The sequence below is a fragment of the Hyla sarda genome, chromosome 5 (assembly GCF_029499605.1).
Source record: "Hyla sarda isolate aHylSar1 chromosome 5, aHylSar1.hap1, whole genome shotgun sequence".
Taxonomy (NCBI): Eukaryota; Metazoa; Chordata; class Amphibia; order Anura; family Hylidae; genus Hyla; species Hyla sarda.
The window spans coordinates 202848284-202992462 of NC_079193.1; positions in this window are offsets into that span (position 1 = coordinate 202848284).

A 144179-nucleotide genomic window follows, 5' to 3' on the forward strand; every position below is an offset into this window, starting at 1 on the left:
GATTGCAGTATTATATTCAGGGGGTACAGTGGTTGTCAGTATTATATTCAGGGGGTACAGTATTTGGCAGTATTATATTCAGGGTGTACAGTAGGAGGCAGTATTATATTCAGTCGGTACAGTGGTCGGCAGTATTATATTCAGGGGGTACAGTATTTGGCAGTATTATGTTCAGGGGTACAGTATTTGGCAGAAATATAATGATTATTGTCTTCATACAGAGGATGAGGATCTGCTATCAAAGTGAGAAGAGAAGATGTAGCTGAAAGAAGACCTGGGGCCTCTGGACCAGAAAAAAAAAAGGAAAGACAACAAAGAAGATGTCACTCAGATCATTGATATCATTGTGTATTTTCCTGACTATCCCATCAGCTTTAGTCACTTGTAAAATCTGTAGCACAAACATATCAGTGACTACAGCACTGATGGGACACAGTTAGTAGAATACACTGTGATTTTTGTGACTTACTGGACTGGGACCAAAAATAGGCCCGGGCATTTTAAATGGTGGGGGTCTGACTTATGGGACCGCCACTAATCCCCTTGTTTCAAGTGGCTCTCCAGATGTTGCAAAACTACAACTCCCATAATTCCTGATGCTCTTCAGACATGACGGAAGTTGCAACTTTCCAACATCTGGAGAGCCACTTGACCATTAGTCAGACCTCCACCATAAAAATGGGCTGCTTATTTTAAAATGCCCGGGCCTATTTTTGGTTCCAGTCCGGCCCTGCCTGTAAATCACTTAAATCACTGTGTATTCTCCTGACTGTGTCCGATCGGTGCTGAAGTCACTAATATCTTTGTGCGGCTGTGTAAGGGGGTCATCAGTTATTGGGGAAGCTGGTCGTCGGGGGGAGGTGGGGTCCAGGACAAGTTTTTCGCATCGGGACCCATTGGTTTCTAGCTACGTCCCTGCTCTTAGCTATGCTATGCCATAGTTCTGGTAAATTTACACTGAAAGTATCACAATACATTACTACAGATGCCATGTGGAGGGTGAAGAGAGTAAATGATGCACTGCCATTGTAAGGCACTATGTGAGCAAAAAGGAAACAAACAAAAGTAGCACAACTAGGAAAGGATTATACTAAGCAATGATTTGCTGCTGACAAGCTAAAGGGAGGGGTAGATTACATAGCAGCATGGTGGACATACAATATTTGGTACAGTGAAATTTGATCACCCAGGACATTATGGGTGGCCAGAAATGAGATGGAAGGCGATTGATTTACCCTTTCTGAACAGCATGGATTCTCTGAAGGAGGCCGAAAACTCAGTTTCCATGTACACAGCCCCAGCCTTTTTTCATAACATAAACCAAGCCCCACCTGTGTTTCCCCTAAGAACAGGCAGTAGACAGAAGATTGTAGAGTAGTGAGAGGCCTAGTGGCCAACATGATTGAAATTCTTATGACCACTTAAAGGGGTACTCTACCCCTAGAGAGCTTATCCCCTATCCCAAAGATAGGGGATTAGAAGTCTGATTGTTGAGGCCAAGCTGCTGGGACCCCCCATGATCACTGGGCAGGCACCCCAGGCATTCTGAACATCTATGTTCAAAACGCTGAGTTCAGGCTGCCATGGTCGTGACGTCACACTCCTTCTATTCATGTTTATGGGAGAGCGCGTGATGGCTGTGGTCGTTCATCATGCCCCCTCCTATAGGTATAGATGGAGGGGGTGTGACATAATGTCATGACCACGGCCACCCGAACTTGGCTTTCTCAACATTGGTCATGGGGGGGCGGGGTTCCAGGGGCCAGACCCACTACGATTAGACATCTTATCCCCTATCCAAAAGATAACAAAAGATGTCAAGGGGTGAAGTACCCCTTTCAGAAACATCAGACAGAAAATGGAAATACCTACAAAAAAACCCATAACCATGTGAGATCACACATGTATAGATCTAATTATCAACTTCAATAGTTTATATAAAATTTTAAGATATTGCTAATATAAACCAATATAGGGTAATAAGACTGGGTAACTCAACAACTCAAGGTTTTGGAGAAAGCATGGTGTCTTTTACTTTTTTCAGTTATTTAATTAGAGGGTTGAAGCACAAGTTTTTATTTACAATAAAGATATGCACTTAAGTCACAAATTATGAATTGTGTTTTGGTAAATTGCAATGTGTAAGGATTTGAATTTATATATACGATAAATCAAATTAAACAATTAATGCCTGAACTATACTCGTGTTTAAAGAAGACAATATCTGAGAGTTATAAATTACATGTTTTCAAAATGACAAAAACAACTAGATTTGACATCAGAGCAGTAGAATGATGCATTACAAATTGTTTAGAAAGTAACAATGAATCAATCATATAAAGTCTCTCAACTATCTGGCTTGACGCCTATTATACCAGTAAGGAATACTAAGAATGCCACAGATGCAGAAATACCAATGCTGACTTGTTCCATTTAATATTAAGGTTTTTCAACCATCTTGCTATTAGGAAGAAATTGAAAAACATTTTTAAATGGGCACTGTCAGATACAAAAACTTATTACCGTATTTATTGGGGTATACCACGCACCGGCCTATAACACGCACCCTCATTTTACCAAGGATATTTGGGTAAAAAAAGTTTTTTACCCAAATATCCTTGGTAAAATGAGGGTGTGTGTGTGTGCGTGTGCATACCCCGATACACTGTTTCTTACCCCACAGAAGCCCCCAGGAAAGGCAGGGGGAGAGAGGCCGTCGCTGCCCGCTTCTCTCCCCCTGCCTTTCCTGGGGTCTAGAGCCCTGCTGCCGCCTCTTCTCTCCCCCTGGCTATCAGCGCCGCTGCCCCTTCTCTCCCCCTGTCTATCGGTGTCGCTGGCCCATTGCCGGCGCCGACAGACAGGGGGAGAGAAGGGTCAGCGGCACCCGTTGCTGGCGCCGCTGCCCCGTTGCCTCCCCCATCCCCGGTTGTATAATTACCTGTTGCCGGGGTTGGGTCCGCGCTGCTTCAGGCCTCCGGTGTGGCGTCCCCTGCGTCATTGCTATGCGCTGCGAGACGCAATGAAGAGTGACGTCACTCGTCATTGCGCCGTGCAGCGCATAGCAACGATGCAGGGGACGCACACCGGAGGCCTGAAGCAGCGCGGACCGGACCCCGGCAACAGGTAATTATACAACCGGGAATGGGGGAGGCAACGGGGCAGCGGCGGCGGCAATGGGTGCCGCTGCCCCTTCTCGCCCCCTGTCTGTCAGCGCCGCTTCTCTCCCCCTGGCTATCGTTGCCAGCAATGGGGCAGCGGCACCAATAGCCAGGGGGAGAGAAGGGGCAGCGGCACCGATAGGCAGGTGGAGAGAAGGGGAAGCGGCACCGATAGACAGGGGGAGAGAAGGGGCAGCGGCGCCGATAGCAGGGGGAGAGAAGGGGCAGCAGTGCCGATAGCAGGAGGAAAGAAGTGGCGGCAGCAGGGACCCCAGGACAGGCAAGGGCAGAGAAGCCGGCAGCGCTGGCGGTCTCTGCACCTGAAAAAGCCGCTGCAGTTCATTGATTTAAAGCGCCCGCTTTAAATCATTGAACTGCAGCGGCTTATCGGCGTATAACACGCAGGTACACTTTAGGCTAAAAATGTTAGCCTAAAAAATGCGTGTTATACGCCGATAAATACGGTATATGTTGTAAATCTTGGCAAAACATTAACTTTTCTAATATACTTTATAAGAAAATCGTCTGTGCTCTCTCCTGTCTGATAGCACTCCTCTGTGCTCTTTCCTGTCTGATAGCACTCCTCTGTGCTCTCTCCTAGCGGATAGTACTCCTCTGTGCTCTCTCCTGTCTGATAGTACTCCTCTGTGCTCTCTCCTGTCTGATAGTACTCCTCTGTGCTCTCTCCTGTCTGATAGGACTCCTCTGTGCTCTCTCCTGTCTGATAGTACTCCTCTGTGCTCTCTCCTGTCTGATAGGACTCCTCTGTGCTCTCTCCTGTCTGATAGTACTCCTCTGTGCTCTCTCCTGTCTGATAGCACTCCTCTGTGCTCTCTCCTGTCTGATAGTATTCCTCTGTGCTCTCTCCTGTCTGATAGCACTCCTCTGTGCTCTCTCCTGTCTGAATGTACTCCTCTATGCTTCCTCCTGTCTGAAAGTACTCCTCTGTGCTCTCTCCTGTCTGATAGTACTCATATGTGCTTTATCCTGTCTGATAACACTCCTCTGTGCTCTCTCCTGTCTGATAGTACTCCTCTGTGCTCTTTCCTGTCTGATAGTACTCCTCTGTGCTCTCTCTTGTCTGAAAGTACTCCTCTGTGCTTCCTCCTGCCTGAAAGTACTCCTCTGTGCTCTCTCCTGTCTGATAGTACTCATCTGTGCTTTATCCTGTCTGATAACACTCCTCTGTGCTCTCTCCTGTTTGATAGCACTACTTTGTGCTCTTTCCTGTCTGATAGTACTCCTCTGTGCTCTCTCCTGTCTGATAGTATTCCTCTGTGCTCTCTCCTGTTTGATAGCACTCCTCTATGTCTCACCTGTCTGCTTTATTAAAATATAAAACCTTCAAGGCCCCTCATTAAAAAAGTATTACGGTACTGAACAATTTATCCATTATAAACAGGATAGGGCATAAGTGTCTGGTCGTGGGAGTCCAACCGCAGGCCCCCCACCCCCCACGATCTCCTACTTGGCACCTGACTCTCCCTATGCACAAAGTAGGCACATGAGCGCTATATCTCCAGCTCTCAGATAGAAATGCATAGAGGAGGCATGTCGGCCATTGCTTTGTGTGAAGGTCAACACAGCTCCGTGCACAGAGCTGTTCCCGCTTCCGGCATGGGAGAGTTGGTGTGCCAGGCAGAAGATTGCAGAGGTGGGGAGGGGGGCTGACACTTATCCCCTATCCTGTGGATATGGGATAAGTTGTTCAGTACCAAAGTGCCCCTTTAAGCCTTATATTAAGTTACATAAAATCTTAAGTTCTTGATATGAAATAGTCTTGGTCTTCTTCCCGTAAAATAAATTAAAAAAGAAGGGAAAAAAACACTGCTGTAGAAGCAGTGGCGTAGCGTGGGTTGTCAGCACCCGTGGCAAGGCAAGTAATTTGCGCCCCCCAACCCGTGGATTTTAGCACTCGAGTCTCTTCCACTAGATTAGTTAAAGAAACCCTTACCCACTAAGCACATGTATTGTTTGTTATGAAATACTGATGTAATTAAAGTAAAATGCATCTAAATACAAGTTTATTTTCAAACACTTTATTATGTGCGAACATGCATTAGACATTCTCCACATTTTCAGCAGGTCTATGAATACAAATCTACAAATGTAGTAACCTAGAATTGGCCATGCTATTATATGTCGTCTCACAACCATCGTAAACGACAAAAAATATCAAGAACAAATACTAAACATCAAAATGGAACCATACCCTGGAGATGATCCAAGGCACATGACTTTGGTTATTATAAGTAAGCGGCAAGTGTCAGGGGGGCATTATATGTGCATTATATGGGCACATGAAAGGGGGCCCCTGTCATGTACCCCCACATATATTGCCCCCTGACATGTGCCCCTCACATATAATGCCCCCCTGTCATGTGCCCCCACATATAATGCCCCCCTGACATGTGACCCTGACTTATAATGTTCCCTGTCCTGTGCCCCTCACATATAATGCCCCATGTCCTGTGCCTCTCACATATAATGCCCCCCTGACATGTGCCCCTTACTCATCATTTGCCCCTCTCACTTATAATTTGTTCCCCCCTCCCCTTTCTCATGCCCATCACCTTTCTCCCACGCTGCGGCTGCTCCATTCCTGCAGTCAGTGAGAGCCGCGGGGACGTGATCTCCAGGCGCCGGCGCGATAATGTGATGTCATCACGCCGGCCTGCCGTGATTGGCTCTCACTGACTGCAGGAATGGAGCAGCCGCAGAGTGTGATAGCAAGGTGACGGGTGTGAGAAAGGGGTGGTGGAGCGGGACACCTGACAGCTCCCGCTCCACCATGCGATAATTCAGGAAAAGGGGCAACAATCTCGGGGGGGATTGCCCCGTGGCCCCCCCCTGGATCCGCCACTGCCTCCACAGTGGGCGGCGACCCAGCGGCTCGGATCGGATTCTAACAGCCAGCACTGCAGAGAGAGTGAGTGAGCCAGGCAGGGGCAGAGAGCTGCGAGTGCGAGCGCGCCCCCCCCAGATGTTGCGCCCGGTGCACCCCCCACGCTACGCCTCTGTGTAGAAGTCTTTGTGTCTTATCAAGGGATTTCTTTGTAAGTCCCGCCTTTTGAGTACTCTAATGTCGTGATATTGTGTTGAAGAAGTTTCATAAGACATTAGTTTCCTAAACTACAAGAAGGTAACACTGGAAAACATCTATAATCATATAGATTGTAAATAATTAGTAGCCTTTACTTCAGTCACTGATAAATGACAAGTGGGGTCCTCAGATGTAGTAAATACAAGAAGTAAAATATTCCTGCTAACAAATATTGAAATTGTGAAACTTGTTTCTGTCAGATGTTGGCAGCTGTGATGAATATTTTTCCCTACCTTTGCCTCTGAATTCATAAAACATACTTCATTTCTTTTCATTTTTCCAAAAAACATATTTTCTGTTTTTGTTTTGTTCTTTTTAAAGTACTTTTTAGATTTACACAAAATGTTTGTTTGCAATTCAGTGTATGATTTTATGTGACTTGACAGCTGGTGTTTTGTTTATTTTTATTTTTATTTTTTTAGCTGTAGTAAATGGTGCAGTGTATGGACTAAGCAGATAAATCCTGCCACCTGATTACCTTACCTGATCATAATTTAACTTTTTTCTTGAATAAATTCCTGGGTATTCATCCTCTATTTAGTTATTTTAATTATTTGTTCTATATACTTTTAATTATTTATTCTATATTAGAACCTAATCCTCTTAATCAAACCCAAAAATCCTCCCAAAAATCATTCTAATATTTAGTAATAAAAAAATAATAATAATAAAAAAAAAAAAAAAAAAAAAATATATATATATATATATATATATATATATATATATATATTCACTGCCTTTCTTTGTGTATTCATAAAAATATATGCTCAATAAAATCTTAGGGGGGAGGGGATGTATTATTCTTAAAAGGTGCCAGTTTTTGTTGCATTTTTTGCTAAAATCACCCCACTGCGCCCTCATTCCCCTCCCCCCAAACACACACACACACCACCACCACCTTACAAAGACAACTCCACTTCTGTGCTGTGTGCCCATTAATAAATCTGGCATATCTTTTTTCCAGCACATTTCAAGTGCCATATAAAATGATGCTTATTATAAATTTTCCCCTTTAGCATTCTAGGCCGCATATGTTTTAGGTCTACTAGTTACATGACAAATACTGATAAAAAATACTGTGTGGATCTGAAAACACCTGTGTGAAAGTAGACCTAAGAAAATCCTAAAGTCTTACCTTATTTAGTCAGGTGTATATCATGTTATGTACATTTTCTATATGCTAAAGCTTACAATCTTATTTACTGAGCAGGCCTGTTATAGGCGCAATTCTTAGTATGTGTGTGTCTACTATAAAGAGTTTACAGAACGTAGCTAACTGGGTGCCTCTTCGCTATACATATAATAGAATATACAAACTGCTACCACTAGATGGGAGTGGAAATAAAGAAAAAGTATTGGCTAGCCCATAAACTGTATTTCAATTATTATCCAGTAGAGAACAGAGACATAAAAAGAGGAGGGTCTAAAATATTATTGTGTTAAATACTTTATATTAGCTGTACATATGTTTCATGCATAGTGAAATAAAGCAGGTTATTTAATATTTCGCTATGTCAAATATGCATTAATAACATCCCACTATAATCCTTGTACAAACTATTATATAGTCTATTAATGCTGTAGAAATGAATGGACAGAATCCCTTATAGTAATTTTTCTTGAATCATATTAATTTGAGTCAATATATGAATTATATGAATGTAATTTTCCTGATAGCACTTATTGTTTAAACAGTAAAAGTGCATTGGGCAGGTAGTACATTTAGGATATAATTACTTCCATTAAAGCAGATGTGTCATAAGACTATGATGATCTGTGTAAGGACATTATATAGACAGCTCCTGGTCTTTAATCCCTGTAACTAACAAAGCATGACAAATTGGTTACCAAAAGCATAAAGAGAACACAGGGGACTTGTATGTCGGCTGTATTCATGATGAGAGGGCTTAGCGCCTCTTCATGTCTCCCCTCTCAGTTAGGTGAAGGACAATATCTTATGTACATACATATAGTATATATACTCCAGTCTGTAAGTACCGACAAAAAGGATAGGGCCAAGTGATGAGGATAGGGATAGAGGTGAGGGAGCACTCCCTTTATGAATAATGTGGACTACTCATAGCTATGAGTCAAATGGCACAAAATGGTTCTCCCAATAGCCATTTCCGATACTATGACTATAGCACTGACGTAGAAATATACGTTCTGTATTACCATTGAGTAATGGACCACTTGTGGTTAAAAATTTTCTTTAGTATTTCCATGGACACAATTTTCAAGGTCAAATGTCTCGTGTTAAGGAAATCTATGTAGCTGTTATTTAGCCAAGCCGAGTCCATACTTGGTGGTCACCATCATTCTGTTAAAGGGTTATTCCAGCTTTACACATCTTATCCCCTATCCAAAGGATAGAGGATAAGATGTATGATCGCAGGGGTCCCATTACTGGGGACCCCAGCGATCACGGTGCAGCCCCTGGCCATGCCCCCTAGTGACATCATGTCACACCCCCTCAATTCATGTCTATGGGAGGGGGCGTGACGGCAGGACCCCTGCGGTCATACATCTTATCCCCTATCCTTTGGATGACCACAGATCACAAATGAGCACAGATCACACACATCAATTCTATGGAACTACATTGATCTGTATGAGGAATCTAATGATTCCTTCTAAAAGTCCCCTAAGGGACCAATAAAGTGTAAAAAAAAAAGTTAATAAAAGTTTTTTTTTAAACGCCCATTAAAGGGGTTATTCACCATAAGGTGATTTTAGTATGTACCTGGCAGACAGTAATGGACATGCTTAGGAAGGAACTGCACTTGTATTGGGGCTAAATGGCTATATAGTGAAATTACCATAACGCTGTAGCTAGCTTTTCGTGAACTTGTATTTCCTGTTTGACTTTTCTTTTTTTGACTACAGATCTCGCAAATCCATTTTCCTCCCTCCCACACATCAGCCACCCCACCCGTTGAAACATAAATTAGCTGCATCCATTCAAAAGACCAGTGGTTTCAATCAGGGTGCCTACAGCTGTTGCCTTAGTTGAAGATTGATCTCTCTCCCACCAAGTGATCGCTACACCCATGTAAGCAGACAGGCTCCCTGTCATCAGCTGAGTAGTGAGTCAGGTCTCGGCCACATTGCAAGCTGGGAAAAATCTGAGACAACAGTCATTTTGTATGCTGGTAAAAACACATGTACAGACACTATATTATGAACTACACTAAGTTTACAGCCCCTCTAGCATAGTCAAATAAAAATAATTCCTGGAATACCTCTTTAACCCCTTCCACATTAAAAGTTTTAATCACCCCCATTTTCCCATTTTCCATATAAAAAACACGTGAGCAAAATAAAAATGAACATGTTAGGTATCACCACATGCATAATTATTTGAACTATCATACTATAACATTATTTATCCCTTACGGTAAATGGCGTAAATGTAAAAAAAAATTATTAACTAGAGATAAGCGAAACGAAGTTGACGAACCCGAATTCTTAACGAATTTCATGAAAAATTCGATTCGCAACGAATGCGAATATCGCCGTGATTTGATCGCGCTAATCGCTTCATTAAACTCCATTTTACAGTGTTCCAGGCTATTGGAGACCTAAGATGGCGGATACACATGTGAGTACATGGGGCAGGGGATTATGGGAGGGCGGGAAACTGCAGCGGGAATGAAGGTAGGCGGGCTGACCCTGAATCACATGTGAGATGCAGCCTATCAGTGTTCACTGACCCCTGTGATGTCACAGCCCCTATATAATCGGCGGCCATCTTTCCTCTCTTCATTTCATCTATGCACTCAGAGAGGACGGGACTGCGTGTGTATGTGAATAGCTCATTCCACAGCGTTACACTGCAACTGCTAGTCACATCACCATTAGGGAAAGGCAGGAGTGCAGAGTGCTGTGCTGTTACACTGAGAAGGATCATTGATTGCTAAAACTCCTATTCACGTTATTGAGCATTGCAGCAGAGCGGGGCAGATAGCTGTCAGCTGCATCATACAAATCTCCAAGCTGCCTGAACTTTCTGAAGCATCTTATCTCCTCATTTTTCAGCCTAATTGAGTTTTTTTTTTGCTCCACAAATCTTCTGCTGCTCAGAATTGTGTGGCAGAGTGCAATTTAGGGTTTAATCCCTATATTTTTAGTTTTTTTGTGGTGCTGCACTGTTGGGTCCTGCACTGTTGTGGTGCTGCACTGTTGGGTCCTGTTGGGTCCTGCACTGTTGGGTTCTGTTCAGAAATATGTGATTGTTCAGTGGACTGTAGTGCATTTGTACCATTTTTTACCTGTTAATCTGTCAAGGGGCTACATACTGTGCAAGTCCAAACAATAGTATTCACAGGCTGTTTAAAAATAAAAATACAGAGTTTTTTCTGCGTAAAGTTACGCATATTACTGCCCTCATCAGTGCATACCGCATAGGTACATCCAAGTATTGTACCATTTAGTACCTGTTAATCTGTCAAGGTGCTCCATACCATCAAAGTCCAAACAATAGTATTCACCGGCTGTTGTTATACAAGAATACAGAGTTTTTTCTGCATATAGTTACGCATATTACTGCCCTCATCAGTGCATACCGCATAGGTACATCCAAGTATTTTACCAATTAGTACCTGTTAATCTGTCAAGGTGCTCCATACCGTCAAAGTCCAAACAATAGTATTCACTGGCTGGAATTTTACAAAAATACAGAGTTTTTTTCTGCAAATAGTTACGCATATAACTGCCCTCATCAGTGCATACCGCATAGGTACATCCAAGTATTGTACCATTTAGTTCCTGTTAAGCTGTCAAGGTGCTCCATACCGTCAAAGTCCAAACAATAGTATTCACCCGCTGGTGTTTTTAAAAAACACAGAGTTTTTCTGCATATAGTTACGCATATTACTGCCCTCATCAGTGCATACCGCATAGGTACATCCAAGTATTTTACCAATTAGTACCTGTTAATCTGTCAAGGTGCTCCATACCGTCAAAGTCCAAACAATAGTATTCACTGGCTGGAGTTTTACAAAAATACATAGTTTTTTTCTGCGTATAGTTACGCATATTACTGCCCTCATCAGTGCATACCGCATAGGAACATTCAAGTATTGTACCATTTAGTACCTGTTAAGCTGTCAAGGTGCTCCATACCGTCAAAGTCCAAACAATAGTATTCACCGGCTGGTGTTTTACAAAAAAAAAAAAAAAAGAGTTTTTTCTGCGTATAGTTACGCATATTACTGCCCTCATCAGTGCATACCAAATAGGTACATCCAAGTATTGTTCCATTTAGTACCTGTTAATCTGTCAAGGTGCTCCATACCGTCAAAGTACAAACAATAGTATTAACCGGCTGGTGTTTTTAAAAAATACAGAGTTTTTCTGCATATAGTTATGCATATTACTGCCCTCATCAGTGCATACCGCATAGGTACATCCAAGTATTTTACCATTTAGTACCTGTTAATCTGTCAAGGTGCTCCATATCGTCAAAGTCCAAACAATAGTATTCACTGGCTTGAGTTTTACAAGAATACAGAGTTTTTTCTGCATATAGTTACGCATATTACTGCCCTCATCAGTGCATATCACATAGGTACATTCAAGTATTGTACCATTTAGTACCTGTTAAGCTGTCAATGTGCTCCATACCGTCAAAGTCCAAACAATAGTATTCACCGGCTGGTGTTTTACAAAAATACAGAGTTTTTTCTGCGTATAGTTACGCATATTACTGCCCTCATCAGTGCATATCGCATAGGTACATCCAAGTATTGTTCCATTTAGTACCTGTTAATCTGTCAAGGTACTCCATACCGTCAAAGTACAAACAATAGTATTAACTGGCTGGAGTTTTACAAAAATACATAGTTTTTTTCTGCGTATAGTTACGCATATTACTGCCCTCATCAGTGCATACCGCATAGGAACATTCAAGTATTGTACCATTTAGTACCTGTTAAGCTGTCAAGGTGCTCCATACCGTCAAAGTCCAAACAATAGTATTCACCGGCTGGTGTTTTACAAAAAAAAAAAAAAAAGAGTTTTTTCTGCGTATAGTTACGCATATTACTGCCCTCATCAGTGCATACCAAATAGGTACATCCAAGTATTGTTCCATTTAGTACCTGTTAATCTGTCAAGGTGCTCCATACCGTCAAAGTACAAACAATAGTATTAACCGGCTGGTGTTTTTAAAAAATACAGAGTTTTTCTGCATATAGTTATGCATATTACTGCCCTCATCAGTGCATACCGCATAGGTACATCCAAGTATTTTACCATTTAGTACCTGTTAATCTGTCAAGGTGCTCCATATCGTCAAAGTCCAAACAATAGTATTCACTGGCTTGAGTTTTACAAGAATACAGAGTTTTTTCTGCATATAGTTACGCATATTACTGCCCTCATCAGTGCATATCACATAGGTACATTCAAGTATTGTACCATTTAGTACCTGTTAAGCTGTCAATGTGCTCCATACCGTCAAAGTCCAAACAATAGTATTCACCGGCTGGTGTTTTACAAAAATACAGAGTTTTTTCTGCGTATAGTTACGCATATTACTGCCCTCATCAGTGCATATCGCATAGGTACATCCAAGTATTGTTCCATTTAGTACCTGTTAATCTGTCAAGGTACTCCATACCGTCAAAGTACAAACAATAGTATTAACCGGCTGGTGTTTTTAAAAAATACAGAGCTTTTTCTGACTATATTTGTGCATCTTACTGCCCTCATCAGTGCATACCGCATACGTACATCAAAGTAGTGTACCATCTTGTACCTGTTAATCTGTAAAGCGCCTACATACTGTGAAAGGACAGCCGTAATCACCTGCTGCTGTTCTAGACAAATACTGTTTAAAGAGTAGTGTAGCGTATTGTAATACCCTCATAAACGCACTAAGTATGTCAGGCAGAGAAGTGCCAGGACATAAACAGAGGAGTGGCAGAGGCCTAAATACTTCAGGCAGAGTTGGCAGCAGACTTGGGGCGAGTGGCAGCAGGAGTCGCAGCGAGAGGCCTGAGCTCCCGTTATCAGCCAGCGGTCGTGTCTCCACCAGCAACCCATCTGCCGTCGTCGATTGGTTAACACGCTCAACCACATCATCATAAGTGACATCTGACACCCCCAGTCAACAGTCGGTGGGTTCCTCAGTAGTGTTGAGCGGCATAGGCCATATTCGAATTCGCGAATATATGGACGAATATTCGTCATATATTCGCGAATATTCGCATATTCGCAATATCTGTGATTTATTTTCGCATATGCGAAAATTCATGTATGCGAAAATTCATATATACGAAAATAAGCATATCCAGAAATTAACATAAGCAAACATTCGCATATGCGAAAATTAGCATATGCAAATTTTCGCATATTCGAAAATTCGCACACCGGTCTCACACAGTAGTATTAGAGCCTTCTTTACACCACACAAGCTGGAAGCAGAAAGGGATGATCACTGTGATGTGTACTGTGAAAAAAAAAAATAATTTAAAAAAAACGAATATTCGTAATTACGAATATATAGTGCTATATTCGCGAATATTCGTGAATTCGCGAATATGCGATATTCGCGAATAAAATTCGCATTGCGAATATTCGCGAGCAACACTATTCCTCAGACACAACCCTCAGTTGGCATGGCCCGGGAGCAGTCCCTGTCCTCCCAGTGCCTTTGTCCTATGCTTTTCCCTCTCCAAAAGAAGTATCTTGTGCTATAGGTTCAGCTCCACTATGAACTGAGGACAATGTAATAGAGGACAGTCAGCAGCTACTGGACAGCCAAGAAGGGGAGGAGACATGCACCCCTTGTTCCACTAGGCGGCCAAGTAGTAATGCGGAGAGTGACGTGGGAGGATGTGTTGCAAGTGTTCAGGATCCTGAAGCAGACACTGTTGGGGAACCTGAGGAGGACATCAGTGACGTGCACACACCTGTTGATGATGATGAAGCCGATCGCAATTTGGAGCCGGACGCAGAAGGGGCTTCATTATCATCAGGAGAAGAGAGTTGCAGGTTGCCCTTAAGGCAGCAATGCGGTAGCACGGTTGGCAGTCAGTGTGGTGGCAGAAGTGGAAATTCAGGAGCCAAACGTGCCCGGGGGAGACCACCTGCTTCGCGGCAGCCTACCTTTCCGGGAGGTAGTGGAACAGGGTTTCCTGGAGACGGCGCCAGTAACAGTCAATTAGTGCGGACTGCGGGTGGGAAAATCAGCTACTCGGCGGTGTGGAATTTTTCATAAGGCATTCGGAGGAGGTTCACGTAACCACATGCAAGATCTGTTGGCAGAAGGTGAAGCATGGCCAGGGTCCCAATGTCGGCACCACGGCCCTGTGTCAACAGATGCTTCGCCACCATAAAGCGGCCTGGGAGAACCGTGGCTCCGATGTAGTGGTTCAGCCTGCTGCATCACCCAGTGGCCATCCGCTCCCTCCATCATCCGGCCAAGGCTCCACCACCTCAGCCGAAGGGAACTGTGTGTCAAACCCTCCTTCTGTCGCTCTTTCTTCTCCCGCTTTTAGTCAGCCATTCCGCCAACAATCCTTCGGCGAAGCCATGTCCAAGAGACAACAGTATGCGCCCACTCATCCAACGGTGCAGAAGTTGAATGTGCTCCGGGCCAAGTTGCTGGTGTTGCAGTCCCTCCCTTTTCAAGTGGTAGACTCTGCACCTTTCAGAGAATTGATGGCTTGTGCAGAGCCGAGGTGGTCCCAAGCCATCATTTCTTTGTGAAGAAGGCAGTACCAGCCCTGCATAAGTTTGTACAAGAGAAGGAGGGCCAGTCCTTGAGCCTGACGGTGTGTTCTAAAGTGCACGGCAGCGCCGATGTGTGGAGCTTTAACTACGGGCAGGAAAAATACTTGTCTTTTACGGCAGAGTGGGTAAATGTGGTTCCTGCACAGCCACAACAGCAACTTGTGGTTAGTGTTGCTCGCGAATATTCGCAATGCGAATTTTATTCGCGAATATAGCACTATATATTCGTAATTACGAATATTTTTTTTTTTTATGACAGTACACATCACAGTGATCACCCCTCTCTGCTTCCAGCTTGTGTGGTGTAATGAAGGCTCTAATACTACTGTGTGAGACTATCGCGCGAATTTTCGCATATGCGGAAATTTGCATATGTTAATTTTCGCATATGCGAATTTTCGCTTATGTTAATTTTTGTATATGCTAGTTTTCGCATATGCTCATTTTCGCATACGCGAATATTCGCATACGCGAAAATAAAACACGAATATTACGAATATGCGAATTTAGCGAATATATGACGAATATTCGTCCATATATTTGCGAATATTCGCAAATTCGAATATGGCCTATGCCGCTCAACACTACTTGTGGTCACACCGCTTCCTCCTCCACGCTCTTGCTCCCAAGCAGTTGGTCCTGTTACAGTGTGCGATGCCGCCTCCTCATCCTCCACCGTGTCCTCGGCCTCCACTGCACGTCCAAATCTTGGTGGCCCTTCATCGTACCATGTGTGTAGGGCACAGCGGTGTCAAGCTTTTCTTCACATGGTTTGCCTTGGCGATCGGAGTCACACAGGGGAGGAACTGCTAAAGTTCATTCGTAAAGAAATCCGAGTATGGCTTACTCCACGAAATCTGGAAATGGGAACCATGGTGACCGACAATGGGAAGAACATCGTGTCCGCGCTGCGACAAAGAAGTGTGAAACATGCGCCCTGCATGGCACACGTGTTGAATCTGGTTGTCAAGCACTTCCTCAAGTCTTCACCCCATTTGCAAAACATCCTGAAAATGGCAAGGAATCTGTGCATGCACTTCAGCCACTCGTACACCGCCAAGCACACCTTCCTTGAGCTGCAGCGTCAGAACGGTATCCACAACATAGTCTTAATTGTGACGTTGCCACACGTTGGAATTCCACCCTCCATATGTTGGACAGACTATACGAACAAAGAAAAGCCATCACCGTTTTCTTGATGATCAAAGCAGATAGGAGTACTCCTCTGTGTAACTTCAATGTGAACCAGTGGCAGCTCATACGTGACACCTTCCGCCGAGGCCCTTTGAGGAAGCCACAGTATTTGTAAGTCGCTTGGTTTACGCCAAGTAATTCCACTCCTACATTTCCTACAACAAATGATTGAAACCATAGCTGGTCACAGCAATGGAGACATTGTGCCTACATCTCAAGGCTACATGAGCCCTTTGGGGGCTGAACTGGAGGAGGAGGATGATGAGGGGCAGAGCGGAGCACAGTTTAGGTTGGATGAGATGGCCGATGTTTCTAGTCATCGGACAGGAGAGGAGGAGCAGGAGCAGCCAGAGGAGCTGGAGGGTTATGAAGAAGGCGAGACAGAGGACCCAGACACACCGTGGCAGTATGCAGTGGAGATGGAGGCAGGTAGTCCCTCCGAATCACTTGCGCATATGGCACGATGCATGCTCAGTTGCTTGCGTAGTGACCCCCGAATTGTCAAAATTTGTCAGCGGGATGACTTCTGGATCTCCACCTTATTAGACCCTCACTGCCGTCCCAGAATGGGGGCCTTTTTTACACCCACTGAGAGGGAGGACAAACTGACCTACTACAGAGAGATTCTAATTAGTCAGTTGGCCGATGCCTATCAGCCACATGGTCCATCCACTCGCAGGTCTGACTCGGGGGACCCTCTGTGCTCACCTTCCACTGCCATGGCTGCTGGGGAGGGGAGGGGTGGCAGGAGCAGTACCAGCTCAATCAGCAGCAGCCTGAGTCTACAGTCGCTGATGAGTAGCTTTCTTCACCCGCATAGTGAAGCAACTCATCAGCAGCAGGTAGACATGGAGCAGGACCTGAACCAGCAGGTGGTGGCATACCTTGACATGACCATACCAACAACCATTGAAGATCCGCTGGACTTATGGGCAGCCAAACTTCATTTATGGACGCAACTAGTAGAGTTTACCCTGGAAAAGCTGTCCTGCCCGGCCAGTAGTGTACCATCAGAGCGGGTGTTTAGTGCGGCCGGGGCTATAGTCACCCCAAGGCAAACTCATCTGTCCACTAGAAATGTGGAGAGACTGACGTTTGTCAAGATGAATCAGGGATGGATCAGCCAGGATTTCCAGCCACCAATGCCAGATGCCTCAGAGTAGATTGACCATGCTGCTACACCAACATTTCCCAATTATGGCTGGTTATGAAACCCTCTTGGGTTATCAATTAGGGTTATGAAACCCTCTTTGGTACTGTGAATGCCTGCTCCTGACTCATCCTATGTCTTTCAGGAACTACTTGCCTCCCTGATGCCTCAGGCCTTGGGCCTTCAATTTTTGAATGTTAAGCAGTAGCTAAATACATGCTTAATGCAAATTTCAACATTGATCTTTATATGTAAGGGGTTGGTTATGAAACCCTCTTGGGTACTGCAAATGCCTGCTCCTGACTCATCCTGTGTCTTTCAGGAACTACTTGCCTCCCTGATGCCTCAGGCCTTCAATTTTTGGATGTTTAGCAGTAGCTAAATACATGCTTAATGTCAATTTCAACATTGATCTTTAAATGTAAGGGGTTATGAAACCCTCTTGGGTACTGTGAATCACTGCTCCTGACTCATCATGTGTCTTTCAGGAACTACTTGCCTCCCTGATGCCTCATGCCGTGGGCCTTCAATTTTTGAATGTTAAGCAGTAGCTAAATACATGCTTAATGCAAATTTCAACATTGATCTTTAAATGAAAGGGGTTGGTTATGAAACCCTTTTGGGTACTGCAAATGACTGCTCCTGACTCATTCTGTGTCTTTCAGGAACTACTTGCCTCCCTGATGCCTCAGGCCTTGGGCCTACAATTTTTGGATGTTTAGCAGTAGCTAAATACATGCTTAATGAAAATTTCAACATTGATCTTTAAATGTAAGGGGTTATGAAACCCTCTTGGGTACTGTGAATGCCTGCTCCTGACTCATCCTGTGTCTTTCAGGAACTACTTGCCTCACTGACACTTCTGGCCTTGGGCCTTTAATTTTTGGAAGTTTAGCAGTAGCTAATACATGCTTAATGCAAATTTCAACAATGATCTTTAAATTCTCGGCGCTCTGCCAGGGCCTTCTCCTACCCCGCCGGGAATGATCCGAGGACCTCACTAAACCCTCCAATAGGTAGTAGAGACATGCGGTGTGTACAAAGGGCAGGGACTTAATCAACCCGAGCTTATGACCCGCACTTAGTTGTGATTCTTCTTTCTTGGCAAATAATTGCAAACCCATATCCCTATCGCGAACAGTGTTCAGCGGGTTACCCGCACCTGTCGGCGAAAGATAGACACACGCTGGTCTGTTCAGTGTAGCGCGCGTGCAGCCCCGGACATCTGAGGGCATAACACACCTGTTATTGCTCAATCTCGCGATTGATATTGCAATGTAAGGGGTTATTAAAGCCTCTTGGGTACTGCTGATGCCTACACCTGACTGCTCCTGTGTCTTTCAGGAACTACTTGACTTCATGATGCTTCTGGGCTTGGGCCTTTAATTTTAGGATTTTTGAAATACATACATACATGCTTAATTTAAATTTCAACATTTATGGTGCAATGTATGGGGTTATTAAACACTCTTGGGTAGTGTTTTTTTCAAATTGTCTGATAATTATCACTGTAATAAACTTGAATTTTCCAGAATAATAACCAATACACTATTGAATGCTTGTTGCGTGTGATTTTTCAAGTAAAATTTTCCAAAAAAATACGGAGAGGGATGAACTCTGCTTCTTTATTTCATAAAAATTATTTTATAGAAGAATGTCTTTTGGGGGTCCGCCGTCCTGCATTATAGAGTCTTCTGGACTCTTGGATATGCGCTTGTTCTTAAACAAAAGTACAAAAACCAAAAATGGCCAGACAGGGCTATGGAGATGTTGCGCCTACAAATTTTGATTCAAATTTCAAATAAAAAAATCATACATTTCAATGGACTCCTCATGCTGCAGCCAACTCCAGGCTGCGTCATTCTGGTAATATATAGAGAGCACTCGCTGTCCTAAATTTTCGTTAAAATTTTTAGTCAAAAATGTTTGTCTTTTTTATTAGGGATTGTGAAGCTTTGGTGCGTACCCATGCATCAGCCAACTCCAGCCTGTATCATTCAGGCAATATTTGGTTTACTGATGGGGCTGCTGGGCCTAGGTCTGAGAATTTCAAATTTTCTCATAGGTAGCACTCGCTATCCAAAAGTCTTCTTTAGATATTTCTACAATTGTTGTGTTTTTTTTGGGGGGGATTGTGAAGCCCTAGTGTGTACTCATACATCATCCAACTACAGGCTGTGTCATTCAGGCAATATATAAATATATAATTTTTTTTAAAAATGTTTTTTTTTGTTGGGGGGCTTCTGAAGCCCTGGTGTGCACTCAATGCTGCCTCCTGCTACACTCTGTCAGCCCGTTGGTCCTGTGACAGTGTGCTACTCCGCCTCCACATCCTCCACTGTGTCTTAAGCCTCCTCTGCCCAGAAAAGTCTCAGTGGCCCTTCAGCATACCACGTGTGCAGGTCACGGCGGTGTCACGCTGTTCTTCACATGGTTTGCCTTGGCGAGAAGTCTTGGAAACAATGGCCGGTCAGGGCAATGGAGACGTTGCGCCTACATCTCATGGCCACATGAGCCCTGTGTGGGCTTGTTGGATTTGGTCCTTCGTACCCACACGCTTGGGTCCGGGACACGCAAAGGTTGTTTTAAATTTCAAATCAAAAAATGATGGCGCTGCTGGGCCTGGGTCTGGGAATTTCAAATTTTCTCATAGTTAGCACCCGCTATCCAAAATCTTTTTCAAAAATTTCTAAAATTTAGTTGTTTTTTGGGGGGGATTGTGAAGCCCTGGTGTATACTCGTGCATCAGCCAACTCCACGCTGTGTCATTCAGGCAATATATGGTTTACTGATGCCGCTGTGGGGCCTGGGTATGAGAATTTCAAATTTTCTCATAGGTAGCACTCACTATCCAAAATCTTTTTCAAAAATTTATAAAATTGTTGTGTTTTTTGGGATGGATTGTGAAGCCCTGCTGTGTACTCGTGCGTCAGCCAACTCCAGGCTGTGTCATTCAGGCAATATATGGGCCTGGGTCTGGGAATTTATAATTTTCTCATAGTTAGCACCCGCTATACAAATTTTTTTTCAAAAATTTCAAAAATTGTGTTGTTTTTTTGGGGGGATTGTGAAGCCCTGGTGTATACTCGTGCATCAGCCAACTCCAGGCTGTGTCATTCAGGCAATATATGGGATACTGATGCCGCTGTGGGGCCTGGGTATGGGAATTTCAAATTTTCTCATAGGTAGCACTCTCTATTCAAAATCTTTTTCAAAAATTTCTAAAATTGTGGTGATTTGGGGAGGGGGGGATTGTGAAGCCCTGCTGTGTACTCGTGCATCAGCCAACTCCAGGCTGTGTCATTCAGGCAATATATGGTTTACTGATGCAGCTGTTGGGCCTGGGTATGGGAATTTCAAATTTTCTCATATGTAGCACTCTCTATTCAAAATCTTTTTCAAAAATTTCTAAAATTGTGGTGATTTGGGGGGGGGATTGTGAAGCCCTGCTGTGTACTCGCGCATCAGCCAACTCCAGGCTGTGTCATTCCGGCAATATATGGTTTACTGATGCCGCTATTGGGCCTGGGTCTGGGAATTTCACATTTTCTCATAGGTAGCACCCGCTATCCAAAATCTTTTTTCAAAAATTTCTAAAATTGTGGTGTTTTTTGTGAGGAATTGTTAAGCCCTGCTGTGTACTCGTGAATCAGCCAACTCCAGGCTGTGTCATTCAGGCAATATATGCTTTACTGATGTTACTGTGGGAGCTTGTTGGATTTGAACCTTCGTACCCACATGATGGGGTCCGGGACACTCAAAGTTTGTTTTCATTTTCAAATAAAAAAATGATGGCGCTGCTGGGCCTGGGTCTGGTAATTTCAAATTTTCTCATAGGTAGCAGCCGCTATCCAAAATCTTTTTCAAAAATTTCAAAAATGGTGTTGTTTTTTGGGGGGGATTTTGAAGCCCTGGTGTATACTCGTGCATCAGCCAACTCCATGCTGTGTCATTCAGGCAATATATGGGTTACTGATGCCGCTGTGGGGCCTGGGTATGTGAATTTCAAATTTTATCATAGGTAGCACTCGCTATTCAAAATCTTTTTCAAAAATTTCTAAAATTGTGGTGTTTTTTGTGGGGAATTGTGAAGCCCTGCTGTGTACTCGTGAATCAGCCAACTTCAGGCTGTGTCATTCAGGCAATACTGATGCCGCTGTGGGGCCTGAGTCTGGGAATTTCAAATTTTCTCATAGGTAGGAAAAATAAAAAAGCTATGGATATTAGAAGGCAAGGAGGAAAAAACGAAAGTACAAAAATAAAAAAATCCCTTTTTCCTTACGGAGTTAAAGCCACCCCTTCTCGTAAGTGATGTGCCGTTCTGTGTGCAGGCACACCGGAAGACGCCATCCCATCCCAGTGATGTCACGTTTTGTTTGCCACCACCGGCAAGGAGTGGAGCGCCACCTGCCGTGGCGTACACAGGTAACCCACAACATGACCTAAACACTACCTCCTCATCACCCTTTTTTCTTATTCTGTGGCTGTTGCAGAATTACAACTCTCGAAGGCTGTCTGGGCCTGCAGGGCCAGATCATCATTGACGCTCATGAAGCACCTGCTCTGGCCCTCGTGCCCGCACGGGGCCCCGTCACATTTGGGACATTCCTGCGGGCTGCTCAGTAGCAGATCGGGGGGGGCCGCAGCTGCTTGTTAAAGATCAGTATGTAGCCCGGCCGTGGCCACTTTAAAACAGTGACCAGCGGCGGCTCCTGTGGGCCCGGACTCCTCCTGCTTTTTCTATTTTTCATATTTCCTTACCTGGCCGCACTCAGCAGGCTCAGGTAATGCGTCTGGTCTTTTGGGGTGTGACGAGTGACGTCTCGTGCGGCTCCTCTGCTCGGCGTCAGGGACGTCACTCATCATTTCCTGCAACCGCGGCTGCTACAGGGCACAGTTTTCTTCATTACACCCCAGCGCTGCAGGAAGTGAGGAGTGACGTCCCTGACGCCATGCAGAGAAGCCGCAGAAGACGTCACTCGTCACAGCCCACAAGACCAGACGTATTACCTGAGCCTGCAGAGCACGGCCAGGTAAGGAAATATGAAAAATAGAAAAAGCAGGAAGAGGGGGGGGGGAGCAATGAGCAGGGGAGGATTATGAGTGGTGGAGGATGATGAGGCAGAGGTGGGTAATGACGAGCATGGGGGAGGGGGCAATGATGAGCAGGGGGGAATGATGAGCGGGGGGTAGTGATGAGCAGGGGGGGTAATGATGAGCAGGGGGTAATGATGAGGAGGTGTGTAATGATGAGGGGGGGTAAGGATGAGTAGGGGGTCTGGAATGATGAGCAGGGGGGAATGATGAGCAGGGGGAATGATGAGGGGGGGTAATGATGAGCAGGGGGGTAATGATGAGGGGGGTGTAATGATGAGCAAGGGGGTGGAATGATGAGCAGGGGGGAATGATGAGCAGGGGGAATGATGAGGGGCGGGTAATGATGAGCAGGGGGTAATGATGAGCAGGGGGGTGGAATGATGTGCAGGGGGGTGGAATGATGAGCAGGGGGGGTTGAATGATGAGCAAGTGGGTGGAATGATGAGCAGGGGGGTGGAATGATGAGCAGGGGGGGATTGATGGGCAGGGGGGAAGGATGAGCAAGGGGGGAATGATGAGCAGGGGGGATGATGAGCAGGGGAAAACACGGGAAAGGAGGCAGGGGGTATATATGGCACATGGGCTGTTAAACGAGGGGGGGCAAACTGAGGATCAAGGAAATCAAAGTTGGGAGGATAATGAGGCATATAGTTCTGAGCTTCCAAGTCCTTTATTTTACATTTATTTTTTTCCACTCATGAGGGTACGTGTTATATGCCAGTGCGTGTTATACGCAGATAAATACTGTCATTTCCTCTCCCCCCTCACATTCAGCAGGACATCCCTGTGTCCTGAAAGATCTTTTTGTGGCCTTTCTGTGGCCCCGCGTTAACTTTAAAAACGCAGGGGCCGCCAGGAGGTGGTGCCCGCAGAGACATCACTGACATCCCGTAAGTGCGCCCTTAGGAGCGGAGCAACGAGGATGCACGCATGGTAAGTTACCTACACGTCATCTTCAGTGCTCCGATCACCGCTCCTCCCATCCCGGGACCTACTGCTATGGCCCCTAGGCCATAGCAGTAGATCATGACCCCGGACCAGAGGAGCGGTGGTCGGAGCACTGAAGTGGGGCAGTACACAGACATACAGTCTCCAGCCATACACTGTATATGGCTGGAGGCTGTATGTCTGTGGGGGACACTGCCAACGTAATGTGGGGGGACTACAACCTAAAGCGGGGGAACTGCAACCTACTGTGAGGGAACTGTCACGCCCCCTCCCATAGACTTGCATTGAGGGGGCGGGGCGTGACGTCACATGGGGGCGGAGTCGTGACATCACGATCTTCCGTTCCCGTGGTCAGGAGCCAGAACCTCCAGCGCTGCCGGAAGAAGATACAGGTGGGTGCTGCACGCTATATTGTGGGGGTCCCCAGCGGCGGGATATCCTTTGGATAGGGGATAAGATGTCTAGGATTGGAGTACCCCTTTAAGGACAAGGGGAGGACTAAGGCTAAGTTTCCAGAGAAGGCAAAAGCACAAGAAAAAAATGCCAAAAAATTACCATAACACAGGAAAAAGCAGTGCCAGTTTTTCCGTGTTTTTGCAGGTAAAAAAAAGGGGGGAAACCTAGCCTTAGGGGTCTCTGGGAGCAGGAGTCTGGAGGAGGACTTAGGTGTCTGGGGGGCAGAGGGGTTGGGGAAATTAGGGCTCGTCCACACTACGCACTTCCACCAGCAGAATTTTGCTTGTTTCAATGGGATGCTGCTGCTCTGTGCACTCTACGGAAGACACAGTGTGTGGTAGTATTATTTTTAGAGGGCATGATGTTTGGCAGTATAATATACAGAGTACACAGGGTTTTACAGTATTACATTTAGGAAGCACTGTCTCTTGAAGGGTTATAATGATTCTTGTCTTCATACAGAGGATGAGGATCGTCTGGCAGAGTGAGGAACCAATGATGTCCAGGCGTCAAACTTTACAGAGGAAGATGGAGCTGGAAGGAGACATGGCGTCTGGACCAGATGAAGAAAAAAATGAAAGACAACAGGGAAGACGTCTCCTGTGAGTTATTTTATGTTTGTGTATTCTCCTGACTGTCCCATTAGATCTCTCGGCACAAGTTTTGCAGTAATAATGGATGACATTGTACCCTAATTTGAGGCTCTAGCTGTTACAAAACTACAACTCCTATATTGCCTGAAGCCCTCCAGATATAATGGGTGTTGTAGCTTTGCAACAGCTGGAAAGAGTGACTTGAACTGAAGTGATTTTAGACCATTTTATTTTAACAGGGGCCTGACTCCTGTTCCACTCAGTGGAAGGGAAGGGGGACCGTCCGCGGGGGGGGGGGGGTGGGGGGGGGGGGTTTGTTGGGTATTTTCCACAATGAAGTGCTCTGTCTTCCAGGCAGCCTTAATCTGGCCCCATATTAAGTGTGCCTCCATATTATGCAAAACTACAACTACCAGCATGCCAAAGGCTGTCTGGACATGCTGAGAGTTGTAGTTTTGCAAAAGCTTAAGGTACATTGGTTGTGGAACATTGCCTTAGCTGGGAGCTGCTCCCTCTCTATAGTAAAGATGGCGGTGAGGAAGAACAGGTATACATTTTCTTAATGCACCAGGGCGTACCTGTACCTCCTCACTACCATCTTTACTATGAAGAGGGAGCAACTCCGAGTCATTGCTGCTCATCTTTAACTTCTAAGACTGTGTTCCACAACCAGGGTGCCTCCAGATGTTGCAAAACTACAACTCCCAGCATGCCCAGACAGCCAAAGGCGGTCTGGGTATGCTGAGAGTTGTAGTTCTGCAACAGCTTAAAGTACATTGGTTGGGAAACACTGCCTTAGACAGGGAGCTGCTCCCCCTCTATAGTAAAGCCATCTGGGACTTAAAGGGGTACTCCGGCCTTAAGACATCTCATCCCCTATCCACAGGATGATGCAACTGGGGACCCCCGTAATCTCTCATGCAGCACCCCTTATCATCAGCCTTACGGAGCGAAGATCGCTCCATGTCTGATGACTCACGATCACAGGGCCGGAGTATCGTGATGTCACGGTCCACCCCCTTGTGACATCATGTCCCGCCCCCTCAATGCAAGCCTGTGCAAGATCTTTGCTGATGATAGGGGGTGCTGCATGAGAGATTGCACGGGTCCCCAGCGGCAGGAAAACGCAATCAGACATCTTATTCCCTATCCTTTGGATAGCAGATAAGATGTCTTAGGGCTGGAGTACCCCTTTAATGCACCACAGCGTACCTCTACCTCCTCACCGCCATTTTTCTTCGTCTGCAGCTTCCAAGGCAGTGTTCCACAACCATTGTGCCTCCAGATGTTGCAAAACTACAGGCTTTCCAGATATAGTGTTACTAGTTAGTGGTAATGGTGGTGGTGGTCATGGTATAACGGTATTATTTATCCTTACTGGTAACACATAAAACTAGTGTGCACCTGTGCACGTGTTTCATTTTGTTTGGAGATGCTGACCATTTTTTTTTTTTTTTGTACTGGTATTATTCATAATACTGGTCTTAGTTTTGGTTAGGTATGATCAGTAACAGTATGGCAGTGATATTATGGTGATAATATTCAGCTTTTTATACTGGCATTATTGGTGATATCGGTCTCAGTAAACAGGATTTGGTCAGTTACAGTATGGTGGTGATAGTAGTGTGATTGCTGCAACCACACTGTACAGTTGCCTGTTGGTAGTAGGGAGTATAGTGAAGGAGGAGGCTGTGTGCGATCTGTGTTTAGAGGCGTGTCTGGGGCTATGGACTCTAGTCCATTGTTTTTTGGAGACCTAGCAACGCCCCTGCCTTCAGTGCATACTGTTGAATATTGTGCTGAATATTTCTGCTCCCTTTGCAAGCTGCTGGGCAGAGCTAACACACTGTAGAGTTTGTGTATGTGTGTGTGTTGTCTCACAGCCCATCTCAGCCCATCTCACACTGCGCACACTGCCAATCACAGCCCATCTCACACTGAATTGTTAAGCTGTGTGTAGCAGAGTGAGGAAGGAAGTTCTCCCCTGCAGGGCTTCATTTGATGTCACACCTGCTGGGGAATGCCCCTTCCCAGCCTATGGAGCTGATTGAGACTGAGCTGAAGATACAGAAAAATATCAAGGTAGAAAACTAAACAAATTATAAAAATAAAGGCAGGGGGTGGTTTATTATGATGGGGGAGTGAACCAGGAGGACATTAAAAAATGTATCATGCTCATGACAGGAACTCTTTAAGGGGTTATATTTTAGCACAAGATGACTTTCTAATAGTCATGTGAACAAAAAATATAAAAGATCATATATTTTCAGTATACAAAAGTATACAATCATATAAAAATAAAACAAAAAATTAGATAATGCATTGTCTTTAGACCATGATCATGACAATTGGACAATAAACTATTTGTAAAAAGTGTCATGAATCTAATTTTGTAAAAAAAAAAAAAATGTGTAGAATAGAATAGTTCAAGTAAGTTCTTTGATTTAACTACTACACAATACCTCACTATGGAATCCTCTTAAAATAGAATTTTTAATGTATAAATTAATGAACAAACAAAACCATGGAGCCAAGAAATATTGTAGACTGTATCTCTACAACTGTACTATGCACATCTACAGCAACAAAATCTAATCATGCAACATAAATATACATACCACTGCATGACTATTCTAACTGCATTGCCTTCAAGCATAATTTTAGATTGATCTTATCGAGATGATAAGACGGCCCAGTGTGAACCAAGTATTTCACTACAGGTGTGTTGCCTTTGATTTGACACTAATCAATATTACCATGTAAAAACTACATTAAATACCAAAATAGTGTCAGTTAGAAGAAAGACATTAAAGGGTGCACCAACATCAAAAATATGCTGCAATAGCACTTAACATTACCTACCTGTTTGCTGCAGTTCTGAAATCACCAAAAATCCAGTTGTTTTTTTTGAGTATTTAGTCCTCTTGTCTGTCATGTCCTCTCACTACTACCTAGTTGAGCAGTTGTTCAGCACTACATTTCCCTGAATACATTAAATACTTTTCCCTCAGCTCTTCATCATAGCCCTCCTGGTTATTCCCCTCCAACGTAACTCCAGCAAGTTCTCTGTCCAGGGCTTTTGCAAAACATTTAAATACACAGAAGACTATTGCTCTGCAGTTCGGTAAATCTGCAAGACCTGCTGCACTCATTTCCTGTCTGCTCCTCGGACTGAGGCATTGTTTAGTGCAAGGCAGCATGCTGTAAACACACCTAATCCTTCCCTAAATGACTCAATAAAGATATACATTTTTATGTTTATATGACAAGGAGATGGCAATGTATGCTGGAGAGGCTGATCAGAGGTGGATAAGGACCTCTTTAATCAGTTGGTCAGCAGAGGTTTCTGATTATCATACTTCACCCCATTCAGAATGACCAATTATTTTTTGTTCCCTGCTTATGTACGCTATGTTCAATTGCTATTGTAGGGTGCAGGTAATATCAGAAATAAAGTTATCAGTATCCTTAATTAACCCCTTAAGGACCAAGCACAATTTGGCCACACTGGCCAGCGTTTGGAACTAAATGTTACGAACGCTGTTTTCATGCTGCAGGGATCGGCCACACCTCTTGTGATGTCATGGCCATGCCCCTCAATGCAAGTCAATGTGATGGGGCATGACGTCCTTCCATAGACTTGCATTGATGGGGCGTGGCCGTAACATAATGGGGGAGTGGCTGACCCCCACAGAGCGAAAACAGCATTCGGAGCATCTAGTTCCAAACGTTGGCCAGTGGAGTACCCCTTTAAGGATCGGGCCAATTTTATTTTTGCATTCTTTTCTCCTCGCCTTCTAAAAAATCATAACTTTTTTATACTTTCATCCATAGACCCATATGAGGGCTTGTTTTTGCGTGACCAATTTTACTTTGTAATGACTTCACTCATTTTACCATAAAATGTGCGGCTCAACCAAAAATATTTTTTTTGTGGGGATATCGAAAAGAAAACCGCAATTTAGCACATTTTGGAAGGTTTTGTTTTCACAGCTGTACACTTTACTGTAAAAATTACATTTTTCCTTTATTCTGTGGGTCAGTATGATTAAAATGATACCAATGTTATACGCTTTTCTATAACTGTACTGCTTTAAAAAAAATCTCAAACTATTTTATCAAAATGAATATGCTTGACTATTTTGCCCATCTATAATTTTTTTATTTTTCCGCATATGGGGTGGTATGAGGGCTAATTTTTCATGCTGTGATCTGTAATTTTTATCAGTACCACTTTTGCTTATATTTTACTTTAACATTTTTTGGGGGATTAAATGTGACAAAAAACGGGATAATTAACCTTATATTTTGATAGTTCGGACATTTACGCAATCGGCGATACCAAATATGTTCATACATTTTCTTTTCACACTTTTGGGGGTAAAATGGGAAAAAGGGGCAATTTACAATTTTTATAATTTTTTATATTTTTATTACATCTTTTTTTTTTTTTTTTTGATTGCTCACACTGTTCAGTGTTATGCATAGGGCATAGCACTGATCAGTGCTACCGGCGATCTTCTGCTCTGGTCTGCTCGATCTCAGACCAGAGAAGAAGACCCCAGGAGGACTTCTGGCTCCAGCGTGGGCATGTGAGGAGTGCAGGGCTGAAGCTCCCGCACCAAACTGCCAGCCAGGAGGGATCCTTCCCCACCTACCAGTCCTCCAGGGGTCTCGGTGCCCACGGGGAGCACGGGGAGTCTGCAGCTTTACTGCAGCTCACAGCAGGAGTCATCACAAGCTGCCTCCCTGAAGGGGCCGCCATCTTATACAGCACTGCGGGACCAGGCAGCGGCGGCAGCAGATCTCCTGTCCGACGCTGGCACTCACAAGGTACACGTAGGGGGCGACACAGGGACTGTGCTACTCCGCTCTCCATCAGGCAGCTCTGGATGTGATAAGGGGCTGCCATTTCTGTCATACCTCGCTTCCGCCACGCTACAGAGAAGAACACCCCATCATAGCCCCTGAACAGCACTGTGCATACTGCCTTGATGTCCCAGAAATGCTGAAAGTGACTAGGGATTTTTATCATCTCCCCTACTGCTGCAGACAGCCTCCATCTGCATCCCCTGACCCAGCTTCTTATGGACCGCTACCTAAACAAAGGGTCCCAACATGCGAGTCCCCCAGCTTTGGCGCCCCCCACAGTACCTACACTGCGACCAACCCCAGCTTCTCACTCAGTTCCCTCTAAGGGAGCACAGCTATATCTTATTGCTATGGATACCACCAGCAGCCAGCCGTTGTTCTCTTCTGATGAGGGTGCCCAGACGACACCCGCACCCATTCAGTCCCTTCCCTTGGTGGGTGCCTCGGAAGTCTCTTTTACTTCCCTCATAGATCTTTAGATGTTGGCCGCAACTCTGGTCAAGCTGATTACTTCTACTATACAGAAAACCCTTGAAAACACCATGTGCTCAACGTTAACACAATTTCAAACAGATTTGGGTGCTCAAGCGGGTCGTCTGGATGAAGCAGAACAGTGCATCATCGCGCTAGAAGATGAAAACAGTGGTCTTGCTACTAGGCTACATCAAACTGAAGCAGACCTCTGTTATGTCAGTGAAAAACTGGAAAATCTGGAAAACAGATCCCGCCGTAACAATTTACGTATAGTAGGGATTAGTGGATCTCTCCCTCCCTCAGACCTGCAGGACTTTTGCAAAAGTGATTTACCTAAGGCTCTAGGGCTCATGCATAAATGTAGAGTGGAGAGAGCATATCGAGGGGGACTGCTTCACTCAGGCCCCTCCAAGGTTCGACAGCGAGGATTCGCGCCCCCGGCTAATCATATTCAAAATGCTGGACTACAATGATAAATTGGAACTCCTGAGGGCCTAAAGGAAGTGCTCTTCTCCTCTCACTTTCCTCAACAAGATTTTGCTTTTTAACCTCTTAAGGACACAGGGCGTTCCGGTATATAATGCGAGGTCACGCCGGGACCCTGGGCTAATAGCTTGCGGCACCGATCGTTGTGCAACACGCTATTAACCCTTTAAACATGGTGTGTCTAAAATGAAAGTGAAAGCTTCCCGGCAGCTCAGTCGGGCTCACCTTACCTGCCTCCGTTGCGTCCAATCGGCGATTGATTGGCCAAGCCTGAAATCCAGGCTTGAGCAATCGACCGCCGATAACACTGATATTTGCCGTGTCAATGCACGGCACTGATCTGTGTAGCAGATCAGTGTGTGCTGTGTAATAGCCACTAGGGGGGGGGGGGCTATAACACTGCAAAAAAAAAGTGTGAAAAAAAAAGTTATGGTCATTTAACCTCTTCCCTAATAAAAGTAAGAATCACCCCCTTTAAAAAAAAAACGTGTTAATAAAAATATGTGGTATCGCCGCCTGTGGAAATGTCCAAAATATAAAAATACATAGTTAATTAAACCGCACGGTCAATGGTGTACGCGCTAAAAAATTCTAAAGTCCAAAATAGCGTATTGCTGGTCACTTTTTACATCATAAAAAAATTAATAAAAGCGATCCAAAAGTCTGAACAATATAAAAATGGTACCGATAAAAACTTCAGATCACAGTGCAAAAAATGAGCCCTGCTACCAGCCCATATGCTGAAAAATAAAAAAGTTAAAGGGGTCAGAAAATGACAATTTTAAAGGAAAAAATTCTCCTGCATGTAGTTATGATTTTTTTTTAGAAGTAATACAAAATGAAACCTATATAAGTAGGGTATCATTTTAATCATAAGAACCTACTGAATAATGTTAAGATGTAATTTTTACCGAAAAATGCACTGCATAGAAACGGAAGCCCCCAAAAGTTACAACATTTTGTTGAACAATGAATTTTTTTTCCCGCTTCACCGTGGATATTTTGGTAAAATGACTAATGTCACTGCAAAGTAGGATTGGTGGCGCAAAAAATAAGCCATAATATGGAATTTTAGGTGCATAATTGAAAACATATGATTTTTAGAATGTGATGAGGAAAAAAGGAAAATGCAAAAACGGAAAAACTTGCGTCCTTAAGGGGTTAAGGACTTTTCTGCGGAGGTCGCCAAACTACAGATAGCCTATAGTAAAATTTGCTCCGAACTGTTAAGGCCAAACGACGCTTTCAACTCCAGTATCCAGCTACTCTGAAAGTCTTCAAATCGGATGTCTCCATTTCTTCTTATCAAACCTCGGCGTAGGCTGCCTTGCCAGAGCTCTTGAGGAACTCTACCCGTACCACATGCTCTCCCTCTCATTTTCCCAAAGACCGGGGGGGCCCTCCTCATCAAACTTCCAGACGCAGGACCAGCCGCACAAGATCTCTGGGCGATGGAAACATTACAAGTTAGCAGGAAGGCGCAGCAGGAGCAGAAACATCCGATCATCCTTCCCAGACTGACTGTCACCTATGTGACTGTCTTTTCCTGTTTTTCTAATATGGGGACTATGCTACTCTTGAATGGTTTCAGTTAATGTTGGTTCACGGGGCAGCTCTGGCTCATGTCCTGGGTTTCTCTGTATCATGTGCCTTAAGGGGTTCATGTCCTTTATTATTCATTGTTACTTACGGTATATGCTACCCCTTGTTGTTATTATGTGCCACTGAATGTGTTTCACCACACCTCTACTGTTCCTTTAAGGGATTGCCGATAGTTACAATGTTCTGCTGTTAGAGGTAGAGGTTGGATTCTTTCCTAACATCATATGTTTCTGCTGAGGGCTCTCTTCTTTATATATCCCCATTTAGTTATAGCTGATACTTGTATGTCCTTCTATGGACTCCTAGCTCAGTTGATTGGTTATGTAGGGGGTCCAGGGTGGGAGTACTGGTCGCCCAAATGTCCGAAAAAAGTGGAGTCCTTTACCCAATTTATGGCCACCCTTATTCTGTCCTAAGGATTGGCCTGTTTTGTGGTTTCTATGTTTCTGCTCTGCCTTTTTTTAGGTGGTCTTTGTTTGTATTTGTGTTTTTGCCTCCCTTCTCCCCCTTCTGTATTTCTCATGTTGCAACCTTCACTTCTGTTTTGGCTCCCTGGGTTCTCTGATACCACTCACTATCTCCTCCTTGCCTTCTCCCACCCAAGGTCCTCTTGTACATCTTGTTTCCCTCTCCCTCACAGTTATTGTCTGCTCAATGTGTGATCTAGTATTCCTGTTGATCTCTCTTGATCTCTCCCAGGGGGCTGTTAATATGCCATGTTTAAGTTGATGACGTGGAATGTTAAGGGGCTACGCTCCCCGCACAAACGCATGAAAATTCTTTCTGAAAAGACATTTATAAAACCTTGCTTTTGTAGTTTTTCCTTTTTTAGTATTTTTTTTATAAACTACTGTTTTGCTTACATACAACAAATGTATTATTCTGTCGCACAGCATTAATAAATTTGCCGCACGTAAGCAAAAGCGTGAAAATACCCTCGTGTAAGCAAAACCTGTGATGTAAGCGCTAGAGATTGATCTGCTGTTCCTGCGTTAGGTAAAGAGGTGATTCTTTGCTGTCCTCACTTGTTTCTGGTGCTGAAAATCATCCTGCGTTGCCTAACCCGTTGAGATAGCCCAAGTAGGTGGTAAGAGGAGGTCAAAATCGAAACACATTTCCCAGCCTAGTGCTTGATGTTTGTTTCATTTAGCAATACCAATTCAATTAAACACTGCAGAATTGCATATGTCTTGTTTGCTTTCATCATAGTGTGAAATTTGACAAAGCTTTTTTGAGTTTTAAGTGATTAAAAAAGGTTCTCATATGCGTTTTTTGTCATTATTCTTTTTATTTAAAAAATATAAGTTTAAATAACGTGACAAGCAAAGATTGGAATTAGCTTGAGAAGAAGAGGTTGATTATGGCAATCAGTGTCCAAAGAAAATAGGGGGAAAAAACTATCAAATAAAATCACACACAGTGCACAAAAGTAAGCATTAAAAATTCATAATGTAGTTATAACACACTTTCATCCTAAAATTCTAAATACCTTTAATAAAAGAGGACAATTCATTTTAGAGGATGTAAGGCATTTTAGTAAGCCAGGAATGTGCTGGAGTAAATTTAAGCAAAGTTTTTCTTTATAACGACTTTTTAGAGACAGTTGCATTTTATAAATCTCTTACTATTGCAAGTCAATTTCTAAAACTTACTTACATAAGCCAAAATATTTTTTTTTGCTTTTCTCACTCTTAGGGTTGATTGTCGCACAGAAAATTGTGTAGTCGCAGTTGCGACATTTCTGTGACAATTATATGAAAGAAAAAACGGGTAAATGCTTTTATAAATGCCCACCATAGTCTTTCTTCAGGAAATACATCTAACGGAACAGGATTTTTAGAAAATGCAGAAGTTGTGGGTGGGCAAGCCCAGCGGTGGATGGCAAATATGGAGTGGTAGCATTACTTCCCAAGTCTTTCTCGCACCACGTTCTCTCACATGACAGGGATGATGAGGGGCGGTTTTCACATGTACAGCTAGTCCATAATGGCACAACTCTTCCTTCTTTTTATCCTTAGCAGATGTAGTCCATGGCTCTAGTGGCCCATATACCATCCTGGGAGGTGACTTGAATATCGTGAACAACCCGCTAATAGACCATAGATGTTCGGCTCCCATATCTGCCACCCCACAACAGTGTAACAAAGTTCTCCCCCCTTTCCTGGCACAAACAGGATTACTTGACTCTTGGCGACATTTACACCCGGTCGTGAGTACACACGCTTCTCACATGTACATGGTTCTTGGTCTCGCATTGATCATTTCCTAGTCGCATGGGAGCGGTGGACATATGGGACCTGGTCATTTTGGATCATGCCCCAAGGGTTCTGATATTTTGTGGCGGTTTCCGTCTTATTTAACAAAGGATTGATCTTTTCTAAGTCTTCTCAAGGGGTGGGGGCTGGAATTCCAAACAGACAACATATCTCATAGTGACGATCCCTTCCTATACTGGGAGACTGCTAAAGCGGTGATTAGGGGTAAGCTTATATCCTATAGTAACTCGGTTAAACAGAAAACTATGGAGGGTCATGCAATAGCGAGTGAGAGTATTATGCTGCTCTTTAATCTTCTCCCCCTGCGCTTACTGACAAATGGGCATGGTTTCTGGAGGAACTGACCCTACCATCATTGACTGCCGAACAGCAGCAGGAGCACAACACAGGAGCACAACGCTTTCCTAAATTGGAAAGCTCCAGGGCCAGATGGCTATCCTGGCGAGTTTTGCCCCTAATTGACCAGGTTGTTCCCCCCCCCCTTAATGGCGTGTTTTAACAAAATATTACACACAGACATACTCTCCCTGGCTGCAAAACTTGCGTATATTAAGGTGCTCCCGAAACCGAGTAAAGATCTTTTAGACCCTGGCTCCTGTCGCCCCATATCTCTGATAAACCCGGATGTGAAGTTACTATCTAAGATCCTGGCAGATCACCTGGCCAAACTTTTACCTTCCCTGGTTGGCGATCACCAAGTAGATTTTGTGAAGACCTGTTCAGCAGTCACGAATATTAGAAAGTTACTGGCAGTGCTAGACAGTGTTCTGGGCCAGTCCCAGACAGCTACCCAACCCGCATTATTCACTCCTGATGCTGAAAAATCTTTTGATAATGTCTGTTGGGAAAGGCTGCTACTGGTCCTGCCAAAGTTTGGGAATATAGGTCGATTCAGCTCCTTTATAGACAGCCTATATGATGGTCTTATGGCTAGTAGAGATGTCGCGAATTGTTCCCCGGCGAACAGTTCCCGGTGAATTTCGCATGTTCGCGTTCGCATCGCCGGGCGAACATATGTGAAGTTCGATCCGCCCCCCCATACTTTAACATTGCAGTAAACTTTGACCCTGTGAGTCAGAGTCAGCAGACACATTACAGCCAATCAGCATCAGTCCCTCCCTTCCAGACCCTCCTACCTCTTGCACGGACGCCATTTTAGCCTCATTCAGCATGCTGCAGGCTTAGGAAGTGGAGGGTTAGAGAAGCTGCTCCTGCTGTATAGGGAAAGCGATAGCTAGGTTGCTGCTAGGGGGTGTATTCAGGGTCCAGTTAACTCCTAAAGCACTAGTGTAACATCTGCTTTAAGAACAGCACCCAAAAAAGCCCTTTTTAGGGCTGAAAGATATCATTCCTGGTTGGGAGGGAACCGCTGATTAAAAGGGGTACTCCAGAATCAAACTTAAGTTCCTTCAAGCAACTATCTACTACAGTATTCAAAGGGCTGAAAGATATCAGTCCGTTAGTCTTGCAACAACTGGAGGCACCCTGGTTGGGAGGGAACCGCTGGTTAAAAGGGGTACTCCAGAATCAAACTTAAGTTCCTTCAAGCAACTAACTACTACAGTATTCAAAGGGCCGAAAGATATCAGTCCGTGTGTTTTGCAACAGCTGTAGGCACCCTGGTTGGGGACTACTGCTTAAAAGGGGAACTCCGCTGGCAAGTTTTTTTGCTCATTGTCACACTAGTGCAAATTACATTAGGTGTGACAGTTGTGCAAATTTAAAAAAATTACCTTTTTTGGCTGTTAAATAAAATCAGCCGTCACTGTTAGTTCACGTCACAGTTGCCATTTTTCCTGCCTGCAGGGCAAATTGTGTCACCCTAGTGCAAATCCCATTAGGTGTGACAGTTGTGCAAATTAAAAAAAAAAAATACCTTTTTTGGCTGTTAAATAAAATCAGTCGTCACTGTTAGTTCACGTCACAGTTGCCATTTTTCCTGCCTGCAGGGCAAATTGTGTCACCCTAGTGAAAATCACATAAGGTGTGACAGTTGTGCAAATAAAAAAAAATACCTTTTTTGGCTGTTAAATAAAATCATTCGTCACTGTTAGTTCACGTCACAGTTGCCATTTTTCCTGCCTGCAGGGCAAATTGTGTTACCCTAGTGCAAATCACATTAGGTGTGACAGTTGTGCAAATTAGAAAAAAAAATACCTTTTTTGGCTGTTAAATAAAATCAGCCGTCACTGTTAGTTCACGTCACAGTTGCCATTTTTCCTGCCTGCAGGGCAAATTGTGTCACCCTAGTGAAAATCACATTAGGTGTGACAGTTGTGCAAATAAAAAAAAATACCTTTTTTGGCTGTTAAATAAAATCAGTCGTCACTGTTAGTTCACGTCACAGTTGCCATTTTCCCTGCCTGCAGGGCAAATTGTGTCACCCTAGTGTAAATCACATTAGGTGTGACAGTTGTGCAAATTAAAAAAAATATACCTTTTTTGGCTGTTAAATAAAATCAGTCGTCACTGTTAGTTCACGTCACAGTTGCCATTTTTCCTGCCTGCAGGGCAAACTGTGTCAACCTAGTGCAAATCACATTAGGTGTGACAGTTGTGCAAATTAAAAAGAAATACCTTTTTTGGCTGTTAAATAAAATCAGTAGTCACTGTTAGTTCACGTCACAGTTGTCATTTTTCTTGCCTGCAGGGCAAATTGTGTCACCCTAGTGCAAATCACATTAGGTGTGACACTTGTGCAAATTTAACCAAAAAAATGACAGGCAGAGGAAGGCCAACCCGCAGGGGCCGTCGTGGTGTCGGGATTCCCTTTGGCCCTAAAATGGCCAGTGTTCAGAGGCCACGTACCCTGAACCCCCAAAGTTCTGAGGACTTAGTTGACTGACACCCAATCACAAGACACCCAATCTACTACTAAAGCTTCCGCTCGGAACATTGACGCACCGTCCTTCTCCTCCTCTAGCTTAGCTTCGGGCAACTCTCATGCTACCACTTGCCCGCCTGCCACCACCACCAACACTAGCATCACATCAGCTTTACTTGATCCGTCAGAGGAGTTATTTACACATCAGTTTGAAGACATGAGTGATGCACAACCATTATTGCCAGAGGATGTAGTTAACAGGGATATGTCTCAGTCAGGCAGCATTACACACATGGACGTACGGTGTGATGATGATGTTGTACCCGCTGCTGCTTCCTTTCTTGAGGTGTCAGATAGCGGTGAAGGTGTTGATGATGACGATGTGTCCGTGGATGCCACGTGGGTGCCCGCTAGAAGAAAATAAGAGGGGGAAAGTTCAGATGGGTAGACAGAGAGGAGGAGGAGACAAGTTGGAAGCAGGGGGAGGTCATCGCAAGGAGCTAGTGGCACAGTCAGACAGCATGCATCGGCACCCGGGGTCAGCCAGACGGGACGCCAATCAACGCATGCTGTTGCCACCACCATAATGCCGTCATCGCAGAGCTCAGCAGTGTGGTATTTTTTGTGTGTGTCTGCCTCTGACAACAGCGAGGCCATTTGCAACCTGTGCCAGAAGAAACTGAGTTGTGGGAAGTCCAACACCCACCTAGGCACAACTGTTTTGCGAAGGCACATGATGTCACATCACAAACGCCTATGGGATCAACACGTCAGTACAAGCAGCGCACAAAGTCAAAGCCGCCATCCTCCTCCTGGTCCAGCATCTTCAGCCAGGTCAACCACTGTTGCCCTCCTTGCCCCCTATCAACCATCCGCCTCTCCATCTCTCGCCTTGAGCAGTTACTGCTCATCTGCCCACAGTCAGGTGTCTGTCAAGGAGATGTTTGAGCGCAAGAAGACAATGTCTCAAAGTCACCCCCTAGCCCGGCGTCTGACAGCTGGCTTGTCGGAACTGCTAGCCCGCCAGCTTTTACCATACAAGCTGGTGGAGTCTGAGGCCTTTAAAAAGTTTGTAGCCATTGGGACACCGCAGTGGAAGGTACCCGGATGAATTTTTTTTGCACAAAAGGCAATCCCCAACCTTTACTCCATTGTGCAAAAGGAAATTATGGCATGTCTGGCACACAGTGTAGGGGCAAGGGTCCATCTGACCACTGATACCTGGTCTGCAAAGCATGGTCAGGGCAGGTACACTGCTCATTGGGTAAACCTGGTGACGGCTGCCAAGCATGGAATGCGTGGCTCTGCAGAGGAGTTGGTCACACCGCCACGACTTGCAGGCAGGCCTGCTGCCTACTCCTCCTACTCCATCCTCTTCCATAACATCCTCGGCCGAGTCCTCTTCCACTGCTGCGTCTTGCTCCACATCACTGGCAAACAACCCCCCCCCCCCCCCCCCCCCGCGCTCCCCAGGTGCTATTCCACTTCCCGGGTACGGCAGTGTCACGCCATCTTGGGGTTGACTTGCCTCAAAGCGGGGAGTCACACCGCACCAGCGCTCCTGTCGGCCCTAAACGCACAGATGGCCCAGTGGCTGACTCTGCACCAACTGGAGATCGGCAAGTTGGTTTGTGACAAGGGAACAAATTTGTTGGTGGCATTGAGCTTGGGCAAGTTGACACATGTGCCGTGCATGGCACATGTGTGTAATCTGATTGTACAACGCTTTGTGCTCAAGTACCCAGGCTTACAGGATGTCCTGAAGCAGTCCAGGAAGGTGTGTGGCCATTTCAGGCGTTCCTACACGGCCATGGCGCACTTGTCAGATATCCAACATGCCAGTGAGGCGCTTGATTTGCGACAGCGCAACACGTTGGAATTCAACACTCCTAATGTTCGACTGTCTGCTCCAACAAGAAAAAGCCGTCAATGAATATTTGTATGACCGGGGTGCTAGGACATCATCTGCGGAGCTGGGAATTTGTTTGCCACGTTACTGGAGGCTCATGCGCAATGCCTGTAGGCTCATGCGTCCTTTTGAGGAGGTGACAAAACTGGTCAGTCGCACCGAAGGCACCATCAGCGACATCATACCATTTGTTTTCTTCCTGGAGCGTGCCCTGCAAAGAGTGCTGGATCAGGCAGTAGATGAGCGTGAAGAGGAAGAGTTGTGGACACCATCACCACCAGAAACAGCCTTATCAGCATCGCTTGCTGGACCTGCGGAAACGCTGGAAGAGGATTGTGAGGAAGAGGAGTCAGAGGAGGAATGTGGCTTTGAAGAGGAGGAGGAAGACCAACCACAGCAGGCATCCCAGGGTGCTCCTTGTCACCTATCTGGTTCCCTTGGTGTTGTACGTGGCTGGGGGAAGAAGATTATACCTTCCCTGACATCACTGAGGACGAGGAACGGGACATGAGTAGCTCGGCATCCGTCCTTGTGCAAATGGGGTCTTTCATGCTGTCGTGCCTGTTGAAGGACCCTCGTATAAAAAGGATGAAGGAGAACGATCTGTACTGGGTGTCCACGCTACTAGACCCCCGGTATAAACATAAAGTGCATGACATGTTACCGCATTACAGCAAGGCGGAAAGGATTCAGCAGGTCCAAAATAAATTAAGAAGTATGCTGTACACAGCGTATAAGGGTCATGTCACAGCACAACAGGGATCTAACAGGGGAAGAGGTGAAAGTAATCCTCCTCCTCCTCCCACGAACACGCCGGCAAGGACAGGAAGCTGTACAGACATGCTGTTGATGGAGGACATGCAGAGCTTTTTAAGTCCTACGCATCGCCACAACCCTTCGGGGTCCACCCTCAGAGAACGACTTGACCGACAGGTAGCAGACTACCTGGCCTTAACCGCAGATATCCACACTCTGAGGAGCGATGAACCTCTTGACTACTGGGTGTGACGGCTTGACCTGTTGTCTGAGCTATCCCAATTTGCACTCGAACTTCTGGCCTGTCCCGCTTCAAGTGTCCTGTCAGAAAGGAACTTCAGTGCAGCAGGAGGTATTGTCACTGAGAAGAGGAGTCGCCTTGGTCAAAAAAGTCTGGATTACCTCACCTTTCTTAAGATGAATGAGGGATGGATCCCAAAGGGAGTGACACTGGGCAATACATTTGACTGAACAAGGCCTGATCAGATGAGCTGCCTTGGCCTAAAAATGGTCCACACGCTGCTGTTTTTGAACTCTGAATGCCGGATGACTTGCGTGACCTATCCGCCACCAACTAGGATTCATGCCGCAATGTTTTAGGGCACTTTCTGCTTGGCAAAACAAACAGAATTTTTTCAGGCCGCTGCTACAGCAGCGGCTGCGACAATACCACATTTTCCAGCCAGGTGTACATGCCTAATTTTTATGGCCTCTGCTGCTGCACTTGTTATGGTGCTGCAATTTTATGGCCGCTGCTACAGCTGCGGCTGTGACAATACCCAATTTTTCATCCATGTGTACATGCCTAATTTTTCTGGCCTCTGCTGCTGCACTTGTTATGGTGCTGCAATTTTTATGGCTGCTGCTACAGCTGCGACAATACCAAATTTTCCAGCCAGGTGTACATGCCTAATTTTTCTGGCCTCTGCTACTGCACTTTTTCTGGTGCTGCAATTTTCTGGCTGCTGCTACAGATGCGGCTGCGACAATACTCAATTTTTCATCCATGTGTACATGCCTAATTTTTCTGGCCTCTGCTGCTGCAATTGTTATGGTGCTGCAATTTTTATGGCCGCTGCTACAGAAGCGGCTGCAACAATACCAAATTTTTCAGGCATGTGTACATGCCTAATTTTCAGGTACTCTCTGCTGACATCTCTGTCCATTTTTGCAACTGTGGATATTAGATGTATGCTAAGGGTAGCATGGTGGCTCAGAGGTTAGCACTGCTGCCTTGCAGCGCTGGGCCTTGTTCAAATACCACTATGTGCTGCCTCAAGGGGGGCTCTAACTATGTGCTGCCTAATATGGGGGAATCTTATATGCTGCCTAAAGGGGAGCTCTAACTATGTGCTGCCTAACATGGGGGAATCTATGTGCTGCCTAAAGGGGGAATCTAACTATGTGATGCCTAAAGAGGGGATCTAACTATGTACTGCCTAATATGGGGGAATCTATGTGCTGTCTAAAGGGGGGAATCTAAATATGTGATGCCTAAAGGGGGCTAAAGCACGTTATTCCAAACCATTTAGGAATAATAGGTGATTTATACCCTTTATGGATTAAAACCAGACTCTGCATCAACTATGTAATTTTCTATGGGAGTTTTGCCATGGATCCCTTGAAACAACTTTTAATCACTATTGTGGCCAGAAAGAGTCCCTGTGGGTTTTAAAATTCGCCTGCCCATTGAAGTTAATGGTGGTTCGCCCAGTTCGCCGGCTCGCAAACTCTGCGGACGTTCGCGGTTCGCGAACCGACAATTTTATGTTCGCGACATCACTAATGGCTAGGGTACATTCCTCAGACATCTTGTCCACTCCTCTCCCATTAGTGAAAGGCACACGTCAGGGTTGTTCATTTACACCTTTATTGTTCCATCTGGTGATTAAACTTCTAGCCCGTTATCTTATCTCCTCTGATATCTACAGGGGTATAGCTGTGGGTACACAGGAGATCAAATTGTCCATGTTTGCCGATGATATATTACTTTATATTACTTTATCTAACTAACCCCAGACAGGCTATACCTAAAATTCTAACCTTTCTAACTTATGTGGGCAGTTTCACAGGCTATTAGTCAATGCTGTTGCCTTTGTGTGCGAACTCCCCCCCCACCCCCCCCCCCCCACCCCCAGGTGGCTTTGTGATGTGAATGCTCTGGGTGTTACGGTGGCTCCTTCCTTAATAACATATTTACAGAGGAAAGGAAGACAGGAGAGACACAAAATGTGAAGTATGTCATGCACAGGTATTGTGTTTCAGGATAAAAACACTCACCCTGTCATGTTGAGCTGAGAGCACAACATCTATTTGTGTGTAAAGAGTACAGTGGGGTCCTGCAGCTTGGTTCCTTGGATCCCAGGAGCCTTCTGGTTCAGTAATGGAGTAGCAGAAAAAAATGGAACTGTTCAAAGCGCCAGACCCCGTCATGTAGTCAGTCCAACAGAGTGTGAACAAAATAAAATGGCCTTTATAAGGAGCACATATCAACGAGTTTCTGGCCAGGAGTGGGCCCTTCATCAGGACAGGTTTCAATTTTCTTCGTTTTTTTCTGCTACTCATAACATATTTAGGCATTTGCATAGGGAAAACACCTGACATGCTGTATTCGCTCAGCTACACACCACTCTTTCAGCATATCTTGGCACAATTGAAGCACTGGGAGCACTTGCCCTTATCCTTCCTAGGTAGTAGTGATGAGCGGCAGAGGCCATTTTCGAATTCCTGATATTTCTCGAATGTTTCGACAAATATTCATCCTAAGTTCAGGAAATTCCTATATTAGCAATGTTCAGGTTTTTTCCATGCGAAAATGTGCATGACATTTGCATAGTGCGCATGCGCGATTATATCTTTCACTTAAAAGAAGGGAGGGATCAGTGTCCTCTCACTGGAAGTGCCGATATTTCTGAATATTTGCATATTCGCATAAATTGCATAAATTTGTATATTCGCAAAAAAAATTATTATTCATCATTACGAATATATCACAATATTCTAAATATTCAGGAAATGTGAAATTCACGTTAAAAATATTCACGCTACTAGGTAGATGCCATCTCGTTAAAAGGATTAGTTTCCCTCGGTTATTGTACCCTTTGAAAATGCTCCCGTTTCTACTTCAGCATCACGATGTTAGACGCCTCAACACAGCCTTTCAACGATATCTGTGGTAGGGCAAGCGCCCACGCAAAGCATTACAGAAACTCATGCTTAGCAAGGTAGAGGGGGGAGTTAATTTCCCCAACATCAGGGGCTATAATTTGGCTTGTTTCACCACGTGCTTGATTGACTGCATTCCTCCAATTGCGAAAGTGCAGAAGGTTTTTGGCCTTCCATTTCTTTTATCCAAACGGAGGCCCTTTGCTTGACCATCCAGAGTTCCGGCAGGGTAAATCTTTTCTGTTGTTGCGATTGTGGCTTTCTACTGGGGTTTGAACAGTGGGGCTACTGATTCATAGTGATGACCGCAGATGGCTCACTCCGGGAGAAATGCTCCCTATGTTTGACCTCCCTGTCACATACCTTCTATACCAATCAGGTCCATGCCTTTTGTTCCTCTAGATTACGTAATCTGTCAAAGGAAGCCTCGACCCACATTTTAGATGACATCCTTGGCAATGAGCCCCAGAGATGGTTGATCTCTGATTTGTACTCAGCCTTCCGTAACCGCTTCCTCAAACTAGATCCCAAACGTGTGTTCCGGACTTGGGAAAGATGGACTGGGGACACAGACAACACTGACATAGTGTTGAGAGGGAGGTGTTTAGCAATGAGTGATGGAGGGAGACATGCTTCAAGGTCGCTTGCACAGCCTTATGTGGCTTTAACATACTGCCCTCTCCGACTTTCCAATATAGGATTACTCACTGCCCTAAATGTAAAGCCCCACTTATGAAAATGTACCATGGGATCTGGGAGTGCTCACACTCTGAGGCATACTGGCGCCTCATACAGTCCATACAAATGGGACCATTGGAAAGTGCAGGTCCCTTTTTCACATCAATCACTCATATTCCACCAATTACGCCCACCAGAGGGAGGAGGGAGACGGAGGAGAGGTTTCCTCGGTTTGTCCATGTCGTCCTTTTAGTTGCAATGCATTGTCTATTTGCCAAATGGTTGCATACTACCACTCCAGATTTGCCTATGATGATAACCCAATTGAAAGCATTTCTGGAGATAGACCACTTAGATACTGAGCGACACTCCGAAACTGGAACTAAGCGTTTTTTCAAAAAATGGAAATCCTTTATTGTTAGTCACTATGACTCCTGGGGGATTATCGAGATTGTAAGACCATTTAGGTACACCACTTGGTATAGTGTGGAATCGCTGACAGGCTCCCCGGAAGCGTTAAGATTACCAGATATGTAATGCTGTACATAGCTTGTCCATTTATTTGGAGCACTATAGCTCTCTGTTGGGATCACAGGGAGTCAGAGGAGCACGCGCAGGGGTTGAGTGAGGTCCCCGAAGTGAGGGGCTGCACTGTATCCTGTCTGTAAAGTTTGGGGCCAGAGGAGATCTACTGTATGTCCGTCTCTCCGACAACACCTACATTTTATCAGCTGTTTGCTTTGTGGTGACGGAGGACACTTTCTCTTGAGATAACTTTAAGCACAAGTCATGGACATTGAGAGATCAGATTATTTTCTTCTTTTTTGTATGGATGAGGGTTTTTTTTATTGTGGGAGTTGTTTTACTTGCCATTGGGGGCAGAAATTTTATGCACTTTTTTATGATGACATGTTTTCTACCTATGTTCTACTGCATCTTTATACTATGTATTATTTTGATTTATGTCTACTGTTTCTTCAAAACTGTTTAATAAAAATATATAAAAAGAAATAAAAATAAAACCCCAGGAGATGGACGGAGGCAAGCGTACCACGCTGATCCAAAGAACAGACAGGAGTTTACAGGTATCTTTTAATAAGGGGCCAGGAGCCATTTCCCAGGGGATAATAAGAGTCACAGACATTCTCAGTTTATTTACGGCTCCAGGCACATATAGAAAGGCATAGTGGGTGCTGAAAAGATGCTGCATATGATGGTGAGGGGCTCGATAAAGACATGCTTGAGGGGGAAGAGCTCCTTCTACTGTGGGAGGGAGGCTAACATCTTACACAGACCTCCTTCTTTAATTTGCCACACTGGTACCCCTGCTATTGGGACCCTCCACCTGTGACCTGTCTCCAGGAAGTGCTCTGTTGCCCTCACTTCCACCAGGATACTGTGTGACAGCTGTGGTGGCCTACCTTGTGCCTGAGAGCAGACCACAGCCTCTAGGGAAAGCAGATTTACTAGTCCCACTAAAGCAAAACTGACACACAGTTTGTCTGAGGAGTTTTTACAGAGTTTTTACAGAGGGATCTGAAAGAGGAACAGGAGGGTATGAATGAGAGAAAAGGTTGTCTTAATGTGGGACAGAGTAGTCTTGAGGAGGAGAGTCTGAAAGAACAGAGGAGTCTGGAGGAGAGAAGCAGAGGGGTATGAATGGGCAGAGGTGTCTGGGGAGAATAAAAATAAGTCTGGAGGGACAAAGGAGTCTGGAATATAGAAGAGGGTTCTGAATGGTGAACAGAGGAGTCCAGTGGAAGAAAGAAGAGGGATCTGGAGGTGGGGGCAGAGGAGTCTGGAAAGGAAAGAAGGGTCTGGAGGAGGGAAACATTAGGGTCTAGATGGGAGATGTCTGGAGGTGGGGACAAAGGGGTCTGAATAAGGCACAAAGAGTCTTGAAGGGACAGAGGTGAATGAATGGGGTGGGGGGCGTGAGAGGTGTTTCTCGTAGTATAGAGGATGAGGATCTTCTGCAAAACTGAAGAGCTAAAAAGGTGTTGCAAAATGGATGAGACATATAGTAGATGAAAGAAGTCATCATTGTCTGTACCAAAAGAAGAAGAAAGGAGAAATTACAGATTATACATCACCTGTGAGTCATTGATATAATTGTGTACTCCACTACAGACTATGGCCCTCATTTACTATTCTAAACCCGACTTCTTTTGTCAGGTTCTTTTGGCGCATCTTTGTCTGCGACATGTCGCAGACATTGTGCGCCAGTCTGCGACACGATGCAACATTTTTTCCCGATGGACCTGATGTAGATTCTCCCAAACCCGAAAAAGGGGCGTAACCCGACATTTCTGAGCTTTCCCACGTATTTATAAAGGTTTCCAACCCGAATTTGTTTAATTGTTGTGGATTTTTCCCCGACAAATCAGAGGAGTTGGAAACCAAAACCAACAAAACCCAGTGCGACAAACAGGATGCAACATAATAATAAATACCAGGGGGAAAAAGCAGTCGGGTAAGAAAGCAAGATAGACTTACAACCCGATTTTCTAAGTAAATGAGGGCCTATGTCTTAGCAGAGCTGTGTTCACTTTTAAGCTCTTTGGCAATGGAGGGTGAAACCACAACTCCTAGCATATCCCTACCATTGCTTAGGTTATACTTGGAGCTGTAGTTTCACACAACTGCAGAAAAAAACAATAGCACCAACTTTTATGACTTGGCAGTGGGTATATATTAATATTAAAGTATAAATAATATAATGCAGCATGCTATTCCACAGGCATCCATCTCATCAAGTAGGGGATTTGTTAAAAATTTTAATCTTTAGTCCCTACTGCAACATTTTGCTGTGTAACAGCCTCTAGCTAGATGTGCTGCACACTAGACACATCTGCTTGAACACAAACTCATGCTGCCTGCCGGAGTAAAGCAGTAGAGCTTCCCCCTGGCTTCTATTACCAAGTGTCACACCTGTACTACATAGTACATACATGACGGTGATACAGTGTTTATCACAGCTCCTGTGGGTTATTTAGATCACCAAGCATGTGACTGGAAACTCTGGACCACATCCACTTCCATTAACTATGAAATAGTTCAATACAGTAATCTTTGACCATGACACACTTTGAATGTCAAAGTGGCTTTGTAGCTCTAGACTAAAGCAGTTCAGTTACTATTACAGTGAAATAGCTAGAAATGTGGAGGGAGCAGCAGGGGGGAGACACTTGATCGTGCAGCACAGCTTGGACATCACAACAAGAACAGATCTGTCTGTTTAGCAAGCATGGAAAGAAAAGATGAGTAGGATCTACAGAAAGCAAGCGAGTAATATAAATGGTTAACATACATAATTAGCTTGTATATTGTGCTTTTTACTAATATAACAATACTAACTGGTGTTATTGTTTTTTAACTATAAAATGTAATTTCAAAACTTTATACATGCTCTTTGTCTAAAAAAATTTTCACAAAGATATGCATTTTTTGTTGAAAAGAAAAGAAATCCTTATGCTTAACAAGGTAAGCAATGTAAGCAATGCAAAGACCTTCAAAGTATCCGTGACCAAATAATTTCATTCTACGGAAAAATGCTGCTATACATGCACGCTAAATAATGGTAATATTTAATGACTAGCTGTTAGACCTTAGGAATTTTTACAATAACAATAATTTCCTACAATATATATATATATATATATATATATATATATATATATACATATAGCATTTAGAGTACCGTATCATGTACTTTTGTAATACATAACATAAACAGTGATCAATTATGCTGTTCAATACACATTTTATAATGATGAAATAACAATAGTCTTTCTGTGCCAACCAAGGTTCTGGTGTACTTCAAAATCTTTCTTCACTGAAGAGATTAGTAACCATGGAAAAAGCTATTCTTCTAATAGGAACACCTTATTATGATTCTCCTGAACAGCAGGAACACTACATTCCCCTACAGTGCACGTATTGAAAACAAATAGATTTTAGTAAATTGCATTGCACAAATTACAACTATAGCATTTATTGCATGGAAAATTTCTGATACATGAAAGAGCATAAAACATTAAAGATGATCATAAGATCATTCACTCTCACTCATTACCTTTCCGCTTGTGAAGTGAGCGCCCCAGTGTCAGCAGTAGCAGTAGATAAAATAACTAAAATACAAAGATTTATTTTAAAATAGTTATGAGAAAGAACATATTTATTGCCAAGATACAACTGAATTTAAAAATGTTACTTTATAGCAAAGCAATGTGCTTCTTAGATGTTTAATTTCTTGTACTTGTACTTCTTGTACTTTCAGTCAAAATAAGTAAAGTCTAAAAAAATAACTGTCCTGGATGATTTCAAACATATTTGTAAATGACTTAATTTACCAAAAAAATTACCTCTCACCCTAGAAAAAAAAGTCTTTGACACTGGATGTCTCACTTCTGATCAATCTGCCTGTTGTTAGGCTCAGTCTGTCTTTAGAAACAGAAAGAGCCAAGACAGAACACAGGAAGTGGGGGCAAGTCTTAGATTTTGTAATGTGCAAAAGTAAAAGAGCCTGGAAAATGTACATTGACATGTCATTTGTGCCAATTTAAAGTTAAATGAAGGCTTCTCTATCATCACTCACCATCCATAAAGATTTGGGCAGCTGTCCCTTATAGTATTTCTACTACTCTATATGGACAGTGCAATCTCCCATCCTTTTAGTTTGCAGGTGTGCCAAAATTATACATAGCAGCAAAAGTGCAGAACTTTGTTTAACCCTTCCTTTCTGTGCTGCTGTGTTCATTATTAGATATGAGCGAATCGAAGTTGACGAACCCGAATTCGTTACCAATTTCAGGAAAAATTGGATTTGCAATGAATACGAATATCGCCGAGATTCTATTGCGCAAATCGCTTCATTAATCTCCATTTTACAGCGTTCCAGGCTATTGGGGACCTAGGATGGCGGATCCACATGTGAGTACATGGGGCAGGGGATTATGGGAGGGCGGGAATGAAGGTAGGCGGGCTGACCCTGAATCACATGTGAGATGCAGCCTATCAGTGTTCACTGACCCCTGTGATGTCACAGCCCCTATATAATCGGCAGTCATCTTGCCTCTCTTCATTTCATCTATGCACTCAGATGGAGAGGACGGGACTGTGTGTGTGTGAATAGCTCATTCCACAGCGTTACACTGCAACTGCTACTCACATCAGCATTAGGGAAAGGCAGGAGTGCAGAGTGCTGTGCTGTTACACTGAGAAGGATCATTGATAGCTAAACCTCCTATTCATGTTATTGAGCATTGCAGCAGAGAGGGGCAGATACCTGTCAGCTGCCTCATACAGATCTCCAAGCTGCCTGAACTTTCTGAAGCATCTTATCTCCTCATTGTTCAGCCCAATTGAGTTTATTTTTGTTTGCTCCACAAAACTTTTGCTGCTCAGAATTGTGTGACAGAGTGCAATTTAGGGTTTAATCCCTGGATTTTTTTTTTTGTGGTGCTGCACTGTTGGGTCCTGCTGCTGTTCAGAAATACGTGATTGTTCAGTGGACTGTAGTGCATTTGCACCATTTTGTACCTGTTAATCTGTCAAGGGGCTGGCTACATACTGTGCAAGTCCAAACAATACTATTCACTGGCTGTTTTTTTTAAACAGTTTTTTCTGCGTATAGTTACGGATATATAACCGCATAGGTACATGCAAGTATTGTACCGTTTAGTACCTGTTAAGCTGTCAAGATGCTCCATACCGTCAAAGTCCAAACAATAGTATCCACCGCCGCCACAGAGTTTTTTCTGCTAATAGGCATATTACAGCCCTCATCAGTGTATACCGCATACGTACATCCAAGTATTGTACCATTTAGTACCTGTTAAGCTGTCAAGGTGCTCCATACCGTCAAAGTCCAAACAATAGTATCCACCGGCTGGTGTATTACAAAAATACAGAGTTTTTCTGCTAATAGTTAGACATATTACTGCCCTCATCAGTGCATACCGCATAGGTACATCCAAGTATTGTACCATTTAGTACCTGTTAAGCTGTCAAGGTGCTCCATACCATCAAAGTCCAAACAATAGTATCCACCGGCTGGTGTTTTAAGAAAATACAGAGTTTTTTCTGCTAATAGGCCCTCATCAGTGCACACCGCATACGTACATCCAAGTATTGTACCATTTAGTACCTGTTAAGCTGTCCAGGTGCTCCATACCGTCAAAGTCCAAACAATAGTATCCACCGGCTGGTGTATTACAAAAATACAGAGTTTTTTCTGCTAATAGTTAGGCATATTACTGCCGTCATCAGTGTATACCGCATACGTACATCCAAGTATTGTACCATTTAGTACCTGTTAAGCTGTCTAGGTGCTCCATACCGTCAAAGTCCAAACAATAGTATCCACCGGCTGGTGTATTACAAAAATACAGAGTTTTTTCTGCTAATAGTTAGGCATATTACTGCCGTCATCAGTGCATACCACATAGATACATCCAAGTATTGTACCATTTAGTAGCTGTCAAGGTGCTCCAAACCGTCAAAGTCCAAACAATAGTATCCACCGGCTGGTGTTTTACAAAAATATAGAGTTTTTTTCTGCTAATAGGCCCTCATCAGTGCATACCGCATACGTACATCCAAGTATTGTACCATTTAGTACCTGTTAAGCTGTCAAGGTGCTCCATACCGTCAAAGTCCAAACAATAGTATCCACCGGCTGGTGTATTACAAAAATACAGAGTTTTTTCTGCTAATAGTTAGGCATATTACTTCCCTCATCAGTGCATACTGCATACGTACATCCAAGTATTGTACCATTTAGTACCTGTTAATCTGTCAAGGTGCTCCAAACCGTCAAAGTCCAAACAATAGTATCCACCAGCTGGTGTTTTACATAAAATAGGTACATCCAAGTATTGTACCATCTAGTACCTGTTAATCTGTAAAGGGCCTACATACTGTTCAAGGACAGCCGTAAGTAATCACCTGCTGCTGTTCTAGACAAATACCATTTAAAGAGTAGTGTAACGTATTGTAATACCCTAATAAACGCACTAATTATGTCAGGCTGAGAAGTGACAGGACATGCACAGAGGAGTGGCAGAGGCCTAAAAATACTTCAGGCAGAGTTGGCAACAGACTTGAGGCGAGTGGCAGCAGGAGTCACAGCAAGAGGCCTGAGCTCCTGTTATCAGCCAGCGGTCGTGTCTCCCCCAGCAACCCATCTGCCGTCGTCAATTGGTTAACACGCTCATCCACATCATCACAAGTGACATCTGACACCCCCAGTCAACAGTCGGTGGGTTCCTCAGACACAACCCTCAGTTGGCATGACCCGGGAGCAGTCCGTGTCCTCCCCTTGCCTTTGTCCTATGCTGTTCCCTCTCCTAAAGAAGTATCTTATGCTGCGGGTTCAGCTCCACTATTTACTGAGGACGATCCAATAGAGGACAGTCAGCAGCTACTGGACAGCCAAGAAGGGGAGGAGACATGCGCCGCTTGCTCCACTAGGCGGCCAAATAGTGATGCGGAGAGTAAAGTGGGAGGCGGTGTTGCAAGTGTTCAGGGTCCTGAAGCAGACACTGTTGGGGAACCTGAGGAGGACATCAGTGACGTGCACACAACTGTTGATAATGATGAAGCCGATCGCAATTGGGAGCCAGGGGCAGAAGGGGCTTCATCATCATGAGGAGAAGAGAGTTGCAGGTTGCCCTTGAGGCAGCAAGGTGGTAGCACGGTTGACAGTCAGCGTGGTGGCAGTGGAAATTCAGGAGCCAAACATGCCCGGGGGAGACCACCTGCTTCGCGGTAGCTTACCTTTCCGGGAGGTAGTGGAACAGGGGTTCCTGGAGACGGCGCCAGTAGCAGTCAATTAGTGTGGACTGCGGGTGGGAAAATCAGCTACTCGGTGGTGAAGAAGTTTTTCATAAAGCATCCGGAGGAGGTTCACATAGCCACATTCAAGATCTCTCGGCTGAAGGTGAAGCGTGGCCAGGGTCCCAATGTCGGCACCACGGCCCTGCGTCAACACATGCTTCGCCACTATAAAGTGGCCTGGGAGAACCGTGGCTCCGATGTAGTGGTCCAGCCTGCTGCATCACCCAGTGGCCATCCGCTCCCTCCTTCATCCAGCCAAGGCTCCACCACCTCAGCCGAAGCGAGCTGTGTGTCAAACCCTCCTTCTGTCGCTCCTGCTTCTCCCGCTTTTAGTCAGCCATTCCGCCAACAATCCCTCGGCAAAGCCATGTCCAAGAGACAACAGTACGCGCCCACTCATCCAACGGCACAGAAATTGAATGTGCTCCTGTCCAAGTTGCTGGTTATGCAGTCCCTTCCCTTTTCAAGTGGTGGACTCTGCACCTTTCAGAGAATTGATGGCTTGTGCCGAGCCGAGGTGGAGAGTCCCAAGCCGTCATTTCTTTGCGAAGAAGGCAGTACCAGCCCTTCATAAGTTTGTACAAGAGAAGGTGGGCCAGTCCTTGAGCCTGTCGGTGTGTTCAAAAGTGCACGGGAGCACCGACGTGTGGAGCTGTAACTACGGGCAGGGACAATACTTGGCTCACTGGATAAATGTGGTTCCTGCACAGCCACAACAGCAACTTGAACAGATCACACCGCTTCCTCCTCCATGCTCGCAGGCAGTTGGTCCTGTTGTAAAAAAAGAAAATGGTAGCAGCACACTTGGTCAACAAAATGGAGGCTCTTAGCACACTTTTTGATCAAAACGTGTCCCCCCATCCACCACGCGGAGGTGGCCACTTATCGGATGGGTCCCTAAACACTCACCTACCTCAGGCTGGGTGACATGTTGGATCCACTAACGATCCAAACCACCTCCTGTGAAAATAGGGGAGGGGATGCACAGCTACAGAGGGAGCCACTCCCCCCAAATTTGAACAGCAAAGAAGAAAAACTGAAAATGTAGCCAGCACCTAAACCCAATACACGGGTGCACGCTGCTGTGGCAAGCTTTTCAGTTTTTTTTCTTTGCTGTGCAAATTTGGGGGGAGTGGCTCCCTCTGTAGCCGTGCATCCCCTCCCCTATTTTCACAGGAGGTGGTTTGGATCGTTAGTGTATCCAACATGTCACCCAGCCTGAGGTAGGTGAGTGTTTAGGGACCCATCCGATAAGAGGCCATCTCCGCGTGGTGGATGGGGGGACACGTTTTGATCAAAAAGTGCGCTAAGAGCCTCCATTTTGTTGACCAAGTGTGCTGCTGCCATTTTCTTTTTTTACATGTTTTGTACTTGCCACAGCAGCGTGCACCCGTGTATTGGGTTTAGGTGCTGGCTACATTTTCAGTTTTTTTTTTTTTTTCTTTGCTGTGCAAATTTGGGGGGAGTGGCTCCCTCTGTAGCCGTGCATCCCCTCCCCTATTTTCACAGGAGGTGGTTTGGATCGTTAGTGGATCCAACATGTCACCCAGCCTGAGGTAGGTGAGTGTTTAGGGACCCATCCGATAAGAGGCCACCTGCGCGTGGTGGATGGGGGGACATGTTTTGATCAAAAAGTGCGCTAAGAGCCTCCATTTTGTTGACCAAGTGTGCTGCTGCCATTTTCTTTTTTTACACGTTTTGTACTTGCCACAGCAGCGTGCACCCGTGTATTGGGTTTAGGTGCTGGCTACATTTTCAGTTTTTTTTCTTTGCTGTGCAAATTTGGGGGGAGTGGCTCCCTCTGTAGCCGTGCATCCCCTCCCCTATTTCCACAGGAGGTGGTTTGGATCGTTAGTGGATCCAACATGTCACCCAGCCTGAGGTAGGTGAGTGTTTAGGGACCCATCCGATAAGAGGCCACCTCCGCGTGGTGGATGGGGGACACGTTTTGATCAAAAAGTGCGCTAAGAGCCTCCATTTTGTTGACCAAGTGTGCTGCTGCCATTTTCTTTTTTTACAGTTGGTCCTGTTACAGTGTGCGACGCCGCCTCCTCATGTTCCACCGTGTCCTCGGCCTCCACTGCACGTCCAAATCTCGGTGGCCATTTATCGTACCATGTGTGTAGGGCACGACGGTATCAAGCTGTTCTTCACAAGGTTTGCCTTGGCGAACGGAGTCACACAGGGGAGGAACTGCTAATGTTTATTCGTAAAGAAATCCGAGTATGGCTTACTCAACGAAATCTGGAAATTGGAACCATAGTGACAGACAACGGGAAGAACATTGTGTCCGTGCTGTGACAAGGAAGTGTGAAACATGCGCCCTGCATGGCACATGTGTTGAATATGGTTGTCAAGCACTTCCTCAAGTCTTCACCCCATTTGCAAAACATCCTGAAAATGGCAAGGAAACTGTGCATGCACTTCAGCCACTCGTACACCGCCAAGCACACCTTCCTTGTGCTGCAGCGTCACAACGGTATCCCACAACATAGTCTCATTTGTGAAGTTGCCACACGTTGGAATTCCACCCTCCATATGTTGGACAGACTATACGAACAAAGAAAAGCCATCACCGATTTCTTGATGATCCAAGCAGATAGGAGTACTCCCCTGTGTAACTTCAATGTGAACCAGTGGCAGCTCATACGTGACACCTGCTGTTTGCTGAGGCCCTTTGAGGAAGCCACATTATTTGTGAGTCACCTGGATTACGCCATGAACGACGTAATTCCACTCCTACACATTTCCTACAACAAATGATTGAAACCATGGCTAGTCACGGCAATGGAGACGTTGTGCCTACATCTCAAGGCTACATGAGCCCTGTGGGGGCTGAACTGGAGGAGAAGAATGATGAGGGGCAGAGCGGAGCACAGTTTAGGTTGGATGAGATGGCCGGTGTTTCTAGTCTTCGGACAGGAGAGGAGGAGCAGGAGCAGCCAGAGGAGCTGGAGGGTTATGAGGAAGTTGAGACAGAGGACCCAGACACACCGTGGCAGTATACAGTGGAGATAGAGGCAGGTAGTCCCTCTGAATCACTGGCGCAAATGGCACGATGCATGTTCAGTTGATTGAGTAGTAACCCCCGAATTGTCAAAATTCGTCAGCGGGATGACTTCTGGATCTCCACCTTATTAGACCCTGGCTACCGTCCCAAAATGGGGGCCTTTTTTACACCCACTGAGAGGGAGGACAAACTGACCTTCTACAGAGACATTCTATGTAGTCAGTTGGCTGATGCCTATCGACCACATGGTCATTCCACTCGCAGGTCTGACTCGGGGGGCCCTCTGCGCTCACCTTCCACTGCCATGGCTGCTGGCAAGGGGAAGGGTGGCAGGAGCAGTACCAGCTCAATCAGCAGCAGCCTGAGTCTACAGTCGCTGAGGAGTAGCTTTCTTCACCCGCATAGTTAAGCAACTCATCAGCAGCAGGTAGACATGGAGCAGGACCTGAACCAGCAGGTGGTGGCATACCTTGACATGGCCATGCCAACAAACATTGAAGATCCGCTGGACTTCTGGGCAGCCAAACTTGATTTATGGCCACAACTAGCAGAGTTTGCCCTGGAAAAGTTGTCCTGCCCGGCCAGTAGTGTGCCATCAGAGCGGGAGATTAGTGCGGCCGGGGCAATAGTCACCCCAAGATGAATCAGGGATGGATCAGCCAGGATTTCCAGCCACCAATGCCAGATGCCTCAGAGTAGATTGACCAAGCTGCTACACCAACATTTCCCAATTATGGTTGGTTATGAAACCCTCTTGGGTTATCAATTAGGGTTATGAAACCCTCTTTGGTACTGCGATTGCCTGCTCCTTGCTCATTTTGTGTCTTTCAGGAACTACTTGCCTCACTGATGCTTCTGGCCTTGGGCCTTTAATTTTTGGATGTTTAGCAGAAGCTAAATACATGCTTAATGCAAATTTCATTATTCATCTTTAAATGTAAGGGGTTGGTTAGGAAACCATCTTGGGTACTGTGATTGCCTGCTCCTGGCTCATCCTGTGTCTTTCAGGAACTACTTGCCTCACTGATGCTTCTGGCCCTGGGCCTTTAATTTTTGGATGTTTAGCAGTAGCTAAATATATGCTTAATGCAAATGTCAACATTGATCTTTAAATTTAAGGGCATATCAAACCCTCTTGGGTACTGCGAATGCCTGCTCCATACTCATTCTGTGTCTTTCAGGAACAACTTGCCTCCCTGCCCTCAGGCCTTGGGCCTTCAATTTTTGGATGTTTAGCAGTAGCTAAATACATGCTTAATGCAAATTTCAACATTGACTTTTAAATGTAAGGGGGTGGTTATGAAAGCCTCTTGGGTTCTGCTCCTGACTGCTCCTGAATCATTCTGCGTCTTTCGGGAACTACTTGCCTCCCTGATGCCTCAGGCCTTGGGCCTTCAATTTTTGGATGTTTTGCAGTAGCTAAATACATGCTTAATGCAAATTTCAACATTGATCTTTAAATGTAAGGGGTTGATTATGAAACCCTCTTGGCTACTGCGAATGACTGCTCCTGACTCATTCTGTGTCTTTCAGGAAATAATTGCCACCCTGATGCCTCAGGCCTTGGGCCTTACATTTTTGGAAGTTTAGCAGTAGCTAATACATGCTTAATGCTAGTTTCAACAATGATCTTTAAATTCTCGGCGCTCTGCTAGGGCCTTCTCCTACCCCACCGGGGCCGATCCGAGGACCTCACTAAACCATCCAATCGGTAGTAGAGACATGCGGTGTGTACAAAGGGCAGGGACTTAATGAACCCAAGCTTATGATCGGCGCTTAGTTGGGATTCTTCTTTCCTGGCAAATAATTGCAATCCCTGATCCCTATCGCGAAGGGGGTTCAGCAGGTTACCCACACCTGTCGGTGAAAGATAGACACACTCTGGTCCGTTCAGTGTAGCGCGCGTGCAGCCCCGGACATCTGAGGGCATAACACACCTGTTATTGCTCGATCTCGCGAGTGATCGTGCAATGTAAGGGGTTATTAAAGCCTCTTGGGTACTGCTGATGCCTACTCCTGACTGCTCCTTTGTCTTTCAGGAAGTACTTGACTTCCTGATGCTTCTGGGCTTGGGCCTTTAATTTTAGGATTTTTGAAATACATACATACATGCTTAATTAAAATTTCAACATTTATGGTGCAATGTATGGGGTTATTAAACACTCTTGGGTAGTGTTTTTTTTTCAAATTTTCGATAATTATCACAGTAATAAACTTGAATTTTCCACAATAATAACCATTACACCATTGAACGATTGTTGCGTGTGATTTTTTAAGTAAAATTTTCAAAAAAATACGCAGAGGGATGAACTCTTCTTCTTTATTTCATAAAAAATTATTTTATAGAAGAATGTCTTTTGGACTCTTGGATATGCGTTTGTTCTTAAACAAAGGTACAAAAACCAAAAATGGCCGGTTGCGCCTACATCTTACGGTCACATGAGCCCTGTGGGTGCTTGTCAGATTAGGTCCTTTGTACCCACACGGCTGGGTCCGGGACACAAATTTTGATTCAAATTTCAAATAAAAAATCACACATTTCAATGGTCTCCTCATGCTGCAGCCAACTCCAGGCTGCGTCATTCTGGTAATATATAGAGAGCACTCGCTGTCCTAAATTTTCGTAAAAATTTTTTGTCTTTTTTATTAGGGATTGTGAAGCTTTGGTGCGTACTCATGCATCAGCCAACTCCAGCCTGTTTCATTCAGGCAATATATGGTTTACTGATGGCGCAGCTGGGCCTGGGTCTGGTAATTTCAAATTTTCTCATAGGTAGCACCCGCTATCCATAAGTCTTCTTCATAAATTTCTACAATTGTTGTGTTTTTTTGGAGGGATTGTGAAGCCCTAGTGTGTACTCATGCATCAGCCAACTCCAGGGTGTGTCATTCATGCAACATATAGGTAGTACCCGCTGTCCAAAATATTCTTAAAATAATTTAAAAAATGGGTGTTTTTTCTTTGGGATTCTGAAGCCCTGGTGTGTACTCAATGCTGCTTCCTGCTACACTCCGTCAGCCCGTTGGTCCTGCGACAGCGTGCTACTCCGCCTCCACATCCTCCTCTGTGTCTTAAGCCTCCACTGCCCGGACAAGTCTCAGTGGCCCTTCCATGTGTGCAAGGCACAGCAGTGTCACGCTGTTATTCACATGGTTTGCCTTGGCGAGAAGTCTTGGAAACAATGGCCAGTCAGGGCAATGGGGGTGTTTCGCCTAAATCTCACGGCCACATGAGCCCTGTGGGGGCTTGTTGGATTTGGTCCTTCGTACGCACACGTTGGGGTCCGGGACACGCAAAGGTTGTTTTAAATTTCAAATAAAAAAATGATGGCGCTGCTGGGTCTGGGTCTGTTAATTTCAAATTTTCTCATGGGTAGCACCCGCTATCCAAAATCTTTTTCGAAAATGTCTAAAATTGTGGTGTTTTGGGGGGGGGGATTGTGAAGCCCTGATGTGAACTCGTGCATCAGCCAACTCCAGGCTGTATCATTCAGGCAATATATGGGTTACTGATGCCGCTGTGGGTCCTGGGTCTGTAAATTTCAAATTTTCTCATAGGTAGCACGCGCTATCCAAAATCGTTTTCAAAAATTTCTAAAATTGTGGTGTTTTTTTGGAGGGATTGTGAAGCCCTGGTGTGTACTCGTGCATCAGCCAACTCCAGGCTGTGCCATTCAGGCAATATATGGATTTCTGATGCCGCTGTGGGGCCTGGGTCTGGTAATTTCAAATTTTCTCATAGTTAGCACCTGCTATCCAAAATCTTTTTCAAAAATTTCTAAAATTGTGGTGTTTTTTTGGAGGGATTGTGACTTGTTCATCAGCCAACTCCAGGCTGTGTTATTCAGCCAATATATGGGTTACTGATGCCGCTGTGGGGCCTGGGTCTGGTAATTTCAAATTTTCTCATAAGTAGCACCCGCTATCCAAAATCTTTGGTTTAAATTTCTTAATTCATCTTTTAATCTTAGGGATTGTGAAGGCCTAGTGCCTACTCATGCTGCTGGCAACTCCGGGCTGTGCCATTCATCCACTATATAGTCTCCTCATGCTGCCAACACCTCCATGCTGTGTCATTCAGCAACTATAGGGTGTCCTCATGCTTCAGCCTCATCCAAGCTGTGTCATTCAGCCACTATATGGTGTCCTCATGCTGACAACATTTCCATGCTGTGTCATTCAGCCTCTATATGGTGTCCTCATGCTGCCAACATGTCCATGCTGTGTCATTAAGCCACTATATGGTCTCCTCATGCTGACAACACCTCCATGATGTGTCATTCCGCCACTATATGGTGTCCTCATGCTTCAGCTTCATCCAAGCTGTGTCATTCAGCCACTATATGGTGTCCTCATGCTGCCAACACCTCCATTCTGTGTCATTCAGCCACTTTATGGTGTCCTCATGCTTCAGCCTCATCCAAGCTGTGTCATTCAGCCACCATATGGTGTCCTCATGCTTCAGCCTCATCCAAGCTGTGTCATTCAGCCCCTATATGGTGTCCTCATGCTGCCAACACTTCCACACTGTGCCATTCAGCCACTATATGGTGTCCTCATGCTGCCAACACCTCCATTCTGTGTCATTGAGCCACTATATGATGTCCTCATGCTTCAGCCTCATCCAAGCTGTGTCATTCAGCCACTATATGGTGTCCTCATGTTGCCAACACCTCCACACTGTGCCATTCAGCCACTATATGGGGTCCTCATGCTGCCAACACCTCCATTCTGTGTCATTAAGCCACTATATGGTGTCCTCATGCTTCAGCCTCATCTAAGCTATGTCATTCAGCCACTATATGGTGTCCTCATGCTGCCAACACCTCAACGCTGTGCTATTCAGCCACTAAATGGTCTCCTCATACTGCCAACACCTCCACGCTGTCATTCAGTCACTATATGGTCTCCTGACACTGATGCCACCATCAGGCTCTGTCATTGTGCTGCTGTAAGCAGTGATTCTAAAAGCGATGCCGGTAATCTGCATGTTATTCTGAATAACAGTATTATTTGAGTAACCCAGCACACTCCATATGCGTTTCAGAACACAGCAAAGTGTTCTATACACCTATAGAGGCTGTATGTAGGCTAGAAATAGCCTTTTTTAATAATTTAATAATTTTTGAAAAGTTTGCTGATCTCTATTCATTATTGCCAACATATTTTCATGAACCATGCCATTGCATTAGTAACCCCCACTTCCTCCATATGCCATCTAGAGTAGTTTACTTTCAATCATTCCCCAGCACATTATCAGCTTGTTCAGTCCAGTGCACTGTTACCAGCACTATGTCATGGCATAGCAGAAGAGGAGTAAGTAATATGCTGTGCTGTCATTGACCAGACAAGGAAGACAAGCAGTCCACTGTGTGTACTACTTACAAACAACCCAGCTCTGAATGTGCTCCCTAAAATGGAGAGAGTGACAAATAGATGTGCAACATGGAACGGTCTCTCAAGACCTAAATAACAGCAGTGAGAGCACTATAATCCTCTTTTATTCACTCTTAAGGGTTAATATAACAAATCATGCATATATTTTAAAATCTTTTGAAACAATAGGTGAGCTTTAACCCCTTAAGGACGCAGCTCATTTTCACCTTAAGGATGGAGCCATATTTTACAATTCTGACCACTGTCACTTTATGCATTAATAACTCTAAGATGCTTTTACCGATTATTTTGATTCCGAGATAGTTTTTTCGTGACATATTCTACTTTAACATAGCGGTAAATTTTTGTTGTTACTTGCATCTTTTCTTGGTGAAAAATCACGAAATTTCATGAAAATGTTGAAAATTTTGCATTGTTCTAACTTTGAAACTCTCTACTTGTAAGGAAAATTGATATTCCAAATAAATTTTTATGTTGATTCACAAATACAATATGTCTACTTTATGTTGGCCCCATAAAATTGACCTATTTTTACTTTTTGAACACATTAGAGGGCTTCAAAGTATAGAAGCAATTTTCAAAATTTTCGTGAAAATTCTGAAGGGTCAGATGTTACAGAACTACAACTCCCAGCATGCTTGGGCAGTCTAGGTATGCTGAGAGTTGTAGTTTTGCAACATCTGGAGGGCTACCGTTTGGGCACCACTGTATACTGGTTTCCATACTGTGACCCTACAGATGTTGCAAGACTACAACTCCCAGCATGCCCAGACAGCCTTTGGCTGTCTTGGCATGCTGGGCATTGCAGTTTGGCAACCACTAGAAGGCAGCAGTAAAGATTGCTTTAATGCCACCTTCCGTGATGCTCCACGCCGTCGTCTCCCTACCTCTGCCGCTGATCGGCGGTCCCCATAGATGATCGACGGTCCCCACCGCATGAAAGTCCCCAGGTTCTGGCCTCCATCTTTTCCACTCATTCTGCCCGACATCCAAGGGTGGGCAGAGCGGGGGGTTTCCATGGTAACCCGCCCGTCTTCAACTGCCATAGATCAGTAGTCAACGCTGACTAATGGCAGGGGATAGGAGGAGGTGGCACCACTGCAACCTCGCCCCTATCCGTAAGGATGATCAGGGCTGTCACTGACAGCTCCGATCATCCCTATTTTACGGGCGATCGGGTCACCAGAAACCCGATCAGCCTGAAATAGCAACAAATCGTAGATCTGAATTGATCTGCGATTTGCCGCAATCGCCGACATGGGGGGGTCTCAGGACCCCCTGGGCGATATGCCGGGATGCCTGCTGAAAGATATCAGCAGGCATCCCGGTCTGGTTCCCGCCAAGCGAGCGGCGGGGACCGGAATTTCCACAGGCGCATCCATATGCCCTACGTCCTAAAGGACTCAGGATGCAGGGCGTATGCATATGCCCGGCACCCTGAAGAGGTTAAGGTAGGAAATTTAAAAGGGAGACTTTAAAAATATCTTTTTAGATCCATTTTCAGTTGCTGTGTAATGCAAATAAATGGTTAAAAAAATCACCAAAATGCTAAACAAACAGCCTTAGGGTGTTTTTTTAGATGAATGGAGAATCACTTCCTCACTTTCTGCATGTAGGTGTATCTATAGCAGCAAATTGGAACAGTAGAGCAGGTAAACCATTGGAGGACAGTACAACATGGAAGGTGTACATTATTGGATGTTAAATGAACAACAAGCAGAGTAATGGGAGCAGCGGCACAATAAGCACATGTTTAACCCCTTAAGGACGCAGAACGTAAATGTACGTCCTGGTGCGGTGGTACTTAACGCACCAGGACGTACATTTACGTCCTAAGCATAACCGCGGGCATCGGAGCGATGCCCGTGTCATGCGCGGCTGATCCCGGCTGCTGATCGCAGCCAGGGACCCGCCGGCAATGGCTGACGCCCGCGATCTCGCGGGCGTCCGCCATTAACCCCTCAGGTGCCGGGATCAATACAGATCCAGGCATCTGCGGCAGTGCGCGATTTGAATGAATGATCGGATCGCCCGCAGCGCTGCTGCGGGGATCCGATCATTCATAACGCCGCGCGGAGGTCCCCTTTCCTTCCTCCGTGCGGCTCCCGGCGTCTCCTGCTCTGGTCTGTGATCGAGCAGACCAGAGCAGAAGATGACCGATAATACTGATCTGTTCTATGTCCTATACATAGAACAGATCAGTATTAGCAATCATGGTATTGCTATGAATAGTCCCCTATGGGGACTATTCAAGTGTAAAAAAAAATGTAAAAAAATGTAAAAGTAAAAGTAAAAAAAAAGTGAAAAATCCCCTCCCCCAATAAAAAAGTAAAACGTCCGTTTTTTCCTATTTTACCCCCAAAAAGCGTAAAAAAAATTTTTTATACACATATTTGGTATCGCCTCGTGCGTAAATGTCCGAACTATTAAAATAAAATGTTAATGATCCCGTACGGTTAACGGCGTGAACGGAAAAAAAAATAAAAAGTCCAAAATTCCTACTTTTTTAATACATTTTATTAAAAAAAAAATTATAAAAAATGTATTAAAAGTTTTTTATATGCAAATGTGGTATCAAAAAAAAGTACAGATCATGGCGCAAAAAATGAGCCCCCATACCGCCGCTTATACGGAAAAATAAAAAAATTAGGGGTCATCAAAATAAAGGGATTATAAACGTACTAATTTGGTTAAAAAGTTTGTGATTTTTTTTAAGCGCAACAATAATATAAAAGTATGTAATAATGGGTATCATTTTAATCATATTGACCCTCAGAATAAATAGCACACGTCATTTTTACCATAAATTGTACAGCGTGAAAACGAAACCTTCCAAAATTAGCAAAATTGTGTTTTTCGTTTTAATTTCCCCACAAAAATAGTGTTTTTTGGTTGCGCCATACATTTTATGATATAATGAGTTATGTCATTACAAAGGACAACTGGTCGCGCAAAAAACAAGCCCTCATACTAGTCTGTGGATGAAAATATAAAAGAGTTATGATTTTTAGAAGGCGAGGAGGAAAAAATGAAAACGTAAAAATTAAATTGTCTGAGTCCTTAAGGCCAAAATGGGCTGCGTCCTTAAGGGGTTAAAGGGTACAAAGACTATTGGAGCAGCAGCAGAAGCATAGCAGACAAAGACTGAGGTCAGATGAGGTAGTTGAAGGGGGCACCTGGATGATGAGTTTGTGTATCTAGAGAGAGTACAGATATCATGAAATATCAAGATGTTTTAGGGAAAAGAGGAAAGTTGTAGCTTTAAATAGTAATTGGTGTCCCATGAATCATTGGATTTAAGGGTTTAATAATTGTGGTTTTGAATGCACCTGATCAGTTCTTTATTTATGAATCCATTCTGCAGTGTGTTGAAGCTTTACAAAAGTGCAAATGGTGTGTGCAAAAGTGCAAATTCATATATAACCACTGTATGGTTGTATTGTTTATTCATTGTACTTTTTTTTTTTTTTCATTATTAGCTGTATGTAAGAAAGTTTAATCATGGCATTATTACCTAGGTTTCCACTTGTTTTTTTTTCTGGCAGTTTTTGGAAAACTGCCACTGCAGTTTTTGGAAAACTGCCACTGCAGTTTTTGAGCCAAAAACAGAAGTGTATTCAAAAGGAATAGGACATATAAAGGAAGTACTTACACTTCTCCTCCCTTATGGATCCACTTCTGACTTTGGCACAAAAACTGCAGTGGCAGTTTTCCAAAAACTGCCAGAAAAAAAAAACAAGTGGAAACCTAGGCTCACTGTGGTGGTCATTTCTGGAAAAGGTGTGAATGTCTAAGGCTGGAATCACACATGCAGATTTGGAAGCATTTTTTTGAGCCAAAGCAAGATGTGGACTTCTGACTTATGGCTTCATGCACTGTTAAAGAGTTTTTAGAAAATTGTCACACCCAAAAATGCCTAAGGCTTTAGCAATCACCAATCCAGGGAACTGCTGATTTTTCAGTATCTTTTCATGCTAAACAATCTTTTCACCTTTCCCTATAATGTGATGCTTTCCAGTACATTATTTTCAATATACCTAATGTTTTGGGTGGTAAAGTATAGAAAAGTTAAGCCTACTCTATACATGGTGTGTGCCAGCTGTTATCTATCTATCTGCCTAGATGCTGCAATCAACATACCAAAAAAATTAACAGAAAGTGATCAAAAAGTTTAATCTATGCCATACTCTATTGGTAGAAAAATAAAAATGTTATGAGTTAAAAAAGGTGAAAAGTAAAAAAAAAAAAAAAATGGCCAGGAAAGAAATAATAATAAAAAAAAATACCATTCACCCTTTTTTATTCATCTTTTATGTGAAAAAGGGGTAATTTTATAATCTTGTATGAATTGTTCTGCCCTGAAAACTACTGAACATAAACAAGACTATACTGTACTGTACATTTTTACTGCAGAGGATAAAGATGTTGCTGAAATGTCATGAAGCCATGGATTAGTTGTTGGAACTTCTTAATGTGCAGAAGGACATAAAATGTGGGACAACGTTGCATAGTGACCCCTCGACCTACGATGGCCCTGACTTACGATAATTTCAACATGCGATGGCCTCTCAGAGGCCATCGCATGTTGAAGGCATACGATGCTTTTTTATGTCGGGGCCATCACACAAACGGCTATCTGGATAGCCGTTTATGGTGCCCCGTGAGCTCCGGTGATAGTCACTTACCTGTCCCCGGGGCTCCAGCGCGTCCTCTTCGGGATCCCCTGCATCGTCGGTGCTCTCCATCGACGTCATCACGTCGCTGCGCACGCCATCCCGTCATCCAATAGGAGCGGCGTGCGTAGCGACGTGATGGCGGTGACGGAGAGCGTGGATGCCGGGGAAGCAGAGGCCTTGCCGGAGCTTCGGGGACGCGGCGACAGCGATGGACGGCGACATCCCGGGAAGCGGTGACGGTCCGGAGCGGTGGGGACAGGTGAGTACCAGTGGTCTTCAACCTGCGGACCTCCAGATGTTGCAAATCTACAATACCCAGCATGCCCGGACAGACAACGGCTGTCCGGGCATGCTAGGTGTTGTAGTTTTGCAACATCTGGAGGTCCGCAGGTTGTAGACCACTGTCCTATACTTTACATTGCACGGATCCCTCAACATGCGATGTTTTCAACAAACGATGGTCCGTTTGGAACAGATTACCATCCTATGTTGAGGGACCACTGTATAAAGCTGCTCAGTTTTTTATTTTAGTCAAAATATTTTAGCCAAAAAAGAATTAACCAAAATCTGCATAAAAACATCCAGGTTAGCTAACATTTTGCCAAAGGTTATTTTTGTTGTTGTTTGTTTGTTTGTTTTAATTTATTGCTCTGTAAGTGTCTAATTTATAAGGAAACTACCACAGTCATCCTAACCATAAAAATGTCTGCAAGAACTCTCAGAGATTTACAAGCTTTATTTTCTTTTTCTTTTCTATATTTTTTTTCACTCTTTGAAACAAAATACCTTTTTTAGAATACATTAGTAATGTCTGAAGTTTTCGACTTAGACTTTAGGCTTTTGTTTTATAAATTGCACTGCCATAGGCACAGACTTTAGAAACTGAAGCCTGTGTTCCTGGATGCTATCAATCTCTATAGCTGTTAATTTGTATATGTGTAATTGTGAATTGACTAGTAAGGAGGCTACAGTCAGAGGTCAGTGTGGCATTTGTATCCTTGTCTATTCATTACAAAAGTTCCTTTTATATCTTTCTATACTTTTCTGTCTAGCTCCTTCCTTCTAAAACACAGTACACATTATTCTTCATCTAAGAAGGAAAGAGTAGGAGGAAATTGTGGAACTTGAAATTTGTCTGCCACCACAGGGGTATCCATGTCAACTTAAAATATGTCCTTGTGCAATTTGCAAGGAATTTATGTTAAGTACTAAATACTGTCAGAATTAATAAAATAATTATCAAAAATACAGAATAATTGTGGTTGACATTAAAATTAATGATAGCATGTATCCTGCCACCTTTATATGAACCATGTGCAATTAAACTGAAATATCATAATCATATACATTTTTTTTAGAAAACAGCAAAGAAATTGCCATTATAAAAAACAGACTTTACGCCTTATGCATAAGGCTGCGTACAAGCTCCAGATTGTACAGAGTGATAATAAGGCACCTATATATCTTTCAAATTCTTATGGAATCCATGAATAAAAAGTGTTAGCTACTGTAGACCATTAGCTACTGTAGACTGTAGAGACCATTATATGAAATGCCTAAAACTGTGTAGTTTTGGATAATAGACATACAGTGCACTTACCATATAAATATCAGTCATGGAAGTGGGGCCCAGATGGCATTGGGAGCAGACATGTCTTCCTGGGTCTCCTGCCTGTTACCTAAATCCTTATCCACCCCAGTTTAAAGGGGTACTCCACCCCTAGACATCTTATCCCCTATCCAAAGGATAACTTTTTGAGGTCCTTTCACTTTGCTTACTGCATTTACATCTATGGGGTTTGTGTGTCTGAAGTGGGTGCACCGTTTGCTTAAAACCTCTTGGAGTTGCACTCTACAGTTGCAGCTACATTCATACCAGAACTTTATCAGGGCTAGAAAGCCTATTAGGGTTGCAGCAGAATCCAGCTTGTCATCTTAAAGGGGTTATCCAGGAATAGAAAAACACAGCTACTTTCTATCTAAAACTGCTCCCCGTCTGTCTCCATGTTGGAAGTGGTTCTGCAGCTCTGTTCCATTGAAGTGAATGGAGCCAAATTGTAATACCTCACCCAACCTGGAGACAGACGGGGAGCTGTTTTTGAAAGAAAGTAGCTGTGTTTTTCTATTCCTGAATATCCCCTTTAAGAAAGTTTAGAACCAGCCCTGCCCAATGAGTAGACTGAAAGACAACTTTACTAACTTTATCTGATAAGTGTATTAGTCCATTGTTGAAGAGACTCCATAGCATAACCACCTATAGATTTGACAAAACTCAGTTTAAGATAGATTTACAAAAACGTTACTAAAACTTAACTTGTAAACAAGGAAGGACGGATCCAGCTCAATGCAGGTAAAATACATATGACTAAGAGCGCGCATAGCGCTTGACACGCGTTACTTGTTCCTTCCTTGTCCTATGGATTAAACTTGATTTTACCTGCATTGAGCTGGATCCGTCCCTCCTTGTTTTCTTGTCGTCCAGCACCTGGATCCGTGCTCTGCTGTCCGAGGCGGGGTGAGCTGGTTTCATTTTGTTTGCTCTTCTAAAACTTAACTTACATCATTATATAAGAATAAAATAGTTGAGTTCACTTTTTTTTACATACAAAGGTATTGGGCTTTACTTTGAATGCAGACTATGCTTTGGAGGATAAAAAGATTGTCACTGATCTATTCTCTTTGCTATGTGAAGATTCAACTGAGGAACCTGCTATTGATACTAATTTTAGAGGAGGTGTTAAATGTGACTTCTCCCCCTTTGTCACTAGGCTAACCACTTGATCTTTTTCATGAAGCTGTGTTACGAGATGTTGGGTCTCTGGTTTATCCAGAGGCTTCACATAATCTCACTACTGGCAAAATGTCATCAAATCTCGTGGTAACAAAGAGTGTAACATAAAGGTAATGACTAATGAGTAAGCACAGTATTACACTCAGAAAGCCAAATATTGGCTATCGGATATTGAAATATACAGAAAGCTGCCCTGCGATCCCATCAATCTGTACCAGAAGAAACTACAGTCATTATTATATAGAGGTCAAAGATCATTTCTAAAGATCTTGCAACTAAAATGTACCCTACAAAACAATTCAAGTCAAGTTGATATTTTCTCCCTAAAACTCAAAAATGCATGTCTAACCCTCCTGAGAGGCCAATTGTGGCATGATGCAGCTGCTGCTTTCTTCTACAGAAGATATCAGAAGTACAGTCCAGCATCAATTAATGTCACCAGTCTGTACACAAGGATCCGGCATGATGATGCTGTAAAGGCTGTACAAATCATCTTGTCTAGAGCAGGGAAAGATAATACATTTATACAATTTATTTGTCACAATTTGAGAGTTCTTTTAAACACAATGCCTTCCATTTTGGTGACTGCAGGTATATGCAATGCACTGACACAGCTAAGGGGATGTGTATTGGAAGGAACGGTATATTTATAATTACCAAAATCCTTATGCACAATATTATAATCAATGATAAATGTTTATAGATGATTTATGTCATGAACCGACATGAGCGGATGGTAGGGTTATCTATAAAATCACTATTTGTCTACACTAGACCGAAAATAATGATAAAATATCCCTCTTACACCACCTATCAATTTCAAGCAGACAATCCAATCTGGATATGCAACAATTCCCAAATATAATCTACTATCCCCAATAGTATATCAAAAGAACTGGTAAGTAAATTCAAGACTACAACTTAGCTCTCTTCAAGGACAATGTGCATCCGTTTTACCAGACATTAGGCGGGACTTAATAAATGAATCATTTATTATGAAATAAAAATATTCACAGTACATATAAAAACAGATATTAACAAGACAAAGTATCACCACTTCAGACAAAAAATAAATGGGGGAAAGACTAGAATCCTTACTTACAGAGTTATATTCCATGGGGTCTGGTAGGAAATGGCATCTGCCATCCAAAATTAGATCTTGTCCCCCATGCAAGCACACCCTAACCCCCCCCCCCAGGTCTGTAGTTCTACACCCTGCTATGGACAGGTGACACCTCTATGTTCAGCCCCTGGTAGGGGCAAGGAGGAGAGATAGATGTTGCCCACTTTCTTATGATACCTTTATGCCCAAAGAATGGAACATTTTCTCCATCTTCTATCATTGGCCAGGCACCCACATAATTTCCTATATTTGGGTTCTCCATCAAATCCTCTTTCTAGGAGTTCCTGACATGACATTGTGTATGATTTACCCAGGGTGTACAGTTCAGGCAGGGTTAAATGCACAAGGGTCATGTGAGGACTCATTGTAAAGGTAGTATGATGGAGAATCCAACCGTAAAAGATAGGGGCTGCAGACATACTTCCCTGATCCCCATATTTAATATTGGAAAATATGGCATTTTTCAAGTGGGCCAACTCCATACATCTCCATTCATCTATCGACACCCAAGCTGGTGCCTGGCTGGCTAAAAATGGTGATACATTTCCTGTCATAGACCAACTGTGTTAATGACCCCCCTGCTATGGCTAGTCACACCTATATCCAAGCCTAGTAGATGTGCAGACTCCATGAATGAATTCTGCATGAAAAAAAATTATTTGTTCATACAACACATTAATGTGAATTATATAAATATGTAATTCACCCCTGAATTTGAAGGTTCACAAATGAATTTTATGGGCATCACTATGGCTTTAGAAAATGATTTAGTGACCACCCAACGTTATAGATATAAGATAGCTGCAAATTAACTTTTAAATGGTGATAGTTTTTACCCACAACATGCTATTAAATTACACAGGATCAATAGTAAGTACAGTCACTTTTTGGAACAAGCTTTGGAATTGGCAGAAAGATTGAGGAATAGGGGCTACAGTAAGGATTTTATTTTAGTCGCTTTAGCTAGAGTGATGAAGGACAATCATTATACTCTGTCACACAGGTCTCAGAGTAAAAATAAAGAGGAAGACAGATGTGTTTTCTCCTTTTGAATTTAGACCCATGTGTGACAACATTCATGCTGCCATTAGACAGAATTGGCATCTTCTTTGCTCAGATGACTTGCTCAAAAGTAAAGAAGTCAAACCCCCTAATGTGTCTTTCAGAAGAAGCAGAAACATGTGGAATGAACATGAAGAAAGGAAAATTTCAGGAGAAAAAAACAAATACATTGTTAGATACATTGTTAGATAAAAATGGGAATCATAGGTGTGGACAATGTTCATATTGAAATTATTTATGTACAGATTGCACTATGTGTTTGGGTTCTGTATCTTATTCATCAACTCAGTTTTTCCCTTATTTTGCCTGCGTAGACATTTTTACGTTGGGAAAACAATCTGTTCCATGTATACGATATAGGGAATATCTTTATTCTGTGAGAATGGGAAAAGGAGTATCACACTTTATAAACCCTTTTAATGATGCTTAGAACGTTGATGCAGTGGCACTGAACAATCTGATTTGTTGTTATGGGCAATTGGTCAACTTTTCCTCTGCACAGGTTTTGATAATGCACGGCGTGGAAACATATTTGGCCCCACAAATATATATATTTTTTCACTGTAAATTTGGTGGTAAAATGAGTGATTTAATTACAAACTACAATTGGTGGTGCACAAAAATAAGCCTTATATGGGTCTGTAAGTAGAGAATTGCAAGTGTTATGGATATAAAAATGAAAAATCCCTGTGTCCTTAAAGGGGTTATCCACCCCTAGACATCTTATCCCCTTGTCCTGCCCCTGGGAACCCTCAGCAATCTCTCTTGCATCACCCCCTGTCATCTGCTCCACGGAGCAAACTTCGCTCCGTTCCTGATGACGGGCGATACAGGGGCCGGCGTGGCCATCATGGAGTGAAGTTCGCTCCGTGCAGCAGATGACAGGGGGTGCTGCAGGAGAGATTGCGGGAGTAATGCTGCTGGGTAGGGGATAATAGAGGTGGAGTTAAGGTTAAGAGCATCTATGCTCAGTATAAAAATCCTTTTTGTATACAATTTTTAAGAAGCAAAGCAAAAAGCAATGCGATACACAACTTAAATCACACTTTGCCCAAATTTTATTTTTTAAATAATTATCAAACTCTCCAAGGCTCCTGCAGGGAAACAAAAAGGATCAGATTTAAAAAAAATTCTAAATGTGAAATCTGTTAGACTGTATCACTGAAGTGCTTTCAAATTTTATGTTCATATTGACATGGTTATGTTGACCAGAAAGAGCTTACATATATATACTTGAAATGGAGATGGCATTGAGCTACCATATCAATAATATTTAGTACATGCCCAAATATTTCCTATCATTCTATTTCTCTCTATATCTGTCAGAGCATCATACACAGAAAAACTTACTAGTGATTTTTTTCTTTAGTCAGTAAGACTTTTTTTTAACCTTTTCAGGATGTTGGGCGTATGCATACACCCTGCATCCCAAGTCCTTAATGACGTAGGACGTATGCATACGCTCGGGGGAATTCCAGTCCCCACCACTAGCTGGTTGGGGACCGGACCGGGATGCCTGCTGAAATCATTCAGCAGGCATCCCGACACATCACCGAGGGGGGTCCTGACCCCCCCATGTCGGCGATTGCAGAAAATTGCATGTCAATTCAGACATGCGATTTTCTGCTATTCCGGGCTGATCTCCTCCTATCCCCTGCCATTAGTCGAAGATGAATTCTGACCAATGGCAGCGAATGACAGGGGGTTACCATAGATGTCGGGCAAAACAGGGGGAGAAGATGGCGGTGGGTACCTGACCAGAATATGCCATGGGGACCGCCGATCATCGTTGGAGACTGCGGAGATCAGTGATGCAGGTAATGAAGCGACGGTGGGGGGGGGAGGGGCCTGGAAGGGGGCAGTAAGGCGATCTTTCCTGCTGCCCTTCTAGTGGTTGCCAAACTGCAACTCCCAGCATTCCCAGACAGCCAAAGGCTGTCTGGGCATGCTGGGAGTTATAGTTTTGCAACATCTGGAGGGTCACAGTTTTGAGACCACTATTACAGTGGTGCCAAAACGGTGGCCCTCCAGATGTTGCCAAACTAAAACTCTCAGCATGCCTTGACTGCCCAGGCATGCTGGGAGTTGTAGTTCTGTAACATCTGTCCCTTCAGATTTTGCAATTTTCATGAAAATTTTGAAATTGCTGCTATACTTTGAAGCCCACAAATTTTTTCAAAAAGTAAAAATATGTCCATTTTATGATGCCAAAATAAAGTAGACATATTGTATTTGTGAATCAATATAAAATGTATTTGGAATGTCCATTTTCCTTACAAGCAGAGAACTTCAAATTTAGAAAAATGCAACATTTTCTAAATTTTCATGAAATTTTGGGATTTTTCACCAAGAAAGGATACAAGTAACAACGAAAATTTACCACTTACATAAAGTAGAATATGTCACGTAAAAACATTTTCAGAATCAGAATTATCGGTAAAAGCATCTTAGAGTTATTAATGCTTAAAGTGACGGTTGTCAGAATTGCAAAAAAGGGCTCAGTCCTTAAAGTGAAAATTATCTGCGTCCTTAAGGGGTTAATCCATAGAGGCAATGCCACTATCAAGACCTAAATAAGATCCTTGCCACCATCCCTATTGGCAAAAGCCCAGGCCTGGATGGGTTTCACATTTGTTACTAAACAGATTTAAACAACTTTTAATGTTAAAATTTCGCAACTACTCTCCAATTTTTTTTAAACTCGCATTACCTTAATACAAAAAAAATTATATAAAATGAATATAAAAAAATAGAGAAATAGATATATCCAGCTGTGAACCTTATCTAAAATGTATTTGCTTGCCAACATAATTAGACCCAGTCTAGCTAAATTGATTTTCCCAGAAGAGGCTGTATTTGTCTAGAAAAACATAAAACGGGGCTCTCCATATGTCCCATTTATTCAAATGGGGCATTTTAAAGGCGCCCAATTAGGGGTACTGTGTTTGTGACATCAGGACACCGTTAACCTACACGGTCCGAAGATATGACAGCTTTTCCTGGGCCAGGCGCGGGATAATAAATACACCAATGCCAGGTTACAAATAACTGTCTCTACTTTACTGGAGGTAGCCAAACATAAACAATACAGACTTCTGTGCAGAGGGATGGGCAGAGTGGAACCGGGGGAGCTTGTAGCCTTGCTGGGAGTTTGAGTGACTGATGAATGCAGCATAAAGATTAGAAGCAGCACACGCTGAATTGAGAGACTGAACTTGACTGACTGACTAAGGTAGAGATTACCCCAAATACTTTGCTTACCGCCAGGCTTTGACAATTCACCTGCGTGCTGGGGCTTCCTGAGATTTGGCATGGCTGTGAAGTTTAGCAGACTTCTCTTCTCCTCTTGGTACCTCAGTTTACAAGCTGGAACACACTCTCCTCTCATGCTGAACTCCCTCACTCAACTCCTCCTCTGAACTCCTGACTAGAACTGCACTCTCCCCCTTCCCCCTTCACTACATTGAGGGCTAGGTTTGTGGGTCTCCCATTGGGTAACAGGGTCACCTGGTCACTCTGCCACAAGCCTTTAAGGGTACAGTACATAAATTAGCACATGTGACAGCATAACAATGGAAAACATTTTCACATGTTAAACAATAGAACAGTGGGCTCAACATATATGGGCAGCAGGGATGTCCGAGGCAATCTTTAGCCCACAGGACAGCCTTTGGCGCTGGGATACCACAGCTGCCCTCAGCACCCAGTCCTGGAGGCTGAATATTGGCAATAGAAGCGGGAACATCATTATTTAGTGCAAATAGTTCTTGAGACGGAATTTGTCCTTCACAAGGGTAGAACAAAGTAGTGCAGACTTGTATAAAGTGCAAAGAGTTTCTTCCTCAAGGAGATAACACTGCGTCGTTGGTTCCTCTGATGTTGACCACTCACATTTGGTTTAAGTGCCATAGATTTTTAGCTGAGATTTGCATTTACTATTTCAGACCTACTCAGCTTTTTCATTCTACTGAATAGAGCAAGGACATACAAACGGATAAGAGAAACAGACATGGGACATACTAAGGGTGGGTTCACACTAAGTTTTCTCCCATACGGGAGCGCATACGGCAGGGGGGAGCTAAAACCTCGCGCTCCCGTATGCCTTCGTATGCGCTCCCGTATGTCATTCATTTCAATGAGCCGGCCGGAGTGAAACGTTCGGTCCGGTCGGCTCATATTTGCGCCGTATGCGCTTTTACGACCGGACCTCAAACCGTGGTTGACCACAGTTTTAGGTCCGGTTGTAAAAGCGCATACGGCGCAAAAATGAGCCGACCGGACCGAACGTTTCACTCCGGCCGGCTCATTGAAATGAATTACATATGGGAGCGCATATGAAGGCATACGGGAGCGCGAGGTTTTAGCTCCCCCCTGCTGTATGCGCTCCCGTATGGGAGAAAACGTAGTGTGAACCCAGCCTAACGTGAAACCTATCTTGAAGCTCTTTCTTTGGTTGTGTGCATTTTCACGAACAAGGCGACTATGAGACTTTGGCCTGAGCTGCCGTAGGCTTCCTTCACTAGCGGTCCTGTGCCACGGGGCCCATTGGAATATAGCATCTTCTCCCCGCAACTGAAGAAATTTGAGCACACCTCATGGCCACACCTAAGAGACATGACAAGAGAACAGTCACCTTCTGTTGCGTAAATTTTTCAGCCAGGGTAGTCCCTTGAAACAAATGAAGAGCAAACAAATGCATCCTGACTAAACATTATATATTTTTTTCTGACTGGAAACATTGTTAACTGTCTGTCATAAATCATTTAACTAATGACAGTACTGAATTGGTACATATTGAACAAGAGAACAAACTGTCTAGGTTATACATTTTCAACCATTAGACAATCCTGACTTTAGACATTTTACTTTAACACTTTTAACCCCTTAAGGACAAAGGATGTCCTGGGTCATTTCCCTCTCTATAACGTGGGGCCACAGCATGGCCATGTGTCATAGCGGGTCGGACCTGGCCTCTAACAATGGCCGGGACCCGTGGCTAATTATCGCAGTGCCGCATGCTATTGACCCTATTAACCCTTCAAAGTTGAACGCCGCGTCTAAAGTGAAAGTAAACCAATGCTGGTTAGCTCAGGGAGCTGTTCGGGATCGCCGTGGCGAAATCGCAACATCCTGAACAGCTGTAGGACAGCAGGAGGGTCCCCTTACCTGCCTCCTTTTGTCCGATCGTCAAATGACTGCTCAGTGACTGAGATCCAGGCATGAGCAGTCAAGCGGCAGAATCATTAATCAATAGTTTCCTATGAGAAACCATTGATCAATGTAAAAGATCAGTGTGTACAGTGTTATAGTCTCCTATGGGAGCTATAAAATTGCAAAAAAAAAGTGAAAAAAAGTGAATAAAGATCATTTAATCCCTTTCCTACTAAAAGTTTGAATTACCCCCTTTTCCCATAAAAAAAAAAAAAAAACTGTGTAAATGTCCGAGTTATAAAAATATATTGTTAATTAAACTGCACGGTCAAGGGCGTACGTGCAAACAAATTCCAAAGTCCAAAATAGTGTATTTTTGGTCACTTTTTATATCATAAAAAAATTGATAAAAAGCGATCAAAAAGTCTGATCAATACAAAAATGGTAGCGCTAAAAACTTCAGATCACAGACCAAAAAATGAGCCCTCTTACCGCCCTGTACGATACCTTTATAAGTGGGGTATCATTTTAATCTTATGGACTTATAGAATAAAGATAAGTTGTCATTTTTATCAAAAAATTTACTGCGTAGAAACAGAAGCCCCCAAAAGTTACAAAATGGTGTTTTTTCTTCAATTTTGTCGCACAATGATTTTTTTCTCTGTTTTGTTGTAGATTTTGGGGTACAATGACTTATATCATTACAAAGTAGATTTAGTGGCACAAAAAATAAGCCATCATATGGATTTTTAGGTGCAAAATTGATAGTTATGATTTTTTTAATGTAAGGAGGAAAAGTGCAAAAAAAAATAAATAAACTGGTCCTTAAGGGGTTAAGGCACCAAAGTGGCTTGGCACAGAATTAGGAAGATCTGTAAGGACTTAGGAAGTTCATGGCACCTATTCATAAATGTTGCTGTAAACTGTAGAGCATAGCGTTAAGCAATCCTGGTGCATTGTACAGTATATGAGGTATGTTAACTATACATAGTCAATATTTTAATGCAACCTGGAAAAGAGCAAACTCCTTATCAATTATTACCTGTGATATAGTAAAAGTGATGGATCTTTGTGACATTTCTTGTGTGGTTTCCTGTCTGCTTTTATTGGCCGATTTCATACAAGTCACCACTTTGTTGTTTGCAATGACAAAGCATAAGCTGTAAATCTTGTCTCAGTTGAGTTTCTTTCTCATGCTTGATGTATTTCAACACGACTTAATTCAAGTTATTGAAGTGGATCCCTGACTCCAGAGAAACTACTTCAAGCTTGGCTGACATCATAAATGAAACTTCTAGGGAACTCTTTTAGTACAAGACATTTTTAAGTTCCCTCTTGTATGCCACAGCAGGGGATATTACTCTGATTTAAGAACATTATAAAAACAAACTATTGTTTTCAGCACACAGTATGACATACAAATTTGTATTGTGTGCTTTGAACATGCTGTGAATACATCATGGAATACCTAGTTCAAAGGCAGACTTTAAATGCCAAAATGTTATGAAGACCATGTGGTTCTGTGCTGGTAATTGTGCTAGAAGGTATCTGATAAAAAGAAAGATTAGCCAAGGTCTGCTGAATTCACTGGATCAAGACTATAATCACATGAACAATTGGCAACTCTTATTACCTTTATAAAACTGTTAGAAAGTAGCACACACACACACACACACACACACAAAATAAAAGAAAACATAGGGCATTAAAAAAAAGTAACACTAATTTTGCCTAGCTGGTTATATTTTGCTACCTTTAAGAATGCGTAGATAAATTCAGAAACATGGTAAGAACCCGTAATGTAAAAAAAAATACACATAAGATAAATGACTGCTTCAGTTTACAGTATTTATGATGAATAAAAAGTTACATAATGTATAATACTTTAGGGTCTATTTACACGTACAGTATTCTGTGCAAATTTGATGCGCAGATTTGATGTGCAGGATTTTCTGCTGCAGATTTCAATGGAAACTGAATGACTTGAAATCCTGTGCATCAAATCTGACCATCAAATCTGTGCATAATACTGTACGTGTGAATAGACCCTTAACCATTTAAGGACCAAGGACGTATCGGTACGTCCTGAGTCCTTTCCCTTTCTATAACGCGATGTGGCCCCGCGTCATAGCGGGTCGGGCCCGGCCTCTAACAACGGCTGGGACCCGTGGCTAATAGCACGCGGCAGTGATTGCGGCGCTGCACGCTATTAACCCTTTAGACGCGGCGTTCAAAGTTGAACGCTGCGTCTAAAGTGAAAGTGAAACCATGCCGGTTAGCTCAGGGAGCTGTTCAGGATCACCTCCTGTGTGTCCGATCGCCGAATGACTGCTCAGTGCCTGAGATCCAGGCATCAGCAGTCAAGCGGCAGAATCATTGATCAATGGTTTCCTATGAGAAACCAGTGATCAATGTAAAAGATCAGTGTGTGCAGTGCTATAGGTCCCTATGGAAGCTATAACACTGCAAAAAAAAAAGTGAAAAAAAAGTGAATAAAGATCATTTAACACCTCCCCTATTAAAAGTTTGAATCACCCCCCTTTTCCCATTTAAAAAAAACAGTGTAAATAAAAATAAACATATATGGTATCGCTGCATGCGGAAATGTCCAAATTATAAAAATATATTGTTAATTAAACCGCACGGTCAATGGCGTACACGCAAAAAAATTCAAAAGTCCAAAATAGTGTATTTTTGGTCACTTTTTATATCAGGAAAAAATGAATAAAAAGTGATCAACGAGTCCGATCAATTCAAACCGCTAAAAACTTCAGATCACGGCGCAAAAAACGAGCCCTCATACCGACCCATACTCGGTAAAATAAAAAAGTTATAGGGGTCAGAAGATGACAATTTTAAACGTATACATTTTCCTGCATGTAGTTATGATTTTTTTCAGAAGTACAACAAAATCAAACCTATATAAGTAGGGTATCATTTTAATCATATGGACCTACAGAATAAAGAGAATGTGTCATTTTTACCGAAAAATTTACTGCGTAGAAACAGAAGCCCCCAAAAAAATCAAAATGGCGTTTTTTTTCAATTTTGTCTCACAATGATTTTTTTTTCCATTTCGTCGTAGATTTTTAGGTAAAATGACTGATGTCACTGCAAAGTAGAATTGGTGGCGCAAAAAATAAGCCATAATATGGATTTTTAGGTGCACAATTTAAAGGGTTATGATTTTTTAAAGGTAAGGAGGAAAAAACGAAAGTGCAAAAACGGAAAAACCCCTGGTCCTTAAGGGGTTAAAGAGGATTCCCATTAAAGGCTTTTCTGGTAACTAAAGCAAATATGTTAAAAAGTCATAATCTGCATGGGTTGACATGCTGGGATAAACCTATTAATCCTGATTAGTTATGAGTGATGACTGAATGAGTGAATCTTAAAGTGTAAGTGAACACTTTTTACAGATTACAGAACAAGGCATGTGGATGAGATATGAAAACATTTTCAATTTTATCAATTTTTCTGTGTGATATTTAACTCTACAACCACCTGAGCACATAACCTAACAGTTTTTTTCTTAATTTGTTTTGGTTCAATTTTGTCAATGAGGGGTATGAATGTGCAGCCTGGTTCTCCACCAGCACCCTTGTCCCTACATAGTTGGACAATCTGTCCTATATAGTGCCTTATATAGATAGATGCCCACAGTACTGATCATCATGGAAACCACAATATACACAGTCTTTCCATGGGTCATTACCAATGCATGAATTATACATAGAAGTAGAACTTCATCCTCCCCATGACTCAGCAGAACTAAGGGGGCACTTGGCACAGAAAACAGAAAGAGGTCTGTTGAGCTTCGGAATATAATCTTCAACCTCTGTATGGATCCCGTAATCTTGTCTGTGCCCCCCTCCCACTTGTCTCTGTTGGGAGGGAGTAAACATTGCAAGTCGGTGTCTTATTGATTTATGAGTGGATTTCCCCAGTTTAGGATCCCCTGTGCCCACTGTGTGTGTACACAACCTACTAGTCCTAAAACCCTACAGTATATTCACACATCATTTTTTGAGCCACAATTTAATGGTTAAAAAAAAGTTTTTTTTTCTATTTACTTATCAAAACAATGCTTAAAATGATAGATAGATAGATAGATATATTTTTTTACTTGGGTCATTTTATATTTTTATTTATTTTACTGTTGCAAAAGCTATAGTCCTAAATGGTTACTATACCTTAGCCCTGTGTTTTGGACCTTTTATAGTCCAACATTCAAGTCAAAAAAGGCAGAAAAAATTCCTGCCACTGAATTTACACCTGTAAGAATTACATCAAAAAAATGTAAATGTGTCCACAAATAATTGGTTTTACTATTGAAACTAATAAACCTCAATTATGAAAAATATGGCTGTTCTTTATCTGTAAAATGGCTTTTTTATATTTACAAAAATGTGCCTGACATTCTGTGTCAACTGATCTCAGTTCTAATGTGACAGAGGTGTACACATAATAAGCAATATGCAGGCAAAGTGACCTTGTGCTCACTAGGCCAAATGAGTGGCCAATGCTTAAAACATTCTACTAAGTGCAAATTAATATAACATAAATAAATTAATTAAAAAAACATTCAAAATTTTAAATAAACAATTACAAAACCAGGAAAACTAAGAAAAACATGTCTCAATCCTACAGAATACCAGTATAATATGTATCCTTGGTCTTAAGGAGACTTACATAGCTGATGTATTTTTTTTTCTGTTTACTTATATATTATAGCATTAGAATTTTATAATTACATCAAGCTAATGTTAAATTATTATTTGCTGATGTTCTAAAATCTTAGAAGATATAAATATGCTCCTAAATTACAACATATGTCAATTTAAATAAAAAAATACATAAATAATTTTATTTAAATAACCAATTATATAACAACATAACATACCTGATAGTCTGTCAAGCACAATATATATATATATATATATATATATATATATATTAATAAAAAAAATTATATATATATATATATATATATATATATATATATATATATATACATACATACAGTGCATAGTGACAGTATTCGTCCCCCTTGTACTTTTCGACCTTTTGACACATTTCAGGCTTCAAACATAAAGATATAAAACTGTAATTTTTTGGTGAAGAATCAACAACAAGTGGGACACAATCATAAAGTGGAACGAAATTTATTGGATATTTTAAACTTTGAAGCTTTGGTTTGTATTCTAAAGTGTTGTATTCTTAAGTGTGAACATCTGAGAAGTTTTATATGCAGAAGTACATGTGTTGAGTGTAAGTCTGTAAGCTTGGAGTGTTTGAATTTAGTCTAAAACAAGTTTGGGTTGGTGCAGATACTGTAGATCATTGTTTTCCAACGAGGGTGTCTCCAGCTGTTGCAAAACCCTTGCATTTTTTTTCCTCTGGTCTGTAGCACACCTGGGGGAGGGGTTAATTGATTAACTGCACTCAGATGTGTAAAACTAACTGGGATACTCGGATGAGCCTTGCTCTGGCTGAGTCTCTCTGAAGCTTTGGTTTGTATTCTAAAGTGTTGTATTCTTAAGTGTGAACATCTGAGAAGTTTTATACGCAGAAGTACATGTGTTGAGTGTAAGTCTGTAAGATTGGAGTGTTTGAATTTAGTCTAAAACAAGTTTGGGTTGGTGCAGATACTGTAGATCATTGTTTTCCAACCAGGGTGTCTCCAGCAGTTGCAAAACCCTTGCATTTTTTATTTTTTTCCTCTGGTCTGTAGCACACCTGGGGGAAGGGTTAATTGATTTACTGCTCTCAGGTGTATAAAAATAACTGGAATACTCTGTTGAGCCTTGGTCTGGCTGAGTCTCTCTGAAGCGTTGGTTTGTATTCTAAAGTGTTGTTTTCTTAAGTGTGAACATCTGAGAAGTTTTATACGCAGAAGTACATGTGCTGAGTGTAAGTCTGTAAGCTTGGAGTGTTTAAATTTAGTCTAAAACAAGTTTGAGTTGGTGCAGATACTGTAGATCATTGTTTTCCAACCAGGGTGTCTCCAGCAGTTGCAAAACCCTTGCATTTTTTCCCCTCTGGTCTGTAGCACACCTGGGGGAGGGGTTAATTGATGAACTGCTCTCAGGTGTATACAACTAACTGGGATACTCTGTTGAGCCTTGCTCTGGCTGAGTCTCTCTGAAGCTTTGGTTTGTATTCTAAAGTGTTGTATTCTTAAGTGTAAACATCTGAGAAGTTTTATACACAGAAGTACATGTGTTGAGTGTAAGTCTGTAAGCTTGGAGTGTTTGAACTTAGTCTAAAACAAGTTTGGGTTGGTGCAGATACTGTAGATCATTGTTTTCCAACCAGGGTGTCTCCAGCAGTTGCAAAACCCTTGCATTTTTAATTTTTTCATCTGGTCTGTAGCACACCTGGGGGAAGGGTTAATTGATTTACTGCTCTCAGGTGTATAAAACTAACTGGAATACTCTGTTGAGCCTTGGTCTGGCTGAGTCTCTCTGAAGCTTTGGTTTGTATTCTAAAGTGTTGTATTCTTAAGTGTGAACATCTGAGAAGTTTTATATGCAGAAGTTTAAAAAGCAGGAGTTGTAAGCAGGACCCACTGTAACTGTAAGTATTACACTCCCTTGATAAAAGTAGTTTTTCTTAATAGTTAATAACAGCTGTTTGTCACCAAGGATATGGACAGCAGGATTGGGGGTTTTCTTCAGTGCACATTGTGCCACATGTATACATCTCTGGAGCAGCAGCTTCAGGGTGAATACCGCTGTGACAAATGTGAGCATGTTGCCCACCTGAAAGCTCGTATTAGAGATCTAGAGGAGCAAAATGCAACATTGAGGCCGATTGACAATCTTGAAAGGAGCATACTGCTTACATAGCAAGCAGTTAGTGGGGTAGAAATGGAGGTTGGGGAAACTAGCCAGGAGGCCCAAGTAGGGAGCTGGGTTAATGTAGTTAGAGGGACTGAAAAGGGGGCAAGGGAAAGGAAGGCCACTTCTGCTTCTGATCTCCCAAGTAAAATTGCCATGTTGGGCGATGATGCGAGGGCCTCAGTATCAGAGATGGCAACCCTAGTGGATACTGGTCTCCCCAACAGCCGGGGGAACAGCTCAACTAGTAGTGTGGGGGATGATAACGCAGGTAGGCCAAGACAGTTAGTTGTGGTAGGGGATTCTATAATCAGGAAGACGGATAGAATAATTTGTCGCCAAGACCACCTCAACCGAAAGGTTTGCTGTCTCCCTGGTGCCAGGGTTCGGCATGTGGTGGAAAGGGTGGACAAATTACTAGGGTGGGCTGGGGATGACCCAGCTGTCGTGGTCCATGTGGGAACCAACGACAAAATACATGGTAGGTGGAGGTCTTTGAAGAATAATTACAAGGAACTAGGTGCCAAGCTGAAGGGAAGGACCTCTAAGGTTGTGTTCTCTGGAATACTTCCTGCGTCGCAGGAAAGACAGCGGCAGCTTAGGGAGTTAAATGCATGGCTTAAGTCGTGGTGTAAGGGGGAAGGGTTTGGGTTTTCAGAGCACTGGGCTGACTTTCCATTGGGGTACAAACTCTATTCTACGGATAATTTGCACCTGAATGGAAGGGGGTCCTCTGTGCTGGGGGAGAGAATCCTGGAAGGGGTTTAGAGTATTTAAACTAGGTGAGTGGGGGGAGGATAATAAAGCAAAGAAAGCAGACAGTGGGATGGATAGGTTAGAGAGGGAACAAGACATAATGGTGGGTGGAAAGGAGTCCTGTGGGGGGAGGTTAAGAGCAGTGGATAAGGAGATCCATGGGTTACAAACCAGCCGTAAAAATAAATGTAGCCCGAAAAATTGTAGCCCCAATTATTAAAAAAATTCCATTAGCCCCAATAACTCAATAACTACAATAAGCCCCATTAACTCAAAAAATACCATTAGCCCCAATAACTTAAATAATAACGTTAGACCCAATAACACAAAAAATCCCATTAGCCCCAATAACTTAAATAATAACGTTAGACCCAATAACTCAAAAAATCCCATTAGCCCCAATAACTTAAATGGTACAATTAGCCCTTATAACTCAAATAATAACATTAACCCCAAAATCCCATTAGTGAGACTATATGTGTAAAACTTAATGGAAATGTAAAGTGTATGTTCACAAATGCCAGAAGCCTAGCAAATAAAATGGGGGAGCTTGAGGCCTTGATACTGGAGGAACATATTGATATAGTTAGGGTCACTGAGACATGGCTGGACTCCTCGCATAACTGGGCTGTTAATCTGCAGGGGTTTACATTGTTTTGCAAGGATAGAATGAACAGAAAAGGTGGTGGAGTCGGTCTGTATGTTAGAAGTGGTACGAAAGGCAGTGTGAACGATGCCATAGTGTGTGATGATTCTGAGGATGTGGAATCATTGTGGGTAGAATTACAAAAGGAGGGAAATACTGAAAAAATAGTATTTGGTGTAATCTACAGACCCCCTAACATCACTGAGGAGATAGAAGGTCAGCTGCATAAACAAATAGAGAGGGCTGCCCGGGCAGGTACAGTGGTAATAATGGGAGATTTTAACTATCCAGATATAGACTGGGGTCGGGGGCTGGCTAAAACTACAAAGGGGAGAAAATTCCTAAATTTATTGCAGGATAATTTTATGGGCCAGTTTGTGGAGGACCCAACAAGAAGTGATGCCTTGTTGGATCTGATCATTTCCAACAACGCAGAGCTGGTTGGTAATGTAACTGTGCGGGAAAACCTTGGTAATAGCGACCGCAATATAGTTACTTTTGATTTAAAATGTAGAAAACAAAGACAGACGGGGAAGGCAAAAACGTATAACTTTAAAAAGGCAAATTTCCCTGGGCTGAGATCTGCACTACAGGACATAGACTGGGGGGAGGTGTTCTCAAATACTGATACAGAAGGTAAATGGGACATCTTTAAATCAACTCTAAATAACTATACAGCTAAATATATACCAAAGGGGAACAAATATAAACGATAAAAACTAAATCCTACATGGCTGACAAATTATGTTAAAAGAGCAATAAACAACAAAAAAATGGCTTTTAAAAAATACAAATCTGATGGGTCAGATATAACATTTAAACAGTACAAAGAACTCAATAAAATCTGTAAAAATGTAATAAAAACGGCAAAAATTCAAGATGACAGACAAGTGGCCAAAGAAAGCAAAACTAATCCTAAATATTTTTTAGATATATAAATACAAAAAAATCAAGGACAGAGCATGTAGGACCCCTTAATAATGATAATGGGGAGGTTGTCACGGGCGATCAAGAGAAGGCAGAGCTACTGAATGGGTTCTTTAGTTCTGTATATACTATGGAAGAAGGAGGAGCTGACGTTGGACAGGTCAGTGCTGGTAACACATCATGTAATGTATTGAACTGGCTTAATGTAGAGATGGTACAAGGTAAGTTAAGTAAAGTAAATGTAAGCAAATCTCCAGGACCGGATGGACTACACCCAAGAGTTCTTAGAGAGGTAAGTTCAGTAATATCTGTACCCTTGTTCATGATATTTAGAGATTCTCTGGTGTCTGGTCTTGTGCCAAGGGACTGGCGCAAGGCGAATGTGGTACCAATCTTCAAGAAGGGCTCTAGGTCTTCGCCAGGCAATTAGAGACCGGTAAGTTTAACGTGCATTGTGGGTAAATTGTTTGAAGGACTTATAAGGGATTACATACAGGAATACATAGGGGATAATAGTATTATAAATGATAACCAGCATAAGTTTACTAAGGATAGAAGTTGTCAAACCAATCTAATTTGCTTTTATCAAGATGTGAGTAGAAGCCTTGACAGAGGAATGGCTGTGGATATAGTGTTTCTGGATTTTGCTAAAGCATTTGATACTGTCCCTCATAGTCGTCTGACTGTTAAGTTAAGGTCTTTGGGTTTGGAAACTTTAGTTTGTAACTGGATTGAACACTGGCTCATGGATCGTACCCAGAGAGTGGTGGTCAATAATTTGTACTCTGATTGGTTCACGGTTATTAGTGGTGTACCCCAAGGTTCTGTACTGGGCCCGCTGTTGTTTAATTTATTTATCAATGATGTAGAGGATGGTATTAACAGCTCTGTTTCTATCTTTGCAGATGACACCAAGCTTTGTAGCACTGTACATTCTATAGAGGATGTGCATAAGTTACAAGAGGACTTGGATAGACTAAGTGTCTGGGCATCCACTTGGCAAATGAGGTTTAACGTGGATTAATGTAAAGTTATGCATCTGGGTACAAATAACATTTATGCGTCATATGTCTTAGGGGGGATAAAACTGGCAGAGTCACTGGTAGAGAAGGATCTGGGTGTACTTGTAGATCACAGACTTCAGAATAGCATGCAATGTCAGGCTGCTGCTTCCAAAGCCAGCAGGATATTGTCATGTATAAAAAGAGGCATGGACTCGAGGGACGGACAGGGACATAATACTCCCCCTTTATAAAGCATTGGTACGGCCTCACCTGGAATATGCTGTTCAGTTTTGGGCACCAGTCCATAAAAGGGACACTGCAGAGCTGGAAAGGGTGCAGAGACGTGCGACTAAACTAATATGGGGCATGGAACATTTTAGCTACGAGGAACGATTAAAGGAGTTACAATTGTTAAGTCTTGAGAAGAGATGTTTAAGGGGGGATATGATAAACGTATATAAGTATATAAATGGCCCATACAAAAAATATGGAGAAAAACTGTTCCAGGTTAAACCCCCCCAAAGGACGAGGGGGCACTCCCTCTGTCTGGAGAAGAAAAGGTTTAGTCTCAAGGGGCGACACGCCTTCTTTACCATAAGAACTGTGAATTTATGGAAAAGTCTACCTCAGGAACTGGTCACAGCAGGAACAATTAATAGCTTTAAAACAGGGTTATATACATTCCTGGAACAAAATAACATTAATGCTTATGCAGAATTATAAAACAACATCCCTTCCCCTTATCCCCTTACACCCTTCCCTTCAATACCCTGGTTGAACTTGATGGACGTATGTCTTTTTTCAACCATACTAACTATGTAACAAATAAAAAACTGAAAAACTATGCATGCAAAATTATTCTGCCCCCTTAAGTTAATACTTTGTAGCACCACCTTTTGCTGCGATTACAGCTGTAAGTTGTTTGGGGTATGTCTCCATCAGTTTTGCACATCGAGAGACTGAAATGTTTGCCCATTGCTCCTTGACAAACAGCTGGAGCTCAGTGAGGTTGGATGGAGAGCGTTTGTGACCTGCCTGGTATGTTTCTTCTTCATGATGCTCTCTGCGCTTTAAACGGACCTCTGAGACTATTACAGTGCAGGTGCATTTATACGGAGACTTGATTATACACAGGTGGATTCTATTTATCATCATTAGTCATTTAGGTCAACATTGGATCATTCAGAGATCCTCACTGAACTTCTGGAGACAGTTTTCTGCACTGAAAATAAAGGGGTTGAATAATTTTGCACGCCCAATTTTTCAATTTTTTATTTGTTAAAAAAGTTTGAAATATCCAATGAATCTAATTCCACTTCATGATTGTGTCCCACTTGTTGTTGATTCTTCACAAAAAATTACAGTTTTATATCTTTATGTTTGAAGCCTGAAATATGGCAAAAGCTTGAAAAGTTCATGGGGGGCCAAATACGTTCACTATGCACTGTATGTATATATATATATATATATATATATATATACATATATATATATACTTTTATATATATATATATATATATATATATATATATATGCATATAGACACATCTCTATCTGTTGATGCATTTTTCTTCAGCACATTCCATTACTTTTTCCTTAGCATAATATATTCATGACCATTAAACCTTCGGTGCTAGAAGATATTATATTGGATTATAGACACAGCCTGTGTCTCAACTCATGTAAAGGCACATCCAGTTTAAGAGGAAGGAAAGAATTACATGGCTGTTGGTTATTGAATTTAAAGGTCACTTTTCTGTGACACTGTGCACCTCTCCAGAGAGTTTAAAATTAAATTACAACACTCTCTATGTGCAGTAAAGCTCAAAAAGAACATCAACAACCCATCAACATAAACTGTAAAATCAAGGTTTCTACCGATTCCATCATAATATCAAGTAATTATTGTGTTTTATCTGAAGTCAATTCAGAATGCACAATATTCTTTTCAGTTCTTCTATTTATTTTAGAGCCATTACATGGCCATTATGGCAGTTTTTTCACACAGAATATTATTCTACAGAAAAGCACCCACTTCCTTTTTTTGCCATAGTTACAATATGAAATACTCTGTCAAGAATATTGTCATTTTACAAGTTTATTTCCCATTGCCAAAACTGTGAAATGTAAAGGCCTAATTCTACTTATTGTCACCCAGTGTATCAGAATGTAACATTAATGGCCATTGATGACCTGGATTTGCAAATTAGATGGCTGCAATGGCTGCTAACTTGAGGTGAAGCTGCCTGCCTAACTCATACACTAAGAGCAAAAAATACACAGAAACACAGACTGGTGACTGATACTAATCCATTACATTGTCTATATGTATTTCTGGATTATCTCTCACAATCTGTGAGCTCCTCTCACTGCAGTCTCAACCCCAGGAATGAGATGGGTTTCCAAGTTGCTGCTTTGTTGTGCCTTCGATTCATGCATTACTGTGAGATTGTATGTTACTCCTATAGTACCTAATGATTTGCTACCATATAGTGTTGAGCGGCATAGGCCATATTCAAATTCGCGAATATTCGCGAATATATGGACGAATATTCGTCATATATTCGCGAATATTCGCATATTCGTTATATTCTCGTTTTATTTTCGCATATGCGAAGATTCGCGTATGCGAAAATTAACATAAGTGAATATTAGCATATACAAAATTAACACACGTGAAAATTTGCATATGCTAATTTTCGCATATGCGAATTTTCGCACGCCAGTCTCACACAGTAGTTTTTAAGCCTTCTTTACACCACACAAGCTGGAAGCAGAGAGGGGTGATCACTGTGATGTGTACTGTGAGAAAAAAAAAAAAAGAATATTCGTAATTACGAATATTCGTGATCAACACTACTACGATACAGAAAGGGCTGATTGTAAGGTACCATATGGGAAAATCTGTAAATGTCATGTCTAGAGATGAGCGAATCGAAGCTGACGAACCCAAATTCGTTACAAATTTCATGAAATATTAAATTTTCAATGAATGCGAATATTGCCGCGATTCTATTGCGCAAATTGCTTTATTTAACTCCATTTACTGTGTTCCAAGCTCCCGGGCATCTAAAATGGCAGATCCACATGTCAGTAAGTGGGGCAAGGAACATTGGGAAGGTGGGAAGGCCAGGCGGCAATGGAAGTAGGCGGGATGAATCTGAATCACATGTAGGATGCAGCCTATCAGCAGACAATCACCCCTGAGATGTCACAGCCCTATATAATCGCAGGGCAGCCATTTTTTGGCTCGTCATATCATTCATTACACTGCATAGAGATTGGACGGACATTGCTGTGTGTGTGTTACACAGAAAAGCTCATTCCAGCAGCGTTTCACCTCCTAGTCACATCAGCGTTCTGGTGGAAAGAGAGCAGTGTTTTTTTTTTTTTTTTACTGAAAAGGATTTTTACTGCAGCTATTAACCTCCCAGTCACTTTCTTCAGCATAGTATTAAAGAGAGGGGCACATAGCTGTGTGTTGCCTCATACATTTCAACAAGCTGCCTCAACTTCAAAACCTTAGCAGAGGAGGCAGGAATAATTTTTCAGAACAATTCTGTGTCTTTGTTCCACAACAAATCATCTGCTGGTAATACTATTCTGTAGATGGTATAATACCCAGCAGTCCATTCCTAATAGTCTTTGACAGAGTGCAATTTTGTGTGTAGTACACAGCTTTTTTGTGTTACACCACAGTTGTGTACTGCTGGTGTTGTACAAAAATACGTTTTTTTTAAGCATACTGTACCGCATTTTTCTACCCTAATAAGTGCATACCACATACATACATGTAATTAGTGTAGTATTTTGTACCTGTTAATCTGTTAAGAGCCTAGATACTGTGAAAGTCAATGCAAAAGTAATCACCGGCTGGTGTTTTATTAAAATACGTTTTTTTTAAGCGTACTGTACCACATTTTTCTGCCCTCATAAGTGCATACCACATACCTACATCTAAGTAGTGTACTATTTTGTGCCTGTTAATCTGTCAAGGGCCTACATACTGTGAAAGGACAGCAAAAAGTCATCACCGGCTGGTGTTATACTCAAATAATGCTGGAGAGGATGTGGACAATATTAGCCACATATTTTGGACATGTCCCTCTCTGCATAAACTAAAAAAAGATGTGAATGAATTAATCCAATTGATTACTGTCACCTTATCTCATAAACTAGCCCTCCTGAATATAGGCCTGCACTCAGCAGATGCTAAGTATAGAACTCCAATCTGTCATATCCTCATAACATATAGGTCATTGATTGCATCTAAATGGAAGTCTGCTAACATTCCTACGGTTGCTGAAATTATTGAGACGGTTAAAACCAACTGCTTCTACGAGATAACCTTTGCCTGGAAGAACAACTCCGGTGTGAAAAGTGTGGAATGTTGGAGAAGTTAGAAGAAACATTTCCCGACCTAGATTACATTGAAGCGGATTGTGCCCTCTGTAACTAACTTTACACTTGTGACCCTTTTTACACATACCTACATACAACCACTTTCCAGGTTCGGTTTGTTTGAGTCGAGAGAGGGGGGGACTACGGGATCCGGACATGCCTTCAACGAGACATATGAAGTATCCGGGTGTGCCTAATAATACCTGTTGATCCTTTTCCGTTCCTCTTATTAATTGTGAATGACTATTCCATGTGTATGACTGTCAATACACAACAATTACAACATTTGTACTTTTTGGACCAAATTCATTAGGCGCAGGCAGAGGTCGCAGCAGAGTAGGGGCGTGTGGCAACCGGAGTCGAAGCAAGAGGTCTGAGCTCCCGGTGTCAGCTAGCAGTCGTGTCTCGACCAGCAACCCAGCAGCCGTGATTGATCAGTTCACTTGATCATCCACTTTATCACAAGTGACAGTCAACAGTCAGTGCTTTCCTCATACTCAACCCTCCCTTGGCATGGCCCTCATGATGCTGCCAACACCTAAACACTGTATCATTCAGCCACTACATGTTCTCCTCATACTGATGCCACCTCCAGGCTCTGTCATTGTGCCCTTCTACGGCAGTGATTCTAAACGTGATGCCTGTAATCTGCATGTCATTCTGAACAAGAGTATTATTTCACTACCCCCAGCACACTCCATATGCGTGTTAGAACACAGCAAAGTTTTCTACACCCCTATTGAGGCTCTCTGTAGTGCAGAAAGAGCCATTTTTAATATAGATTTACTGCGAATAAATTCATATCGAACTACATTTTTTCTAAAAATACGGCGAATCGGCCGAATCAAATTTTTAAAATGTTCGTTCATCTCTAGTCATGTCAGCTGCTATTTAGAAATTTGCCTAAAATTAATGAGCAGAAATCCCAACATTTTGAGAGTTTTGGGATGAATTTGATTTGTGTAAAAATAATTTTCCCATCTTAAATTGCTGTCTTCAATCTGGATACCTAGTAATTTTCACATTTTCATATATTTCTCTTTTGCACCTTTGATTAACAGGCTTTCTATAAACACAAGGCACCTTCTGCCTCTACCTTTGAATTCTTAGCAATTGTGAGATCAGTCTTATTCTAAATTTCAAAAAAGATCCATGTCAAAGTCTTTAACACAGATCCTTTGAATATTCTATTTGAAGTATCCCCCCCCCCCCCCAAACCTAAAAAAAAATCTCTTCAGGGAAGGGTTCCAAGAGGGAGGGGAATTTTCAATAGATGTATCTGACTGCTTGGCCACTTGATGTCTCTTTTTCTTGTCCCAGTGTCAGCCATGACCTTTCTGAATCTACCCATTGCTCTACTTCACTGGTACCTGGTATCTGCCATTGATGTCAGTTTTCAACTACCCTTCAATGACTTGCCTGCTAATTGAGATTCTTAGGCTTTCTTGGATCTTTTGTCATTGTGTTTAACTCCTGGTTGACCTTGATCCTGGCCTCAGCCTTGTTGCTAGCTAATACTCTTGCTTCACTCCTTGAATATTTGCTTGGCATTTCTTTACCTACTTCTGGTCTGATTATTGACGTTTTTCCTGACTATGCTAGCAGCTTCTTCTTTGGCTTGTTGCATCCTGACCCAAAATGTTTAGTGTCATAGCTGCCAACCTATCGCTTGTCTGGGGAATGTTATCTAAGGATCTTCCTGCAGTAAAGTCCACACCTCTTTATAGAAATTAAGGGTAAAAATTAGGGCATCCTGTATACTCTACAACAGAGTCTTGTCAGTATTAAACAGATTGAGGCTTTGAGAATCAACATCTCTACTATGTGACATCAGAATGTGTTGGTTTGATTGAAGGAAAGTAAACTGAAACTTTAAATGTGTAAATGTTGTTACGCCGAGCGCTCCGGGTCCCCGCTCCTCCCCGGAGCGCTCGCAGCGTTCTCTCATTCGCAGCGCCCCGGTCAGACCTGCTGACCGGGTGCGCTGCGATATTACTCCCAGCCGGGATGCGATTCGCGATGCGGGACGCGCCCGCTGGCGATGCGCATCTCGGCTCCCGTGCCTGACCCGTTCCCCGTCTGTGTTGTCCCGGCGCGCGCGGCCCCGCTCCTTAGGGCGCGCGCGCGCCGGGTCTCTGCCATTTAAAGGGCCGCTGCGCCACTGATTGGCGCAGCAGGCCTAATCAGTATTCTCACCTGTGCACTCCCTACTTATACTTCACTTCCCCTGTACTCCCTCGCCGGATCTTGTTGCCATTGTGCCAGTGAAAGCGTTTCCTTGTGTGTTCCTAGCCTGTGTTCCAGACCTCCTGCCGTTGCCCCTGACTACGATCCTTGCTGCCTGCCCTGACCTTCTGCTACGTCCGACCTTGCTCTTGTCTACTCCCTTGTACCGCGCCTATCTTCAGCAGTCAGAGAGGTTGAGCCGTTGCTGGTGGATACGACCTGGTTGCTACCGCCGCTGCAAGACCATCCCGCTTTGCGGCGGGCTCTGGTGAATACCAGTAGCAACTTAGAACCGGTCCACCAGCACGGTCCACGCCAATCCCTCTCTTGCACAGAGGATCCACCTCCAGCCAGCCAAATCGTGACAAATGTGGTATTATTCATTTGGTTTTGCCCTGTATTGTCTATAGATGTAGGGTATTTTTATGTTTTCATGTCAACATGACATCTAGTTAAAGTAAACCTGTCAGCAGGAAAACAAGGATGTATTTAAGACCATGACTAGATATGTATAGTCCTAATTATTCTGGGCATACATTTTATATTTAAGTAGTCCTCTCCATCAGTTTGATACAAACCTTTTTGTTGATATGCAAATGAGGCTCAGTGCCCGATAGATACTACCTCAACTCTACAAGAGCCCAGGCTAGTCTAATCAACTTCTCTTTATCACCACCCAACAATCCACTTGCATCCACATGCTCTGTTTGACTGACAGCCACTGGATAAAGAGAAGATGGGCATAGGATCATTTTTACTCCCCAAAACTGAGTCACAAGGCCACTCTTGAAACATTAATCACGTTATTAAATGCACAATAAAAAAAAAATAGTATATCATTGCAGAATGTGATGTCTATAACAGCAATGACCAGCTCAGTCATTGCGAACAATGGCAAACCTGTGGGTAACTGTTATGTATAAAATACCCAATATGCTTAAATCAATGGCTCATACAATATAACAAGAACACTCCTTGTATATCTCCAGAGTTACAAACCAGATGAAAATGTGTGAGTAAAAAAATATTTATTAATAATTTAAAGGGTGCTGGGACAGATTGCAGGGCCCTTGTGGCTGTACCTGTAATACTTTTATAAAATATATGGAGTAAAATGTAGAGATAATAGGATAAAAAATGTATTTAATTAATCTAAAAGAATAATCAGTACTTGATACTAGATAAATGAAGTTTAGGGAAAGTGGACACCAAGTAGCTAAAATGTACCGTATATATCGATACTGGGTCAATAGATGCATAAATAAATACATATCACTGTAAGGATTTTATAAAAAAAAAAAGACAGCATCAAAGGATAATAATTATAGTTCATCCAAATTAGTAAAGTGCTAATAATAGAAATTTGGGTTTAGGAGATCTCTGTATCTGTGCGCAGTAGAACAATCAAGCTCATTCTCTATAAATTGAATATTTTATCCACTAATATTTGTGCATAAAGTAGCTAAATCTTTCTATTGAGAATAAATATTGCCCCGTCATCAGCTATAGAATCCTGTATGGAGAAAAAAATGTTTAGTTTTAAAAACCACTCACCCTCTCTGAGCTGACTTCTTCGTTCTTTGCGGTGTCTCTGCTGCTTCTCTAGCTCACGCTTCATACGTGGATAACCCCCTGTCCGATCACTACTACATTGGAACTTGCATCTAGAGCCATGTTTAGATCAGCCATCTTTAAAAAGTAGAAATCACTGAACGATATTGCGTACTCACGCTAAAAATCTAACTTGTCAACATCACTGCATTAGCTCATATCCTGCACAGCATACCATAACGTTCCAACCTCTCCCAGCCTATGCATACTGTTTTACACCCTACTCCAAGTTCTCCAATACAGCCTACCTGCCAGCCAGCAGCAGCCGTGTAAGGATTTGAGCTAATGAAGCGGTGTAGATCGAGAAGTTGGATCTCTAAAGCACGCTTATGACTGAAGAGTGTGAGCCGTGTCTACCACCAAACATCTTTTTCTCCATACCGGATTCTACAACTGATCATAACATCGGCCATTCAGGACAGCATGTATTCTCAGCAGGAAGATGGTAGCTACTTTATGCATAAAGATTCATGATTAAGATATTCAATTTATAAAGATTGAGCTTGATCGTTCTAATGCACACAGATACAGAGATCTCCTAAACCTAAACTCCTATTAGGAAAAAATAAGTAAAAAGGCCTGCAAGTAGAAGCATAAAAGGAACTTGACTTTATTGAGGATTCTTCCATTAAAAAACCTTCAGGTGGCAGACAAACATGGACATGCAAAAATACAAAAACAGCACATGTAGAAAAAGGTCCCAAGCAGTAGCTGACGCTTGAGCTATGAGTAAGGATCGATAGATCGGACACGTGTCAGCTACTGCTTGGGACCTTTTTCTACATGTGCTGTTTTTGTATTTTTACATGTCCATGTTTGTCTGCCACCTGAAGGTTTTTTAATGGAAGAATCCTGAATAAAGTCAAGTTCCTTTTATGCTTCTACTTGCTGGCCTTTTTTCTAATTTTTTCCTGATGTTTGGAGGTAGCCGCGCAAGTCCCACGTGAGCTGAAATTTTTTTCTACTTTAAACTCCTATTACTAGCACTTTACTAACTTAGATGAACTATACCATTATATTATCCTTTGATGCTATCTCTTGATTAAATTTTTTGATGAATTCCTTACAGTGATTATTTATGCATCTTTTGACCGATTCCAGATATATCTATTAACTAGTTACTTGTTGTTCACTCTCCCTAAACTTCATCTATCTAGCATCATATACTAGTTATTCTTTCATATCTATACACTGAATTATATTTTTATCCTATTATCTCTACTTTTAACTTTATATATTCTATAAAAGTTCTACTGGTACAGCCGCAAGGGCCCTGCGATCTGTCACAGCACCCTTTTAATAATTAATAAATATTTTTAACTTACACATTTTCATTTGGTTTGCCACTCTAGAAAGACTTTAGCACTGTTCTTGTTATAATAAATGTTATAATTTACTGTGGAAATACTTTTAATATTCATTCAAGTCACATCCAAGGATGTTTCTTTTTTTTTTTACATTGTTTTTATTAAAACTAAACTTTTTGTCGTCATAGTCCTTGACCAAAAACAATAGGCTCACCCACAAATAAGTGGAATTCCTTGCCAGGGACTCACTCTTTGTCTACATGTGATGCACTTTGAGAAATTGTGCACTTTGAGCAAGGGTGTACATGTCATGAACAAGTGAGCCATTTTATAAATGCTTACTGAGTCACTGACAGCAATAAATTGGCTGGTGAATTCATTCTCTGAGAAGAAAGGAGGGTGAAAAAACTGAGTAGGGGCTTTTTGTTGACCTTTTGTTTCAGCACATAAATAACGACCTGCTTGATGAATAGCTCTTCTACTATGTAATTGTAATTGTTGTAGGTGTAACAAAGAGTCAAATGTAGGAACATACATGGAATGTACATAAAATCATCAATTTAATTTCATAGCTTCCATTTATAAATCATTTCCTTTAGGAAGTTACAATTTATCAGGTATACTTTTTTATTATTTTCATTGCATATTGTAACACATTAATAATATGAATTCATTAACCCCTTAAGGACACATGACGTACTGGAACGTCATGTGTCCGCTCCGGATCTATAATGCAGGGCCACAATGGCCGGGACCCGTGGCTAATAGCGCGTGGCACAGCGATCAATGCCGGGCGCTATTAGCCACGGGTCCCCTACTAACCCTTTAGACGCTGCGTTCAAAGTTGAACGCCGCGTCTAAAGGGAAACTGAAACCATGCCGGTTAGCTCAGTGGGCTGTTCGGGATAGCCGCGGCGAAATCGCGGCATCCCGAACAGCTTACAGGACAGCGGGAGGGCCTCCTACCTCGTACCTGCCTCCTCGCTGTCCGATCGCCGAATGACTGCTCAGTGCCTGAGATCCAGGCATGAGCAGTCAAGCGGCAGAATCATCAATCACTGGTTTCTTATGAGAAACCAGTGATCAATGTGAAAGATCAGTGTGTGCAGTGTTATAGGTCCCTATGGGACCTATAACACTGCAAAAAAAAAGTGGAAAAAAAAGTGAATAAATATCATTTAACCACTAGAAGGGGAGAGAGCACACCGTGCAGCTAAACCTGCAGATATACGATACCACTGGTGTACACTGGCAGCCTCCGGACCGGATAAGTAACAACGCAGCACCTGGGGGGTGCACACACTAGATGAAGTATCAAACAATACAGTGCAAAGAGGTAGCGTGCACTCACCGCGGGTAAACAGCTGCAGGCCCGAGCTCCGGGATCACCACGGCATAGACAGAGATGGTAAGGGGAGCTCAGAGGCTACGCTGGCTGTTTCGGACATAGGAACCTCCTTCTTCCGGAGGCCGGAAGAAGGACGTTCCTACGTCCGAAACAGCCGGCGCAGCCTCTGAGCGCCCCTTACCGTCTCTGTCTATGCTGTGGTGATCCTGGACTTCGGGCCTGCAGCTGTTTACCCATGGTGAGTGCATGCTACCTCTTTGCATTGTAAATATCATTTAACCCCTTCCTTATTAAAAGTTTGAATCACCCCCCTTTTCCCATAGAAAAAACACAGTGTAAATAAAAATAAACATAAACATATATGGTATCGCCGCGTGTGGAAATGTCCGAATTCTAAAAATATATCATTAATTAAACTGCACGGTCAATGGCGTGCGCGCAAAAAAATTCCAAGGTCCAAAATAGTGCATTTGTGGTCACTTTTATATCATAAGTCCGATCAATAAGTCCTATCAATGCAAAAATGGTACCGTTTAAAACTTCAGAACACGGCGCAAAAAATGAGCCCTCATATTGCCCCATACACGGAAAAATAAAAAAGTTATAGGGATCAGAAATTACAATTTTAAACGTATTTATTTTCCTGCATGAAGTTATGATTGTTTCCAGAAGTATGACAAAATCAAACCTATATAAGTAAGGTATCATTTTAACTGTATGGACCTACAGAATAAATATCAGGTATCATTTTTGCCGAAAAATGTACTACGTAGAAATGGAAGCCCCCAAAAGTTACAAAACTGCGTTTTTCTTTCAATTTTGTCTCACAATGATTTTTTTTTCCATTTCACCGTAGATTTTCGGGCACAATGACTGACGTCATTACAAAGTAGTATGGATTTTTAGGTGCAAAATTGAAAGAGTTAGGATTTTTTAAAGGCAAGGAGAAAAAAACGAAAATGCAAAAACGGAAAAACCCCGGTCCTTAAGGGGTTAAAAACACAAGTATTATAAATATTTCCAACAGAATGAGTGAAGTGTAATATTTAATGTATTAACACATAAGGGATCATTTACAAAAGCATGGCAAGTTATGCAAGTGGCTTATATGTTGAAATGCTGCAGAATTTGTGCAAAACTTTTTTGATGAACTTATTGATGTGCCTCTTAGTAAATCTATTGGACTGAAAATGGGCAGATTTTTACTTATGTAAAGGACCCCCTAAATTTGTACAGACATGTCAGATGTTTCGGTACTATTGTCTGGTTTTAAAATCAGCCACTTATATTTGATTGTTTTGGGTGAAAGGAGTGCTATGAACTGGTCAGAATTGTAGTGAATCAGTACACGTGGACTCCACTCAAATATGTTATCCAACATAAGGTAACTTAAGTACTAACCTGCTAAACAATAAAGGACATGCTTACCAAGGATTCATGCTTGTGTTGGTGGGAAATGGCTGTGTCATAAGTCCCCCCCCCCTCCCATAACATTGCTGGTTTGTTTGTGGGAACTGGATATTTCCTGTTTGTGTTCCATCCCTCTACTTACAATCCCCAGCATCCCTTGTTTCTAGGTGAGGGGTGACTTATCTCCCTCCCACACATCAGCCACCCCAACTGAATTTTGGTCACCAACTGATACAGTAATGCAGGTGACAGATCACTACCTGAAGTCAGCCAACTGCTCAATGCTTTGCTCAGCTTGCTTTCAAATTCTATTCAGTTTGTGAAGGCTTTCTGGGATAATTAGTTATTGTGCACTGCTCTCTCTCTCTCTCTCTCTCTCTCTCTCTCTCTCTCTCTCTCTCTCTCTCTTAACTTTCTCTCTACAAGATGGCAGCTGCAATGCAGTGCATAGGGCTTTGTTATCCTCTTAATCCCACCCTTTTGCTGTCTCGTGATTGGCCTGGGAGCTGACATATCAGTGTTCCCAGGATTTCCTCCTTTCATTCAGATGCCAAAACACCATGTGTTCCTCATCTGTTCTGCTATTATTATCGCGCAATCCAAACCTGGCAAATTTGAAATGCTTAGCAAGCCTACTATTGTTCATGTTTTAAGCCTAAATCAAGTGCTTATGTAAAGGTTTACTGTAGTCAAACAGTTTGATGATGTGATCAACAATGCAGAACAATTTATGCACTACTGATCAACCATCATAGGCGTGCTGGGGTTTAGTAGTGAGGTAAAAAAAAAAGTCCTGCAGCAGCGGGCCGCAGTGATTAGGGTGTGCCTGTGCACACCCGGCACACCCTAATCACCGCGGCCCGCTGCTGCAGGACTTTTTTTTTTTCCTCACTACTAAACCCCAGCCCCACCGGACATCCCCGACATCACCAGCCCGAAATCCCCCCCACCCCCTGTCACAGCAAACCTAGCTTGACAACATACACGCCCTCCCCTCAGCCTCGTCTTGCTGGAGGAGCTGCAAGACCACAACCCCCCCACCCCTCATGTTGCTGGAGAAGCATTGTGAGATTCCCCCCCCCAAACCCCTAATCACAACCACATTGCGGCTGCTTTTTTGCTTACTTCATCCTGACGAGGAGCGCTCCTTCCTCCCCCGAAGTGCCTTTCTCTGCCTCAGCTGACAGTGTCTTCAAATCAGGGTGAAAATGTCACAAATATCGGCCATTCCTGTCCTCAGAGCCTCAGCCGGACAGAGAAGAGACACTGACCTGGTGAGGCTCCTTTCATGTGAGATCTGTCTGCTAAAATGTGTATCAAATCCCCCAGTGTGTGATCTGTCTAATGAGCTGTGTATCTAATCCCCCCATGTGTGATCTGTCTGCTAAAATGTGTATCTAATCCCATATGTGTGATCTGTCTGCTAAAATGTGTATCTAATCCCCCCATGTGTGATCTGTCTGCTAAAATCTGTATCTAATCCCCCCATGTGTGATCTGTCTAATGAGCTGTGTATCTAATCCCCCCATGTGGGATCTGTCTGCTAAAATGTGTATCCAATCCCATATGTGTGATCTGTCTGATAAAATATGTATCTAATCCCCCAGTGTGTGATCTGTCTAATGAGCTGTGTATCTAAACCCCCCATGTGTGATACTGTTTGCTGAGCTGTGTATCTAATCCCCCATGTGTGATCTGTCTGCTAAACTGTGTATCTAAACCCCCCATAAGTGATACTGTTTGAGCTGTGTATCTAATCCCCCTTGTGGGATCTGTCTGATGAGCTGTGTATCTAATCCTCCCATGTGTGATCTGTCTGATGAGCAGTGTATCTAATCCCCCCATGTGTGATACTATTTGCTGAGCCCATGTATCTAATCCCCATGTGTGATTTGAGCTGTGTATTTAAGCCCTTTATGTTTGATATTGTCTGCTGAGCTGTGTATCTAATCCCCATGTCTGATACTGGTTGCTGAGACCCTGTATCTAATCCTATAATGTGTGATACTGTCTCTATCTAATACTGTTACACTGTCTGCTAAACAGTGTGTCACCCCAGTAGTAAGGAGATTACATGAGGAGGAGGTTTGTTACAGTGTGTCATCCCAGTAGTAAGTAGATTACATGAGGAGGAGGTTTGTTACAGTGTGTCACCCCAGTAGTAAGGAGATTACATGAGGAGGAGGTTTGTTACAGTGTGTCACCCCAGTAGTAAGGAGATTACATGAGGAGGTTTGTTACAGTGTGTCACACCAGTAGTAAGGAGATTACATGAGTAGGAGGTTTGTTACAGTGTGTCACCCCAGTAGTAAGGAGATTACATGAGGATGAGGTTTGTTACAGTGTGTCACCCCAGTATTAAGGAGATTACATGAGGAGGAGGTTTGTTACAGTGTGTCACCCCAGTAGTAAGGAGATTACATGAGTAGGAGGTTTGTTACAGTGTGTCACCCCAGTAGTAAGGAGATTACATGAGGAGGAGGTTTGTTACAGTGTGTCACCCCAGTAGTAAGGTGATTACATGAGGAGGAGGTTTGTTACAGTGTGTCACCCCAATAGTAAGGAAATTACATGAGGATGATTTTTGTTACAGTGTGTCACCCCAGTAGTAAGGAGATTACATAAGGAGGAGGTTTGTTACAGTGTGTCACCCCAGTAGTAAGGGGATTACATGAGGAGGAGGATTGTTACAGTGTGTCACCCCAGTAGTAAAGAGATTACATGAGATGGAGGTTTGTAACAGTGTGTCACTCCAGTAGTAAGGTGATTACATGAGGAGGAGGTTTGTTACAGTGTGTCACCCCAGTAGTAAGGAGATTACATGAGTAGGAGGTTTGTTACAGTGTGTCACCCCAGTAGTAAGGAGATTACATGAGGAGGAGGTTTGTTACAGTGTGTCACCCCAGTAGTAAGGTGATTACATGAGGAGGAGGTTTGTTACAGTGTGTCACCCCAATAGTAAGGAAATTACATGAGGATGATTTTTGTTACAGTGTGTCACCCCAGTAGTAAGGAGATTACATAAGGAGGAGGTTTGTTACAGTGTGTCACCCCAGTAGTAAGGGGATTACATGAGGAGGAGGATTGTTACAGTGTGTCACCCCAGTAGTAAAGAGATTACATGAGATGGAGGTTTGTAACAGTGTGTCACTCCAGTAGTAAGGTGATTACATGAGGAGGAGGTTTGGTACAGTGTGTCACCCCAGTAGTAAGGAGATTACATGAGGAGGAGGTTTGTTACAGTGTGTCACCCCAGTAGTAAGGAGATTACATGAGGAGGAGGTTTGTTACAGTGTGTCACCCCTGTAGTATGGAGATTACATGAGGAGGGGGTTTGTTACAGTGTGTCACCCCAGTAGTAAGGAGATTACATGAGTAGGAGGTTTGTTACAGTGTGTCACCCCAGTAGTAAGGTGATTACATGAGAAGGAGGTTTGTTACAATGTGTCACCCCAGTAGTAAGGAAATTACATGAGGATGAGGTTTGTTACAGTGTGTCACCCCAGTAGTAAGGAGATTACATAAGGAGGAGGTTTGTTACAGTGTGTCACCCCAGTAGTAAGGGGATTACATGAGGAGGAGGATTGTTACAGTGTGTCACCCCAGTAGTAAAGAGATTACATGAGATGGAGGTTTGTTGCAGTGTGTCACCCCAGTAGTAAGGAGATTACATGAGGAGGTGGTTTGTTACAGTGTGTCACCCCTGTAGTATGGAGATTACATGAGGAGGGGGTTTGTTACAGTGTGTCACCCCAGTAGTAAGGAGATTACATGAGTAGGAGGTTTGTTACAGTGTGTCACCCCAGTAGTAAGGTGATTACATGAGACGGAGGTTTGTTACAATGTGTCACGCCAGTAGTAAGGAAATTACATGACGATGAGGTTTGTTACAGTGTGTCACCCCAGTAGTAAGGAGATTACATAAGGAGGAGGTTTGTTACAGTGTGTCACCCCAGTAGTAAGGGGATTACATGAGGAGGAGGATTGTAACAGTGTGTCACCCCAGTAGTAAAGAGATTACATGAGATGGAGGTTTGTTACAGTGTGTCACCCCAGTAGTAAGGTGATTACATGAGGAGGAGGTATGGTACAGTGTGTCACCCCAGTAGTAAGGGGCTTACATGAGGAGGAGGTTTGTTGCAGTGTGTCACCTCAGTAGTAAGGAGATTACATGAGGAGGAGGTTTGTAGCAGTATATCACCCCAGTAGTAAGGAGATTACATGAGGAGGAGGTTTGTTACAGTGTGTCACCCCTGCAGTATGGAGATTACATGAGGAGGGAGTTTGTTACAGTGTGTCACCCCAGTAGTAAGGTTGGGCGTGTGAAAGGGCAGAGCCAATGTGTGGGGTCAAGGGGGCGGCAAAAGTAGCTTTCGCCTACGGTGCCAAAAGTCCTTGCACCAGCCCTGATCATGCATGATTGTGACTGCCTATTATATGTAGGCTCACAGCTCAGGACTACATCCCCATCATGTATGATTGTGACTGTCTATTATATGTAGGCTCACACCTAAGGACTACATCCCCATCATGTGTGATTGTCTATTATATGTAGGCTACATATAATAGACAGTCACAATCATACATGATGGGAATGTAGTCCTGAGCTGTGAGCCAACACATAATAGACAGTCACAATCATACATGGCAAAACCTAATTTTGACAACCCTTTGGCCACGCCCATTGAACCCCTTGGCAAATATAAGATCAGGGGTAGAATTAGTCCCGTAAGCCTCATGGTAAATTCTAGAATTGTCCTCCTCCCTACAATTATAACTATACTGCACCTAATGGGGGGGAACTGTACTGCACCTAATGTGGGGGAACTATATTGCACCTAATGTGAGGGAACTATACTCCACCTAATGTGGGGAACTATACTGCACCTAATGTGGGGAACTATACTGCACCTAATGTGGAGGAACTGTACTACTAACCTAATGTGGGGGAACTATACTGCTAACCTAATGTGGGGGAACTATACTACTAACCTAATGTGGGGGAACTATACTGCACCTAATGTGGGGGACTATACTGCACCTAATGTGGAGGAACTGTACTACTAACCTAATGTGGGGGAACTATACTGCCAACCTAATGTGGAGGAACTATACTACTAACCTAATGTGGGGGAACTATACTGCACCTAATGTGGGGGACAATACTGCACCTAATGTGGAGGAACTGTACTACTAACCTAATGTGGGGGAACTATACTGCCAACCTAATGTGGGGGAACTATACTGCCAACCTAATGTGGGGGAACTATACTACTAACCTAATGTGGGGGAACTATACTGCCAACCTAATGTGGGGGAACTGTACTACTAACCTAATGTGGGGGAACTATACTGCACCTAATGTGGGGGAACTATACTGCCAACCTAATGTGGGGGAACCTAATGTGGGGGAACTTTACTACTAACCTAATATGGGGGAACTGTACTGCACCTAATGTGGGGGAACTGTACTACTAACCTAATTTGGGGGGGACTGTACTACTAACCTAATGTGGGGGAACTATACTACACCTAATGTGGGGGAACTATACTGCCAACCTAATGTGGGGGAAATATATTTCCATCCTAATGTGGGAGATTTATACTGCCAACCTAATGTGGGGGAACTATGCTGCCAACCTAATGTGGGGGAAATATATTTCCATCCTAATGTGGGAGATTTATACTGCCAACCTAATGTGGGGGAACTATGCTGCCAACCTAATGTGAATACAAAAATATAAAATTGTACTATTCTGATCCCTATAGCACTTTTATTTTTCTGTATATGGGGATGTATGAGGGTCATTTTTAGAGCTGTGATTTGTAGTTTTTATCGGTACCATTTTTATTTTTTTTTGCTTTTTAGATATTTGTTATGGTATTTGAAGTGACCAAAAATGTGCTAATCTGATTAGTGCACTATTACGACTTTTGGGACCCCACTTCTGATTTTGCCCAGGGCCATGCTAAGCCTAAAACTGGCCCTGGATCCAATCCTCCTACACTATGCAAGCAAGAGTGTGTGTGTGTGTATATGTATGTGTATATATATATATATATATATATATATATATATATATACACATACATAAACACACACACACACGCGTGCGCAGAGTGAGTTTGTGCTTTAGGGTGCACACCCTAATGCAATAGGCTGCGCACGCCTATGTCAACCATAACAATAAACCACTCTCAGTTGGAGTAAATAACATTGCTCATTGGATGCCATTGGTACCTGTCAATGAGTGGAATATATTAGGCAGCAAATGAACAGTCAGTCCTTTAACCCCTTAAGGATGCTGAATGTAAATGTACGTCCTGATGTCCTGTCGCTTTGCACGCCAGGACATACATTTATGTTCTGTTCATAAAGGGAGTGCAGGAGCTGTGCTCTCCTCATGCATGGCGGCCTGGCTGCTATCAGCAGCAGGAGGCCTGCCAGTAATGGCGGACATCAACAGTCATGATGATACCTGCCATTAACCCTTCAGATGCCGTGATCAAAGCATTTGCAGCAATGTGGCATTTCTGATGACAATCGGATCACCTGCAGCATGATTGTGGAGATGAGATGAGCCAAGATGGTAGCTAAAGGTCGCCTTACCTTCCTCCAGCTGGGTCTTCAGCTCTGGTCTGCCATCTAGCAGACCAGAGAAGCAGTTTACCAATAATACTGATCAGTGCTATGTCTATTAGCAATCTAATAAAAATGTTAATTTTTTCCCATTTTACCAAAAAAAGTGTAAAAAGAAAATTTATAAAGATATTTGGTATAAATGTCCGAACTATCAAAATATAATGTAAAGGAGTACCTGTCACCAAACTAAACTTTTACTATATTGCTCCTTATGTAATTATAAGAGACTTTATTTGCTGGTAAAATTCTCAACCTTTATGTTTTTAATGTGATTAAAAAAGCGGCCACTAGGTGGCTCTGTTCTGTTCCCTGTGCAAATCCAACAGTTAGTTTGGTCTCCTTCCGGCCTAACAGGAGACCAAACTCAAGAAGTGCAAGCGGGGTATGGCAAGGAACAGCTCTCGCATGCTTCAGGGATGTCATGCCTGCTGGGATATGCCCACTATCTCCTTCCTGGAGCTCACACAACCTGAGCAAGGTGAAGGTATGATACAGAGCTTTTTAACCCCTTAAGGACATAGCGTTTTTCCATATTTGCACTTTCGTTTTTTCCTCCTTACATTTTAAAAATCATAACCCTTTCAATTTTGCACCTAAAAATCCATATGATGGCTTATTTTTTGCACCACCAATTCTACTTTGGAATGACATCAGTCATTTTACCCCAAAATCTATGGCAAAACGGAAAAAACAAATCATTGTGTGACAAAATGGAAGAAAAAAATGCCATTTTGTACCTTACGGGGGCTTCCGTTTCTACCCAGTACATTTTTCTGTAAAAATGACACCTTATCTTTATTCTGTAGGGCCATACGATTAAAATGATACTCTACTTATATAGGCTTGATTTTGTTGTACTTCTGAAAATCATAACAACATGCGGAAAATTTTATACATAAAAAATCGTCCTCTTCTGACCCCTATAATATTTTTATTTTTCCACGTAGGGGGTGGTATGGGGGCTAATTTTTTTTGCTCCGTGATCTGAAGTTTTTATCGGTATCATTTTGTTTTGATCTGACTTTTTGATCGCTTTTTATTCATTTTTTATGGTATAAAAAGTGATCAAAAAGATGCTATTTGGGACTTTGGAATTTTTTTTTACGTGTATGCCATTGATCGTGCGGTTTAACTAACAATATTTTTTGTAGTTCGGACATTTATGCATGCAACAATACCACATATGTTTATTTTTATTTACACAGGTTTTTTTATGGGAAAAGGGGGGTGATTCAAACTTTTATTAGGGAAGGGGTTAAATAATCTTTATGAACTTTTTTTTTCACTTTTTTCCCCAATGTTATAGCCCCCATAGGGGATTATAACATGCAGTACATTGATTCAATACACTGAACAATGCCTTTGCATTGCAATGCATTGATCAGTGTTATCAGCAGTCGATTGCTCAAGCCTTGATTTCAGGCTTGGAGCAATCAATCGCCGATCGGATGCCCAGGAGGCAGGTATGGCACCCTCCTGCTGCTTCCTTGCTGATTGGGACATTGCTATTTTACGGCGATGGTCCCAATCAGCCCGACTGAGCAGCCGGGAAGCTTTCACTTTCGACCCGGCGATCTGAAGGGGTTATTGTATTGTATGCATCCATCACACAGTGTCTATATGAGACCAGGCCCCACCTCAGAGGACTATCTCACATACTGAAGGGGTTACTGTATTGTATGCATCCATCACACAGTGTCTTTATTCTGTCAGCATTTAATGTTATTTCTTTGCTCGGAATGTAGCCGCGAAGGTTAATTAACCATATTAGGACTTCCTATTCTTACATGTGTTATGGCTTTCTCGATCATCTGTCTCTCCCATGAATTCTCTCAGAAACCTCCGTATACCTAATATTATAGGCTAGAGATTATACCAAATATTTGAGTGACGGAAGAAGGGGTGCAACCCCCCCCCCCCCCCTATATTATGTGCCTACGGACTACTGAATAAACTAGAGTGAATTTGACCAGACAAACTGTTGTTACATGTTATTTCTGGTAGATTCATTCTCCTGGATCCAGATAAAGACTTAAATCAAGCTAACCACCGAAGTTCGGTACCAGGGGTACCTAGATAAGATCAGATCTCCTTACAATCTGGGGGCTCGTCCGGGATCGAGAAAGTCATCCCCGGATCCGTATGAGGGATATCTGTTTTATCCTCTGTCTGATCCGAGGGCACTGACAGCGTCTCGATCCAAGTAAGTAGAACCATTTACTTAGAAACTTCGGGAGGTTGCTGTGTCTGGGACACAGAGTGTCAGGGACACAATAGACAAAGGCTCAGGGAGTCATAGGTGATTATAAGAGGTGCTCCGGGAGCCCCATATCACCTTAGTCAGAGATAAGTGCACTTAAAACTAAAAGAAGCTGTTCGGGGAACAGAAGGTTACAAGCTTGATTTAACTCTTATATATATATGTAGTTTGTAATAATAAGAAATTTTAGAAGTGATAAGATCATTTGTTTGTGTGAGACGTTGACCGGGTGGTAAGTGTACGGTCAAATCTCACTGTGATTTTTTTGTACTAACATCATTGACTGTGTAAAATTGCATGCGTTGTGGAGAGCTGCAAGACGCCCCACCCCTCTGGCTAGGAGAGAATCTGTTGACCCAGAGACCGGTGAACGCAAGTGGTGGCTCAAAACAGCACTAGTCGATAGGGGTTTTGGGAGAGTGAGCAAACATTAAGACACGAGTCCGCTGATCAGTTGACAGGAATTGTCGGAGCCTTTGCGGTTCAATACAGCCAGTCCTGACAGTGATTGTATGATCACACTCCAAAACCAAATATACTAACATGGGAGCAAAAGGCTCTAAAACTAAGTACCCTAAACCAGAGCCAGGGGAAACTTGCAAATGTTATGTAACCCGTGTTAGTCCAAATAAACTATTACCTGATCAATCCATGGGTAGACGATTTAGCAGGCTGGACTGAGGTAATGGATGCTGCAGATCCATTCCCCAGAGACGGTGACAATAGTGTGTTTCATATGGATATGGTCAAAGGACTATGTCTGGGTGATAAGGCAGCCTGGCCGCATTTCGATGCGAACCCTTCCTGGGACATGGATTATATGTCCAAGGGAGGGGAACAGTGGCTAGAAATAGCCCCCCCATTGGTATGATGCAGGTAATAAGAAAAGGAATAAGAACCACAGCTGTCCCAAAGATGATAGGTCCCTTCATGAGATAGAACGGGAAATAAGTTTGGGAGGGAGAGACCAGAAATTTCCACCACCACCCCCTTCACCGTATAACAGACCCCCTCCAGTAGTGCCTCAGTACCCAGTGTTGACTCCAGATGAAGAAGATGCAGTCACAGCAGTCATAACTAGGAGAGCTCCCCAGCCACAACATTTAGCAGAATTAGCATGAGAGAAGGGAGCTGCAGGAAGAGATAAGGACGCTGGGCACTGACAGCGTCTCGATCCAAGTAAGTAGAACCATTTACTTAGAAACTTCGGGAGGTTGCTGTGTCTGGGACACAGAGTGTCAGGGACACAATAGACAAAGGCTCAGGGAGTCATAGGTGATTATAAGAGGTGCTCCGGGAGCCCCATATCACCTTAGTCAGAGATAAGTGCACTTAAAACTAAAAGAAGCTGTTCGGGGAACAGAAGGTTACAAGCTTGATTTAACTCTTATATATATATGTAGTTTGTAATAATAAGAAATTTTAGAAGTGATAAGATCATTTGTTTGTGTGAGACGTTGACCGGGTGGTAAGTGTACGGTCAAATCTCACTGTGATTTTTTTGTACTAACATCATTGACTGTGTAAAATTGCATGCGTTGTGGAGAGCTGCAAGACGCCCCACCCCTCTGGCTAGGAGAGAATCTGTTGACCCAGAGACCGGTGAACGCAAGTGGTGGCTCAAAACAGCACTAGTCGATAGGGGTTTTGGGAGAGTGAGCAAACATTAAGACACGAGTCCGCTGATCAGTTGACAGGAATTGTCGGAGCCTTTGCGGTTCAATACAGCCAGTCCTGACAGTGATTGTATGATCACACTCCAAAACCAAATATACTAACATGGGAGCAAAAGGCTCTAAAACTAAGTACCCTAAACCAGAGCCAGGGGAAACTTGCAAATGTTATGTAACCCGTGTTAGTCCAAATAAACTATTACCTGATCAATCCATGGGTAGACGATTTAGCAGGCTGGACTGAGGTAATGGATGCTGCAGATCCATTCCCCAGAGACGGTGACAATAGTGTGTTTCATATGGATATGGTCAAAGGACTATGTCTGGGTGATAAGGCAGCCTGGCCGCATTTCGATGCGAACCCTTCCTGGGACATGGATTATATGTCCAAGGGAGGGGAACAGTGGCTAGAAATAGCCCCCCCATTGGTATGATGCAGGTAATAAGAAAAGGAATAAGAACCACAGCTGTCCCAAAGATGATAGGTCCCTTCATGAGATAGAACGGGAAATAAGTTTGGGAGGGAGAGACCAGAAATTTCCACCACCACCCCCTTCACCGTATAACAGACCCCCTCCAGTAGTGCCTCAGTACCCAGTGTTGACTCCAGATGAAGAAGATGCAGTCACAGCAGTCATAACTAGGAGAGCTCCCCAGCCACAACCTTTAGCAGAATTAGCATGAGAGAAGGGAGCTGCAGGAAGAGATAAGGACGCTGGTGCTCAAGGAGTTACTAGTGGGGGGGGTCCAGATCCGCAGTATGTCTGATAAACAAGAAGCAAGTGAAGAAGTTAAAATGTTTTCCCCTTTTCTAACAGCAGGACAGCATCTTATAAAAAAGCCCATAGATCTAGAGACCATTGACAGGGAATACATTACAGATCACACTTTCAGCATTATACCTGAGTGCCCCGTGAGTCTTCTTGGGAGAGATCTGATTGTAAAGCTGGGATTGCAGCTCACAGTTGAATACAACGGTATCAGTATATACTCTAATGCTTTGCCCATTGTAACTCCACTGATTTTTACAAACATACAGGAACACCCAGAGCTAGGGGACATAGACCCATCACTGTGGGCAAATGGGGACTATGACACAGGGCTCATTGATTGCACACCATACAAAGCTACCCTAAGGGAAGGCAGTACACCTGTATATCAGAAACAATACCCCCTTTCAAGAGAATAATTTGATGGACTTAGGTCAATGATAGAAGAATTCCTAGAAAAAGGAATCCTGGAAGAGGTGATTTCACCCTACAGCACGCCCGTCAATCCAGTGACAAAGGCAGATGGTACTACCCGCTTTGTACAGGATTTGAGGGCAATAAACAACATCATTGTGCCTATTGCTCCTATTGTCCCAGATGTCAATTCACTTCTTTCTGCCATTCCTGCAGACGCTGTCTATTTCAGTGCGATAGATCTGAAGAATGCTTTCTTTTCTATCCCAGTTGATAAGGTGATCAGACCACTTTTTGCTTTTTCCTTTGACGGACGTCAACTGACCGGGTGCAGAATGCCCCAGGGATATGCTGATTCACCTGTTGTGTACAGCATAGTCCTCCAAGCCACATTAAAACCATGGTACTCCCCCCAAGGTTCTGTGCTGCTGCAATATGTCGATGATTTGTTGTTATGTAGCATGTCAGCGGAGGCCAGCATTCAGGATGGTTTATCACTGTTACAATGGTTATCAGGATGTGGTCACAAAGTGGCACTTAAGAAAATGCAATGGTGTAAAACGCAGGTGAAATATTTAGGGTTTGTCCTCACAAAGGGAGAAAGGAGAATCAGCACAGAAAGGGTCAAGTCTATTGCGGGCCTGGTCACCCCGCACACCAAGAAAGAAATGCTTTCCTTCCTTGGTATGATAAACTACTGTAGACAATGGATCCCTGATTGCTCCTACTATGACAATGTTCTGAGGCAAGCCACTCTGGAACAGAGTCCAGATTTGGTGAAATGGTCTCCTGGAATGTATGATGCATTTGATTATTTGAAATGTTCGCTCATGTCGAGTCCGGGGCTTGGCCTCCCTGACTATAAAATGCCTTTTCACATGTTTGCACACCAAAATTGTAAAACCATGGCGGGGGTACTGACACAAGAACATGGAGGCAAGTTACGTCCTTGTGCATTTTTCTCAAAGGTGATGCCCACCTCTGTACAGGGGATGCCGGCATGTCTGCGTTCCCTTGCAGCCTGTGCAATGATGGTAGAACTGACAACTCCTATTACGCTGGGACACTTGACCTTCCTGCACACCACACATGATGTTGTAGGCTTACTTAAAGGTGTACATACACAGCACATGTCAGCACAAAGATTGGTGCTATCCAATTTTGCAGAAAAATCCAAAAACATGATTGATCTGCAAAGAGGGGAAGCCGTGCATACCAAAACACAACTCATCTGTCTTCATTGCACATTTTTATACAGTTTCAGCTCTGCTAATCCTACATTCCTCACGCTGCTTCACATGCTTTTCCCTTCACAACCTTGAGTCTCTCTACTGATGTTTCCACATCACTGATGCCAAGCAGTTAGTCACAGACTACATACACAGATGCATCACATGTTTGAGAAACAATCCTAACAACCCATTGATGATTCCTCAGCAACACCTTGACTACCCCACTACACCATTCACTCACTTGCAGGTGGATTACACGCATATACCTAAAACAAAAGGAAAACAGGAATATGCATTAGTGATAGTGGACATGTTCTCCAGATGGCCAGAAGTCTTTCCTACAAAGTCAGAGGATGCTAAAACTACAGCCAAAATCCTGACCCAACAGATAGTCCCAAGGTGGGGCCGTCCTCTGGTCATTGAATCAGACTGTGGGCCGGCCTTTACCTCAAAGCTCAACAAGGAGATAGCAAGACTGTTACAGGTGGAGTGGAAATTCCATATTCCATATCACCCAGAGAGTTCAGGGGTCGTGGAACGGATGAACAGAACAGTGAAAGACAAACTTAGGAAGGCCACTGCTGGAACATTTGAAAAATGGAAACAAATCCTGCCCATAATACTTGCAGAGATCAGAATGACACCTAATAAGAAGCTAGGGTTGTCACCATTTAAAATTCTAATGGATAGGCCCTTCCCTACACCCTGGGCACAACGCCCCTTAGTGATACAGGAAGGGGATTTGGACCTGATCAGAGATGAGTATGTTATTAATCTGATCAAGGTCCTCAGTAAAACTGAAGAAAAAGTTGCTTGTAAATCTCCCTCTCTTCCACAGGAACCAACTCACCCATTCCGGGTAGGAGACCAGGTGATTGTCAAGGCCCTCCAGAAGGGAAAGAAGCCGGGGAGCTTCATCTATGGACAACCCACCGAGGTAGTCACCATCACCAGAACAGCGGTCCTCACTGAGCAGTCACCCACCTGGATCCACACCACAAGGATCAAGCTGTTAAAGAAAAGAGAGGTACTAACGGAGGCAGACAGCCTTGATCTCGAAAAAGGCAGAAAAGGGGTACAAACGGGGGCAGACAGCCCTGACCCCCAACTAGGCGAAGAAGGGGTACAAACGGGGGCAGACAGCCCTGACCCCCAACTAAGCGAAAGTCTCCATGAGTTCTGGCAGTTAATTTCTAATAATGACACTGATTGCGTAACCTGGAAAATGAAATACCCTTTGCTAACAGAGACCCCACACTCAGGGGCAGGTATACACATATACCCAGGGAATTACACATGCTATAGGGGAGAAAAGGAAGATATCAATAGAAAGAACTTTACAAAGAGATATTGTGCTAGTTATAGCTCTGTAGAAGTGTCACTCACTCAGAACCAAGTTTTTTCAATAGGTGACATTTACTGGATCTGTGGCGATGGTAAAATAAGGTTCAAGCTCGAGGGCAAGTGGAAAGGAGAGTGTGTTCTAGCTAAAGCCATTATGAACATTCACATATTCGCAGAAGGGGGAGAACACGTAAACTCTGCCACAAAAAGGATAAAGAGGTCAACACCTGCAGGTAGCTTCCATCCACATGTATACATAGACACGATAGGGGTCCCAAGAGGGGTCCCTGATGAGTTCAAAGCCAGGAATCAAGTAGCTGCGGGCTTTGAATCTATTCTTTCTATAATCACTGTGAACAAAAATGTAGACTGGATTAATTACATTTACTATAATTAACAAAGGTTTGTAAACTACACAAGGGATGCGTTACGAGGTGTTGCAGAGCAGCTCCAAGCTGATTCCATTATGACATTTCAGAACAGAATGGTCTTAGATATGATTCTGGCAGAAAAAGGTGGGGTGTGCAAAGTGCTTGTGGATCCTACATCATGCTGCACCTTCATACCTAACAACACTGGTCCCAGTGGTAAAGTAACTATTGCAATACAAAAGTTAGAGGACCTGTCTGCCGAACTAAAAAAGAACTCAGGTATTACAGATCCCTGGGATCAATATTTTGGATGGTTTACTAACTGGAAACATGATTAACACAATTAGCCATTATCATTTTTGTAATCATTATAGTTATTGCTGCATTTTCTCTATGTGTGATACCATGTATTAGGAGGTTGCTAGAAAAGGGAGTCGCCAATGCCAAGGCCACATTTTACCAGGCCTCGCCCTCATTGGCTAATGAAGATACTACACCCAGTGGATACATGCAATACCTAAAACTCTACAGAGAAAGGAAGTTAAAAAAAAAGGAGAACCGTATAGTATAAAATATTATAAGGTTCTAAGAGGGGATTGAAGGGGTTATTGTATTGTATGCATCCATCACACAGTGTCTATATGAGACCAGGCCCCACCTCAGAGGACTGTCTCACATACTGAAGGGGTTACTGTATTGTATGCATCCATCACACAGTGTCTTTATCCTGTCAGCATTTAATGTTATCTCTTTGCTAGGAATGTAGCCGCGAAGGTTAATTAACCATATTAGGACTTTCTATTCTTACATGTGTTATGGCTTTCTCGATCATCTGTCTCTCCCATGAATTCTCTCAGAAACCTCCGTATACCTAATATTATAGGCTAGAGATTATACCAAATATTTGAGTGACGGAAGGAGGGGTGCAACCCCCCCCCCCCCCTATATTATGTGCTTACGGACTACTGAATAAACTAGAGTGAATTTGACCAGACAAACTGTTGTTACATGTTATTTCTGGTAGATTCATTCTCCTGGATCCAGATAGAGACTTAAATCAAGCTAACCACCGAAGTTCGGTACCAGGGGTACCTAGATAAGATCAGATCTCCTTACACGATCCACTTTGGTTGCCGCGTCTAAAGAGTTAATGCCAGACATCTGCCAGAATGGCGATGTCCGGCATTAGACACGAGTCCTGGTTGATGATAGCAGTGGGGACAGTGCGGGTATGATGCAAGCTCCTGAGCTCGCTTCATAACCTTCCCGTGCCGCAGTGCCGAATGAACCCAGCGTTTTGCGGCAAGGAGTTAAAGCTCTGAATTTTTTTAAGGGCAGGAGGGGTGTTAGGAGTAGTTAGGGAATATAATCTGATTTAGCGAGAACATGGGAACTCTGGATCCAATAAAAAACATTACAAAAAAAATCCAACAATCTGCTTACTTAATTTTTACATTTTCATAAAAATACAAAAAGCACTTAATAACACATCTGTGTAGCAATTGCCTTGCTATGTGCACATGTTTAGAGGTTAAGTTTTCAAAATCAGAATGAACCAAATAGATTTGATACAATGTAGGAAATAGTATTGCAAAGTGTAATAGTAAAAACTACTAACATGACAGATATTCGATATGAGGATAAATATCTGAGCTTTAAATCTATCCAAGGGTGGGCCTAGAGCATTTGGCACCCGGGGCGGACCCTTTGTTTGGTGGACCCTCTTCCCCATAGGTATAGGCAGAGTTACCCCCCCCCCTCCTTCCACATAGGTATAGGCAGAGTTGAAAAATAAAAAATTAATGATGCACAAAGACATTTGCCGAAATGCCAGCGTTGCAAATACAAAACATCAGGATGGTGCAGTCCTAATAAACTGCTTCTCACTCATTACCCAAGATCTAAAAAGAGGCAATTAGTATAACAGCTATTCAAAAGTGAAAACGCCAGTTTTAAGTGTAAAAAAAGGGAATAAACATTGGCCTGAGGAAGGTACCTGTGTGGCAATATCTGTGGGGTTCCACCAGGATGTTTAATTGATATTTCTATTGACTCTCTTTGGTGATATTACTAATCCTTCTCTCATTTCATTAATTCTTCTACATTCATTTATTAGTACTTAGATTTTGCAGATACTGAATAATATCTACACATTTCACATATTTTTGGCCTTTTTTTTTTATAGTTGTTATGCTATTTTCTTATTCTAGGTCCACATCCTTGGTTGGGAGCAGTATATTAGGACTGCACCAACCTGTGGCTTTGTATTTAACACTGTTTGCATTTTTAAGTTATTTTAACTTGTCTTCAATCAAAGTCCTTTTTTAGTTGTCTATTAAAAAAGAAAATGGAGATTTCTTGTATCTCTGTTTTAAAGGAAATCCGTCATCAATGTCACCTGCACTCATCTGTCAGTACAGACAGGTAAGTCAGGGGACACTGATGACAACAGTACTTTCCTTGTCCCATTCTGTGAGGTCAGTATATTTAGCTCCGGGCCAAGCATGGGCTGAGCTTAGTGATATCACAGCTGCTGTTTTCTGATGGGTCCCGCTACTAGCAAACAGCAGCGGTGACATCACTAAGTTCAGCCCATACTCCAAGTCAAGCCCGGAGCGGAAGATTCCAAAGTGGACTGCCAGAGAATGACAGCATGGAACAGGACAAGGTAAGAACCGTTGTCATGAGTGTCACTTGCACTACCTGTCTGTACCTCCAGATTTGTGCAGGTGACACTGATGACAGATTCCCTTTAATGCAGTTTTTTGTTCTCTTTTTACTACTTAATATGTTCTCTTTGAACTTCCTAGATACATTTCTTTAAAGGGTAGCTCCCACCATCTCTTTTTTCCCTCTCTGTCCCTGCCTATTTCCCATCTATCCCTAACCTCCTCCCTGCCTAATTTTTTTTTTACTATATAAAAAATGCAGTTTTGTCTGCCTGGTAGCGTGCTCACTACCAGGCAGACTTCCCCAGCAGGCACCACGTCACTGATGCCTGCTGGGGGGGACTTCCGCCCTAAGTTCATCTACACAGGGTGCCTCCAGCTGTTTCCCCACTACAGCTCCCAACTCCACATCTATTGGCTGTCAGGGCATGCTGGGAGTTGCAGTGGGGAAAAACTGGAGGCACCCTGTGTTAAAAACAATACATGGCCGTGGCGCAACCTGAACCCCGCTACCCCTCCCCTTAACCCCGCTACCCCTCCCCTGAATCCCGCTACCCGAACACCCCCCCAAAGACATACCAGGACAGTGCAGCGAAGGACAGGACTGCAGCGACGGGATGCCGGGAGGCGGGGCCGGCGTGCAAGGCCAGGGAGCAGGGGAGCCAATGCGCACTTCTTCTGTTCTCAGCCCTCGCTCCTGCCTGTTTGATTGACAAGCGGGAGCGAGCACCGCAGTGAGTGAATTCCGACTCATTGCCAGGCTTCAATGAGTCGAAATTCACTAGTGACGTCACTGACGAATGCATTCGGCCACTAGGAGCGCAACCCCTAGTGGCCGAATTTAAAAGTGATTTTAAACTGTTTTAAAATCACTTTTTTTTTTTTATTCAAATATATTAGAGATATGTTGTACTACTTAAATACTACACTTTCACGACAGTGCCCATTTAACATATTTCTACATCATTTTTTGATAAACAAGTTAGTGTCATAAAATTCACTCTAAATCTTAAAATATTGTCTAAGGCTTTTGCTTTAAAAGAAATAATAATATAAAACTAACTTCAGACATTAACTGCTGAGTCCAAACTTTTCAGCATCTGTTTCTCTCAATATTGAAAGGAGGAAAATAATTTGTCTCCACTACTTTATGGTTCCAAGTGAAGCATAAAACATATTACCTAAACGCATTACTCTTTGTTAAACACAGCAAATTTATATGGATTAAAAACATAAAACTGTCAACAACGTGTAGGTGGAAGGCATGACAAATGAAGTGAAGGTGGTTACAGTGACCTGTTGTTATACAGTAACTTAAAACCTAGTCTTTTGGCAGCAAGCAAGTCTTTATTAACAATTTAAGCTGGGTGGGGGTAATTCTAGCTAAAAATTAATAGATGAGTTACTTAGTGAAACTTGAAGCATATTTAAATGTTATGTAAAGATTTAACCATATTACATAAGTTTAATATGTTCCTTAACCCCTTAACGACAATGGACGTAAATGTACGTCATGGTGACGTGGTACTTAATGCACCATGACGTACATTTACGCGCCGACATGATCACGAGCACCGGAGCGGTGCTCGCGTTATGCCCGGCAGGTCACGGCTGCTATCAGCAGCCAGGGACCTGCCAGTAATGGCGGACATCTGCGATCGTGCGGATGTCCACCATTAACCCCTCCGATGCCGTGATTAATACAGATCACGGCATCTGCGACATTGCGGTACTTTCAATGGATGGCGGCCGGAGGTCCCCTCACCTGGCTCCGGCCATCTCCCGGGGTCTTTTGCTCTAGTCTGAGATCGAGCAGACCAGAGCAGAAGATCACCGATAATACTGAGCAGTGCTGTGTCCTATACATAGCACTGAACAGTATTAGAAATCAACTGATTGCAATGAATAGTCCCCTATGGGGACATAAGAAGTGTACAAAAAAAAAGTTAAAAAATGTAAAATAAAAAAGTAAAAAAATTTGAAAAATCCCCTCCCCCAATAAAAAAGTAAAGCGTCCGTTTTTCACATTTTACCCCCAAAAAAGCGTAAAAAAAAAAATTTATACGCATATTTGGTATCACCGCGTGTGTAAAAGTCTGAACTATTAAAATGTATTGTTAATCATCCTGTAAGTTGATTGGCGTAAACATAAAAAAAAATTAAAAAGTCCAAAATTGCTGCTTTTTTGTCACATTTTATTAACCTCCCTGGCGGTATGATTCTGTCTGGAAATTTGTACCAAAAGCGGTACAATTTTTTGCACTGAATTTCGCATCTCCCCCCCCCCCCCCCGCCCATTTCACATCTCCCCCGTCACATTCCCCCTCCCTTGTCACATTCCCCCTCTCCCTTGTAACATCCCCCCGTCACATTCTCCCCCCCCTTGTCACATTCTTCCCCCCTTGTCACATTCCCCCCCTTGTCACATTCTCCCCCTTCATGTTGCATTCCCCTCCCCCTGTCACATCCCCCCCTTGTCACATCCCCCCCCTTCATGTCACATTCCCCTCCCCCCCTGTCACATCCCCCCCGTCACATTCCCCCCCTGTCACATTCCTCCCCTTGTCACATTCCCCCCTGTCACATTCCCCCCCCCCCTGTCACATTTCCCCCCTTCATGTCACATTCCCCCCCCCCCCCCTTGTCACATCCCCCCCTCCTGTCACATTCCCCCCTTTGTCACATTCATCCCCCCTTGTCACCTTGTCTTGTCCTGCAGCAAATACACTAGGTTTGCCGGGCAGATTTCAAACCTAGTGTGTTTGCTGCAGAACAAGCCCTTTCCCCTTCAGCCAATCACAGGCTTTACACCACTGCGGCCTGTGATTGGCTGAAAAGTGAAAGGTCCTAGAAGATGAATAGTGAATAGAGGACACCCCGTACCGCACGGAGGGGAACGGCATCTGCAGGGACCGGGATTAGGTAAGCAAAAGTTTTTTTTTATTTTACTACTTCTTCCTTTTACACTTAGCTCAGTGTTTTTCTAACAGGGGCCTCCAGCTGTTGTGAAACTACTACTCCCAGCATGCCCGGACAGCCTTTGGCTGTTCGGGCATGCTGAGAGTTGTAGTTTTGCAACAGCTGGAGGCCCCCTGGTAGGGAAACACTGACTTTTAGTATTTTTCTTTACCTGCTCTGGCCGGCCCCCACAACGGGAGCCGACCAGAGCAGATAATCGCATGTTTTCCCGGGGGCCGCATCGCTATATCGCATTGCTTTTGCGATATATCGTGCAGCCCGGCCGGGAACTCTGCAATTCTACCCCAAGCGTGACTCGGGGTTACCGATCCTGGCAGGGAGAATTAACCCCGAGTCACGCTCGGGATTACCGCTCAGGAGGTTAAAAAAAAAATTAATAAAAATTGTATTAAAAGTAAAACCTAAGCAGTTTTGATACTGATAAAAACTACAGATCATGGCGCAAAAAATGAGCCCACACATCGCCCCATATATGGAAAAATGAAAAAGTTATAGGTAGTCATAATAGGGCAATTTCAAACATACTAATTTTGTTAAAATGGGTTGAGATTTTTTTTAAAGTGGTACAATTATAGAAAAGAATATAATCATGGGTATCATTTTAATTGTATTTACCCACAGAATAAAGAAAACATGTCATTTTTACCGGAAAGTGTACAGTGTGAAAACAAAACCTTCCAAAATTTGCTAAATTGTGGTTTTCTTTTCAATTTTCCCATATAAATAATATTTGTTTGGTTGCGCCGTACATTTTATGGTAAAATAAGGGATGTTATTACAAAGCAAAATTGGTGACGCAAAAAACAAGCACTCATATGAGTCTGTGGATGGAAATATAAGAGAGTTATGATTTTTAGAAGGCGAGGAGGAAAAAACGAAAATGCAAAAATAAAATTGTTCTCGTCCTTAAGGCCAAAATGGGCCTGGTCCTTAAGGGGTTAAAGGGGTTATCCACCATAAGGTGATTTCAATGTGTACCTGGCAGACAGTAATGGACATGCTTAGGAAGGGTCTGCGCTTGTCTTGTGGCTAAATGGCTATGTTGTCATCTACACAGGGTGCCTCCACAGGGTGGCTCCCTGTCATCAGCAGACTAGTGAGTCAGGTCTCGGCCGCATTTCAAGCTGGGGAAAATCTGAGACAACAGTCATTTTGTATGCTGATAAAAATAAAAATTGGAGTGAAAATCACAGAATTGTGAGAAAACCGTCACACACAGGTACAGACACTAAATTATGAAATATACTAACTTTAAAGCCCATGTAGCATAGTCAAATAAAATAAAAAATCCTGGAATAACCCTTTAACCTCTTAAGGACGTATCCATACGCCCTGCATTCCGAGTCCTTAAGGACGCAGGGCGTATCCATACGCCCGTGGGAATTCCGGTCCCCACCGCTAGCCGGTTGGGGACCAGAGCCGGATGCCTGCTGAAATCGTTCAGCAGGCATCCCGGCATATCGCCCAGGGGGGTCATTATGCCCCCCCATGTCGGCGATCGCCGCAGATCGTTGGACAATTCAGTCCAGCGATCTGCGGCGATTCCGGGTCAATCGGGTCTCAAGTGACCTGGTGACCCGGAATTACTGGCTGTGCGGGGCCGTCTCTGATGGCCCCGAACAGCCAGAGCCTGCAGGGGTGAGGTGGCACTGGTGCCACCTCACGATCGCCCTGATTCGTCGGCCGGATTACCGGCCGACCAATCAGGGTGCCTGCTGCGGGTGTCACTCCCGCACACGCTCCGCCCCTCTTCCGGAGGGCGTGAGCGGGTGCGGGAAGACGACCCCGGGTGCTGGGGATCCCGATCCCCGGCGTCCATGTTGGGATCGGGGCCCCAGGAGCGACGGCAGCGGCAAGGGACTTTCCTGCGATGAAGCAGCAGCAGGAGGTGAGTTACAGCCTCCTGCTGTTGCTTAGCAACAGCTCCCAGCATGCAAAAAGGGCATGCTGGGAGCTGTAGTTATGCAAATGCAGGAGGCAGACCACCACAACTCCCAGCATTCCCTTATGGGCATGCTGGGACTTATGGTTTTGCATCAGCTGTAGGCACATTTTTTCTATGGAAAAGTGTACCTTCAGCTGTTGTATAACTACAACTCCCAGCTTGCACAAACAGCTAAATTGCATGCTGGGAGTTGTAGTGGTGCATCTGCTGGTTGCATAACTACAACTCTCAGCATGTCTGTTGGCTGTCGGTGACTGCTGAAAGTTGTAGTTTTGAACAGCTGAAGGCACACTGGTTGTGAAACTTAGAGTTTTTTTTTTACCTAACTCAGTGTTTCACGACCGGTGTGCCTCCAGCTGTTGCAAACTACAACTCCCAGCAGTCACCTTACACCATGCACCGTACATGCTGGGAGTTGTAGTTTTGCAACAGCTGGAGGCACACTGGTTTTGAAACACTGAGTAAGGTCACAAACTCTGTGATACATAACCAGTGTGCCTACAGCTGTTGCAAAACTAAAACTCTCAGCATGTACAGTCTGTCAGCGCATGCTGGGAGTTGTAGTTTTGCAACAGCTGGATGTCCCCCCCAATGTGAATGTACAGGGTACACTCACATGGGCGGAGGCTTATAGTAAGTATCGGGCTGCAAGTTTGAGCTGCAGCAAATTTTCTGCAACAGCTCAAACTGCCAGCGAGAAACTACTGTGAACCCCCGCCCGTGCGACTGTACCCTAAAAACACTACACTACACTAACAAAACATAAAATAAAAAGTAAAAAACACTACATATACACATACCCCTACATAGCCCCCCTCCCCTCCCCAATAAAAATGAAAAACGTCTGGTACGCCACGGTTTCCAAAAGGGAGCCTCCAGCTGTTGCAAAACAACAACTCCCAGTATTGTCGGACAGCCGTTGACTGTCCAGGCATGCTGGGAGTTTTACAACAGCTGGATGCACCCTGTTTGGGAATCACTGGCGTAGAATACCCCTATGTCCACCCCTATGCAATCCCTAATTTAGGCCTCAAATGCGCATGGCGCTCTCACTTTGGAGCCCTGTCGTATTTCAAGGCAACAGTTAGGTGTCACATATGGGGTATCGCCGTACTCGGGAGAAAGTGGGCTTCAAATTTTGGGGGGTATTTTCTGCTTTTACCCTTTTTAAAAATGTAAAGTTTTTGGGAAAATGTAAAGTTTTTTTTTTACATATGCAATAGTCGTGAAACGCCTGTGGGGTATTAAGGTTCACTTAACCCCTTGTTACATTTCCCGAGGGCTCTAGTTTCCAAAATGGTATGCCATGTGGGTTTTTTTTGCGGTCCTGGCATCATAGGGGCTTCCTAAATGCGGCATGCCCCCAGAGAAAAATTTGCTTTCAAAAAGCCAAATGTGACTCTTTCTCTTCTGAGACCTGTAGTGAGCCAACAGAGCACTTTTCACCCCCATATGGGGTGTTTTCTGAATCAGGAGAAATTGGGCTTCAAATTTTGGGGGGTATTTTCTGCTTTAACCCTTTGTATAAATGTAAATTTTTTGGCAAACCAAGCATTTTAGGTAAATTTTTTTATTTTTTTTTACATATGCAAAAGTCGTGAAACACCTGTAGGGTATTAAGGTTCACTTTACCCCTTGTTACGTTCCCCGAGGGGTCTAGTTTCCAAAATGGTATGCCATGTGTTTTTTTTTTGCTGTCCTGGCACCATAGGGGCTTCCTAAATGCGGCATGCCCCCAGAGCAAAATTTCCTTCAAAAAAGCCAAATGTGACTCCTTCTCTTCTGAGACCTGTAGTGCGCCAGCAGAGCACTTTTCCCCCCCATATGGGGTGTTTTCTGAATCGGGAGAAATTGGGCTTCAAATTTTGGGGGGTATTTTCTGCTATTACCCTTTTAAAAAATGTAAAACTTTAGGGAAACCAAGCATTTTAGGTAAAACATTTTTTTTTTTTACATATGCAAAAGTCGTGAAGCACTTGTGGGGTATTAAGGTTCACATTACCCCTTGTTACGTTCCCCAAGGGGTCTAGTTTCCAAAATGGTATGCCATATGGTTTTTTTTTGCTGTTCTGGCACCATAGGTGCTTCCTAAAGGTGACATGCCCCCCAAAAACCATTTGACGCTCCTTCCCTTCTGAGCCCTCTACTGCGCCGCCGAACACTTTACATAGACATATGAGGTATGTGCTTACTCGAGAGAAATTGGGTTTCAAATACAAGTAAAATTTTTCTCCTTTTTACCCCTTGCAAAAATTCAAAAATTGGGTCTACAAGAACATGCGAGTGTAAAAAATGAAGATTGTGAATTTTCTCCTTCACTTTGCTGCTATTCCTGTGAAACCCGTAAAGGGTTAAAATGCTTACTGAATGTCATTTTGAATACTTTCGGGGGTGCAGTTTTTATAATGGGGTCATTTACGGGGTATTTCTAATATGAAGACCCTTCAAATCCACTTCAAACCTGAACTGGTCCCTGAAAAAAAGTGAGTTTAAAAATTTTGTGAAAAATTGGAAAATTGCTGCTGAACTTTGAAGCCCTCTGGTGTCTTCCAAAGTAAAAACTCATCAATTTTATGATGCAAACATAAAGTAGACATATTGTATATGTGAATAAAAAAATAATTATTTGGAATATCCATTTTCCTTACAAGCAGAGAGCTTCAAAGTTAGAAAAATGCAAAATTTTCAAATTTTTCATCAAATTTGGGGATTTTTCACCAAGAAAGGATGCAGGTTACCAAAAATTTTTACCACTAAGTTAAAGTAGAATATGTCACGAAAAAACAATCTCGGAATCAGAATGATAACTAAAAGCATTCCAGAGTTATTAATGTTTAAAGTGACAGTGGTCAGATTTGCAAAAAATGGCCGAGTCCTTAAGGTGAAAAAGGGCTCAGTCCTTAAGGGGTTAAGCCTTCCATTCTGTGATATCAAGGACAATGCAAATACCATCAGTTGCAAGAGTTGGCTGTAATATATATCCGGGCTGCCATTGTAACTGCCAGAATTGAAGCTTTGGTAAATTTGATCCAGATATTGAATAACCCCATTGACCATACAATGGTTTACAGTAGTATACTAATATTTATTCGATCTTTCCAGAAGCTTGTAGAACCCTTAATACACAGCAATATAGAAGTACTGCAATTTGTCATACTGATTATCAAAAGACTGCATCTTCAAGTCCCTTAGTGAGACATTTTTAAATTTTTTATTTATTTATTTGTCCCACACAATGAATCCTGGAAAAAAAAAAAAAAAAGACTTACCTGGATTTCTGTTTTTAGGTCCCATCACCTCGCATAAAAAAAATATTTACCAAAATGTTGTTGTTGCTTTTAGGATATGATAACTTAACAGAACCAAAAAAATTACTTTCATGTATATATGCTTTTTTGTTTAGTAAATGTAATAAAAAATAAAACACACAATATAAATTTGTTACTGCTGTAGTCATTTTGACCTTCAACATAAGGTTAATGTTATTTCTGCATTTTGAGGATTAAGAAATAATTGAAAAAAATAAATAAAAGAAAAAAGTGGTGGCTTACATGAATCTGGAACCGCTAAAACGTATCAGTAAAAAAAAAAGTTTTATTGTGCATATGTAACACAGTAGGCGTGTCCACCTTTGCCTTTTATTCTCAAGAGTGGATCCAGAAGAAGGCAAAAAGAAAAAGGTTGGAAGTCAATTCATCTCACTTTTGGGGAAAAAAAAACCTTCCTGACTCTAAATCACAATACACTTCGTGATCCTTGAACCCTCTCTAGAATCTAGGAACTATGGGGGAAATTTATCAAAACCTGTGCAGAGAAACACTTGACCAGTTGCCCATAGCAACCTATCAGGTCACATCTTTTATTTTCAAAAAGGCATCTGAGAAATGAAAGAAGCGATCTGATTGGTTACTAGGGGCAACTCGTCAACTTTTCCTCTGCATAGGTTTTGATAAACCTCCCCCTATAACTTTTTAATAATTTTACACTCAAAAATTCAGGCTCCTTTTGAAATATTTATTGAGTTCACCACTTTGACCACTTTCTCTGGCCGAGAGTTTCATGGTCTCACTGCTTCCTTGTAAGAGACCAGAACATCTACAGTTAAATATAATAAATTGGCTGTGGATTCATTTAGTACTGCCTCATACCAGACCTTACGCAATGGGAACACTTGGAAAACATAACAACTTTTATAAATTGAAATTAATTGATAATGCTCTTGTAGGTGTAATGTGTAGGTGTCAAAAATGTATAATTAATTAATAATTAATAATAATCCATGAGTAATGCTACTGGTGATTAATATAGGGGCAACACTTTGGGCATCTTTTAGGCCTTTCCAAGTTGGCTTTGTAGGATTTTTGTGGCGCAAGTGACATGCGCCAATAAAAAAATCTAAAATTCCCTAGTAATTCTCCACTTTACTCAGAAAACCTCAAAAAAGGAGTCTGTCTGGAGGAAAAAAAGGGAGTGTCTCCCAAAAAAGGGCAAGCCCCTGACATTTTTGAAAAATAAATTTTTTTTTACTAATGTTTCTACATAAAATTTGGCAGATTTGAGCTCTGAAAAACCTGACAGCCAAGAGCAGGTGATAAAAAAAAAAAAGTGTTGGGAAAAAGATCAAATTAGAAAATAACATGGAAAAATACTTGAAAGGAAAAGAACCCCACAAAGAAAACTATACTCCACTATTTGTAAATGAGGCCCTATGTTTTTGTCTTCAGAATCTATAGCTTCTTCAATACAGTGGCAGTTTTAACCTGTGTTTTTCATTTTAGTACATCATTGTACAATTTGTGTTTTTGGCCCTTAAGCGCACACCTCACTCACATGAACCCCTTAATTTGGCAAATTTTTTTTTTGCACTTTCTTTATTTTCCCCCTCACCTTTTAGGAGCCATAATAACTCTTTTACTTTTCCATTCACAGCCCAAATATGAGGGTTTTCGTTTTCACACAGGGCACTTTACGGTAAAAATGACATGTCCTCTTTATTCTGAGTCAATACAATTAAAACAATACCCAATGACTAAAATGACTATTTTAAGTATTTAGTGGTCAAAATATCCTCCCAACTGGGTGACCATGCTAGTCTTATTCTGGTACCTGCCATTGGGAGAATGCAGAGGAAGCGTGAAATATAGCTTAACCCCTTAAGGACTCAGCCCATTTTGGCCTTAAGGACTCAGACAATTTAATTTTTACGTTTTCATTTTTTCCTCCTCGCCTTCTAAAAATCATAACTCTTTTATATTTTCATCCACAGACTAGTATGAGGGCTTGTTTTTTGCGTGACCAGTTGTCCTTTCTAATGACATAACTCATTATATCATAAAATGTATGGCGCAACCAAAAAACACTATTTTTGTGGGGAAATGAAAACGAAAAACGCAATTTTGCTAATTTTGGAAGGTTTTGTTTTCACGCCGTACAATTTATGGTAAAAATGACATGTGTTCTTTATTCTGAGGGTCAATACGATTAAAATGATACCCATTATTATATACTTTTATATTATTGTTGCGCTTAAAAAAATCACAAACTTTTTAACCAAATTAGTACGTTTATAATCCCTTTATTTTGATGACCTCTAACTTTTTTATTTTTCCGTATAAGTGGTGGTATGGGGGCTCATTTTTTGCGCCATGAACTGTACTTTTTTTTGATACCACATTTGCATATAAAAAACTTTTAATACATTTTTTATAAATTTTTTTTTTAATAAAATGTATTAAAAAAGTAGGAATTTTGGACTTTTTTTTTTTTTCGTTCACGCCGTTCACCGTACGGGATCATTAACATTTTATTTTAATAGTTCGGACATTTACGCACGCGGCGATACCAAATATGTCTATAAAAAATGTTTTTTACGCTTTTTGGGGGTAAAATAGGAAAAAACGGACGTTTTACTTTTTTATTGGGGGAGGGGATTTTTCACTTTTTTTTTACTTTTACTTTTACATTTTTTTACATTTTTTTTTACACTTGAATAGTCCCCATAGGGGACTATTCATAGCAATACCATGATTGCTAATACTGATCTGTTCTATGTATAGGACATAGAACAGATCAATATTATCGGTCATCTCCTGCTCTGGTCTGCTCGATCACAGACCAGAGCAAGAGACGCCGGGAGCCGGACGGAGGAAGGAGAGGGGATCTCTGTCCGGCGTTCTGAATGATCGGATCCCCGCAGCAGCGCTGCGGGCGATCCGATCGTTCATTTAAATCGCGAACTGCCGCAGATGCCGGGATCTGTATTGATCCCGGCACCTGAGGGGTTAATGGCAGACGCCCGCGAGATCGCGGGCGTCGGCCATTGCCGGCGGGTCCCTGGCTGCGATCAGCAGCCGGGATCAGCCGCGCATGACACGGGCATCGCTCCGATGCCCGCGGTTATGCTTAGGACGTAAATGTACATCCTGGTGCGTTAAGTACCACCTCACCAGGACGTACATTTACGTTCTGCGTCCTTAAGGGGTTAAACTTTCAACATTGATGGGTGATCATTGTAGTTGAGCGAACCAAGCCCTCCAAACCCAGATTCGGTCTGTACAGAACTTTCGAACATTGTCAGGTTCAGCTCAGCCGAACCTGGCAATGTTGGACCTGAGTTGTGCCTGAAGCTAGACATATGCAAACACATCTCATGCTGTAACCCTATATGTTTTTTCCCCTCTATTTTCATTCTCAGCCAGATACCAACCAAGCAGCAACAGCCTGATGTTACCAGGGTGGGCAAGGGCTATTGTTACTGGCCCACCCCAGTCTAAATAACGCCAGCCTGTTACTGCCTAGGCCCAGGAGCACCATTTTTGATGCTCCTGGCCTGTTGGTAACCTGTGGCGATGGGTTCCGGGGTAATAATTGGGGGGTTAACGCTAGGTGTTTTGGTGGCTAACACTAAGCTCTGGCTTAGTTAAGAATTCCGTCTATGAGACAGCTTCCACTACTGTAAAATCAATAAAAAAAAAAAACACAAAACATGTTTTAAAAGCTTTTATTACAAAAAAAAACACCCGCCAACAAGCTATTTTATTCAAATAAAAAAATATTGCTGGTCATTGATGTAGTCCACCGAATCCCAAATAGTCCACTGCATACAGGGATGGGAAAAGAGAAGAAAAGAGAAACACATAAAATGGGTTAGAACATTTAGGGCACTCTCCTAAATTCACATATAACATAATTCTACAAGATTAGGGACTGTGTATTCTGGATGGAGAAAGGGATTACTAGAGTGAAGCCTTTTTTGAGCAAGGTTAATTGTTGAGTTTTGACACTTTTCAAAAAAATTATGATTTTTGATTAGCACACAGGTTTAGGTGCAGGAAGGCCTATGATGCTTTCATAAAATCTGGAAGAAAAAAAGCACACGTGCAGGGGTGGGCCTCCAGCTGCTCCAAAAAGTCCAATTAGAAAATTAAAACTTCACCTTTAATGTAGCATGTTAAAAACAAAGGATATCCATGGTGGAAAATAAAAAGAAGGAAGGGAAACCGACGCGTTTCGAGCCTGTACTGGCTCTTAGTCGTGGCACATAGTATATCGGGCAAGTGCCCCCTTATATAGTGTAACTCCAAATGATCCCAAACGGAAACCCCGGAGGCCCGGGTTCCGGAAGGGTGATGACGTAGGTCAATGATAAGAACAAGTATAAGACCTGGACTGGATGGATGATCATGTGCTGGGTAAGTGCATAATATTTAACACTATGTGTGCGGAGGCCATATCAAATTCATGAGTACCAACTCCGGCAGCATAGCGTAGCCCGTATATGGGCATGATTACTCAAACCTAGTTTAGGTTGCCGACCGGTTGTACATATGTGGAAAGGTCTTATATGGGACATCAGGATAAACCGCATCCATAAGGCGCGTAGTGTGAATACTCTGTAATATGTGTACACACCATTTGGTCCAGAATTAAAATATTTTTGGAACCATGCTCTGTCCTCATAGATCTATAGAGATAATAATGGTTAACGTATATTCATATGCACATGGACCATGTGCATCAAGGGCAAATACCACAAGTATCCAATATAATAGTATATATAGCAATGTGCGCACATATATATCTACGGGCCATACTGTGCCTTTGAGTCATAAAAAACATGAAAAACATATATTGTAGAGAAATGAGGACAGAGCATGGTTCCAAAAATATTTTAATTCTGGACCAAATGGTGTGTACACATATTACAGAGTATTCACACTACGCGCCTTATGGATGCGGTTTATCCTGATGTCCCATATAAGACCTTTCCACATATGTACAACCGGTCGGCAACCTAAACTAGGTTTGAGTAATCATGCCCATATACGGGCTACGCTATGCTGCCGGAGTTGGTACTCATGAATTTGATATGGCCTCCGCACACATAGTGTTAAATATTATGCACTTACCCAGCACATGATCATCCATCCAGTCCAGGTCTTATACTTGTTCTTATCATTGACCTACGTCATCACCCTTCCGGAACCCGGGCCTCCGGGGTTTCCGTTTGGGATCATTTGGAGTTACACTATATAAGGGGGCACTTGCCCGATATACTATGTGCCACGACTAAGAGCCAGTACAGGCTCGAAACGCGTCGGTTTCCCTTCCTTCTTTTTATTTTCCACCATGGATATCCTTTGTTTTTAACATGCTACATTAAAGGTGAAGTTTTAATTTTCTAATTGGACTTTTTGGAGCAGCTGGAGGCCCACCCCTGCACGTGTGCTTTTTTTCTTCCATTGTTCTCCGGGACACGGCCCGCATCCTGCCTGCCTTGCTCTCCTGCAACTACGGAGCTCCTGCATCCAATACCGCACAGTGGTGAGCTGAATCCCTTCTTTTTCTTCTTTTTTTCATAAAATCTGTCAGGTCCTCCAATCATCCTCTCTACAGACTCTTGCTGACATTGTTCAAGATCAGCCACATACAGTGGGAATCAAAAGTTTGGGCACCCCAGGTAAAAATGTATGTGCATGATGAAGCCAAAGAAAGAAAAATCTCCAAAAGTCATCAAATTACATATTAGACATTCTTATAATATGTCAACAAAATTTAGATTTTATTTCCATCATTTTCACTTTCAAAATAACAGAAAACAAAAAAAGGGCATCTGCAAAAGTTTGGGCACCCTGCATAGTTAATATCTTGCACTGCCCCCTTTGGCAAGTATCACAGCTTGTAAACACTTTTTGTAGCCAGCCAAGAGTCTTTCACTTCATGTTTGAGGTATCTTTGCCCATTCTTCCTTACAAAAGTCTTCCAGTTCTTTGAGATTTCTGGGCTGTCTGTCACGGACTGCTCTTTTAAGGTCTATCCATAGATTTTCAATTATGTTGAGGTCAGGAGATTGTGAAGGCCATGGCAAAACCTTCAGTTTACACCTCTTAATGTAATCCCCCGTGGATTTCGAGGTGTGTTTAGGATCATTATCCATTTGTAGAAGCCATGCTCTCTTTAACTTCAGCTTTTCACAGATGCCATAAAGTTAGCATCCAAAATTTTCTGAAATTTTATTGAATCCATTTTTCCTTCTACTCATGAGATATTCCCTGTGCCACTGGCTGCAATACAACCCCAATGCATGATTGATCCACCCCCATGCTTAACAGTGGGACAGAGGTCTTTTAATTAAATTCTGTTCCCTGTTCTGTTCTTCTCCAAACGTACCTTTGCTCATTCTGGCCAAAAAGTTCCATTTTAACCTCATCGGGCCACATAACTTGTTTCCAAAATGCATCAGGCTTGTCTATATGTTCATTTGCAAAGTTCAAACGCAGATTTTTGTGGTGAGATGTAGAAGAGGTTTTCTTCTGATGACTCTTCCATGAAGACCATATTTGTGCAAGTATCTCTTTATAGTGGAATAGTGTACCACAACTCCAGTGTCTGCCAGATCTTTCTGGAGGGATTGAGCAGTCAAACATCGGTTTTGAATAGTTTTTCTCACAATCCTGCGAGCTGTTCTGTCTGATATTTTTCTTGGTCTTCCAGATCTTGCTTTAACTTCCACTCTTCCTGATGACTGCCATTTGCTAATTACATTCCGAACAGAGGATATTTACATCTGAAAACATTTTGCTATCTTCTTATAGCCTTCTCCAGCTTTGTGAGCGTCAACTATTTTCAGTTTCAGATTTCTAGGCGACTGCTTAGAAGAACCCATGGTGCTGATTGTTGGGGCAAGGTCAGATGAGTCTGGGCATTTAAAACCTTTGAGATTAACATCACCTGGTCTTTCCAGATGATAATTGAGAAAAATCCATGAGACTGGCAGGTCTCAGCTTTGCAAAGGGGGCAGTGCATGCTATAAATTCTGCAGGGTGCCCAAACCTTTGCAGATGCCATTTTTTTGTTTTCTGTTATTTTGAAAGTGTAAATGATGGAAATAAAATCTAACTTTTGTTGAAATATTATAAGAATGTCTAATCTGTAATTTGATGCCTTTTGGAGATTTTCCATCTTTCCTTGGCTTCTTTATGCACATTAATACAATTTTTTTCCTGGGGTGCCCAAACTTTTGATCCCCACTGTACCTCATTACTCACCATGCAATAATCTAGACATATTTATGTGGTGTCAAAACAGACTTTAGATTTTCATGGAGACCTGACACCTTTTGAGAGTATTTGCCTGGACAGGGAGAGCCCTCGCCACGTGGTCTCTTTGTTGCATTCAATCCTTCTCCAGCAGGCCTCTACTATGCAGCTGACTTTTTAGGCTAATTGGGACCAGAAGTTTACTTGCACTTTCAGCAGCCAGGACAGTAACAGGGCATTTGTATTGTGCCATTAGATGTATGTTTCAGTTAGGATCCAGATGTCTAAAGTCAAACTTCTCTCACAGTGGTACAGAGTTCCATCCCTCCTGCATACACTCTATCCTCTGGTCCTGCACGTCTGCTGGAGGTGCAATGGGGCTAGGGGCACAATATCGCATAATTGGTTTGTTTGTGTTGACCTTCGGGGCTTTCAGTTTGGATTTTTGGACCTCCTCCATTTGATCACTGGTTTACGGCTCTCCTCCACTCCTTCTGTAATTCTAATCTCAATGCTTCCCCATCGTAAATAGGCATTATATTAGCGAATATTTGCAAGTATTTGTATATTTGCATATTCGCATATATTCGCAAAAGAAAGAAAAACAAGCAAAAAAAAAATTAATAATCACCATTACAAATATGTAATACCATATTCTAAACAGGGCTGCCATCAGAAATTTCGGGGCCCCTCACACAGCTCAATGCCTGCCCCCCCCCCCCCCCCCCCCCCGTGGCCTGCCCCCAATATTATTTTACTTTCTAATTATATATTTCTAATTAGATTAGTGCAGAGTGCGGTGTTATATAACACTGTGCTATTAAAGGAGTTGTCTGGTAAAAAAAATAACTTATCCCCTATCCAAGGATAGGGGATAAGTTATAGATAACAGGACTCCCCGCTATCTCCTGCACAGCTGGAAGAGGGGCATGCCGCATGCGCATGCTGGCTGACGCGCCGCTCCATGTACACCATAGAGATACATGGATGGGTTGTGCTGGCCGTGGCTTCCTGCGGGGATCCAGACATCAGTTTCCAGCAAACTGCCAGGGCCCCGCAAGGGGGGTCCCAGCACTTGCACCCCCCTGCGATCGATAACTTATCCCCTATCCAAGGATAGGGGATAAGTTATTTTTCACCAGACTACTCCTTTAACAGAGGGGCCTACCCAAACTATATGGAAGCAACTATTAACAGAGGGGCCTACCCAAGCTATATAGGGGGCTCCATATAGTTTGGGTAGGCCTCTCTGTTAATAGTTGACCCCATAGTTGTAGTAGGCCCCTCTGTTAATAGTGGCCCCCATAGGTGTAGCTAGAAACCACAGGGCCCCGATGCAAAAAATTACCTCGGGGCTCCCTACCCATCCCCCTGCCCCCCCCCCCCCCCCAGGGCCATTTTTTTGGTGGGGGTCCAACTGCTGGGTCGGTCTCGTCAGCTATCAACGGCCGGAACCCGTGGCTAATACCTGACATCACCGATCGCAGTGATGCCCAGTATTAACCCTTCAGACGCACCGATCAAAGTGAAAGTAAAATGCAGTCATCTGACATAACTAAGAGTCAAATATCTAGGCATTTTTAAAAGCTTGAAGTTTGGCCTGACCAAAAGCAAGATGACCAACCTATTGCTGGATCAACTTTCCTTGTGGAATATATGCAAAGGAACCACACAGCAACTTCCTACTACTCAAATCCCACAAAAATGATCCAGCAAGAGAAAAAAAAGAAGCTTCAAAATCCCCTCAACTTCAGCAACTTCTTCTAGCACATCTGAAACCAAAACAAAACTTTATTCCTGTAAGGGTTACTCTTGTCTTCTGCCCTGCAAATCCTGACAGCAAAAGACATCAAGGAACACAAAGAGGCACCAATGGCATCCTCACTATCCTCCAGCCACACTGAAGAACTCAGCTCACACATGGGTGTACAGCCTCCAGTACAAGCTCTCCAACAGCTTTCCAAGAGGCACTTTCTCCTCCTACCCACAAAAGTAGCATGGGACAAGGGAACTCCCCTGAAATATGCAGTGTATAACAGCTAGGAGAATCTTTCCCACAGCTTAACATATATAGCCCACTCTCCTTACCCCAGAAAGGACAACTCATGAGTGACTCCTTAAAGGGCACTCCAGTGGAAAACAAATTATTTCAAATCAACTGGTGCCAGAAAGTTAAACAGATTTGTAAATGAATTCTATTTAAAAATGTTAATCCTTCCAGTACTTATCCGCTGCTATATACCACAGAGAAAGTTAAAGGGGTACTCCAGTGAATAACACTTTTTTTTTTTAAATCAACTGTTGCCAGAACGTTAAACAAATTTTGTAAATTACTTCTATTAAAAATCTTAATCCTTCCAGTGCTTATCAGCTGCTATTTGCACCAGAGGAAGTTCTTTTCTTTTTAGATTTATTTTCTGTCGGACTACAGTGCTCTCTGCTGACACCTCTGTCGGTCTCATGAACTGTCTCGAGCAGGAAAGGTTTGCTATGGGGATTTGTTTCTGCTCTGGACAGTTCCTGACATGGACAGAGGTGTCAGCAGAGCGCACTGTGGACAGAAAAGAAATTCAAGAAGAAAATAACTTTCTCTGTAGTATACAGCAGCTGATAAGTACTGGAAGGATTAAGATTTTTAAATAGAAGTCATTTACAAATTGTTTTAACTTTCTGGGACCAGTAGGTAGAGTACCCCTTTAAGTGGAAAAATTAAATAGTGGATTTAACCTAATTTGTTGATTTTTATTTATCTTATTTGTTTACTGATTAGTAGAATTGACTTTAAACTTTGTTTCTTCTTCTGGCTCCCATCTTTCTAAATACATATTTCTAAACTCTTTAGAAACGCATGGGTCAACACAATAAAAACATTTGGACACAAGTGAAATCAAGGCAAGAGTATATTGATTCAAGTCTAAGATATAATGCAAGATCTCACAAAGAGCTGGTTATTTCACATCTTGCTTTCTATTATTAAGAGGCTCATTATCATATCCTTACATTTACATTTGGTCAGATGCTATTTACATTATGTAAATTGATTCAGAAAGTTTATGACACAAATGTAAAAAAAAAAAAAATATATATATATATATATATATATATATATATATAAAATTGAATTTAACATATTAATCATTATTGATCTGTCTATCTATCTATCTATCTATCTATCTATTATCTATTCCACCTTTATTCTGTGTTGTATGTACAGTACATCTTGTGCTTGTTTATTCTTATACTTGGTGAAACAGTTATGCTTAACTCAGCTAAATGATCTCTCCTGGGGACCTTGCTAAGATTCCACAATTTTAATCATTTTGCAGCCAGAGGGAACTGTAAAGCAGGGCGGAATAATGCCAGCTTGGTCTTTGTGGCAGCCAGGGGGTTAAGATGAAAGAAGAAAAAACATCACTTTTTAGTGGGACTGCTGGGAAAGCAAATATGACATAAATCTACTTTAGATACATCAACATATTTCTTTATAACCATATTATTATGTATTGAATAGGCACAAGAATAACTTTTTATTAGAGTAGTATTTTGAAAACGATATTGCTGTAAAGATTAAAATATCTACATTAATTTCACATCCAGTAAGAAAATAAAAACAGAATAGGGTAATGTATTAGACTGTTTAATGTTAAAATGTTCAAGGATTTAAAAGGGGTGGACATTTTCTAGCATCATTCCGAAAAAAGTCATATATTTTTGTGGTCTGTCACCGAAAACTTCCCCTTATTCCTTATTCTTGCTCTTCAGTTGAAGTCTGTCTGCTGTCAATAGACTGGATGTTTAAACAGTGAAAAGAGACAGGCTCAGCGTCCTTAGGACTCAAGATAATGGCAGTAAGTCATTTTCCCCCATGGCCGCTTTTTCAGCTGTCCCTGTCAAATTCTGGACACATTCTGAACAGTAGCTGGACATGTTTACCACATGCACAGACATAAAAGATGCTGCCGTTTGTATCTTTGAACACATTGAACTCATTCAGTTACTGTTTAGCGCCTATGCAGAATTGAACACAGCAATGGACACCTGGGCAAGTGGTCAAACCATTTGTGTGTGGGAGTTAGTAAAGGAAGTGGCACTGCTGTTTATTGCATTTTATTGCATTCATTGGGCACCGAGTAATGGTATAATTATTTTTCTATTATTACAATTGTTTAGTGTCATCATAATAATAGGGATTGACAGCCCTTCAGTAGTCTCAGTAATATAGGCAACTTGAGAACCTGAGAACATATACATCTACACCAGATATTACATTTTCATGTGCTAAGAAGAACCAAATATTGATAAATTTAATAGTTGCTATAGAAGCACTATTAAAGGGACAGTGACCAAAGATCCATTCTTCTGGCTGAAAAGCGGTAACAATCAAAGCTATATCAAATTATTTGCCAATTAGCATGGTCGGATTTTGAGTGTGACCTGGTGAAGGTTGCTGGTCTTCCATTTACAATTCATATCTTGTCATTTAATTAGATTTTCACTTTCAGACCTTTTCTATTAGGTTATAGTTGATGTAGTCCCCTCCTATTACCGTATATACTTGAGTATAAGCCGACCCGAATATAAGCCGAGGCCCCTAATTTCACCCCAAAAACCCAGGAAAAGTTATTGACTTGACTATAAGACTAGGGTGGGAAATCATCCCCCCTGTCATCATCCAGACCCCCGTCATCATCCAGAACCCCGTCATTAAAACCCCCATCATCATCACCCTGTCATCATCCAGACCCCTGTCATCATCACCCTGTCATCATCCAGACCCCCGTCATCATCACCCTGTCATCATCCCCCCCCTTCATCATCACCGCCTGTCAATCCCTTCAATCAGTGGTCTTCAACCTGCGGACCTCCAGATGTTGCAAAACTACAACTCCCACCATGCCTGGACAGCCATCGGCTGTCCGTGCATGCTGGGAGTTGTAGTTTTGAAACATCTGGAGGTCCGCAGGTTGAAGACCACTGCCAGGCCTCCGTCATCATCCAGACCCCCCCCCCATCTTTAGTTTTCTACTCACCTCCCCTCGGTGGGAAGGAAGGGTGAGCTGGTCCGGGCCATGTATGCTACAGGGACCGTCTGGTGGGGAGGGTTAGTCATTTCGGGTTGTCCATCTTCACCAGGAGGCCCTCTTCTCCGCTCAGGGCCCGGCCCCGGACTAGTGACGTTGCCTTGACGACGATGGACAGGGAAGTTCATGCGCAGGGATATCCCTGTGCGACGTTGTCAAGGCAACGTCACTAGTCCGGGGTCAGGCCCGAAGCGGAGAAGAGGAACTCCCAGTGAAAATGGACAGCCCGGAACAACTAATCCTCCCCCCTGGACGGTCCCTGCAGCATAGATGGCCCGGACCAGCTCACCCTTGCTTCCCACGAGGGGAGGTGAGTAGAAAACTAAAGGGGGGGGGGGGGGTCTGGATGATGACGAAGGCCCGGCAGTGGTCTTCAACTTGCGGACCTCCAGATGTTTCAAAACTACAACTCCCAGCATGCACTGACAGCCGATGGCTGTCCGGGCATGCTGGGAGTTGTGGTTTTGCAACATCTGGAGGTCTGCAGGTTGAAGACCACTGAAAGGGATTGACAGGCGGAGAGTCCACTCGAGTATAAGCCGAGGGGGGGCATTTTCAGCACGAAAAATCATGCTGAAAAACTCGGCTTATACTCAAGTATATACGGTATATATGTGCTTTCCATATAAACCTGAGTATTGTGCCTCCATCTTAAAACACCATGAGGAAGCAGGAAAGGTTAAAAAAAAAAAAGCAAGTTGTGAAATGGGACATCTCTGGGACATAATTTTCCCCTTGGATGTTGTATCACAATACATTGTTATATTGGCACATGTTTTTCTCTTTTATAGCACACATACAGTGGATGTTCATACCTATTTATTTCTGCCCTTTGGGATATATATATATATATATATATATATATATTATATATGTATATAGTATATGTACATAATATATATAAAGTACATAGTATAAAAATTTTGATATTTTGTAATCAATTTTAATGTAGCCAATTTTTTATTAATTAATAATCCAGCTGATAATAGGAAAAATAAACTAAAATTAATTATTGTTATATCACATCAGCCGGGCTTGTTCACTTAAAATATCACATTTTTGATGCTCAGCTCAAAAATTCCTAAAGGGAATTATCTCATTATGCACTTATTTTGCCTTTCATCTAGGCCACAAGCCTGTAGGTGTGTGCTTTGCATGACATATTGTTAAATTGGTAAAATGAGACATGGTTATACATCTATTTTAAAGAAGAAGTAAAGTGATGTCATATTTGAGAATTAATACAGACTACCTTTGTGCAAGTTCCTTTATGACAAAATATTTTTTTTACTTAATTTTTTGGCTTGTTTTGTAAAATGTTTTAAATGTCATTTTTTTTGTAGTTGTACCTTTCTCATGAATGTGTCTTGTGAGGTTTGGTTTACAAGCACTAGCTCATTGTATAAAGTGTGCCTCCAGGCATATCAGTAACACCTGAGGTAGAAAAGTCACAGCAAACTTGACAGTAATCCTACTTACCTATTGTACATTAGCTCAACCCTAAAACCGCCTGTTAACATTGAATTTCAGACTTCTGAAGTTCTGTTTTAAAGGGGTACTCCAGAGGAAAACATTTTTTTTTTAATCAACTGGTGCCAGAAAGTTAAACATATTTGTAAATTTACTTTTGTAAATCTTAGTCCTTCCAGTTCTTATTAGCGGCGTTATACTACAGAGGAAATGCTTTTCTTTTTGGATTTCTCATCTGTCACGGCCACAGTGCTCTCTGCTGACCTCTGCTGTTCATTTTAGGAACTGTCTAGAGCAAGAGAAATATGTTGCTCTGGACAGTTCCTAAAATGGACTGCAGAGGTCAGCAGAGAGCACTGTGGTCGTGACAGAAGAGAAATCCAAAAAGAAAAGCATTTCCTCTGTAGTTTACAGCCCCTAAAAAGTACTGTAAAGATTAAGATTTTTTAATAGAAGTAATTTAGAAATCTGTTTAACTTTCTGGCACCAGTTGATTTAAAAAAAATCAAAGAGAACATATTCCATTTGCAATATATTTATTAACAACACTATAACAGTGATAGTAAGAGTGGTTCAAGACATATGATGTTTAAATTCATAGGGTACAATAACACTCCAAGAAAGTCGATCAGGTGTAGATCATTAATCTTGTCCCTATCTTAAGATCCTGCCTAGCATCATCAGATTTGCTTCCCCTTATAGCCTACGGCCTTCTAGGAGGTTCCAGTGTAGGCCCAGGTCACAAGGACAGGGGACCTACAGTATTGCTAGGCCGGATCTTAAGATAGGGACAAGATTAGTGATCTACACCTGATCGACTTTCTTGGAGTGTTATTGTACCCTATTTACGTAAACATCATGTGAGGGGGGTACAACCTCTTACTATCACTGTTATAGTGTTGTTAATAAATATATTGCAAATGGAATATGTTGTTCTTGATTTTCTATGTATTTCCTAACATACTTCCCTTTACCCTAGATTAGTAACATCTCCACAAGTTACATCTATGCACACCAGTTGATAAAAAAAAAAAAAAGTTTTCCACCAAAGTACCCCTTTAACTAAAATTAAAGGGGAAACATAAAACATTGTTCATATCAAAGCCCATAGACTTGTGCTTGTTTGGCTGCATTGCTGCATTTTTTCAGGTATATGGTCTAAATATCAATTTTTTTTATAGTTTTCTTTAGTTTACCTTATAACGATACAAAATCTATTTATAGTAAAAAAAATTATTAGCCAAAAAGCTGTTATTTCATATGCATATATTTTAGCTTTGTTAACTTTATCAAAACTTCAGCAAATTGGTGTATTCTTTATCCCAGTCTGTGCAGCCCTTCACAGGATATAGCACCATCTTGCAATATGCTATGACGCCATCCCAAGGCTCCCATTCATGCTGCCCTGTTCATCAATATCCTTCTCCTACTCCTTCATAAGTGGGCCACGCGAAAGGGACCCAGGGGATGGCATCAAAGGTGCAAACCTGCCTCCAGTGTAGTTAAGAGTTAATTTGCATATTTCAAGATTGTGCTCTATCTTGGGAACAGTTGAACAGATTAAGGTAAGGACAGAGGCATAGCTTGTAGTTTCTGGGCCCTGATGCAAAATCTGCAACAGGGCCCCATATGCCAATTAAAATGCTGGTTTCTTGTGGGGCAGATGTGTTTAGGTGCCCCCTTAAGCACCAGGGTCCCAGTGCGACTGCTACTTCTGCCACCTCTATAGCTACACCCCTGGATAAGGAATTTCATCAATTTACTCAGGATCACCCACACAAACCTCCTGTATATTAGTGGAGTTTCCCTTTAAAGCAAATGTCTAAACTTAAAGACTATTACGATGGCTTAAATTTAAAACATCAGTGAATAAACATCCACATTAAACTGGAGATAACTACAACAATGTTCACCAGAGACAGGATAGCCAACTATCAATCACCTCTGTGTGCTTTTTAATTCAAAAAGACATGCCAAAAAAGGGAAAAGGTGAATGTGTCTGATATTAGACTGGCAAACTCCAGAAACACCCACTACACCCATTCTGAAATGTTTTTGAAAGGATGAAGAAAAATGTAACACACTCCTTTACATTGAAATTGCAACATGATAAAAAAAAGTCCACAAAATATTCACATCTAGATTTATTAAATATCCAGTATGAGTGCCACACACATGGCCATGGTTGTATGTTTAGGCTATGCAGACTGCTCACTGTAGCATGAGCAACATGCAGCCCGGCATTGTCATGTTGAAAAATGGGTCCTGGGACATTTTAGAGAAATGACTGTGCCACTGGTCAAACAGCCAAATCAATGTAACACCATTGTGACATATAATTTGACTTACATTATAGAATGGATCACTATGTGCTATTCTTCTAATCTGACCAAGCATTTGCATGTATTGCTGTGATTCCAGTTTGTCATTGTTCTCCAATGAGCTGGGATCAGCAGGGATAAATCAAGGCTTCTCAGTTCAATGATTGTGTCCCTTTCAGTGGCGATAGCAGGCATTTGGCTGAATAGTCAAGATGTACTAGCTTGATTGATTTCTGAGGTTTCAAGTGGCTGAAAAAATTTGATTTTCTACTATTGAAGCCCTTCCCAGATTGGAGCTAGATGCTTAAAAATGTGATCATTTGGAAATCTTAGTGACACCAGCTACTTCCTCTTGGTGTTGCAATTCAATGTTGAGGAATGTACTTCAAAGCCACCTGATCATAATCTAGATTTTTAATAACCCAGCCACTCTTCTGGTCTCAAGTGTTTGCATTTCCAGCCTTAGAACCCCACATAATTAAATATTGGATCAAGTTATTTATATTTTATATTTATCATTGGTATGCTCAGGTTGGTGAAAGTATGCTTTGGAAACTAACCAGTTTTATTATCTGACAAGAAAACTGTACATTTCTGTTCACCTAAGAGACTATAACATTGCGCTTTGCACAAGGAGAAGCTTTATGGGATAGTGAAACATTCTCCAAGCCCTCTTGCAGGGAGCACATGGTAGGTGTTCACACTGGTGTGGTACTCTGTGGTGGCCATTGTTACTGTGATGCTTTGTCTGTGGGGTGGTGTGGCCCAGAGCGGGGGGCTTGGTCGGGCAGCAGTAGGGCTGTGAAGCGGGCTGTCCATGCTTGGAAACCATCAAACCTAAGTGGAGTTGGAAGGTGGAATGTTCCAAAATAGCTTCATCCAGAATCATTCATTACAGGCTATTGGATGCATCTAGAAGCAGTTACTTCTGCTAAAGGAGGCTCAACTAAATGTCTATGTGATATTTCTGTGACATTTCTTTTGTTCTGGTGCAGATTAAACACTTTATGTTCATCCAATAAATCTAATTTCACTACTGATATATATATATATATATATATATATATATATATATATATATATATATATATAGAAAAATGAAGCCAGTGCAGCACTCCATAAAGTGAAAACAGGGTGATTTATTCCATCAAAAAATGTGTTACACAGCAGCGACGTTTCGGTCCTCTCCAGAACCTTTCTCAAGCTTGAGAAAGGTTCTGGAGAGGACCGAAACGTCGCTGCTGTGTAACACATTTTGGTGATGGAATAAATCACACTGCTTTAACTTTATGGAGTGCTGCACTGGCTTCATTTTTCTAACTCGAAGGATTGGTGGACTTAATCCGTAATCAGTTGCTTGCACCCCGCATTGTCAGATCTTTCCTTTCACTGAGTGCTGTTGTTTTTTGTATTTTGATTATATATATATATATATATATATATATATATATATATATATATTTATATATATTTATATATATATACATATGGATGCAAAATCAAAAAATTTAGCAGTATCATGTAATACCTTTTTTTATTGGACTAACAGAATTTTGTAGAGAAGCTTGTGAAGTTGTGTGTCTAGAGATCATTGTTCTATGTCAGCCATAGAGACATGCATCCATTGAGACATGCATCTACAAACACTGAAGAAAGAAGACAAAATGATCCAGCACTTGACGAAATCCACAGCTTTATTCAATCCTCCATAAAAAACTGCGTGGCAACACACAATTCACAAGGTATGTGTAATCTTGACGCTTTTCGAGCGCATGCGCTCTTTGACAAAGAGCACATGCGCTCCAAACGCGTCAAGATTACACAGACCTTGTGAATTGTGTGTTGCCACGCTGTTTTTTATGGAATGTGGCTGTATGACCTGGCTTTAGCGTGCACTTAAAGGGGTATTCAAGACATAGTAAATTAGTAATAAAGAAAATCACCATGGTAAGTCAACCTATAGTACAATAGTACAGTAATCAATGAACCCTATCAATCAATCAATGAACCAAATGGATATGCCCAAGTAAAGAAGAAAAATGTCCAGCATTCCAGGGATAAGCATAAAATGTTGCTTTTATTTAAATAAATATAAAATACAGGGACATACAAAAAGTACTAATGATTATGGGTGATTTTTGGGTGATGATTATGGGTGATTTTTTTTATTTACTTAACAGAAACTGGTTACTGTTACGCCTAGCGCTCCGGGTCCCCGCTCCTCCCCGGAGCGCTCACGGCGTCTTTTTCCCTGCAGCGCCCCGGTCAGTCCCGCTGACCGGGAGCGCTGCACTGTCATGGCCGTTGGGGATGCGATTCGCACAGCGGGACGCGCCCGCTCGCGAATCGCATCCCAGGTCACTTACCCGTCCCGGTCCCCTGCTGTCATGTGCTGGCGCGCGCGGCTCCGCTCTCTAGGGCGCGCGCGCGCCAGCTCTCTGAGACTTAAAGGGCCAGTGCACCAATGATTGGTGCCTGGCCCAATTAGCTTAATTGGCTTCCACCTGCTCCCTGGCTTTATCTGACCTCCTCCCATGCACTCCCTTGCCGGATCTTGTTGCCTTGTGCCAGTGAAAGCGTTTAGTGTGTCCAAAGCCTGTGTACCTGAACTTCTGCTACCCATCCTGACTACGAACCTTGCCGCCTGCCCCCGACCTTCTGCTACGTCTGACCTTGCCACTGCCTAGTCCTTCTGTCCCACGCCTTCTCAGCAGTCAGCGAGGTAGAGCCGTTGCTAGTGGATACGACCTGGTTGCTACTGCCGCAGCAAGACCATCCCGCTTTGCGGCGGGCTCTGGTGAATACCAGTAGCCTCTTAGAACCGGTCCACTAGCACGGTCCACGCCAATCCCTCGCTGACACAGAGGATCCACTACCTGGAAGCCGAATCGTGACAGTAGATCCGGCCATGGATCCCGCTGAGGTGCTGCTGCCAAGTCTCGCTGATCTTCCCACGGTGGTCGCTCAGCAATCGCAGCAGATTGCCCAACAAGGACAGCAGCTGTCGCAGTTGACCGCCATGTTACAGCAAATTCTGCCTCTGCTACAGCAGCAACCATCTCCTCCGCCAGCTCCTGCACCTCCTCCGCAGCGAGTGGCCGCTCCTAACCTCCGTTTGTCCCTGCCGGACAAATTTGATGGGGACTCCAGACTCTGCCGTGGATTTTTGTCTCAGTGTTCCCTGCATATGGAGATGTTGTCAGACTTGTTTCCTACAGAACGGTCTAAGGTGGCGTTCGTAGTAAGCCTTCTTTCAGGAAAGGCCTTGTCTTGGGCCACACCGCTCTGGGACCGCAATGATCCTGCCACAGCCACAGTCCAGTCCTTCTTTGCTGAAGTCCGAAGTGTCTTTGAGGAACCTGCCCGAGCCTCTTCTGCTGAGACTGCCTTGCTGAACCTGGTCCAGGGTAATTCTTCCGTTGGCGAGTACGCCATACAATTCCGTACTTTTGCTTCTGAACTATCCTGGAATAATGAGGCTCTCTGCGCGACCTTTAAAAAAGGCCTATCCAGTCGCATCAAGGATGTGCTGGCCGCACGAGAGATTCCTGCCAACCTCCAAGAACTCATCCATTTGGCTACCCGCATTGACATGCGTTTTTCTGAGCGACACCAAGAGCTCCGCCAGGAAAAAGACTTAGATCTCTGGGCACCTCTCCCACAGCATCCTTTGCAGTCTTCGCCTGGGCCTCCCGCCGAGGAGGCCATGCAAGTGGATCGGTCTCGCCTGACCCAGGAAGAGAGGAATCGCCGTAGAGAAGAAAATCTCTGTCTGTACTGTGCCAGTACTGAGCATTTCTTGGTGGATGGCCCTATCCGTCCTCCACGCCTGGGAAACGCACGCACGCACCCAGCTCACGTGGGTGTGGCATCTTTTGCTTCTAAGTCTTCTTCTCCACGTCTCACGGTGCCCGTGCGGATTTCCCCTACAGCCAACTCCTCCATCTCAGCCGTGGCCTGCTTGGACTCTGGTGCCTCCGGGAATTTTATTTTGGAGTCCTTTGTTAATAAATTCAGCATCCCGGTGACCCGTCTCGTCAAGCCGCTCTACATTTCCGCGGTCAACGGAGCCAGATTGGACTGCACCGTGCGTTACCGCACAGAACCCCTCCTGATGTCTATCGGACCCCACCACGAAAGGATTGAGTTCTTCATTCTCCCCAACTGTACCTCTGAGGTCCTCCTCGGTCTGCCATGGCTCCGGCTTCATTCCCCCACCCTTGATTGGACCACCGGGGAGATAAAGAACTGGGACTCTGCCTGCCACAGGAAGTGCCTCTCCCCCCCTCCCAGTCCCATCAGGCAAGCCTCTGTGTCCCCTCATGGCTCCCGTCCTTGTGTCTCCCTGCCCCGTGCCAAACTTCACCCTCTGCCCTCCCTCCCCATTCCAACTCCTGCTGTACTGCCTCCCGTTGAGGAAGCCCCGCATTCTTTCCCGGTGTCCTCATTCCAAGGGAGGCAGTTAACGGACAAAAAAAAGGGGAGACCTAAGGGGGGGGGTACTGTTACGCCTAGCGCTCCGGGTCCCCGCTCCTCCCCGGAGCGCTCACGGCGTCTTTTTCCCTGCAGCGCCCCGGTCAGTCCCGCTGACCGGGAGCGCTGCACTGTCATGGCCGTTGGGGATGCGATTCGCACAGCGGGACGCGCCCGCTCGCGAATCGCATCCCAGGTCACTTACCCGTCCCGGTCCCCTGCTGTCATGTGCTGGCGCGCGCGGCTCCGCTCTCTAGGGCGCGCGCGCGCCAGCTCTCTGAGACTTAAAGGGCCAGTGCACCAATGATTGGTGCCTGGCCCAATTAGCTTAATTGGCTTCCACCTGCTCCCTGGCTTTATCTGACCTCCTCCCATGCACTCCCTTGCCGGATCTTGTTGCCTTGTGCCAGTGAAAGCGTTTAGTGTGTCCAAAGCCTGTGTACCTGAACTTCTGCTACCCATCCTGACTACGAACCTTGCCGCCTGCCCCCGACCTTCTGCTACGTCTGACCTTGCCACTGCCTAGTCCTTCTGTCCCACGCCTTCTCAGCAGTCAGCGAGGTAGAGCCGTTGCTAGTGGATACGACCTGGTTGCTACTGCCGCAGCAAGACCATCCCGCTTTGCGGCGGGCTCTGGTGAATACCAGTAGCCTCTTAGAACCGGTCCACTAGCACGGTCCACGCCAATCCCTCGCTGACACAGAGGATCCACTACCTGGAAGCCGAATCGTGACAGTTACCTCCTGGCTGGGTATATTTTCTGGTTGATGGGTATGCACCCTTCCAAAAGCAGATTTTTTAAGTTATTTACAGTAAAAGGGCTAAATGGCATCTCGGTTATCCACGTAAGTAGAACCTATGAAAAAATCTGTGATCTTAAGAAGCCAAAGTGCTAATCAATTAGATTTCTGTAGGGATTTTAGCCCAGACAAGTAGGTAATTGCAGCTTGTAAAACATATAATAGTATTTTATACTCAGATGTGTGTGTGTA